A 144,179-nucleotide genomic window follows, 5' to 3' on the forward strand; every position below is an offset into this window, starting at 1 on the left:
AGAGGAGCACGAGGATGGACCACTGGGCAAGCAGTGATCACAAGAAAAAGCTTATTTCTCTAATATTCAGCAATTCCTAGTCATTTGTGTCCTAGGCTTACTCCACCATAAGAACTGAAACACTGCCAGGAAATGCACAATATTAGATTCCTTGAGAGAAACCTCCTTGGGCCTGGACACATGTACACTGTCTTGGGTCATTTTACATTTTTCCACAGAGCTCACAGCAGAAGACTGAATAGTTAAAAGATACAACTAATCTTATTTTCACTTAAAGATTCTTAAATTCTACCAGTGCAGCATGGCTAATAAATTGGGAAAACAAATCTAACTTTAAAGCAGTGCAATCCTCTATAATAATTTGAAAACTTTAAACTCTTTCCTCTCTGGAATTTTAAATAGATGACAGACTCATAACCATTTAAAAATATGTTATGCTATGGAAATTGACAAATAATTGATTATCAGCTTAAGTTGAAATAATAGTCTACTCTAAATCCAGGACTAAGTACGGATGAAAAGCTTAACTTTGGGGCCTCATTTTTGGACATTGAATTAAGAGAGAACGGGAGCAGCAGGCATGTGGTGTAGGGAATGGTGGAAGGGAGGAATAAATACTGGGAGTGCAGAGGAGGAAAAGTTGACACCTGTTTCACACTTCCCCTCTATTTCTACTCCAATGTTCCTGGCTTGGGTATTACCATCTTTCACCCAAATGACTCATGGACCCCACAGCTGCCTCCTTAGCTGATGTTTTGTTGCATTGCTTTCATGTACAATGAAGTAATGGATACGCCCTGCTTTATGTAACCTTTTTGTACTTTCAGCAGTCCTCAATGCAAATCTGTTTTATTAAAACTTAGAATAAACATGGAATTCAGTAACTGCCCAAATTCTAGAAGGAAGTAAAAAAAGATGTAGGAAGGATGATTCACATTTCAAGTTATTTTTTAAACATAATTTCTATAAACTTTGTACATACTGGAAAAAATAGAATCAACACCTTAATCCTTTCTTAGTGTCTGGCTGTGTCCATTAAGGACTGTGCATACGCACAGACACATATGTTACCCAGCTGTCTGCTTTGTGGGAGTCACAGGTGTCCTATGTCTACGTGCCATCATCCAGGGAGAAACAGGATCACGCCATTTCAGAGAGGCCTTAAGGCTGTTGAGCACCCCTTCCTCTGACAGCTCAGGATTGGTCGTGAGTGGTCACAAAGAAGTGTTCACTGAATACGTTTATTAAGGACTGGATTAAATGTTTTACAACAACAACAATACACATTTGGGGGCATAAAAGAAATAGCTCAAAACATTAAACATGCTAATATTGGAAAATATTAGCATTTCCAATCACTGCTAAATTATCCTGATTCAGCTTCCCAATGACAGTCCTATTTCCTTCACTTTTTTGCTGGATCATGTGGTAGTTGTATTTTTAAATTTTTGAGGAACCTCCATACTGTTTCCCATTATGGCTGTACCAAATTACATTCCCACCAACACTGTACAAGGCTTTTCTTTTCTCCACACTCTTGCCTTTTTGGAACTTTAAGGTAATCCAAAAACATTATCCCTGCATTGTATGTATGCAGTTAAGGTAGAAGCACCAGGGAATGGAGAGAGCAACAATCTCCTTAAGTCAGTGTTTGCATCTGAAAAAACACGAGGGGATTTATGCCTGCCATTATTTTTTAAAAGGTTAGTAGAATGCTGATCACACACAGGTGGGATGCTTAAGTAAATCCTGCATGTGGACTAAAAAGGAAGAGGCTCGGCCTGGACCTTGCATGGAATATTCTACCTATTCTTTTCTTTTAAATTTTTATTGCAGTCTAGTTGAGTTACAATTTTGTGTTAGTTTCAGGTGTACAGCAAAGGAAATAAGTTATATATATACATATATCCACTCTTTCTTAGATTCTTTTCCCATATAGGCCATTACAGACTATTGAGTAGAGTTCTCTGCAATACAGTAGGTTCTTATTAGTTATCTATTTTATATATAGTAGTAAGTGTATGTCAATCCCAATCTCTCAATTTATCCCTCGCCCTCCGCTTTCCCCCCCCGGTAACCATAAGTTTGTTTTCTACATCTGTGACTCTATTTCTGTTTTGTAAATAAGTTCATTTGTACCATTTTTTTAAATTCCACATATGATACCATATGATATTTGTCTTTCTCTTACTTACTTCACTCAGTATAACAATCTCTAGGTCCATCCATGTTGCTGCAAATGGCATTATTCTTTTTTTATGGCTGAGTAATATTCCATTGTGTGTGTGTATATATATACACACATATATATGTATATATATATATATATGTGTGTGTGTGTGTCTCTCTCTCTCTCTCTCTTTATATATATATATATATATATATATATATATATATACACACACCAAATCTTCTTTATCCATTTCTTTGTTGATGGACATTTGCTTCTACTGATTCTTAAAGTAGTCCTCTTCCTAACAGGTTCAGTGGTGGTTACATGAAGCATATTAGCTATTACATACCTTGTCCCCTGTTTCTCATTAAGCAGAGCCCTTTTGGAGTGGGAAATGTCCCGAAGTGAAAGAACTTATTCTAAGATGACTCTCATTGTCTTATAGATAAAATGTCAATATGGCATCAATTCATTAAACAAAAAATATAGATTGTGAAGCAGTTTCCATGAGGTTTCAGGATTTGAGTCACTCCCTAAAACATGCTCAAGTGAAGACGAATCCTTCACCTCTCCAGGATGTGCATGGCCAGCCTTCCTAGCAGTCCCTTGTAGGGGGTCTTTAGGCAGCTCCCCCAGAGCCTGAGGGCCAGGACAGTCAGACTGAATTTTGATCTCCCACAATTAACCACTTCTACACTTCATTCAGCCACTTCTTTGTGGAGCACTTCTGAAAGCTGAATCATGTGATGTGGAGAAGGACAGTGACTTTAGCACCAGCCAACAAAAGTATAATTTCTTCAAGATTACAGTTTTCTCTTCCAATGTTTTAATAGTTTGAGTATAAATATTTTCACAAAGAACATTTATGAGCTATTTTATTCTTTGAATGTGCTCTGTACAAATCAAATCGTCTCTAGCCTCACTGGGATAATTATTTTGGCTATAATTTAATTGTCATGCAGAATCTAGAGCAAACCAAGCATTGAAAAAGAGAAGAGGAGAAGGAAGAAAAGACTTGTAGGTGTGGGAAAAATAAAACTAAAGTAGCATTGTTACTATATTAATGTTCTTGCATTTTTCTAGCAGCTTTTCTTTTTCTAATAATCTTGAAGTATTTCATGAACTGTTGCTGTAGGAAAGCCATGAGATGCAGATTATTAAGAAAAAAAGACATCAGGATTATCCTAACCCCACGATTCTGCATGACCTTTGCTACAGTTCCATTGACAGATAATTACGTGAGGAGAGAAGTAACAGCCATGTGCTGAGTGCCTCTGAAGTCCAAGTATTTTCTCCAGCATCTTCACTGCTAACCTCTACCCTGTGAGGCAGCTGTTACCAGCATTTTACAGAGGTTCCCAAGAATCAAGAAAATGGTCCCAAGTGGTGTGTGTGTGTGTGTGTGTGTGTGTGTGTGTGTGTGTGTGTGTGTATATAATGGAATATTACTCAGCCATAAAAAAGAATGAAATAACGCTATTTGTGGCAACATGGATGGACCTAGAGATTATCATACTAAGTGAAGTAAGCCAGACAAAGACAAATATTGTATGATATCACTTATATGTGAAATCTACAAAAAAGTGATACAAATGAACGTATTTACAAAACAGAAATAGACTCACAGACATAGAAAACAAACTTATGGTTACCAAAGGGGAGGGGAGGAGAGGGACAAATTAGGAGTTTAGGACTAACTTATACACAGTACTATATATAAAATAGGTAAAAAACAAGGGCCTACTGTATAGCATCGGGAACTATACTTAATATCTTGTAATAACCTATAATGGAAGAGAATGTAAAAAAGAATACATATATTTATACATATGTATAACTGAATAACTTTACACCTGAAACTAACACAAAATGTAAAACAACTATATTTCAATAAAAATAAAGAAAAGAAAACAATAAATTAACCAAATCACATGAAGAAAAAAAAAGAAAGAAAATGGCCCGAGGTACTCTGCCTTGTGGATCTTGGGCGAACAACTGAGCTCCAAATCAGTGTGTATTTCCTTCTTCATTTATGTTCATCCCTCAAATGAAATATGAGACATGTAACTGCTATTTGGCAAGGGTATAGGGGAGGCAGCCTCCAAAATGCAACAATCTTGGCATTACAAAAAGTTGAGGTGGATGCCAATTCCAGAAGACTCAGAGGGAACTGAACAAGTGCTCAGACTGACCAGTATCACTGCCCAAGGTGACCTGGACATCTTTATGCCAAGAAACAATGTATAGAAATGGCATTGATGACAGAGGCCAGCAAGGCATGGGTCAGGGGCTCCTTTCCACCCCTACCAACTCCCCATTCCATAATGCATGTAAGCCCCTCGCATAAAAACAGATACACAAAGAACTTGGATTCCCACAGCAAAACCTTGCGTTGACTGAGAAATTTCTGCAATGAGTTGAGAAATCTGAAATTGACTAGATTATTTTCTACTGTCAAGCAAAAATGAAATTTTATGATGAAAAATGAGATATTTTTTAAATTACAATTTTGCCTTCTTTACTGGCTTTTTGGACTGCAACTATGAAACTTAAGCATGGTTTTAGACTTATTTTCAAAACAAATGTTTTAAAACCTTTAATAAAGTAGAAGTAACATAAAATAAACTGCACTTACAGTGTACAGTTTCATAGGTTTGATATATGTGTGCCCATGAAACCATCAGCCTAATTAAGATAGTGAACACATCCATCACCCCCAAAAGTTTCCTCATGCCCTTCTGTAACCCCTTCCTACTCCCCTCATTCCTTCCATCCCCAGGCAAACATTTAACTACTTTTTGTAATGATTTATTTGCATTTTCTAGAACTTCATACACATAGACTCATACAGTATTTTTTTCTAGCTTCTTTCCGTCAGCATAATTGAGATTAATCATGCTGTTGTGTGTACCAATAGTTTACTTCCTTTTATTGTCATGCATTATTCTATTGCAGGGATATATCATACTCTCTTTATCCATTCACTTGTTGACGGATATATGGGTTATTTACTGATTTGGGCTGTTCCAAATAAACCTGCTATGAACATCCATACACAAGTCTTGTGGATATATGATTTATTTGTCGTGGGTAATATCTAGGCGCAGAATGGCTGCATTATAAGATGGCTTTGTATGATGGGTGTCTGCTTGGCTTTCTAAGAAACTGCCAAACTGCAAAACAGGTACCTTCTAAGAATATTAAATCAACTCACTGATTTTTGCCAAATGCCAAAGGAAAGTGTACGATCTTCTTTTTATCTCTTTGTTTTTCTACTGAATGTATTATGTTTTCACTTTGAAAACAGGATTCCCCTCCCCTCTTAATACTGAAACATTTTACTGACCAAAGCAGGCAATGTAAAAAATATCTCATCCCTTTTAATATTATAAGCCTTTGATTGTTACAACTTTTTTCCTCCTCAGAAAGCCATCCCCTGCTATTCCAGACCCACAGATGTGGGAAGGGAGTACTGTATCAAGCAGCCTCCCAAGCGACAGGACATTAATTACTGAGACAAGAAAAACCATGGCCTAATTATCATTAATCCAAGTGCATCTCTATTCTAGAAAAGCAGAGTGCTGTGAAGGGCAGCGAATATGCCTATTCATAACATTATGTCCCTACTAAGTAACTCGTGATCTATTTCAGCTTCTCTACTGATACCTCAAGTCCAGAGAATTACTCTCTGGTTTCTACCAAGTGCCTGAAAAAATAACTTTTTTTTCCCCACTGATTTTCTTGTTCTGGCCCTCAGAAAATTCTATCATCTTAAGCAGATATGATTGTATTTTGAATTCCTCTGCAGGCTCTTTCTGCTTCACTGTCCCCCTGTGAGGTTTAGCAGTTCATCCATGAGGGGTAATGTTCTTCTATGAGTGAATTACACTCAGTGGTTGACATACACTTACCTGTCCCCACCACTTCTATTATCTGGCATATTCCCTGAAATAGGTCTGCCTCCATTTTCCTGGTACTCTTACCTTACTAAAAGAAAAGAAAACATAATCAGTGCCAGTGTTTTCACTGGCTTCAGTTAAGGTTGAAGTCAGGAATAAATCATAAACTTTTTAGTGGGGATTTGTTCTTCCCTTTTTTTTTTAACACTTAAAATAATATTTATACTACTTTTTCCCCATGGAATGTGTTTTTTTATGCCCACTATTTGGATCATTTACAGATTTCAAGACAAATCAATAGAATCTTAGCTTTAAGATAAGTCTCAGGCTTAAATCCCAACTTTGTTGACCAACTAATGGTGGTGATTGTGCAAGTTACATAATCTCTCTGCATTGTGTTTATTTCTCCATGAAGTTGAAGTACCTCCAATCACAGAGCTCCCTGAGGGCACGTATCTTGGGCCATTTTGTTCATTATTATATAGTTGATGCCAAGAATTGTGCCTGACATATGGGAGGCACTAAATAAATAATGACTGAATGTACAAAACAAAAACAGCAATTATAATAACATTACTACCTTCACACAATTTGCTGCACGAAGCCAGTGGATAAACAATACTATTTAACTTCCATTACATACAAAAGTGTTCTACCAGGAAGAGAGCAAAGTAAGTGATGATTTCACCATCAGAGAACTTAGAGGGAATGATTTCCAGGGATCCTAGACCTGGGATCTGTGATTTATTCCTGACATCAATCTTAACTGAGGCAAATGGAAACATCAGCACTGATTGCCTTACATTTTCTTTTCTTTCTGTAAGGTAAGGGTACTAAAAAATGGATCATGATAGACCACATGAAATTCTATGCTAAGAAAGTAAGAATTTTACATGTCAATCTTTTCCAGTTGTCACCTAACAAAGTGCCACTTTGTAGAGAAATACATCCAGGTCCATTCTAGTAGAGTAGTTAGGACACAGGGCCTGAAGCAATGCCCAAGACACCCAATATGTGGCCATAAACATAACTGAATTACCTTCCCAATTTCAGAGCAGAACTACTTGTAAAAATGGAAAGAAGAGATCCCAGAGACATCCTCAGAAAAGAAAAAGAACTCACCTCTAGGCGGGGCTCACTGTGTCTGAGAGTTACTAGGTAAACATATTGTGCCCCTTCGACAAGATTTGTCCAGCATCTACTGCAAGAGCAACATACCTTGAAACCTTCTCCCAATGCTATAGCTCACATGGAGAGTAGTGGCTCAGAATATGCAATGGACCCAGTAATAAACAGAAACCATGGCCCTAACTCATCATCAGACAACAAGGCAGCAGGTAGCAGCACCTTGAAAAGTCTAAAATACCTTCCTAAACTACATAAGGGATAAATAATGAAGACAGCTTGGAATTAACTTCTGATGATGCGTATTTTACTATTTACGTATTGTTCAGGACGCATTATACTTATAAAACCAAGGAAGAAGGATCCAGAAAAAAAGTATGATGATACAGGCAGGGCCACCAAGTCAGTGAGCAGAGCAAGAACTCTGGTTCCTGGGAAAAGAGCCTGAGGAGCTGCAGTGGAAGTTACAGGACAGTGGTGGGTCTCAGGGTTCCCAGGAGAGGCTCTGATTACAGCTGCCACAGTTGTCAGTCACTTCTCCAAAACTTGGAGTCGCTCTGGCTTGACTGAGTTTTAGAAGGTCTTTTTACTCTGTGTACCCTTGAGAAAGACAGATTCTCTGTACAAGTCAGATGAAAAGGAAGGAGAATGGGATCCTTCTGTCTCTTGAGAGATGGCTATTCCTCCTGCCTGCTCTCATCCTCCAAGAATGGGAGAACCTAGTCACCAAAGGCACATTGCAGAGCTTATCAATTAAAAACACTCTGAAGAAATATAACCCTTCTAGGTTTCTTTCTTCTAAGGACCCCCTCCCAATGTCCACTCCCAGGAGCATCCATTCCTGAGGGCGAAGTGAGGACAGCCAAGCCCACCGTGCACACAGCTCTGCAGGTCTGGCCCAGACTGACCCCACCTGCACAAACACCACCACCCAGTCAGAGAAAGACCAATTCCCATGTTCACATTAATCCTGACTGAGCCAGCCCTTGATTTCTGGCAATGTTTCATCTTTCTCTTTGTGAACCGTTCCTTCAAATCCTTAGGTGTTTAGCATTTCTTGTTTTTAGGTACCATGTTTCTTTCCTGTGTGCATGGAACACTTTTGCAAGGAAAGGTAATTCTTACTTGATTAGTGTGTTGTGGGCTCTTTGTACTGTTTTTGCTAATGGAATTTAATTCATATCAACCCTCCATGGCAAATGTCATTCCTATTTTAAATATGCAGGAGCAAAGACTCAGGGAGATTAAGTAAGTTGTCAGTGGACACTCCACAAATAAAGAGATCTAGGTCTGTCCAATTCTGAAATCCCCATTTTTTCACTATGCTAAGTAGTGTCTGAGAACAGGAGGCACATACATTTAACAAATAAATCTACTAAATTATCTATAACACACCACGATTAAGCCAGGACAGGGAATAGTTTATAAATGGACTAAATAAATATCTCATATGTATCATATGTTCATGATGAATAGAGAGATGTTTTCAAAGTCATAGGAATAGAACTTCCAAAAAAAACAAACTCATATGGCCAAGTGAGAGTTTTAAGAAAGGTTTTCTCGCAAAAATATGTTATTTTGCCATTCAGATATTTTTCTTCTAAAGAAATCTTGTTTGATCTCTTTATTAGTGGCATACAAGACAAAAAGATAATGATAAGGACATACATATTATACAACCTGTCCCTTCAAACTATAAATCAAGAAATATTTTTTATCCTCCAACCTAATAAGAGGAGTCATGTTGATGTTTTTTCTTACTTTGAAGGAAATAAAGGCAAATTCATCGCTTAAGAATTTTATCTGCTTCAGAGTCATTATGAAATAACTAACAAAATAATGTAGAGTATTTTTAATTAGGGTATAGTTGCTTTACAATGTTGTGTTAGTTTCTTCTGTACAGAAAAGTGAATCAGCTATACGTATAAATATATCCCCTCTTTTTTGGATTTCCGTCCCATTTAGGTCATCACACAGCATCGAGTAGAGTTCCCTGTGCTATACAGCAGGTTCTCATTAGTTACCTATTTTATACATATTAGTGTATATATGTCAATCCCAATCTCCCAATTCATTCCCCACCCCTCACTTTCCCTCCTTGGTATCCATACATTTGTTCTCTACATCTATGTCTCTATTTCTGCCTTGTAAGTTAGATCATCTGTACCATTTTTCTAGATTCCACATGTATGTGTTACTATATGATATTTGTTTTTCTCTTTCTGACTTCACTCTGTATGACAGTCTCTAGGTCCATCCACATCTCTACAAATGACCCAATTTTGTTCCTTTTTATGGCTGACTAATATTCCATTGTACATATGTACCACATCTTCTATTTAGGGTCTTTTGTGTCTCCATACAAATTTTAAGGCTTTTTGTTCTAGTTCTGTGAAAAATGCCATTGGTAATTTGATAGGGATTGGACTGAATCTGTAGATGGCTTTGGGTAGTATAGTCATTTTCACAATATTGATTCTTCCAGTCCAAGAACATGTATATGTCTCCATCTGTTTGTGTCATCTTTGATTTCTTTCATCAGTGTCTTATAGTCTTCTGAGTACAGGTCTTTCACCTCCTTAGGTAGGTTTATTTCTAGGTATTGCATTCTTTTTGTTGCAAGGGTGAATGGGAGTGTTTCCTTAATTTCTCTTTCTGATCTTTTGTTGTTAGTGTATAGGAGTGCAAGAGATTTCTGTGCATTAATTTTGTCTCCTGAAACTTCACCAAATTCATTGATTAGTTCTAGTAGTTTTCTGGTGGCATCTTTAGGATTTTCTATGTATAGTATCATATCATCTGCAAACAGTGACAGTTTTACTTCTTCTTTTCCGATTTGGATTCCTTTTACTTCTTTTTCTTCTCTGATTGTCATGGATAGGACTTCCAATGCTAGTATGGAAGTTAGTAGAAGGAAAGAAATCATAAAGATCAGAGCAGAAATAAATGAAATAGGAACAAAGAAAACAACAGCAAAGATCAATTTTTTAAAAAGCTAGTTCTTTGAGAAGATAAACAAAATTGATAAACCTTTAGCCAGACTCATCAAGAAAAACAGGGAGAGGACGCAAATCAATAAAATTAGAAATGAAAAAGAAGAAGTTAAAACAGACATCACAGAAATACGAAGCATCATCATAGACTACTACAAGCAACTGTATGCCAATAAAATGGACAACCTGGAAGAAATGGACAAAGTCTTAGAAAGGTGTAACATTCCAAGACTGAACCAGGAGGAAATAATATAAACAGACCAATCACATGTAATGAAATTGAAACTGTGATAAAAAATCTTCCAACAAACAAAAGTCTAGGACCAGATGGCTTCACAGGTGAATTCTATCAAACATTTAGAGAAGAGCTAACATTTATCCTTCTCAAACTCTTCCAAAAAACTGCAGAGGAAGGAACATGCCTAAGCTCATTCTATGGGGCCACCATCACCCTGATACCAAAACCAGACAAAGATATCACATAAAAAGAAAATTACAGACCAATATCACTGATGAATATAGACACAAAAATCCTCACCAAAATACTAGCAGACAGAATCCAACAACACATTAAAAGAATCATACACCATGATTAAGTGGTATTTATCCCAGGGATACAAGGGTTCTTCAGTATACATAAATCAATCAATGTGATACACCATATTAACAAATTGAAGGAAAAAAAGACTCATATGATCATCTCAATAGATGCAGAAAAAGCTTTTGACAAAATTCAACACCCATTTATGATAAAAACTCTCCAGAAAGTGGGCATAGAGGGAACCTACCTCAACATAATAAAGGCCATGTATGACAAACCCACCGCAAACATCATCGTCAATGGTGAAAAACTGAAAGCATTTCCTCTAAGATCAGGAACAAGACAAGGATGTCCACTCTCATCACTATTAATCTAAAGTATTTTTAAAGTGCTAAAGTGCTAAGAAATAGCTGTCTAGTACTAGTGTAAAGATGTCCGCAGAGGGCTACTGCAGAAAGTCTGCACTCTGGATCTCCACATGGAGCAGAGTTAAAGATGCTGATTAGCTGCATATAAGGGCATTCCAGACAGGAGTCCAAGAAATTACAGACTCAGAAGTTCTAGGGACAAGTAGAAAAGAAAGAAAACACCATGCCTTAGCAAGTTTTAAGATGTTTATTGTATGTGGATCTTTCATTTTTATTAATATTCCATAAGTATCCAGTCCATACGCCTCCTGCATCTATTAAATCTACAGAAGGCACAATCCTGTTTGTGACAGAGGAATTAACAAAAATAAGACTATTTCTGACCTTGAGAAACCCTATTACCTGGTTGGTGAGGATGTGGAGAAAAGGGAATCTTAATGCATGATGGTGGGTAAATTGGTGAGCCACTGTAGAAAACAGAATGGAGGTTCCTCAAAAAACTAAAAATAGAGCTACTATATTATTCGGTTATTCCATTTCTGGGTATATATCCAAAGAAAACAAAAACACTAATTCAAAAAGATACATGCACCCCAATGTTCATAGCAGCATTATTTACATTAGCCAAGATATAGAAGCAACCTAAGTGTCCATCAACAGATGAAAGGATAAAGAACATGTGGTGTGTGTGTGTGTATATATATATAATAGAATATTACTCAACCACTAAAAAAAAGGACATTTTGCCATTTGCAACAACATGGATGAACCTGGAGGGTACTGTGCTTAGTGAAGTAAGTCAGGCAGAGAAAGACAAATACTGTATGCTCTCACTTATATATGGACTCTAAAAGATAAAGCAAACAGATGATCAACAAAAGCAACAAAACAGAAATAGACTCACAGTTATAGAGAACAAACTAGTGGTTACCAATAGGGAGACAGAAGGGGAGAGGGGTAAAATGGGGTAGGGGATTAAGAGGCACAAACTGCTATGTATAAAATAAGTAAGCTCCAAGCATCTATTGTACAGCACAGGGAATAGAGCCAATATTTTATAATAATAACTTTAAATGGAGTATAATCTATAAAAATATTGAATCACTATGTTGTGCACCTGAAACTACTGATAATATAATATTGAAAATCAAGAATACTTCAATAAAAAAAAGAAAAAAGAAACCCTATAACCTGGAGGTGCAGACACCTATGCATCAACATGCTTTCAACTGGAGAGAGAGGTGGTTGCTAAGTGTCATGAGTCCTCCTTTAAGGAAACAACTCCGTCAGAAACAATAATCCATGATAACGTCAGTGTCCAAGGCTCCAGATCCCTCAGACTGATTGCTTTGTGGCATAAACTGCTGTCAGTCAGTCCTTCCACAGCTGCCAGCACCAACAGGCATGTATAGAAATGTTCACTATGAGCCGTTAGAATTGTTATTGCAGTGTGATTTGGAATAGCCCAAAACTGGAAACTATGAAATGTCCATCAAAAACATAAAGGAGAATAAATTGCAAATGTAAAGTGGAAAACAACACAGCAACGAGCATAAATGCTCTACCACTATGTGTAATAATACAGATGAATACAAAAACACAATATTATGCAAAAGGAACCCATGACAAGAGACTACCTGCTGCACCATCTCACTCATATAAAGGACAAGAATGGGAAACATCAAGCTACATGAAGCTCAATGACAAAAAAGACAAACAATTCAGTTACAATATAAGCAAAGCACTTGAATAGATATTGTTCCAAAGAAGACATACAAGTGGCCAGCAAGCACATGAAAAGATGCTCCACATCATTATTCGTTAGGGAAATGCAAATCAAAACCATAATGAGATACCACTTTACACCCACTAGAATGGCTATAATCAAAACAGTGGAATATATCAACTGTTGGCAAGGATGTGGAAAAATCAAAACCCTTGTCCAATGCTAGTGGGAATAGAAAATGGTACAATCAGTATGGAAAACAGTTTGACATTTCCTAAAAAAATTAAACTTAGAATTACTGCAATTCTACTCGTAGGTATATATTCCAAACAGGTGTGGAAGTAGAAACTTCTATATAAATATTAATAGCAACACTATTCACAATAGCCAAAAGGTGAGAACAAACCAAAACAAAGTTTGGAAGTACTATTTTTAATATCAGCCAAAAGAAAACATCTGTGAGATTTGGAATTCTGGTCTATTCCCTGCATGCTGAGGTCATCAAATTGTACTTTCCAAAAATCTTTGCATGTGATATTTATCACCTCAATCCGTATTGAAATAGGAACATCCAGCAAACTTGTAATTTTCCTAATTCAGACATCTGGATGTCACAATCTAAGTGAGATCTAAATGTATTTCATTTAGGCCTAGGGTCATACTTTTCTGGTAAAAGGAATGCTTTTCCATCTTCAGAGCTGGCTTGTTCCCAGAATCCTCTTTCACTGGCCTGATGCTAATGATTCATGTGCATGAGTTCTGGCTCTTTAGGTAGTCACTAGAATGTGCAACCCCTCAAGAGAGTACCTGCTTCTAGATCCTTCCTAAATCTCTACCACCAACATTCTTTTCATTAATTCCAAAGATTTTTTGTGTGTTGTTCTTTTTTTTTTTTTTTTTTTGCGGTACGCGGGCCTCTCACTGTTGTGGCCTCTCCCGTTGTGGACCACAGGCTCTGGACGCACAGGCTCAGTGGCCATGGCTCACGGGCCCAGCCGCTCCGCGGCATGTGGGATCTTCCCGGACCGGGGCACAAACTCGTGTCCCCTGCATCAGCAGGCGGACCCTCAACGACTGTGCCACCAGAGAAGCCCAATTCCAAAGTTTTGACTGCATACATTATATGACCCTTAATGAGTATGTGGGCAGTCCATATGTCACACATCAGTCACTTTCCTCTCTTTCTCAAAACAGAGGGTTGTTTTGTTACTTTAAAGAATCTAACAGGGAATATCCAACAAAGCCAGAGGGGATTTTCTGAATACAGTGGGACAATGCCTACAACCCAAGAGCCCTGCCGGCTCTTCCCTACTACTTGGCTGTGCTTCTGCTCACTTTCAGAACGGAAGTGAGACAATTTGTTCCCACATCTCCCTCAGAATCCTTCCAGTCCATGTCACCATCATGTGGAGGTCCTCTTCTTAAAGTCACCTATTCTAGTAGGGGACAGAAGGGATACTGATGAGTATTAAGAAAAACATGAACTGTCAGGCACTGACAGGAAGAGCAGGAAGCTCTCACTTTTGTGAGATGGAGCCCACTAGCAATGCATATTTCACTTTTAAATATATGCACCAACCGGAGATTTTAAAAGGTAACTTACAATTATCTGTTCCTGAAGTGGTGCTCCCCTTCTCACTGCAGACGTCTTAGAGTACTTGCAGTTACTTTACCATTTAACATGCAGTGGTCTGAGCCAGGAATTCATTGAAGGTGATGGATTCACACTGTGCTTTTTTGGCTCTCACAAAAGTAAAATCATTTATTTCTGTATATAACTTTCCTCTACTTTTCCTTGACAGAGATTAGAGAAATAAGCAAAAGGCATCAATCAATCCCAAGAATGCATTGATTAACTGTCATGGGCCAGGCAGCTATCTGGATCCTGGAGTCAGAGAATGAGTTACCTGCCAGCAAAGACCATAGACTCTGGCAGAAGCACAACAAAGATGTACCCAATCAATCAATAATCGCCCACTGAACAGTACATGTGAAAGGCACTCTGCTGAGAACCGGAGACAGAAAGATCAACAAACCATAGACCCTGTAGTCTTTTTGTCTACAAAGAGAGGACGCCAGACTGGAAGGAGAGGTATGATTAAACATAGGGAGGTAATGGGAGTCATATAGTGGGATTGGCTAATATATACAATGCCTTAAGGACAGCTGACTGTAAGTTGATAATGCTGAGCTTTCCTAACCATGTAGTACCTTACAACAGTTGATCAAAAACAGAAAACTAGTTGAATGGAGCATTTAAGAGAAACAAAGATCAAGATAATGAATTCTTAGTCCTTTTACTAGACTTAACCCTGCATGCTGGCATTTAGAATAACTGTGTTAGATATCTATCACTGCATAACAAAGTACCCCAGAAGGGGCTAAAACAGGATTATATTTGCTCACAATTCTATTTGGGCCAGGCTCAACTGAAAAGTTCTTTTGCTTGTCTCATCTGAGATTATTCATGTGGCTGTTCAGCTGGGGACTGATGCATCCAGAGGGACCTCAGCTGGAAGATCCCATGGTCTCACCACGTGGTCTCACCCTTTATGAGGCTCTTCCAAGCTTCCTCACACAGACACACTACATTCTATGGGGTAAGAGGAAGTTACAAGTCCCCTTGAGTCCTAGATCAGATTGTCACAAATATTACTCACTCCACATTCTTTTGGTCAAAGCTGGTCACAAGGCCATTCTAGGTAAATAAATGGGATAAAAGACTCTACCTCTTAAAAAGATGGACAGTAAAGCCATGTATTTCAAAGAGGTGTGTATACAGGAAATGGAGACTTGTAGGCATCAATTTAACAATGTCTTAACATTTAGGACTCCAAATATCTAATTTTCACAACTGAAAGATCCTTTCTTTTCACTTCTCACTTTTCACAGTGTAAATATTCCTGATTTCATATAGAAATCTCTAAACTCTAAACATACTAGTTTTATCAATGAACATGTTTATACAGCACCTGTATTGATAACTTAACATTTTTACCACACAGGCTAAGTACAATACTCTTGCCATGTGAATTACTAAAGTAGATAATAAGGATAATAATAAGCATGTTCCTTGTTCCAAAATTATTCCATGCTACTAGGGCCAGCATCTGAGGACTTCTGATTAACATAACACTTTTTTGTATTTGACATTAATTTTAAAGGCATCAGTTAAAAGTACAAATCTTGGTCTTCCCTGGTGGCGCAGTGGTTCAGAGTCCGCCTGCCGATACAGGGGACATGGGTCCAGGAGGATCCCATGTGCCGCGGAGCGGCTAGTCCTGTGAGCCATGGCCGCTGGGCCTGCGCGTCTGGAGCCTGTGCTCCGCAGCGGGAGAGGCCACAGCAGTGAGAGGCCCGCGTACCACAAAAAAAAAAAAAAAGTACAAATCCTATATAATTAGGTTGAAACAACTTATTTAAACATGTAACTTTTCATGGAGACCCACCTGCCAATACTTCCCCTCCTCCTTCAGACACTTGAAGGTAAGTGACCAGGAACAAATGAATAACTCTGATTTTTATATTACAATGTGCAGTTTTTGTTTCCTTGACAAGAGGGATAGAAATAAGAAAATATTGGAATTTTTGAATCTCCTAATTAAAGACAATGTGTTCTGTGTTTGTTTATAACTCAAACTGACTATAATACTTCAAGCATAGTGAAATTCACTTACTATTGAACAAGAGATGACTAGTCTCAAAAATAAACTTCCAATGTTCTTCCCAGGTAATTTTATCACAATCGTTTCTGCTAGAAAAGATGGAAAGTCCAGGTAATACACTCAAAATTTCCATTAGGAGAGGCAGCCCAAATAGTATCCTATCACCTTATGATTTTCATGCTGCTTTCACCCACCACGAGGTCACCTGGCATTGTTCTGAGAGAGCCTTCTATGATTTCGCTTGGCAGACTGAGGCAGTTTTTCTACTCTGTGATTGATTGCAGCATTACCTGGATAGTCTTAGTCCAAGCTCCCCTGTGAAAGTCTTGAATAATTTGTAACTCCTGTCATGAGCTCAGCACCTGATTTATCACACCTCATTATTGCAGCTGCCTGTCTGTGTACAGAGGCAGCAGGTAGTGAGAGCACACAGAGTACAGGGAAAAAGACAGTCACCATCCCCCCAAAGCAGCCTAAATAAGATGGACAATGGAATTAGAGTCTACATTACAAAACTCCAAACTAAACACAGAAGCTTTCCTGTTAGAGACTTAGTCAGTGTGGACCTAGCCAATGCCTCCACTCTTTCTTTCTCATAACATTCATCTTACCTGTGTCCTAGCCAAATGTTAGACCCACAGTGAAATTATCCCCCATTTTGTTCAACTGCAAATAACCCCATTTTGAATTGAACTGAGTACAAGAAAACATCCAAAACAATATAAGCATACAAATGGCCAAGACCTATATTTAAACCAACAAAGAACAACAGCCAACATTCATTCAGAATTATCTATGAAGCATTTCTCACAAAATAACCTAGGTGTCTAGTTCACAGCATCAGTGTTCCTGTTTTTGAGCTGGTGGTGTCATTGTCACTAATCAATTCTCTTTATGTGTGAAAGATTCCCAAACATTCTTCTTTATCACATTTTGGTTTCATTTAAGAATAGCCTTCCCGCAACATTTACAAAGGGACTCCTCTGTTGAATTGTACACCTGAAGTGGATTAATTACATGGTATGTGATTATATCCCAAAAGAGGCCTGAGAGGAAAGAGAGAGAGAGAGTTTCCTGCCTGCCAAGTTTTCTCTCAGGACTACTGAACTCTGATTCTCAGAGAGGAGTGGTTAACCCTCTCCCAGTGTACAGGTGCACACATCCTACATAAGCTGGGGATGTGGGCTCTATGATTATCTTAAAATCCAATGATAAATGTGGGGACAATCACCTGTTATGTACTGAATGTTTATGTACACCCCAAATTCATATGTTGAAGCCCACAAGTAATGCTATTTGGTGGTAGGACTTCAGGAGGAAATTAAGTTTAGATGAGGTGATAAGGGTGGGGCCCCCATGATGGGATTAGTGTCCTTATAAGAAGAGATAGAGCTTGCTCACTCACTCTCCACTGTGTAAGGACACAGCAGGAAGGTGGCCACCTGCAAGCCAGGAAGAGGGTCCTCACCAGGAACTGAATCTGCCAGCACCTTGATGCTAGACTTTAAGCCTCCAGAATTATGAGAAATAAATTTCTATTCTTTAAGCTACCCAGTTGGTAGTGTTTTGTTAAAGCAGCCTGAGCAGATTAATATGTCATCTCTGGGCATCTTTACAGTGTGTTACCTTCTTTACGCTTAAGTGCCTTTACCTAAGGCATTGGGCATCAGATTGTTAGCAAAGCTTGTAGTGCTTAAAAACCTGCCACCCAAAGAGCAAACAGAAGACATCTCTGTCTTGACAGTCTGTACTATTTGGGGATCCTTTTAGGCATATTTTGTAGGGAGAAAATGGCATAGGCTTTTAAGATGTCCTGCGTAGAGTCAGAGAAAAAGTCATTTAAGGTCAAGTTAATAAAGAAAAGTGTTTCTGGCAAGAATTTATCTCAATTTCACTGAACACGGCAGTAACAAAGTATTTAATTAGCTCCTTCTTCTTGATACACCTGCCCTCTCCACCAACATCAGAAGCATACTTGAAAAATAGTCTATGAGGTGATCCTGAAGGAGGCAAGCTTATAGCCTGACTCAAATTTTGATCTGTAAGCTACTGGGTCACAATCCTATGCATAGTTATTTAATGAATACAGAGTTACCTGTTAATATCTGTGTCTCTAAAGTTTTTTCTCCTTTTGTCTACAGAATAAAACTGTTTTTAGATTTCATAAAAAGAAGCTGCCACATCTACACCCAAAACAGTCAGGTCTCACGGTGTCCTGCTTCTTGCTATTCTTTGAAGGGGACACTCACTGCTTGATACCCCATACCACCCCCACATTGTTTTTATTTTTGAAAAAATTAAATAATTGCCAGTAACAACCAAGGTCTTTTATGAAGAATAAAACATTCCATGTGTTTTAATTAATGAAAAACAAGGATTTTATGTTTGAAAAACCACAATGATTGCCCTAGGAAGAAAATTAATGTAGGTCCATTTCTCTACACTGTTATTCTAATGGTGTAAAAGGTATGCCAGCACTTCCATAGCGAGGTGCTAGGCACAGAGGAGGTTTTTAACAAATAAAAAGGAGGAAGGAAACAGGAGAGAATGACCAGACACCTCAAGTAACTACTAAATGACTACAGTCATCTAAAGTGATAATTTTGACTGAGCACAAATCTCCCTAGAAAATACTCATCACAAAGACCTACTAGAGTATAGGAGAGAAAGAAGAGGTTTTGGCTGGAAGCCCCAGGAAAACGTCTGTAGCAGTAACCCTCTAACAGAAGGGAGATAAGAATTTATGGTGACATAATGCAACCCATAAGAATTTATGGTGACATAATGCAAAACCACAACACAGAGGCAAGAATATTTGGGGCAGCGCAAGGGAGGGCAAGTGCCCATACAGGTAGAAAATGAAGGATTCATTAGTGAGAAAGGCTAAAGAAGTTGCTGGGGTAGTATGTGAAGGTCTTAAGTGCCAAGATAAGGCTGAGGAACTGCATCCTGCACTCAGGACCAGCACCTTGGAAGTGAGTAGCTTGAGCCATATGTCACCATAGCCAGTAGCCTTGCTTATATACAACAGAACGCTGGTAAAGATCATATCTTTGCTTTAGAACGACAACTCTGCTAACAGAGCATAGGATCACAGAGCAAAGAAGACAGAAAACTGTAACAGTAAGAATGGTTAAGGGTCTCCCTAGAGAATTGGTTGTACCAAAAGAGTAAAATGACAGAGCAGCCATTAAAATCATGGTCTTAAAAAAAAATGTTATTTTTCAAAAGGAACATGTTTAGGATATGAAAAGAGAAAATCAGAATAATAAATGCTGCTATTTCCAATTTTCTAAATTATTCAAGATAAACACAAGAAAAATCTTAGTAGTAGACACAACATATAAAGTCCATTTCCAGGTTGACAATGTGAGAAGTTTCATGAACCCATTCACGGACCCTCTGAGGTTTCACACTGCTTCACACTGTGGAAGAAATAGACTTCACAAAAATAATCTTAGCCAAGTCACAAAACAAATAAACAAGCAAATAACAACAAGCCAGGAGAGCAGGGAGGGGAATCAGTACCCAGAGTTGCTATAATACATTACCCAAAATGTTCAGCTTTCAACAACAGCAAAAACAACCATATGAGAAGTGCAAAGGAAGAGGAATGTTTGACACATACTCAGGCAAAAAAGCAAGCAACAGAAACTGACTTTGAGAAGGACCAGATTTAACAGACAAAGACTTCAAAACAACCATTGAAAAATATATTCAGCAACTAAAGTAAATCATGCTTAAAGAAGCCTGATATGAAGACACAGTTTCATCAGAGATACCAATAAAGAGGCAGAAATTATTTTTTAAAAAATGGAAATTCTGGTATTGAAAAGTAGTATAAATATTAATAAAAATTCATTGGAAGGACTCATCAGTAGATTTGAACTGAGAGAAGGAACAATCAACAATCTTGAAGACATATAAATAGACAGAGATTATACAATCTGAAAAACAGAAAAAAACTAGAATGAATAAAAATAATCGAGCCTCAGAGAAATCTGGACACCATCAAATATACCAAAATATATGTGATAGGAGTACCAGAAAAGAGGAAAGAGAGAAAGGAACAGAAAAACTATATTTTAAATGGCTGAAAACATCCCAAATTTGCTGAAAATTATTAATTTACACATCCAAGAAGATCACCAGCTCCAAATAAGATAAAACAGTTAAAATGAGATCCTCATCCACCAGAGGGCAGACAGCAGAACCAAGAAAAGCTACAATCCTGCAGCCTGTGGAATGAAAACCACAATCACAGAAAGACAGACAAAATGAAAAGACAAAGGGTATGTCCCTGATGAAGGAACAAGATAAAACCCCAGAAAAACAACTAAATGAAGGGGAGATAGGCAACCTTCCAGAAAAAGAATGCAGAATATTGATAGTGAAGATGATCCAGGACCTCAAAAATCGAATGCAGGCAAAGATTCAGAAGATGCAAGAAATGTTTAACAAAGACCTAGAAGAATTAAAGAACAAACAAACAGAGATGAACAACAAAATAACTGAAATGAAAAATACATTAGAAGGGATCAATAGCAGAATAACTGAGGCAGAAGAACAGAGGAGTGACCTGGAAGACAGAATGGTGGATACCACTGCCGCAGAAGAGAATAAAGAAAAAAGAATGAAAAGAAATGAAGACAGCCTAAGAGACCTCTGAGACAACATTAAACACACCAACATTCGCATGATAGGGGTCCCAGGAGGAGAAGAGAGAGAGAGAAAGAACCTGAGAAAATATTTGAAGAGATTATAGTCGAAAAATTCCCTAACATGGGAGAGGAAATAGCCACCCAAGTCCAGGAAGCGCAGAGAGTCCTAGGCAGGATAAAGCCAAGGAGAAATACACCGAGACACACAGTAATCAAACTGACAAAAAATAAAGACAAAGAAAATTATTAAAAGCAACAAGGCAAAAATGACAAATAACATACAAGGGAACCCCCATAAGGTTAACAGCTGATTTCTCAACAGAAATTCTCAAGTCAGAAGGGAGTGGCACAATATATTTAAAGTGATGAAAGGGAAGAACCTACAATCCAGAATACCCTACCCAGCAAGGATCTCATTCAGATTCGATGAAGAAATCAAAAGCTTTACAAACAAGCAAAAGCTAAGAGAATCCAGCACCACCAAATGAGGCTCTACAACAAATGCTAAAGGAACTTCTCTAAGTGGGAAACACATGAAAAGAAAAAAACCTGCAAAAACAAACCTAAAACAATTAAGAAAATGGTAATAGGAACACATATATGAATAATTACCTTAAATGTGAATGGATTAAACACTCCAACCCAAAGACACAGACTGGGTCTTCCCTGGTAGCGCAGTGGTTAAGAATCCAAGTGCCAATGCAGGGGACGTGGGTTCAAGCCCTGGCAAGGGAAGATCCCACATGCCGTGGAGCAACTAAGCCCATGCACCACAACTACTGAGTCTGTGCTCTAGAGCCCATAAGCCACAACTACTGAGCCCATATGCCACAACTGCTGAAGCCCACGTGCCTAGAGCCTGTGCTCTGCAACAAGAGAAGCCACCACAATGAGAAGCCCATGCACTGCAATGAAGAGTAGCCCCCACTCGCCACAACTAGAGAGGGCCCACATGCAGCCATGCAGCCATAAAGACCCAACGCAGCCAAAAATAAATTTTAAAAAATAAAATAAGAATAAATAATTTTTAAAAAGACGCAGACTGGCTGAATGAATACAAAAACAAGACCTGTATATATGCTATCTACAAGAGATCCACTTCAGACCTAGGGACACATACAGACTGAAAGTGAAGGGATGGAAAAAGATACTCCATGCAAATGGAAATCGAAAGAAAGCTGGAGTAGCAATACTCATATCAGATCAAATAGACTTTATTTATTTATTTTATTTTTGGCTGTGTTGGGTCTTCGTTGCTGCATGCAGGATTTCTCTAGTTGTGGTGAGTGGGGGTTATGCTTTGTTGCAGTGCACGGGCTTCTCATCGCAGTGGCTTCTCTTGTTGCAGGCCACAGGCTCTAGGCGTGCTGTCTGCAGTAGCTGCAGCACATGGGCTCAGTAGTTGCGGCACACAGGCTTAGCTGCTCCGTGGCATGTGGGATCTTCCCGGACCAGGGCTCAAACCCGTGTCCCCTGCATTGGCAGGCGGATTCTTAACCACTGCACCACCAGGGAAGGCTCAATAAAATAGACTTTAAAATAAAGAATGTGACAAGAGACAAGGACAATACATAATGATCAAGGGATCAATCCAAGAAGAAGATATAACAATTAGAAATATATATGCACCAAACAAAGGAGCACCTCAATACATAAGGCAAATACTAACAGCCATAAAAGGGGAAATTGACAGTAATACAGTAATAATGGGGAACTTTATTTAACACCTCACTTACACCAATGGACAGATAATCCAGACAGAAAATTAGTAAGGAAACACAAGCTTTCAATGACACAAGAGACCAGACAGATTAATTGATATTTATAGGACATTCTATCTGAAAACAGCAGAGTACACTTTCTTCTTAAGTACACATGGAACATACTCCAGGACAGATTACATCCTGGGTCACAAATCAAGCCTTGGTAAATTTAAGGAAATTGAAATCATATCAAGCATCTTTTCCAAACACAAAGTTATGAAATTAGAAATAAATTACAGGAAAAAAAAGTAAAAAACACAAACACATGGAGGTTAAACAATGTGCTACTAAATAACTGAAAGATCACTGAAGAAATCAAAAAGGAAATCAAAAAATACCTAGAGACAAATGACAACAAAAACATGACAATCCAGAAGTGATGGGATGCAGCAAAAGCAATTCCAAGAAGGAAGTTTATATTAATACAATCCTACCTCAAGAAACAAGAAAAATCTCAAATAAACCATCTAATCTTACACTTAAAGGAACTAGAGAAAGAAGTACAAACAAAACGCAAACTTAGTAGAAGGAAAGAAATCATAAACATCAGAGCAGAGATAAATGAAATAGAAACAAAGAAAACAATAGCAAAGTTCAATAAAACTAAAAGCTGGTTTTTTGAGAACATAAACAAAATTGATAAACTTTTAGCCAAACTCACCAAGAAAAAGAGGGAGAGGACCCAAATCAATACAATTAGAAATGAAAAAGGAGAAGTTACAACAGACACCACAGAAATACGAAGCATCATAAGAGACTACTATAAGCAACTGTATGCCAATAAAATGGACAACCTGGAAGAAATGGACAAAGTCTTAGAAAGGTGTAACATTCCAAGACTGAACCAGGAAGAAATAAATAATATAAGCAGACCAATCACATGTAATGAAATTGAAACTATGATTAAAAATCTTCCAACAAACAAAAGTCCAGGACCAGATGGCTTCACAGGCAAATTCTATCAAACATTTAGAGAAGAGCTAACATCTATCCTTCTCAAACTCTTCCAAAAAATTGCAGAGGAAGGAACACTCCCAAGTTCATTCTATGAGGCCACCATAACCCTGACACCAAAACCAGACAAAGATATTACAAAAAAGGAAAATTACAGACCAGTATCACGGATGAATATAGACGCAAAATCCTCAACAAAATACTAGCAGACAGAATCCAACAACACATTAAAAGGATCATACACCATGATCAAGTGGGATTTATCCCACAGATGCAAGGATTCTTCAATATACAGAAATCGATCAATGTGATACACCATATTAACAAATTGAAGTAGAAAAACCATATGGTCATCTCAATAGATGCCGAAAAAGCTTTTGACAAAATTTAACACCCATTTATGATAAAAACTCTCCAGAAAGTGGGCATAGAGGGAGCCTACCTCAACATAATAAAGGCCATATACAACAAACCCACAGCAAATGTCATTCTCAATGGTGAAAAACTGAAAGCATTTCCTCTAAGATTAGGAACAAGACAAGGATGTGCACTCACACCACTATTATTTAACATAGTTATGGCAGTCCTAGCCCCAGCAATCAGAGAAGAAAAAGAAATAAAAGGAATAGAAATTGGAAAAGAAGTAAAACTGTCACTGTTTGCAGATGACATGATACTATACATAGAAAATCCTAAAGATGACACCAGAAAATTACTAGAGCTTATCAATAAATTTGGTAAAGTTGCAGGATACAAAATTAATGCACAGAAATCTCTTGCATTCCTATACGCTAACAACAAAAGATCAGAAGGAGAAATTAAGGAAACACTCCCATTCACCATTGCAACAAAAATAATAAAATATCTAGGAATAAACCTACCTAAGTATGTAAAAGACCTGTACTCAGAAAACTATAAGATGCTGATCAAAGAAATCAGAGATGACACAAGCATGTGGAGAGATATACCACGTTCTTGGATTGGAAGAATCAATATTGTGAAAATGACTATACTACCCAAAGCAATCTACAGATTCAGTCCAATCACTATCAAATTACCAATGGTATTTTCACAGAAGTAGGACAAAAGATTTCACAGTTTGTCTGGAAACACAAAGGACCCCGAATAGCCAAAGCAATCCTTACTAAAAACAAAAAACAAAAAAACAGAGTGGGAAGAATCAGACTCCCTGACTTCAGACTATACTACAAAGCTACAGTAATCAAGATAGTATGGGACTGTTACAAAAACAGAGATATAGATCAATGCAACAGGATAGAAAGCCCAGAGATAAACCCAGGCACATATGGTCATCTAATCTATGACAAAGGAGGCAAGAATATAGAATGGAGAAAAGACAGTCTCTTCAATAAGTGGTGCTGGGAAAACTGGTCAGCTACATATAAAAGAATGAAATTAGAACACTTCCTAACACCATACACAAAAATAAACTCAAAATGGATTAAAGACCTAAATGTAAGACCAGACACTGTAAAACTCTTAGAGGAAAACGTAGGAAGAACACTCTTTGACATAAATCACAGCAATGTCTTTTTTGACCCACCTCTTAGAATAATGAAAATAAAAACAAAAATAAATAAATGGGACCTAATGAAACTTAAAAGCTTTTGCACAGCAAAGGAAACTATAAACAAGAGGAAACGACAACCCTCAGAATGGGAGAAAATATCTGCAAATGAATCAATGGACAAAGGACTAATCTCCAAAATATATAAAAAGCTTATGCAGGGCTTCCCTGGTGGCACAGTGGTTGAGAGTCCACCTGCCAATGCAGGGGATATGGGTTTGTGCCCCGGTCCGGGAAGATCCCACATGCCGCGGAGCAGCTGGGCCTGTGAGCTATGGCCGCTGAGCCTGCACGTCTGGAGCCTGTGCTCCGCAACGGGAGAGGCCACAACAGAGAGAGGCCCGTGTACCGCAAAAAAATAAAATAAAATATAAAATGCTTATGCAGCTCAATATCAAAAAAACAAACAACCCAATCCAAAAATGGGCAGAAGACCTAAATAGACATTTCTCCAAAGAAGACACACAGATGGCCAAGAGGCACATGGAAAGCTGCCCAACATCATTAATCATTAGAGAAATGCAGATCAAAACTACAATGAGGTATCATCTCACACTGGTCAGAATGGCCATCATCAAAAAATCTAGGAACAATAAATGCTGGAGAGCGTGTGGCAAAAAGGGAACCCTCTTGCACTGTTGGTGGGAATGTAAATTGATAGAGCCACTATGGAGAATAGTACGGAGTTTTCCTTAAAAAACTAATAATAGAATTACCATATGACCCAGCCATCCCACTATTGGGCATATACCCAGAGAAAACCAAAATTCAAAAAAACACAGGCACCCCAATGTTCATTGTAGCACTATTTACAATAGCCAGGTCATGGAAGCAACCTAAATGTCCATCAACAGATGAATGGATAAAGAAAATGTGGTACATATACACAATGGAATATTACTCAGGCATAAAAAGGAATGAAACTTGGTCATTTGTAGAGACATGGATGGACCTAAAGACTGTCATACAGAGTGAAGTAAGTCAGAAAGAGAAAAACAAATATCGTACATTAACGCATATATGTGGAATCTAGAAAAATGGTACAGATAAACCAATTTACAAGGCAGAAATAGAGACAAAGATATAGAGAACAAATGTATGGGTATCAAGGGGCAAAAGTGAGGGGGGAGAATGAACTGGGAGATTGGATTGACATATATACACTAATATGTATAAAATAGATAACTAATAAGAACTTGCTGTATAGCACGGGGAACTCCACTTTGCTGTACCATAGAAACTAACCCAACATTGTAAAACAACTATAGCCCAATTAAAATTTTTTAAAAATAAAAATAAACATTTAAAATGCTGAAAGTCAAAGATAAAGAGAAAATCTTGAAAGAGAAACACAATATAAGATACATGTTTAATGTGATTATCTGTAAGAGGAAGAGAGATGGATGTTGTTTAGGTTATTTTTAATGGTTTTATTTTCTAATTTTTTAAATTTAGCACATATTACTTTTGACTAAAAAAGTCGTTAAAATACATTATTAAAGTAAAACAAATGAACAGCCTCAATATTCTGAATGAGTGATGGAAAGATGGTGGGTGAATGGACTAGAGAATGGAGCTGCTAAGAAGACTGCTTTGCTGTCTTTTTCAGTCTGGTAAGTCATGCTAAGGCCATGTGGTAGTGTGCTATGTTCTCTTGACCTGACTTGATACCAGTCTAATTGCTGCTAACTTTCCTAGACTTTGGAATAAGAACTATATCATATACTTGAATCACACCATGCTAAAAATAAAAGTCACCTGGTCAAAACAAAATCAGTAAGGATGATGATGTTGGATGGAAGGAAATATAAACCAGACAATGTTTAGAAAGTTAAAAATGGTATAGTCCTTATGAAGCTCTTTTTCCTCCTTATGCCTGTGTCCACAAGTTCCTACTAACCCATCTCTGGTCTCTTTCCATAGTCGTCCTTGAGCTCATCCAACAATTATCACATCAGTGCCATAGCTTTACGCACCCTTCCCATTGAAGTTATCAGTTTAAGGTGCCCCAATTTCCACCTACACTAATTTTTGAATTTAGGCCTGTAATTCTCAATTTGTGTTGTTGTAATTTTCTTTAATTACTCAGATGGTTACCTCAGAAAATAAATCATTTCAGATCTTATTTCATCAGGCTATTCTGCATTCAGAAGTAACATAAATATACTCTGGTACGGTTGTATATGCTCCCATTTTTCCATTGGAAAAAACGAATATAATCTCAAGAGCATAAAAGAAAACTCAAGTAGTCACACAGACATCACTACTTCGTTTTGTTCTGGGTTCTGCCTCCCAAGACATGTGATCCCTCCTAGGGATTCCAACACAAGCTTGTGAATCAGGTTCAAGGGGTTGGAAAACCTAAGGAATTTGCATGCAGCTGTAGGTGAGTGTGTGTGTGGATGAGTAAGTTTCATTTGTATGTGATACATTCCATAATTTTCAGCTGATTCTCAAAAAGATTCATAACTTAATAAAAGGTCAAGAATTACAACTCTAAAATGACCTCAATTCTTGGTTATTTCTTCTCTTGGGCTCAAGTTAAATCACTTTGCAGTTCCTGAATATATACAAAATGGCAGTGTAAAAAGTGTCAAGAATCTCTCAGAGATTCAAGAGGAGCGAGTCAAGTAGATATAAATTAATCCACCAAAATGATTCAACAGATATTCTACTTTCAAAGGATTTCTTAATTCAAGAAATTGATTTTAATAGGGTCAATCAGTAGTGTATAAATGTAAATGTGGAGCTAATTTTTTTTCAGAAATTTCTTTTTGATTAAGGAAAACCTTAATCAAATGCCATTGGTCAGGGCCAGTCTCCACAATGGAGGAAAGAAGGTACCAAACATCATAGGGTGACTTCAAAGCAACCTCTTATGAAATAAGCACCTAAAGGCAGACTGATGCTGAGAGAGTAGATGGTAGAAAAGGGAAGGCACTCAGCACATGGGGCAATAAAAGGATTGGAAGACAGATCTCACTTTCTGAGTCCATTTGGGCTTCTATAACAGAATACCATGAATGTGATGGCTTCTAAACAACAGAAATTTGTTTTTCATAGTTGTGAAAGGTAGGAAGTGTAAGATGAAGGTGCAGACAGATTTGGAGCCTAGCGAGATCCCACTTCCGGGTTCATAGAAGGCCTTCTTCTGGTTGTCCTCACATAGCAGGAGTCAGGGAGCTCTCTTTAGTCCCTTATAAGAGCATTACAGGTATACCTTCTTTTGTTGTGCTTCACAAATGTTGCATTTTTTACAAATTGAAGGTTTGTGGCAACCCTGCATCCAACAAGTCTATCAATGCCCTTTTGCAAACAGCATGTGCTCACTTTGTGTCTGTGTGTGTCACAGTTTGGTTAACTCTCACAATATTTCAAACTTTATTATTTTTATATTTGTTATGGCAATCTGTGATCAGTGATCTTTGATGCTACTATTGTGACGGGAGGGGGCGCCACAAACCATGCCAATATAAGACAGCAAACATAACTGATGAATATTGTGTGTGTTCTGACTGCTCCACTTACTGGTCATTCCCCCATCTCTCTTCCTCTCCTCGGGCCTCCCTATTCCCTGAGACACAATAATATTAAATTTATGTCAATTAATAATCTTAAAATGGCTGTTAAGTGTTCAAGTGGAAGGAAGATTCACACATCTCTCACTTTAAATGAAAATCTAGAAATGATTAAGCCTAGTGAGGAAGATGTGTCAAAAGCTGAGATAGGCCAAAATCTAGGCCTCTTGAGCCAAATAGTCAAGTTGTGAATGCAAAGGAAAAGTTCTTGAAGGAAATTAAAAGTGCTACTCCAGTGAACACACGAATGATAAAAAAGCAAAACAGCTTTATTACTGATATGGAGAAAGTTTTAGTGGTCTGGATAGAAGATCAGGCCAACCACAACATTCCCTTAAGCCAAAGCCTAATCCAGAGGATGGCCCTTACTCTCTTCACTTCTATGAAGGGTGAAAAAGGTAAGGAAACTGCAGAAAAAAATCAAGCCTAGCAGAAGTTGGTAAATAAAGTTTAAGGAAAGAAGCCTTCTTTATAACATAAAAGTGCAAGAGGAAGCAGCAAGTGCTGATGTGGAAGCTATAGCAAGTTATCCAGAAGATCTAGCTAAGATGATTAATGAAGGTGGCTCCACTACACAACAGAGTTTTAATGTAGATGAAATGCTCTTCTATTGAAAGCAAGAAGATGCCATCTAGGACTTTCATAGATATAGAGGAGAAGTCAATACCTGGTTTCAAAGCATCAAAGGACAGACTGACTTGTTAGGGGTTAATGTAGTTGGTGACTTTAAGTTGAAGCCAATGCTCATTTACCATTCCAAAAATCCTAGGGCCCTTAAGAATTACACGAAATTGACTCTGCCTGAGCTCTTTAAATGGACCAACAAAGACCTGGATGACAACACACCTGTAGAAAAATATGGCTTACTGAATATAAGTCCACTGTGGAGACCTACTTCTCAGAAAAAAAAATTCCTTTCAAAAAATAAATGCTTATTGACAATGCACCTGATCACCCAAAAATTCTGATGGAGATGTACAGTGAAATTAATGATGTTTTCATGCTTGCTAACACAACATCCATTCTGCAGCCATGGGTCAAGGAGTAATTTTGACTTTCAAGTCTTATTATTTAAGAAAGGCATTTTGTAAGGCTATGGCTTCCATAGATAGTGATTCCTCTGATGGATCTGAGTAAAATCAATTGAAAACCTTCTGGAAAGGATTCACCATTCCAGATGCCATTAAAAACATCCATGATCCATAAGAAGAGGCCAAAATATCAACATACATAGGATTTTGGAATAAGCTGATTCCAACCCTCATGGATGATTTGAGGGGTTCAAGACTTCATTGAAAGAAGTAACTGCAGATGTGGTGGACATAGCAAGAGAACCAGAATTAGAACTGGAGCCTGAAAATGTGACTGAATTGCCACAATCCCTTGATAAAAATTTAATAGATGAGTTGTTTCTTAAATGAGCAAAGAAAGTGGTTTATTGAGATGGAATCTACTCCTGGTAAAGACATTGCAAAGATTGTTGAAATGGCAAGAAAGGATTTAGGACATTACATAAACTTAGTTGATAAAACAGTGGCAAGGTTTGAGAGGACTGACTCCAATTTTGAAAGAAGTCCTACTGTGGGTGAAATACAATCAAACAGCATTGCATGCTACAGAGAAAATGTTGATGAAAGGAAGAGTTCATCGACGTAGCAAACTTCACTGTTGTCTTAATTTCAGGAAATTGTCACGGCCACACCAACCTTCAGCAACCACCACCCTGATCAGTCAGCAGCCATCCATGCATGCAAACCCCTCCACCAGCAGAAAGATTGTGACTGGCTGAAAATTTCAGATGCTGGTTAGCATTTTTTAGCAATAAGTATTTTAAATTAAGGTATGTACATTTTTTAGACATAATGCACACTTAATGGACTACAGTATAGTGTAAACATAATTTTTACATGCACTGGGAAAGCAAAAAAATTGTGTGACTTGCTTTGTTGTGATATTCTCTTTATTGCAGTGGTCTGGAACCAAACCCACAATATCGCCAAGGTGTGCTGGTAATCCCATTCATGAGGGCTCCATCCTCAAGATTAAATCATCTTTGAAAGCACTTATGTCCAAATATCATCACATTGGGGATTAGGTTTCAACACATGAATTTGGGGAGGGAGGAGCACAAACATTCAGACTATAGCACTCACCAAAGAGAAGAGAGGGACACAGTCGGAAGAGACAGTTAAATGTTCCTTACTTTCTCAGCATGCCTAAGACTCATCCTGGTCTCCATGACTATCCTCTAGGTCCTTCACTTTTCTCCTCAGCTTGATTTACTCATATTCATAAACACATCATATTATTCAGAAATACACAATGGACGATTTCTTTTTAAGAAAAATCCAGACTGGTGGTTGCCAGGGGGGAGGAGGTTGGGGGAGGGATGGAGCGGGAGATTGGGGTTAGCAAATGCAGGCTTTTATATATGGAATGGATAAGCAGCAAAGTCCTACTGTAAGGCACAGAGAACTATGTTCAATATTCTATGATAAACCATAATGGAAAAGACTATTTTTAAAAAAGAATGTGTGTGTGTATATATATATATATCTGAATCACTTTGCTGTATAGCAGTAATTAACATAGCATTGTAAATCAACTAGACTTCAATTTAAAAAATGCAAAAAGAAAAAATCCTAAAATCAATTTGACTCTCCTGTTAGTTTTATGGGAAGATTAATTTTCTTTGTTGGAATGTTCAAACATCAAGTGTAAAGTTTTTTTCCACCAACACTTCAAGGACCCGAGGGTATGCAGGTAGTGAGAGGTTTCCTACCTGGAGAGCAATAGAGGCCCATAAGGGTAGTCTCAGTTCTCCAGGAACAACTAATACCAAACCATCAGAAGTACAGCTCCATGCTCTATAGCCACATGAATACTTTAATTTCTTCTCTAATGGTTCAGAAATGGTACTTTGAGGACAGTGAATGACTGTCTTTGTGTGTTATGACATTTCCTCCTCCCCTGATTGGCTCATTATGAACTTGGTTTTATTTTTGGCCTTTGCAGATGTCTTATTTCTCTCCATTTTTCCTGATCATTTGTCCTAAGTTTAAGCCATTCTATTTTTCTCTTGGTACATCTGTCACCTGTGATTCTTCTTTTTCTCATTTTCAAGTCTCATTTCCCTAATCAGTGTCTCTCCTGCCTTGGCCATGAGCTTTGGTACTCACAAGAAACTTCTGGCATTTTCTCTTTTGTTCTGTGTGAAAGTGGGCAAACTCTTATATTTTATCAAAACGCAGTCACAGAATGAGAGAGACTAGGAGTCTATGAAACTCTGTACCTGTTTTGTTCGTTTAAGGATTATCCTTTCTGGTGTTTTTGTGAGGTTTTATTTTTTCCAACTTGAAAATATCCAGACTTCCCTGGCAGGCCAGTGGTTAAGACTGCACACTTCCACTGCAGGGGCAAGGGCTCGATCTCTAGTCGGGAAACTAAGATACTTCCAGTCACGCGCCATGGACAAAAAATAAAGATTGAAAATATCCAAAGAAGTGTCCATACTCCCTACCATTCCTGCAAAGCTTGCAGGAGCTCAATAATTACCTGTTGACTAGCTCACTGAGACTTTAAAATCACCCACCATAAGAGAAATTTTGTCTTATCTAACTCAAAATTGTTTCTACTTCAACACTCAATTGTTTTCCCTTTAATTACCTTTAGTAGTTTGCTTCACAATAATCTAGTATTTGGAGCTTTATTCCCCGTTGTCTTATTATTCTCCTTAGTTTGTGTTCAGTTAAGTATTTGTGTCTCATAATCTTGTCATATAATTTATATGCTTTTACTTTTTATTTTTATGCTGTTCTGTGTTCTAAAGACCTATCTTTATATACTGTGATATTTCTGGCTTCCTGAAAATCAACCTATATGCTAACATTGCACAGGGTGGGGAGTGCAATCCTAGAGAAGCAGGAGATGGGAGAAAAACAAAGCAGGGAAGAGGGGAGAGCAAATAGGAAGGGAAGTGTTACTCAACAGACCAACATTTGGCAGCAAGTTCAGCCAATTGCTCAATCACACAGGATAATTTTAGAGATGCCAACAATACCAGAACTTCTCGGGACAGTATGGAAAAGAAGAGCTTATCTGCTGACTCCTTACTATTTTCTTTCTCCCATTGGTGTTGACTCACCCAAACTTCCAGGTTACATCATCCAGATGCTAAAGGCAGCCACAGGAGCCCACAGCCCCTATACCTATTGAATCAGTCCTGCCAGCACTCAGCAAAGTGATCTTTCTTGCCCAGCTGGCACGACATCCCTGGTGGTTGATGACGGTGGCAGCATCAGCAACCTGGACCATCACCCTGGGGAATAAACGAGCTATTTTAAGCCAATTTTCTCAGCAAACAGGGCTACTGCTCATTAATTGGGTCCTACATAATACCCTTTATAGAGAAAAATAGCTTAGTAGATCCTTGCACACTGCCTTTATCATTTTCCATGTGGAGCCAACTTGTTCATCCATATCATTTTTATGCATTTTTCTTTCCTCACCCATGCAGCTCTGTCCAGTGGAGGCTCCTCCTCCCACTCATGACCCTGATTCTGCCACTAACTCTCAAAGGCATCTCCTTTGAAGTCCATTGACTTAACTTACAATTTCCTTTCTCGATTTAATTTGTTCTGACTTCCTTTGACAAAACTCTGAAATGTTTTCCTGCATTTCTGTCTTTCACCAACTGATTCAGCTACTCTGTTCCCTGTTATGATCCTGAGGGATCAGAATATTGACCTTGATTACCTGTCCAACACTCCGTAAATCAGTCTGCAATTGATGGACATTGAGATCAATTACCAGATTTCACTATTATAAATAATACCTAATATTTGCACATATCTATGGTTGTTTCCTTAGAATATGTTGCTAAAAGTAAAAGTGCTATGCCACTGGAAAAGTTGCCTGATACTGAATTTTCTCCCAAAGGCAGTAAAGTGCATGTTTATTCATATTCTTGACAATATGAAGCATTTAAAATGATCTTGTCCAAAGTATTTAATAAAATAGAAAATGGAAAGAAAATACATAATATATATATTTACATAATATATATATTCATTGCTATGTGGTACAAAAGTATAAGAGATCTTATTTATTCGTACATTTATTAGCTAGCCTTTATTTTTTTAGTTTTTTCAATTATAAACATAATTAAGAGGACACCTATTTTGTAAATGACTTTTAGATAACACTCACAGCAACCAACCTACATGTCTAAAATTGTATGTCATATTTGCACTTCCCAGAAGCACTGGATGTTTGCTTCATAGACAAGTAAAACAGTAAATTTCACATTATTGAATGGGATTCAGAGCATTATCAACTGTCTATTATTACAGAAAAGTTTTATAACCTGATTTTCTTTTTTGGTGCTCAAAAAGTCCATAAAGATTTTCCTTCATAAAAATTTACTATTTTAGTGTCATGAAACTACCCTCTTTGTAATTTCAGAATTCTCTTGATATACTATGTTTACTGTATCTATCATCCAACAGATGTGCCAGTACCTAAAAGCTGGCAGTGAATATGTATCTTGTGGTTTTAAACTCTTTAATTTTTAATATAGGATTTTTAGTTTATGTTTACCTTTCAGCACAGAGGTGTATACCAGTTGTTTACCATAATTCCACTTCATTTTGCTTTCTTTTTCCTCTACCAATATTTTAGCATTAAATTGCATCTAACTAATTTGGAATTATTTTAATCACATTAGACCTATTTGTTTAAAAAGAAATCTAAGTCATAAAAACAAAACCATTCTCTAATATATAGTAATGAATACATAGGTTTAACTATGTCAAATATGAAGTCTTCTATACCAAATCGGTCATAATGCAATCAGATACATTCTTGGACAATTGTTGGAAGGCATTCTATCATAAACAATGCTTTTTAATTACTAACAATTTCCCATTTTACCCAAAACTTTAATGTTTGATTGTAAACTGTTCATCCTTTCTTCTTTTTTGAGCTCACATTATCTCAGACTTGCCTTTGTTCCGTATTTCCTCAGTAACGTAAAAGGCAAAGGCTTTTACCAAAGGTAAAGTTTATTTTTCTTTTCATACTTTATTTAATAACAAAAAACAAAGAATATATAGTAAATTATTCTGGCAGTAAATTGTTGAGCCTAATCGCCAGCAGACTTTCTCCTTCCTAATAATAGGAATTATATTAATGTTTCTACACAATGGACTAAGTAAGTATTAACCAAAAGAATGCTAAGACTTCTGGTTTTAAAGTGATAGGATACAATGACTCTGCCTCTTCTCCCCCAAATATATCTCATATAAAAGGGAATAGAAAGAAGAAATATAAATCTATGTTCAATAAAAATAGGAGCCATCTACCAAACTGAAGCACAGAATATGAGGACTAGCCATTAAAGGTAGTGAAAATCAAGCAAGAAAAAAGAAAGAGCACCCCCGTGGCTACAACTCTCAAAGCTGGCACAATTCAGGTCTCCAAAAAAGGTGATTCAGCATAAGTGGAAAAAACATCAAGCTCTGATTTTGAACAAAAGGAATAGGGTTAAAAGGCTGGCAGCATACATTTCCTTAGGATTGGTCTGATCATGCAAAGTAGCACAACAGAAAAGGTTGAATGAATACCTACAGATATGCCATATTTGCAGGAAGCAGTCTGTCCTTGAGGCAGTGCAAAAAAGACACCTTGACATGTGAGCAGCATGTGAAATAGTGCTTAGTGGAAACTACCTAGTCCAGGAAGTACAGATGTCCTTCACAAATAAATAAAATTCAAAAGATCAAGCTTTTGTATAACTATATAAGAATTTTTAAGATGAAAATAGAAGAAACAAGGGACAATTGTATCACACTGACAGGAAAAATAAAGTAGATACAAATAATGAATAAAATATGACCGTGAAATCAGAGGAATGGGTGAAACCAAGAGTTTAAAGCAGAGATACAAGAAAGAAATACCCACCAAATAACTAATAAGATGGAAACATGAAGTGACCAGTTCAAGATACTAGTAAAGTGGGCTTCCCTGGTGGCACAGTGGTTGAGAGTCCGCCTGCTGATGCAGGGGACACGGGTTCGTGTCCTGGACTGGGAAGATCCCACATGCTGCGGAGCGGCTGGGCCCGTGAGCCATGGCCGCTGAGCCTGCGCGTCCGGAGCCTGTGCTCTGCAACGGGAGAGGCCACAGCGGTGAGAGGCCCACGTACCGCAAAATAACAAAAAAAAAAGATACTAGTAAAGTGAAACATTAAACTATCACAGTACCACTGAAGGCAGCACAAAGAAAAGTAGACACTGGTGAAAACACAGTAACAGATCTGGATTTATCAGTAAGAAATGACAAGTGAGAACAAAATGAAATAAGAAATAATAGAGTTGAACGTACTAGAGCATTCCAGTTCCAGATATGGAAGAAACAGCATAGTCTAAAAACCCACATGCTATAAAAGATCTGGATACTGAATACATTGTCCTATCTCAGAAGAGACATGAAAACTACATACACACACAACAGTACATCTGGAACTGAAATTATAAAATCTAAAATTGAATTATCTTGTACAGCTTTAACAAGCCTCCTGATGTTCCTTGTTTCCTGGTATTCAGACCCTGGTGTAGTCCTCTTTCATATTATACCAGTGTCAGTCTATGTAAAAAATAGCTATGGTATAAGTGATGGTATGTCACTTCTGAGATTAGGATATAAATGATACCCATTTCCATTTCCATTATTCTCTCTCTCCCTTTCTCTCCCTCTCTCTCCCTCCCTGTCCCATCACTCACTGTGAGGAAAGCAAACTGACATATTATAATCAGTCCTATGGAGAGGCACACATGTTAAGGAACCTAAATCTCTGGCGACAGCCAATGGGTAACTGAGGGCTGATAACAATCATGTGAGTGAAACTGAAGTGGATTCACCAGCCTCAGTCAAGCCTGGAGATGACTGCATTCCCAGATGAAAGGTTGACTGCAATCTCAGGAGAGATTGTGAGCCTGAACCATGCAAGTAAGCCACATGATACATGTTTCTATTTTAAGCTCTTAGATTTTGGAATAATTTGTCATATAGTTGTATGTAACTAATACAACTTCAAATGGAACACAGAAAAAGAAAAGGTCAACAAACATATCCAAAAGTGTTATCCAAAATAAATCATGGGGCGAGGGGGAGCAAAAAATCCCTCCAAATCTGCAAAGTATTAGTGACATATGGAAAAACATCAAGTAATCTAACTTATGTGCAGTTTGGAGCCCCAGAAAAAACTGGGGCTGGGAAGTGACAAAAAATTTCAATAAATGGCTGAATATATTCAAACTTTTAGGAAAAAAACATATCCTCAATTTCAAGAAGGTCAGCAAGTACTGCATACATTTTTAAATCTGTAATTAATTCATGGCCAAATTGATAAAAATGCAAATTCTAAGCAAAAATTCTAAAAGCAAATATAGAGGGAAAAATCTTAAAATACAGGGAAACAATTATGAACAATGGTAGCTGAACACCTCATTAGAAACAATGCAAGGCAACAGAATGACATTTCTAAAATATTAAAAGAAAAAAGTCAACTTAGGATTGAATATTCAGTGCAAATATTCTTCAAAGTTGAATTAAAATCAACATTTTCAAATAAATGAATGTTGAGAGAATTATGTTGGAAAATCTGCATTTTAAGAAATTATACAGAAGTTCTTCAGGCTGAAGTGAAAATATATCAGTTGGAAACAGATCTAGAAAAGGCAAATAAGTAGATAATTTTATGAACTGTTTTTGTTTTCATTTTCTTTTCAAAAAACTTTTGAATGATATTTTATTGTTTAAAGTGAAAACAATAAAATTTTGTTTGGGGGTTTCTATCAAAGGTAGAAATAAAATATATGGCCCAATGACACAAAGGACCAGACTGTGGGCAAATGGAATTATTTTATTGTAAGTTTACTACATTAAACATAAAGTTATATAATATTATTTAAAGACAGGCTGAAGTGAGTTAAAGATGGCTGGATAAAGAACATGTCACACAGAACTACAATGAAATTTTACTCTTTTGAGCTCTACTATAAAAGAAGTAAGGAAGGAAGTACAGGTAAAAATCTCATAGTTTAGGTAAAGTGCAACACTAAAATAATGTTCAAATAATTTACTAGAAAAAAGGATAGAAGTAACAATAAAACGGAGGAAAAAGAAAGCAATTAATGAGATAAAAGACAACACAACCATATGAATAATTACACTAAACGTAAATGGAGTCAACATTCAAAATACTCTAATTTTTTAAAAAAGATGAGAGATATAGATAGATTGATAGATAGATTTGATTAGATTACATTTTTTAAACATGTTTATTGGAGTATAATTGCTTTACGATGTTGTGTTACTTTCTGCTGTATAACAAAGTGAATCAGCAATATGTATACATATATCTCCATATCCATTCCCTCTTGTGTCTCCCTCCCACCCTCCCTATCCCACCCTTCTCGGTGGTCACAAAGCACCGAGCTGATCTCCCTGTGCTATGCAGCTGCTTCCCACTACCTATTTTATATTTGGTAGTGTATATATGTCCATGCCACTCTCTCACTTCATCACAGCTTACCCTTCTCCCTCCCCGTGTCCTCAAGTCCATTCTCTACATCTGCATCTTTATTCCTGTCCTGCCCCTAGGTTCATCAGATGATTTCTTTTAGATTCCATATATATGTGTTACCACACGGTATTTGTTTTTCTCTTTCTGACTTACTTCACTCTGTATGACACACTCTAGGTCCATCCACCTCTGTCTAAATAACTCAATTTAGTTTCTTTTTATGGCTGAGTAATATTTCATTGTGCATATGTGCCACATCTTCTTTATCCATTCATCTGTCAGTGGACACTTAGGTTGCTTCCATGTCCTGGCTATTGTAAATAGAGCTGCAATGAACATTGTGGTACATGACTCTTTTTGAATTATGGTTTTCTCAGGGTATATGCCCAGTAGTGGGATTACTGGGTCATATGATAGTTCTATTTGCAGTTTTTTAAGGAACCTACATACTGTTCTCCATAGTGGCTGCATCAATTTACATTCCCACCAACAGTGCAAGAGGGTTCCCTTTTCTCCACACCCTCTCCAGCATTTATTGTTTACAGATTTTTTGATGATGACCATTCTGACTGGTTTGAGGTAATACCTCATTGTGTTTTTGATATGCATTCCTCTAATGATTAGCGATGCTGAGCGTCCTTTCATGTGTTTGCTGGCAATCTGTATATCTTCTTTGGAGAAATGGCTACTTAGGTCTTCTGCTCATTTTGGGATTGAGTTGTTTGTTTTTGTGATATTGAGCTTCATGAGCTGCTTGTATATTTTGGAGATTAATCCTTTGTCTTTTGTTTCACTTGTAAATATTTTCTCCCATTATGAGGGTTGTCTTTTTGTCTTGTTTATGGTTTCCTTTGCTGTGCAGAAGCTTTTAAGTTTCATTAGGTCCCAATTGTTTATTTCTGTTTTTATTTCCATTTCTCTAGGAGGTGGGTCAAAAAGGATCTTGCTGTGATTTATGTCATAGAGTGTTCTGCCTATGTTTTCCTCTAAGAGTTTGATAGTTTCTGGCCTTTAGGTCTTTAATCCATTTTGAGTTTATTTTTGTGTATGGTGTTAGGAAGTGTTCTAATTTCATTCTTTTACATGTAGCTGTCCATTATTCCCAGCACTTATTGAAGAGGCTGTCTTTTCTCCATTGTATATTCTTTTTTTGTTTCTTTTTTTTTTTTTGCGGCACATGGGCCTCTCACTGTTGTGGCCTCTCCCGTTGCGGAGCACAGGCTCCGGACGCGCAGGCTCAGCGGCCATGGCTCACGGGCCTAGCCGCACCACGGCACGTGCGATCTTCCCGGACCGAGGCACGAACCCATGTCCCCTGCATCAGCAGGCAGACTCTCAACCACTGCGCCACCAAGGAAGCCCTCCATTGTATATTCTTGTCTCCTTTGTCATAGATTAGTTGACCATAGGTGCATGGGTTTATCTCTAGGCTTTCTATCCTGTTCCATTGATCTATATTTCTGTCTTTGTTCCAGTACCATACTATCTTGATTACTGTAGCTTTGTAGTATAGTCTGAAGTTAGGGAGCCTGATTCCTCCAGCTCTGTTTTTCTTTCTCAAGATTGCTTTGGCTATTTGGGATCTTTTGTGTTTCCATACAAATTGTGAAATTATTTGTTCTAGATCTGTGAAAAATGCCATTGGTAGTTTGATAGGGATTGCACTGAATCTGCAGATTGCTTTGGGTAATACAGTCATTTTCACAATGTTGACTCTTCCAATCCAAGAACATGGCATATCTCTCCATTTGTTTGTATCATCTTTAATTTCTGTCATCAGTGTCTTATAGTTTTCTGCATACACGTGTTTTGCCGCCTTACTTAGGTTTATTCCTAGGTATTTTATTGTTTTTGTTGCCATATGATAATGTCAATAGATGCAGAAAAAGCTTTCGACAAAATTCAACACCAATTTATGAAAAAAACCCTCCAGAAAGTAGGCATAGAGGGAACCTACCTCAACATGATAAAGGCCATATATGACAAACCCACAGCCAACATTGTTCTCAGTGGTGAAAAACTGAAACCATTTCCTCTAAGATCAGGAATAAGACAAGGTTGCCTACTCGCACCACTATTACTCAACCTAGTTTTGGAAGTTTTAGCCACGGCAATCAGAGAAGAAAAAGAAATAAAAGGAATCCAAATTGGAAAAGAAGAAGTAAAACTGCCACTGTTTGCAGATGACATGATACTACACATAGAGAATCCTAAAGATGCTACCCAAAAACTACTAGAGCTAATCAATGAATCTGGTAAAGTAGCAGGATACAAAATAAATGCACAGAAATCTCTTGCATTCCTATACAGTAATGACAAAAAATCTGTAAGAGAAATTATGGAAACATTCTCGTTTACTATTGCAACAAAAAGATTAGTTTTTTTAAAATCCCAACTACATGTTGTTTACCAGAAATGTACTTTGAATACAAAAACAGTTTCAAATTAAAAGAATGGAAAAAATATGTACCATGCACACACTAGCTATGACAAAGATACGTTTAATACTTAAAAACCAGACAAATAATTAAAAATGGAATATTGCCAGGGATAAAGAGAAATATTTCATATTGATAAAAGGATTCATTTTGTAAAAGGCTGTGTATGTATCTTATGATAGAATTTTATAGTAACTGAAGCAAACATTGATAGGACTAAAGAGAGAAATAGAAATGTGGAGATGTGTAAATTTGAGAAGAAATTGATGAGAGGGTCAAAAATGGTTGCCTCTGAAGAGAAGGCTGAGAAAGATGAAGGGAGCATTCTAACTATCTCTCTTCTATATAAAAATATCTATATACGATGATAAGACAATAAGAGTTATTTTAGTATTTATATGTAATATATAATGGTTCTTGTATTAAGGTAATTTTTTTAAAAAACTAATTTGAGAAAAATATTCAAGTACCAGTCATGGTGACAACAAACATTATTTCTGTTCCAACTAGTATACTGTTTCTGCTCAGTGGAAAAACACAAAAAGAAGAAATATGTGGTTTGGACAAACTACTTCCTTCACAGATTTTAATATTATACAGTTAACTCCACAGAAACTAAAAAATTATTAAATTTAATAAGAGACACTATCAAAATTGAGGTTAATAAATAATACAATTGCATTCTAACAAGGAAAAATGAGAATATTATCTGATACAAATAATAAGATGCTCAGGAATAAATATAATTTTAAAAGTACAATAAGTTTATGAAGTAAAATATAAAACTTTCTTTGGAAAACACTAAATAAAACCTAAACTATTGAAAACATATATTAAGGCTATGGATAAGAAGACTCAGTATTGAGTATATATATATACACATATATATATATGTGTATATATATATATATATATACACACATATGTGTATATATATATATATTTAGAAGGTAGATAGATATTTATCCCTCCAATTTCTTGGTATGTTCAATGCAATTTCAATACAAGTCTCAATAACATTTTCCAAATACTTCATCAAATATATTTTAAATTTTAGTTGGAAGGATAAAGAAAAGTCATTTCTGAAAAACATAAAAATTTGGGGCTCCCTGCCTTACAATACAACAAGATCATTTCAAATTTATGCACATGGAGATTAAGTTAATGAAAGAGGTAGAGAACTCAGATACATACCCACAGGTCAAAGAAGCTCAGAAAAAACCAAGCAGCATAAATATAAGAACAAACAAACAGACCTATGCATATCATATTTAAACTACTGGAAAACAAAGGCAAAGAGAAAAGGGTAGACAGAGGGGGCAAAAACACATTGCCTACAAAGGAACAAAGAAATAATTACAGCAGACCTCTTGTCAGATATCAGTGAGGGAAGAAAATAAAGTGGCATCTTTAGGATACTGAAAGAAAAAAAAAGTCAACCTATAAATCTACATATAAATCTCTCCATAATTTGAAGAGAATATCCTCCATAAATGAAGAAGAAAAAAACAATCAAACATTCTCAGACAAACAAAAACTGAAGGATTTAATTCCCAGTGTATCTAACGTACAAGCAATGTTAGTGGAAGTTCTTTAGATAGCATATTATTTGTTTAAAAAAAAAAGAATTTGGATCTAGAGAAAAAAAATAATATAGACCATTGGAAATGGAATAAATGGAGGGAATATATAATTTTTTAATTTTAATTGTTCTACTTGATAACTGCTTGTATAAAATAATAATTATAAGAATATATTAGATTTTTATAGTATATGTAAAAGTGAAATATATGACACAATGGATAGGAGGCATGAATTTAGAATATACTGTTATAGGGTCTTTACACAACATGAAAAGTCATATGACATTAGTTGAAGGTGGATGTAGAATACTTTAGAATGTGTATTTAAAATCCTAAGGCAACAATATAAAATATTTTTCAAAGAAGTTATAAATTATGAGATAAATGGAAGTATTTTAAAATGCTCAATTAAATTCAGAGCAAGCATAAAAGGTGAAAGTAATGGGGAAATAGCAAGAGGGTAAATTTTAACTCCACTATGTTAATAATAACTTTAAATGTGATCCACACTCACACGTTAAAATAATCAGATAAAATAAAAAAGCAACTTAGGAAGGTTAAAAAGTAAAAGGAGTGAGAAATATATACCATGAAAACACTGATAAAAAGAAAGCTGGTGTAGACATATTAGTTTGAAACAAAGTAGAGTCCAGAACAAAGATAATCAGGGATAAAGAGATCAGTTTTCCAAGAAAACACAAAATAATCCTAAATCTGTATGCACATAATAGCAGAGGAACAAAATACATGAGGATATCTGTGAAAATGGTGGAGTTAGCTTTAAGGGCCCATCCCTCCACAGAAACATAAAACAACCAAGAAAAACTGTCAGAATCAACTTTGTCAGAACCCTAGAGAGCAGCCAAAGGTCTACAGTAACCAACCACATAATGAATCAAAAATTATAATGAACTGAAATGAAATGAAAATTTAATGTAATTTAAAAGGGCAACTTAAAAAGGATGGTAGCAAGAGTAGTAGTAGAAAGGAAGAGCTAAGTGATAGAACGAATGTGTATGTCTCCCAGGATGATACTCCCTGGTCTATGATGGGACTTGGCAGCATTCTGAAAAGTCCTGGGCAGATACTAGGGAAACTACTCAACAACTCATCTATAAAACCTCCCTTGGGTTCTTTCTTTTTGGAGATGGTCTATTGCTGATTTCAGATCATTCCAATTCTGACTTTATCCCCCAGTGTTGGCATTGGCCTCTGAGAGCTTTGTCAACCAAAAACGCTATATCTGACAAAACTGTCCTTCAAAAATGAAGAAGAAATTAAAGCATTCCTACACAAACAAATGCTGGGGGAGTTGCTGTTTGCTCACCTCCCTACAAGAAATGCTAAAGGGAGTTCTTCAGGCTGAAATGAAAAGACACTGGACAGTAACTTAAGACCATACAAATAAAGAACTCTGGTGAAGTAATTACACAGGTAAATATAAATGTCAATATTATTATATTTTTGGTTTATAACTCCTCATTTTATTTCCTATATGATTTTTAAATGCATAAAACAATAATTATATATCTGTCTTAATCAGTACACAATGTATAAAAAAGTAATTTTACACAATAACTTCATAAAGGAGGAGACAGAACTATTTATATAGGATCAGAGATTTTGTATCATACTGAAGCTAAACTGACATCAATTCAAATTAGATTGTTGTAAGTATAGTATGTTAATTGTAACATAAATATGTATGTTAATGGTAACCACTAAGAAACTATCTGAAACTATACAGTAATGAAATGAGAAGAACAGAACAATGTTACAAAGTATGCATTCTACCTCCTCTAGGAGGTGATGCTTGATTCCTTCCACCACCACCTCCCCCTACCTTGAGTACAAGCTGATTTAGCAACTTGCTCCAAAGAACAGAATGGGACAAAACAGAAGGAGGAAAAAAAAAAAAACTTTCCCATGGATAAACCTGGAAAACACTACCCTGGCCAGGTGATCAAGGAAAACATCACCAGTGACATCTTATTATCATGTACCCCCTAATATGATGCAATATAAAGGGTCCTTTACATGTGTAATAGTCTTCCCCGAAATGTATAACCTTGGTCCAATCAGGAGAAAACATAAAACAAACCCAAATTAAGGGAATCTCTATAGCATACCTGACCAGTACTTCTCAGGGTCGTCAGCAGCGAAAAACTGCCACAGATCAGAGGAAACAAAGGAGTTGTACGACAACTAAATGCGACGTTCTATGCTGGATTGCAAATGGGAAGAGAAAAGTGCACTAGTGGAAAAACTGATGGAATTCGAATAAAGTCCACATTTTAGTTAATAGTGTTGTATTATTATTGTCTTAGTTTTGGCAAAAATGTACTGTGATCACTAACATTAGGAGAAACTGAATGAAGGGTATATGGCTATACTTGGTACTATCTTTGTAATTTTTCTGTAAATATAAATGTATTCTAAACTTTAAAAGTCTTTAAAAAATGGTTTGCCATCAGAGAAAAGGACTGACTTCCTGGTGAAAAGGAACAACATATGTAAAGACCTGGAGGAAAATGAAAATATACCTTGTTCATGTAATAGTGAGGAAAATGGCCTTGTTGGAATAGAGGATGCATGAAAAGTAGGCATGGTAGTTGAGATGAAAGAGTTTTGAAGGCTAGGCTGAGGAGAATGTGGCTGAGAGAATCAAACACCACACCCTGGGGAAGGCAGAAAGCAAGTCTGAGCCTGGCCAAGGAGTGAGATTTCTCTGGGTACCATAAATCTCTCAAGACAACAACCTTCCTCTCCATCACTCAGCCCACTCATTCCAAATCAACTGTTCTCTATTGTGTGCTGGGCCCTGGACTGGGCAGGAGGACAGAAGGACAAAGCTTTGTCCCCTGGAGCCACATCACGTGGGGAGAGCCACAGAGTCAGGCCTGAGTCAAAGTGACTGGGATAATGGGGTGTGTGCCAGAGTAGGAGACAGAGGGGTGAGAAGGAGTCAAGCACTGGGTGGAGGCAGGGAGGGCTTCCCAGGGGAGGTGATGCCTGTGCTGAGACATGAAAGGGGAGCAGGAGCTGGCCAGGTGTATGAGAATGAGAAGATTCCTGAGAAGGAAATGCTGTGATTTCCAAAGCATGGGGTCTGAGGCTAACTTGTGGAACGACAAGCAATTTCCAGAACAGAAGACTCTCATTATGGTTCCATGACAGAAACTGACCCAGTCTCACTTTATAAAGTAAAATGCTTCAAAATGTATTGAACATTTTGCACACCTGAAACAATATGTTTTAAATATTAAGCATTAGGGAAATAATTTGAATTTCACTGACTAAAAGAAAAAAAACTCACACAATTTAAAAACATAAAAGAATTTAAAGCAAAACACTTTGGACATGGAACCTGACTCCCACAGGGTAAGAAGAAAAGAGGAAGAAAGTAAACAGTATTCTAGGAAAGTTCTCAACTTTTCTTGAATATAAGCACTGCACTGTGCAGTGATTTTTTGCTAAGTGACTTCTACCTAAATACAAATTGATAAAAATTGGAGAAGCTACCTAAGGTAAGAGTCCTTGAGCAACTTGGATTTAAAAATAATAATAATAAATGCAAAATGCAAGACCTGTTTTTATGCAAAGACACTGGGGAAAAAAAAAAGTTACTAACTGTGATTCTCTATAATTACTGACCAGAAAGCCATGCCCATGCCACTTTGGAGCCCTTCCCCTGACAGCCCTCTAGCCTCCCTGGCTCTGCTCTGAATCAGGCTCAAGCATACAGTAGCCACAGTGAGGACCACTCAGATTCATCAGGCAGCACACATGCCTACACACACCCCAGAGCACAGACAAATCCAAAACAACCCAGTAATTAAATCTGGAGAGTCAGGTGACCATCATCTGAGACTCATAAGTATCTGGCAAGCAGATCGGCCAGTGACAGTGCATCAGACAACAGCTGTCACCTGCTATAATTATTTTGGAACTATCTTTAAATCTCTAAGAACTAACATTGAGTGACCAATGCAATCTTCTGTGACAGAATGCAAGAGACAAGCCCATTTTGATGAGAAGGAATACCACTCTTTACGTTGAAGACCAGTGGCCATTGGCACCCAACGAATCTCATTCATCCTTCAGCTTGAGGAAGAGACACTGGAGAAAGAAAAGGCTGTCCCCAAACTGTCAATTCTACACATTTTGCCCATCACAAGCCCAGCCCTATTGGAGGAGTTAATTTGTTCATTCTATTCTCCACAGTGACAGGACAGATGATTTTCCAGGATCCCTATAACATGGGTGATGACCACTCACTACCACTGTTTTACCAGAACTTTCTGTCCCGTGTCTGAAGCTATGTTAGATGGTGCAATGGTGCACACAATATACACAGCAAACCACTTTTAGCACGTGGGGATATCTACTTTAGTGAGATATGCTAACTAGCTCAGTCCCAGTGTTAGAGCATGACTCCCCTAGGGATGTTGACGATGGCTATTCCAAACTCTCAGATCCTCTGGAATCACACCATGCTTCCTATCCTAGTGTCTTCCTGGTCCTAGTCCAAAACATGCTGCCCAGTCCTCCCAGGTACCAATCCCTAAATGCCTGTTGATCTTCATACCCTATCAAATCCCCCAATACTTCCTTTGTAGCACTTCTGCCAGCCCTTACAGGTGCCAACTGTTCTTCAGAACACAAATGCATAGCAAAAAGGAAGGTTAGCATGGAGTAAACATCACACATTAGAGAACACTTTCAACATCAGAAACAGCCATGGGGGGCTCAGGAGCAGAGAACAATCACAATGAGCTACATTTATACTCAGGCCAAGTTTGCAGTGGCTTGCACACTGGTTTTTATTGGCTGAGACTGTAAGACAGCAGTCAGAAAGAGGGGAAATTATATATATTATTTTTCTTTACATAAAGAGCCCAGATTCATGAGTGACCCCTTGGAAAAGAAGTACGAGGAATGTCAAGTAACTTGGTCACTTACATGGTTACAGTCTGAAATATGAGCAAGAAATACACTTGTGTTACCTCCATAGATTTGGTTACCTATTAGAAAATAGCAATACCAGTGACCATGTGTGTGAGGTTCAGAGCCTGGCACGTGTGAGGGCACACGGCAATAGTCTCGTGTCTTTACTTATTAAATCTAGAGGGAAAACTGCTGACACAAGGTATGGTATCAATTTATCCAATTTAAAGTTTCTGTGCCAAGAACTGTGGTTTCCTGTGAAATGAGAGTGGGCGTTAGACATACTGCTCCTCTGGAATATCGAAACAATTGAAAGGCAAATCAATAGAAAATGTTTAAATTATAATTTGTTTTAAATTATCTGAAGATTTATAACCACAGCTTTCTCAAATAATTTAAACATGCACATGGTGGTTACAGGCATGGGCTTTGGGGTTCATCAGTAGACATTACTTACATTCAGTTTACATGTGTATGAGGTGGGTAAATGGGGAAAATGAGGTTAATGGGTTAATAAGGCTGCCTTAGACTTGTTCTGAAGATTAGAGACCACAGATTGTGTCTGGAACATAGAAAGCACTAAATAAATATTGGTAATTCTTATTCTAGAAAACATTTTCTTAATTAAAATGCATTGAACCTGTCTCTGGTCTAAAATGGATAGATTAAAATAAAATGTAAAAGCCTGAGGAATCTGTAAAAATAAGTTCCTCAAAGTTTGATTTTACAAGGTAAAGAGAAACCCAAGAACTGTTTTGCAGAGTAATCATTTGAAGCTGTGGCTATACAAACATAGACAGAAAATCAATAAATTTATTTATAAGGAATAAATGTGTTATAATTTGGAAATTCTCAGAGAAGACACCAAAATTAAAGTTAGTTAAATCATAAAATTCTTATTTCCCCTAAAAATATATTCTTTTTTGACAATCTAGTCATCATGGGTTATCTTTTAAATTGTTATGATGTCAGTGCATCTTTATGTGGGCACAGATACAAGCTCCTTGCTTGAGAGTCCTAGGAGCAGAAAACGTACATAATTAAAATGTTAGAAGCTGCTGTCAATCCAAATTCTAACCAAAATTAATGTAAAAATTTCTCTAAAGCTCTAATCTGTCAGTGAACATAATCCTACCTCCAAAATTCCACTTAAGTGTAAGCTGTACAAAATTACATTTACTGTTGTTCTTAGTGTGAGGTTCATGGGCAATTGCACTTGTTCAGCTGCCAGCAGGTCTCTTTCCAAAACAACTCTGCACTCTTTTTGGAGGCCAGCACACCATTCAGCCTCCTCAGTGGAATTGTACTCTCTTTCACCACAAGGAAGCTGCACAGGGCAGATGAAAGAGCTCTGGGCTTCACAAAGGACCCTTCTATTCTTTTAAATATTGTTTCAATGAATCTTTTTGCATCTTTTGAGTTTTTGGCCCCCTCTTCTGGACAATCTGTTTCACAACTGCAAATTGCTTCCATAAAAGCTGAGCTGAGTACATGGATGACTGAAATGTTCTAGGCAAAATGAAATCAAAAACATAATTTCGGGGCTTCCCTGGTGGTGCAGTGGTTGAGAGTCCGCCTGCCGATGCAGGGGACACGGGTTCGTGCCCCGGTCTGGGAAGATCCCACATGCCGCGGAGCGGCTGGGTCTGTGAGCCATGGCCGCTGAGCCTGCGCGTCCAGAGCCTGTGCTCCGCAGCGGGAGAGGCCACAGCAGTGAGAGGCCCGCGTAACGCAAAAAACAAACAAACAAAAACAAAACCCCATAATTTCGAACAGTTAAGGGTAATTCTATTTCTAGTGCCTTAGGAAAACTTGCTTGTCTTTCCAAGTAAGTAACTATGCAAAACAGGAGTCAGTTATTTCCTAAGCTTGAGCCTATTTTTCACAGAGGTCCAGAAAGTTTTACTTCAATCTGCAATTAGAGAAGGTCTTGTGCATTTTAAAACTAATGGCATCTGACATTATAGCATGTTGCTAACTTTCAGCCCAGAACTCTGACTACCAATTATTAGCTTGGGGCTCTGTAGATAAGCATTCTGCTGTAGAGAACACAGAGAGGAAGCAAAAGGGCTGTAAAATCAGGGTGTCCACACAACCCAAAATACTGCTCATTAGGGACATGAGGTCTGATGATGTAAATCAGGCCATGATGAGAGACAATTTCATCAGAACCCTTGGGCCTATGCAGGGCCCACATACATGTACTCCATCAATCATACACAGGAGCTTCCCAGCATGCCCAAGAAAAGAGAGGCATCATGTATGGAATGCTAGGGTTATGTGGCTTTGAGGAAATGGCTGAGGGTAGGGATGCATGTGGTACCCAGATCAGGGGGCTAGACTCTCCTTAAGGCTCTCCCACCACCTGGGTGCTAGACCTTGGGTATATCTAAGCTTCCTCCTGTGTAACATAAGAGAATTGGGTCATAACTGGTACCTGAGGTTGCTGCTGGCTCCTACTGTCTACAGGCTGCTCAAGCAGATGATTGAGATGAAATGAGCTTTCTGCGAAGCTGCACAATAACAAATGTTTGTCCAGTCTTCACATGGCTCCTAGCAACTGGACACATCTGTAAGAACAAACCAAAGGCAACGCAGGCCAACACAGGACATCCCACTGCATGATGAAATGGACTCATCACCAAACTCTTAGAATGATTCTAAAAGTCTGGCCTAGTGTTGTGGGGGAAACAGCAAGCCTTGCTAACAGGGTGAGAAACAGCCCAGTGCTGCACTTCGGCTCTTCTGACAGGGCAGATTCTCAGACATCAGAAGCACAGTGGTGGGGAGGGGGTGTTAACAGCAACATCTTCATTGAAAGCCTCATTATAAGCAGGCTCACTGTTCTTGTCAATGCTGTTTGCTAAAAAGTTATTTTTTTTTTACATTTTTATTGGAGTATAACTGCTTTACAATGTTGTTAGTTTCTGCTTTATAACAAAGTGAATCAGTTATACATATACATATGTCCCCATATCTCCTCCCTCTTGCATCTCCCTCCCTCCCACCCTCCCTATCCCACCCCTCTAGGTGGTCACAAAGCAACGAGCTGATTTCCCTGTGCTATGTGGCTGATTCCCACCAGCTATCTATTTTACGTTTGGTAGTGTATATATGTCCATGCCACTCTCTCACTTCATCCCAGCTTACCCTTCCCCATCCCCGTGTCCTCAATTCCATTCTCTACGGCTACATTTTTATTCCTGTCCTGGCCCCAGGTTCATCAGAACCATTTTTTTTTTTTTTAGATTCCGTATATGTGTGTTAGCATATGGTATTTGTTCTTCTCTTTCTGACTTGCTTCACTCTGCGTGACAGACTATAGGTCCAACCACCTCACTACAAATAATTCAATTTCATTTCTTTTTATGACTGAGTAATATTCCATTGTGTATGTGTGCCATATCTTCTTTATCCATTCATCTGTTGATGGACACTTAGGTTGCTTCCATGTCCTGGTTATTGTAAATAGACCTGCAATGAACATTGTGGTACATGTCTGATTTTGAATTATGGTTTTCTCAGGGTATATGCCCAGTAGTGGGATTGCTGGGTCATATGGTAGTTCTATTTTTAGTTTTTTAAGGAACCTGCATACTGTTCTCTATAGTGGCTGTATAAATTTACATTCCCATCAACAGTGCAAGAGGGTTCCCTTTTCTCCACACCCCCTCCAGCATTTATTGTTTACAGATTTTTTGATGATGGCCATTCTGACCGGTATGAGGTGATAACTCATTGTAGTGTTGATTTGCATTTCTCTAATGATTAGTGATGTTGAGCATTCTTTCATGTGTTTGTTGGCAGTCTGTATATCTTCTTTGGAGAAATGTCTATTTAGGTCTTCTGCCCATTTTTGGATTGGGGTGTTGGTTTTTTGATACTGAGCTGCATGATCTACTTGTATATTTTGGTGATTAATCCTTTGTCAGCTGCTTCATTTGCAAATATTTTCCTCCATTCTGACTGTTGTCTTTTTGCCTTGTTTATGGTTTCCTTTGCTGTGCAAAAGCTTTTAGTTTAATAAGGTCCCCTTTGTTTATTTTTGTTTTTATTTCCATTTCTCTAGGAGGTGGGTCAAAAAGGATCTTGCTGTGATTCATGTCAAAGAGTGTTCTGCCTATGTTTTCCTCTAAGAGTTTGATAGTTTCTGGCCTTACATTTAGGTCTTTAATCCATTTTGAGTTTATTTTTGTATATGGTGTTAGGGAGTGTTCTAATTTCATTCTTTTACCTGTAGCTGTCCAGTTTTCCCAGCACCACTTATTGAAGAGGCTGTCTTTTCTCTATTGTATATTCTTGCCTCCTTTATCAAAAATAAGGTGACCCGGGGCTTCCCTGGTGGCGCAGAGGTTGAGAGTCCGCCTGCCGATGCAGGGGACACGGGTTTGTGCCCCGGTCTGGGAGGACCCCACATGCCACGGAGCGGCTGGGCCCGTGAGCCATGGTCGCTGAGCCTGCATGTCCGGGGCCTGTGCTCCGCAACGGGAGAGGCCACAGCAGTGAGAGGCCCGCGTACCGCAAAAAAAAAATAAATAAAAAAATAAGGTGACCCTATTGCGTGGAGAAAGATATCTTTTTCCATCCCCTCACTTTCAGTCTGTATGTGTTCCTAGGTCTGAAGTGGGTCTCTTGTAGACATCATATGCACAGGTCTTGTTTTTGTATCCATTCAGCCAGTCTGTGTCTTTTGGTGGGAGCATTTAATCCATTTACATTTAAGGTAATTATCAATATGTATGTCCCTATTACCATTTTCTTAATTGTTCTGGGTTGGTTTTTGTAGGTCTTTTCCCTCTCTTGTGTTTCCTGCCTAGAGAAGTTCCTTTACCATTTGTTGTAAAGCTGGTTTGGTGGTGTTGAACTCTCTCAGCTTTTGCTTGTCTGTAAAGGTTTTAATTTCTCCATCAAATCTGAATGAGATCCTTGCTGGGTAGGGTAATCTTGGCTGTAGGTTTTTCCCTTTCATCACTTTAAATATGTCCTGCCACTCCCTTCTGGCTTGCACAGTTTCTGCTGAAAGATCAGCTGTTAACCTTAGGGGATTCCTTTGTATGTTATTTGTTGATTTTCCCTTTCTGCTTTTAATTTTTTTTCTTTGTATTTAATTTTTGATAGTTCGATTAATATGTGTCTTGCTTTTTTTTCCTTGGATTTATCCTGTATGGGACTCTCTGTGCTTCCTGGACTTGATTGACTATTTCCTTTCCCATATTAGGGACGTTTTCAACTATAATCTCTTCAAATATTTTCTCAGTCCCTTTCTTTTTCTCTTCTTCTTCTGGGACCCCCATAATTCAAATGTTGGTGTGTTTAATGTTGTCCCAGAGGTCTCTAAGACTGTCCTCAATTCTTTTCATTCTTTTTTCTTTATTCTGCTCTGCAGTAGTCATTTCCACTATTTTATGCTCCAGGTCACTTATCTGTTCTTCTGCCTCAGTTATTCTGCTATTGATCCCTTCTAGAGTATTTTTAATTTCATTTATTTTGTTGTTCATCATTGTTTGTTTGCTCTTCAGTTCTTCTAGGTCCTTGTTAAACATTTCTTGTAATTTCACCTTTCTATTTCCAAGATTTTGGATCATCTTAACTATCATTATTTTGAATTCTTTTTCAGGTAGACTGCCTATTTCCTCCTCATTTGTTTGGTCTGGTGGGTTTTTACCTTGCTCCTTCATCCGCTGTGTGTTTCTCTGTGTTCTCATTTTGCTTAACTTTCTGTGTTTGGGGTCTCCTTTTCCCAGGCTGCAGGTTCATAGTTCCCATTGTTTTTGGTGTCTGCCCCCAATGGCTAAGGTTGTTTCTGTGGGTTGTGTAGCATTCCATGTGGAGGGGACTACTGCATGTGTTCTGGTGGATGAGTCTGGATCTTGTCTTTCTGGTGGACAGGATCACGTCTGGTGGTGTGTTTTGGGGTGTCTGTGACCTTATTATGATTTTAGGCAGCCTCTCTGCTAATGGGTGGGGTTGTGTTCCTGTCTTGCTAGTTGTTTGGCATAGGGTGTCCAGCACTGTAGCTTGCTGGTCTTTGAGTGGAGCTGGGTCTTAGCGTCGAGATGGAGGTCTCTTGGAGAACTTTCACTGTTTGATATTATGTGGAGCTGGGAGGTCTCTGGTGGACCAATGTCCTGAACTTGTCTCTCCCACCTCAGAGGCACATGCCTGACACCCGGCTGGAGCACCAAGACGCTGTGAGTCACATGGCTCAGAAGAAAAGGGAGAAAAAAAAGAAATAAAGAAAAATAAAATAAAATAAAGTTATTAAAATTAAAAATAAATAATTATTAAAAATAAAAAAAATTAAAATGTAATAAAAAAAGAAAGAAAGAAATGAGAGAGCAACCAATCCAAAAATAAAATCCACCAATCATAACAAGCGCTGAAAACTATACTAAAAAAACCCAAAAAAAACAAAAACAAAAGCGGACAGACAGAACCCTAGGACATATGGTAAAAGCAAAGCTATACAGACAAAATCACGCAAAGAAGCATCCACATACACTCACTAAAAGAGAAAAAGGAAAAAAATATATATATATACATTAAAAAAAAGGAGGAAGAGAGCAACCAAATCAGTAAACAAATCTGCCAATGATAATAAACTCTAAATACTAAACTAAGATAAACATAAAGCCAGGAACAAATTAGATGCAGAAAGCAAACCCCAAGTCTACAGTTGCTCCCGAAGTCCACCATCTCAATTTTGGGATGATCTGTTGTCTATTCAGGGATTCCACAGATGCAGTTTACATCAACTTGATTGTGGAGATACAATCTGCTGCTCCTGAGGCTGCTGGGAGAAATTTCCCTTTCTCTTCTTTGTTCGCACAGCTCCTGAGGTTCAGCTTTGGATTTGGCCCTGACTCTGCATGTAGGTCACCTGAGGGCATCTGTTCCCCGCACAGACAGGACGGGGTTAAAGTAGCAGCTGATTAGGGGACTCTGGCTCACTCAGGCCATGGGGCGGAGGGGTATGGAACGTGGGGCGAGACTGTGGCACAAGAGACCAGTATGACATTGCAACAGCCTGAGGCGCGCCGTGTGTTCTCCCGGGGAAGTTGTCCCTAGATCACGGGCCCCTGGTAGTGGCGGGCTGCTCAGGTTCCTGGGAGGGGAGGTGTGGATAGTGACCTGTAGTTGCACACAGGCTTCTTGGTGGCTGAAGCAGCAGCCTCAGTGTTTCATGCCTGCCTTGGTGTCCACACTGATAGCTGCAGCTCGCGCCCATCTCTGGAGCTCATTTGGCGGTGTTCTGTTCTGAATCTCCTCTCCTCATGCACCCCGAAACAATGGTCTCTTGCCTCTTAGGTAGTTCCAGACTTTTTCCTGGACTCCCTCCCGGCTAGCTGTGGCGCACTAGCCCCCTTCAGGCTGTGTTCACGCAGCCAACCCCAGTCCTGTCCCTGGGATTTGACCTCTGAACCCCGAGCCTCAGCTCCCAGCCCCCAACCCCCATGCTGGCGGGTGAGCAGACCAGCCAATCAGGCTGGTGAATGCAGGTTGGCACCAATCCTCTGTGCAGGAATCTCTCTGCTTTGCCCTCTGCACCCCTGTTGCTGCGCTCTGCTCCATGGCTCCATGGCTCCGAAGCTTCCCCCCTGCCACCCCCTATCTCCACCAGTGAAGGGGCTTCCTAGTGTGTGGAAACTTTTCCTCCTTCACAGCTCCCTCCCAGAGGTGCAGGTCCCGTTCCTATTCTTTTGTCTCGTTTTTTCTTTTTTCTTTTGCCCTACCCAGGTATGTAGGGAGTTTCTTGTCTTTTGGGAGGTCTGAAGTCTTCTGCCAGCATTCAGTAGGTGCTCTGTAGGAGTTGTTCTACATGTAGATTATTTCTGATGTATTTGTGGGGAGGATGTTGATCTTCACGTCTCACTTCTCCACCATCTTGCAAGTCTCCCAGTCTCTCTTCTTTTAATAGATCCATTCAGATATTCTATTTCTTCTACAGTCCTTTTTGGTAGTTTGTGTTTTTCTGGAAGTCTATTTCATTTGGATTGTCCAATTTGTTGGCATAGTGTTGGTTATAGTTTTCCCCTAACATTCCCTTTCTTCAAGTGGTCATAATGTCCCCTCTTTCATGTCTGATTTTTTAATTTGAGTTTTCCTTTTTCATGTTCAATTTAAGTAATATCTTGTCAATTTTCTTTATCTTTTCAAGGAACCAACTGTTGGTGTTGTTTTTAATGTGTTATATTTTTATACGTTATTTCATTAATTTTACTCTAATCTTTATTTCCTTAATTTCAGTTGCCTTGAATTTAGTTACATTTGTTTCTAGTTTCCTAAGATGGAATAGGATATTGATTTGAGATCTTCTTTTTAAATGTAGGTGTTTAGAGTTATAAATTTCCCACTGAGCACTGTTTTTGCTGCATCCCATAAGTTTTGTTTTTTAAATTGTTGTTGTTCTCTTTTACCTCAAAGTATTGTTTAATTTCTCTTGTGATTTCCTTTTTGTTTCATTCCCACATATTTGTGAATTTCCCAATTATTATCCTGTTATTGATTTTTAATTTTTTACAGTTGTGATTGCAAACATGCTTGGTATTATGACTACTCTTCTTTTTGAACTATAGTTATTTAAATACATACATTATTATTACAATATTATTTAAGTTACAAGTGTGCAACATAGTGATTCAAAATTTTTAAAGATTATATTCCACTTATAGTTAATATAAAATATTGGTTATATTCCCCGTGTTGTACAATATATCTTTGTAGCTTATTTTATACCTAATAGTTTGTACATCTTAATCCCCTACCCCTATGTTGCCCCTCCCACTTCTCCCCACAGGTAACTACTAGTTTGTTCTCTATATCTGTGAGTCTGTTTATTTTTATATTCACAAGTTTGTTTTATTTTTTAAAATTCCACATATAAATGATATCATATAGTATTTGTTTTTCTCTGACTTACTACACTTAGCATAATGCCAAGTCCATCCATGTTGCTTTAAGGGAACATACCTCAACATAATAAAGACCATATATGACATACCCACAGCTAACATCATACTCCATGGTGAAAAGCTGAAAGCATTTCCTCTAAGATCAGGAACAAAACAAGGATGCCCACTCTTGCCACTTTTAGTCAACATAGCTTTGGAAGTCCTAGCCACAGAAATTAGAGAAAAAAAAGAAATAAAAGGAATACAAATTGGAAAGGAATTAGTACAACCATCACTGTTTGCAGATGACATGATACTATACATAGAGAATCCTAAAGACGCCACCAGAAAACTGCTAGAGCTCACCAATGAACTTAGTAAAGTTGCAGGATACAAAATCAATATAAAGATATCTGTTGCATTTCTATACAATAACAACAAACTATCAGAAATATAAATTAAGGAAACACTTACCTTTGCAATAAAAACAGTGAAATACCTAGGAATAAACCTACTAAGGAGGTAAAAGACCTGTACTCAGAAAACTATAAGACACTAATGAAAGTAACTGAAGATGACACAAACAGATGGAAAGATATACCATGTTCTTGGATTGGAAAAATCAGTATTGTTAAAATGACCATACTACCCAAGGCAATCTGCAGATTCAATGCAATGCCTATCAAAATACCAATGGCATTTTTCACAGGTTAGAAAAAATAAATTTTAAAATTTGTATGAAGATAGAAAAGACTCCAAATAAACCAAACAATCTTGAGAACGAAGAACAGAGCTGGAAGAATCACCTTCCCTGACTTCAGACTGCTCTACAAAGCTACAGTAAAAGCTACAGTAATCAAAACAGTTTGGCACTGGCACAAAAGAAACACATAGATCAATGAAACAGAATATAGAGCCCAGAAATAAACCCATGCACTTATGGTCAATTAATCTATAGCAAAGGAGGAAAGAATATACAGTGGAGAAAAGTCTCTTCAATAAGTGGTACTAGGAAAACTGGACAGCTAGTTGTAAAAGAATGAAATTAGAACATTCTCTAACACCATATACAAAAATAATTCAAAATGGATTAAAGACCTAAATGTAAGACTGGATACTCTAAAACTCTTAGAGGAAAACACAGGCACAACACTCTTTGACATAAATCATAGCAGTATCTTTTTGGATCTGCCTCCTAAAGCCAAGTAAATAAAACCAAAAGTAAACAAATGGGATCTAATTAAATGTAAAAGCTTTAGCACAGCAAAAGAAACCACCCACCAAATGAAAAGACAACCTACTGAATGGAGAAAATATTTGTAAATGATATGACCAATAAGGGATTAATATCCAACATATATAAACAGCTCATACAACTCAATATCAAAACAAACAAACAACTCAATTATGGCTATTCTTTTAAATTGATTGAGACTTGTTCTGTGATCTGTCCTCAAGAATATCTAATATGTACTTGAGAAAGATGTGTATTCTGTAGTTTTCAGCAAGTGTGCTATAGAAATCTGTTAAGTTTAATTGGTTTATAGTATTCACATCTTCTGTTTCCTTGTTAATCTCCTGTCTAGTTTTGCCATACAGTACTGAAAGTGAGTTATTATTATTGAATTACCTAATTTTTCCTTAAATTCTATTGGTTTCACTTAATGTATTTCAGGGCTCTGTTTTTAGGTGCAAATATATTTATAATTGTTACATCTTCTTGATGAATTGATTCTGTTATTCTTTAAAATGTTCTTTTTTGCAGTGACAATTTTTGTCTTAAGGCCTATTTGATAGGATTAATATAAACACTCTAGCTCTCTTTTGCCTACCATTCGCATAATATAGTTTCTTCCATCCTTTTACATTCAGTCTTTTTGTGTTTTTCAAAGTGAGCATGTGGTTAGATCATGTTTTATTTTAAATTTATTCTGTCAATCTTTGGTTTTTAACTGAAGAGCTTTAACCATTTGCATTTAATGTAACTACTAATAAGGTAGGATTTACTTATGCTATGTTGGTAGTTTTGTATATGTATTTTGCCTTTTTTATTCCTCAATTTTCTTACATCTGCCTTTTCCCATGTTAAACAGATATGTTGTGTACATGTTCTAATATACCATTCCAATTTCCTTATTGCTTCTTTTGGAAAATGATTATTAATGCCCTTCCTCATTTCCCATGCTTCCTCAGGTGCTGAGACGTTGGGTTTTCATGGTCATCATTGTTACAAAATTAGTGTTGATGTGGTTCAGCATACTCTACCCCAAAATATATCACCTTGGCATATTGAAAATTTTAAGCTCAAGGAGTCTGAGGAAACAGCACAAGCAGGAACATTACTTCTATCTTCCACTGCCCTTCTCATCTTGAAACAGTTCAGAAAAAACCCTCATGTGATAGGTACCCTCCCTATACCTAGAAGAAAGGAACATCTTTACCTTCAAAGCAAAGGAACTTTGAGAAGAATCCAAACACACAGGACTTGCTAAGTTTCCCTGAGTTTACTATCCTTACCTCATACTCTTTAAACTGTCACATTTCTCCCAGACTGTCTAGTCTTTATCAAAACTGGAATAACAATACCAAGATCATGTTTTGTTTTTTTTTTTTGGTTTTCATTTCTTATGAAGGTTCTTGTAAAACTCATAATAAATAAATATGTATGCTTTTCCTCCATTAAGCTGTAATTGTCAGTTTGATTTTCAGACCCAGCCAGGACCCTTACTAGGTTGAAAATTTTTTTTCCTCCCCTACAGTGTTTCCTATTTAGCAGTAATAATTTTATATTTAAAAAAAATTATCCTCTTTTCATCCAGACATTTGGTCTGGAAATGTTATATGCTTGATGGAATTAGCATTTTTATTTTTTTAAAATTATATATCTTTACCAGAAAAGCAAGTCATGTTTAAGAATTAGGACAAAATTTTGAATTTCAAAAAACTTTACAAATGTGTTTCCACAACTTTCCACTCCTTTTATCCTGATCATTTATCTTGTGAGGAGACTGTATAAGATCTGTCAAAAATTGAGAAATAACAGAAGTAAAACTTTTATAATAAATCACTGAAATATTTATTAGTAAAATTTTATTCTGCACACACTAGAAAGACAGTTCACAAACCAGGAGCACTCAAATGAAACATGGAGTGAGGCTCAAGCGTGTATTGTTATCAAGCAGCTTATATAGCGGGGAGGAAATGGCTGTTTATTCTTCACAGTGATTGTTTATATTAGAGTTTTCTTAAATGATAGGGAATTAGTGAATACTGCTTATCAATTTTGGGAAACAGATCAAGGGTTTCTTGGGTTTTTTTATGATTTCCAGAAGTATATGATTTTTTCTATATGATACCCAGAGCAAGAAATAACCCAGGTCAAATCAGCCTTGCTAAATTATGCTTTACTTGTATGACTAAACTGGTTGTGTCTGCTTACGGAATTTTTAAGACTGGCCTCCATTTGAGGTTTTTCTTTTTTTTAATTTTAATTTTATTGGAGTCTATTGATTTACAATGTTGTGTTAGTTTCAGGTTTACAGCAAGGTGATATAAATATATATGTTCACTCCTTTTTAGATTTTCTCTTATAGGTTATCACAAAATATTGAGTAATTTTTCTGTGCCATACAGTAGATCCTTGTTGGTTACCTATCTTATATATAGTAATATGTGTATGTTCATCCCAAACTCCTGATTTATACCCCCCCCCAACGTTTCCCCTTTGGTAACCATAAGTTTTCTCTATCTATAAGTCTGTTTCTTTTTTGTAAATAAGTTCATTGGTATCATTTTTTAATTAGACTTCACCTATCAGTTATATCATACGATATTTGTCTTTCTCTGTCTGATTTACTTCACTTAGTATGATAATCTTTAGGTCCATCCATGTTGCTGCAAATGACATTATTTCATTCTTTTTTTATGGCTGAGTAATATTCCATTTTATATGTGTACCACACCTTCTCTCTCCTTTCATTTGTCAACGGACACTTAAGTTGCTTCCATGTCTTGGCTGCTGTAAATAGTGCTGCAATGAACACCGGGGTACATGTATCTTTTTGAATTATGGTTTTCTCCAGATATATGCCCGGAAGTGGGATTGCTGGACCATATGGTAGTTCTATTTTTAGTTTTTTAAGGAACCTCCATACTGTTCTCCATAGTGGTTGTACCAATTTACATTCCCACCAACAGTGTAGGAGGGTCCCTTTTCTCCACACCCTCTCCAGCATTTATTGTTTGTAGACTTTTTGATGATGGCCATTCTGACCAGTGGGAGGTGATACCTCATTGTAGTTTTGATTTGCACTTCTGATTATTAGTGATGTTCAGCATCTTTTCAGGTGCTTTTCATTTATTTTTTATTTTAATATATTGATTCCTTTCTGGGGACAGCTCATTTCATAATCAAATTGCCTGGTTATATGTACTAGGGAAAAGGTGAGAGAAGTAGAGTTTGGCTATATAATTTATTGTTGGAAACTGCAACTAATCTCAAAAGTTGAATATAACAACAGCAGTGAGACATCCCCAGGAGGGGTCTGTGAACCAGATTACTGTTAGGAATGTGTAGAGGGGTCACAATTCTTGTGGTGTGTCTATTCCCAACTTGCAGCTATTGGAAAGAATCCATAGATTAGGAATGCATTCATTCTTTGCCTCAGAAATATAAAGCCAATCAGCAGCTCAATTTTAAATGTTCCCAACAGAGATCAAGCCATTTTCTGTGAACATTGTATGTGACTCAGAAGGTCCAGCCAGTATACATGCAGTTTTCAAAGATTATGTTTCCACACAGAGATACCCAAGTCTTAAGGGGTGGCTGCTTTCAGTTAATTACATCTTGTGCTTAGGCTGAGACAACCTAAGGTAGAGAGTATCAGATTTTAATTTGAAGTGACAAGCAACGTCTTTCTAAGCCCTTTTTTTGGGGGGGGGGGGGGTGGTAAGCTTTGGAGTCCAACTGAACCATTCAAAAATATGCACATCAGGTCAGGAAATCATTAAGCTCTGATTCTACTAGAGCTTATTAGCAACTAAAATCTCTTTTTACAGACTTCAAAATTGTTTTATCATGTATTGATTCCCCCTCTTTTTATGTTGTCTCACTTTTTCTAGAGGCTCCAAGAGGCAAAAACCTTAGCAAAAATTATTACTTACCATATTCGTTTGCTTGGGCTGAAAGCAAAATAGCACAGACTAGGTGGCTTAAACAGCAGAATTATATTTTCTCATGATTCTGGTGGCTAAGAGGACCAGATTATGCCACCCAAAGGTATACTACTTTGGCATAAAGATTACTTTGAGCTTATTATTTTGAAAAACCGCAGAATTGGGAAAAACTTTAAAACAGGGCCTAAGTTTCCCTTTTGCAAAGAAAACTTACATTTGTAAAGGTATCTCTCCTTTTCTCCCCTCCCTACCCTCAGCCCTGTCTCTGACCTTGCTCCTGCCATGGATTTGTTGAACCAACTGTCTTATACTTGGGTCTTGCATTTTAAAATTTTATAAATTATTTTTACCTCTGACAAAAGAAAGCAGCAAAACCTATGCACCAAAGGTTTGTCATATGCCACCACTTCATTTTGTTTCTTTTCCAATTAGTGATTTTGCCACATTTTAGTGAATCAGGGTCATTTTAGTGGCTGTGACTTTTCACACCAACTGTGTTGAGGGTCCCTGAGGCCACCATCAAATTGGATTATTTGCTAGGAGGCCTTACAAGACTCATTCAACACCCATACTCATGGCTATGACTTATTACAGCAAAAGGATACAAAGCAAAATTAGCAAAGAAAAAGGGTTACATTGGGCAAAGTTTAGAGTAAATCAGATGCAAGCTTCCAAGAGTCTTTTCCCATTTAATTCCCCCAGCAAGGAGCTGTGATATAAAATGCTGTCTATCAGAGAAGCTCACTAGAGCTTCAACACCCAGGGTTTTTACTGGGGTTTAGTCATGTAGGCATCCTCTGCCTAGTAGATACCAAAATTCCAGATCCCCAGGAGAAAAAGCAAGTGTTTGATATAAACCACATTTTTTGCACAGTTTGGCACAATTGAACCATTCTTATCAGTTCTGAGAATGGCAAGAAACTTTCTGAAATCCAAGTTCCTAGATATCTGCCTTGTAAGCAGGTCTTGTAAAGGACAGCAGTCAGGCCTGTTATATTACCATTAAAAGATAAACTGAGGCATATTATAAGTTTTAAGAGTTTATTTGAGCAAAAATCAATTTGTATCAGGCAGCATCAATGTAGCATATAGAAAGGAGCTCTGAGGATCTGTACACAATGAAAGACTTTTATAGCCAGCAGAGGGTGGGAACAAGGAAGCTATACTAGGCAAAAAAGCATGCTGGTTGTTGCAAGGTTAGTTTCCTTTAGGAGATGGCAGGGGTCTATCAGGCAGGTTACTTAACTAGTGCTGATAAGGCAATTCCTGATTGACTAGTTTAAGATTTCATTTCTGGGAGACCCAAAACTGTAATTAAGTATTGGTTTGGTGACATGGAGCTTAGTATAAGCAACTCCATTTTCATCCTATTGTCTTGTTTTTAACACTTCCTCCTTTTGACCAGACCCTCAACCTGAGAGATGTAATAAAAAACATAGGCATAAGCACTACTCCCAGCTACTGCTCTGTAGTTCTCACAGTTTTTGCTCAATCTCTGTGTGGCATTCAGCAGGTTACAACATCAGGTTCACATTCTTTAAACTGATCATTCTCTTTGTTTCTTTTCCAACATTCTATTTTTAGAGACGTTATTTGCTTAGCAGTTAGTGGCTACAAACATGCTTTCAAAGCTTTTGAGAGAATACAGTGCACCAGGGAGACTGCTATTACTATAAGCAAGATAATTCCCAATGTCTGCAGTGCACTTTGGAGCCATGGTCTCTAAGACTCAAACCAATCAGAATCAAATAAGTCAAAGAAAGACCCCATTGAAGGAGTCACTTTCTTAAGATAACTGGCTTGTTTGTAGCTAATTCTCAGCTTCCTCAGAAGCATCAATCCAAGTGCAGCAAGTTGTGTTGGCCATAGCACAAACAGGTACTTACTCAGCTAAAAGATAATCAAGGGCTATCCTATTATTAAGAACAACTTTGGCCAGGGAGTCTAGGGGGTTTTGTTGTGCAGCTATTGCTTTAGTAGCAGATTCTGCAATATCTTTAAGAGTTAGGGAAAGGTTCCTGATCATAGCATAACCAAAAATTTGGTCCTTGTCCCTGATGCCAAATGAGAACAACAAGGACAAGGTTTTGAGTATAAAGGAAAGAGAAATTTATTAATTTGTCAGCAAATGAGGAGGGTAGCAGAATGACATTTTGAAAACTACCGTCTTTCTCTCTGAAAGAGGGCAGGTCTGGGCTTCCCTGGTGGCGCAGTGGTTGAGAGTCCGCCTGCCGATGCAGGGGACATGGGTTCGTGCCCCGGTCCGGGAAGATCCCACATGCTGCGGAGCGGCTGGGCCCGTGAGCCATGGCCACTGAGCCTGCGCGTCCGGAGCCTGTGCTCTGCAATGGGAGAAGCCACAACAGTGAGAGGTCCACGTAACGCAAAAAAAAAAAAAAAAAAAAGAGGGCAGGTCTATTTAAGGAGAATTTTCAGGGTGGGGATCTACATGACCAAGGCCTTGATGAGCTGGCACTGCTATTCTTGACATTTCCATTATTCATGGCCATTGTGGTGGTCTGTCTCTGGTCAAGATGTTCTGACTCTTTTTCTGCTGACTGCTTGATCCTACACCTGTGACTCAAGATAAGAAGGACCAGCAAAACAGGAAAGAACTTATCAGCAGAGAAAGCAGAGAGAAACAGCATGTATACATTATTTGATTTAATGCATGAGTTAAAAGAGAAGGTTAGTTGTTAAATTTTTAACTCTATATTTGACTACAATAGATTTTGGCATCTATGTTCATCAGTGATATTGGCCTGTAATTTTCTTTCTTGTGTGATATCTTTTCTGGTTTTGGTATCAGGGTGATGCTGGCCTCATAGAATTAGTTCAGAAAGTTCCTTCATCTACAAATTTTGGAATAGTTTGAAGAGTATAAGTTTTAACTCTTCTGTAAATACTTGGCGGAATTCACCTGTAAAGCCATGTGGTCCTGGACTTTAGTTTGTTGGGAGTATTTTTATTATTATTGCTTCAATTTCATTACAGATAATTGGTCTGTTCATATTTTCTATATCCTCTTGATTTATGTGCACTTGAAAAGTATGTGTATCCTCTTGCTTTTGCATACACTGTTCTGTATTTATCTACTAAGGCCATCTGGTCTAATGTGTCATTTAAGGCCAGTGTTTCCTTATTGATTTTCTGTCTGGATGATATGTCTATTGATAGAAGTGGGATGTCAAAATGTCCTACTGTTATTGTGTTACTGTAAATTTTTTTATGTCTCCTAATATTTGCTTTATGTAATTGGGTTGCCTGTGTTTGGTTCATATGTATTCATAATTGTCATATGTTCTTTGGATTGACTCCTTGATCGTTATGTAATGTTGTCTCTTGTTTGTCTTTGTTTTAAAGACTTTGTTGTCCAAGATAAGTATTGCTACCCTGCCTTTCTTTTCATTTCCATTTGCATGGAATACCTTCTTTCATCCCTCACTTTCAGTCTGTATGTGTCTCACTCTGAAGTGAGTCTCTTGTAGGTAGCATATATGTGGGTTTTGTTTTTGAATCCATTCAGCCACTCTGTGTCTTTTGATTGGAGCATTTAGACCATTTATATTTAAAGTAATTATTGATGTGTATGTACTTACTGACATTTTCTTATTAATTGATTTGGGTTTGTTTTTGTAGTTCTTTTTTTGTTCCCTTCCTCTTTTGTTCTCTTCTCTTGTGGTTTGAGGACTATCTTTATTGTTATGTTTGGATTTCTCTCTCTTTTGTGTGTGTGTATCTATTGTAGGTTTTGGTTTACAGCTTCCATGAAATATATATAGCAATATACATATGATTAAGTTGGTGATCTCTTAATTTCAAATGCACTTTAACAACCATACATTTTTACCTTCCTCCCCTCATGATTTTTATATATATATATATATATATATAGGCGATACGTGGGCCTCTCACTGTTGTGGCCTCTCTCGTTGCGAAGCACAGGCTCCGGACGCGCAGGTTCAGCAGCCATGGCTCACAGGCCCAGTCGCTCCATGGCATGTGGGATCTTCCTGGACCGGGGCACGAACCTGTGTCCCCTGCATCGGCAGGCGGACTCTCAACCACTGCACCACCAGGGAAGCCCATGATGATTACTATTTTTGACATGTTTTATATCTATTTGTTTTGTGTACTCCTTAACTGCTTATCATAAATGGTTTTACTACTTTTGTCTTTTAACATTCCTACTAGTGTTTTATTGGTTGATTTACTACCATTACTGTATATTTGCCTTAACAGATGAGCTTTTTCCTTTCATAAATTTCATGTTTCTAGTTGTGACCTTTTCTTTTTCACTTATAAGAAGTCCCTTTAACATTTCTTGTACAGCTCGTTTGGTGGTGCTTAACTCTTTTAGTTTTTGCTTTTCTATAAACCTTCTGATCTCTCCATCAAATCTGAATGAGAGCCTTGCTGGGTAGAGTATTCTTGGTTGTACAAATTTTCCTTCCATCACTTTAAATACATCATGCCACTCCCTTCTAGCCTGTAGAATTTCTGCTGAAAAGTCAGCTGATAGCCTTACGGTAGTTATGGTATGTTATGTGTTGCTTGTCCCTTGCTGATTGTAATATTCTCTCTTTAAGTTTTTCCATGTCCTCTTTCGGTTAATCCTGCATGGGACTTTCTGAGCTTCCTGGACTTGGATGTCTGTTTCCTTTCCCAAGTTAGGGTTGTTTTCTGTTATGCTGTCTTCAAATATGTTCTCAGCCCCTTTCTCTCTTTCTTCTCCTTCTGACAACCCTATAACACAAATATTAATGTCTGATGTTGTCACGGTAGTCTCTTAAACTGTCCTCATTTCTTTTCATTCTTTTTTTTTTTTCTGTTCAGCCTCAGTGATTTCCACTACTCTCTCTTCCAGCTCACTGATCGGTTCCTCTGTATCATTTACTCTACTGTTGATTCCTTCTAGTGTATTTTTCATTTCAGGTATTGTACTCACCATCTCTGGTTGTTCTTTAGATTTTTTAATTCCTTATTCTTACAGTTTATCCATTCTTCTCCCAAGTTTTTTGATCATATTTATGATCATTACCTTGAAGTCTAGGCAGATTGCTATCTTCACTTCACTTGGTTCTTGTGGGGTTTCATCTTGTTCCTTAATTTGGAACATGTTCCTCTGTTGCCTCATTTTGCCAAATTTGCTGTTTATATTTCTTTGTATGTGGTAGGTTGTATATATTTCCCAACCTTGGAGAAATGGCCTTTTGTAGGAGACATACTGTGCATCCCAGCTACACATTGCCCTCTGGTCACGAGAAATATATACTCTATGGGTGCTCCCCATGTGAGCTGCATGGGTCCTTCTGTTGTAGCAGGCTGATTACTATGGGTAATCAGCCTGCTACAACTATGGGTGGTCTGGTTGGTTGCCAGGCCCAGACTTGTGCAGAGACTACCATCCACTAGTCGGTGGGGCCGGATCCCAAGGTGGCTGGCTGAGAAACCCTGGAGAGCCACACAGCTAGTTCCAGTTCACTGGTGGGCAGAGTTGGGTTCCAGGAGAGATCCCAAGGCTGCTGCCCACCCACTGGTGGGTATAACCAGGTCTTAGAGCTAGTGCCAGCCCACTGTCAGGCAAAGCTATGTCCTAGGGTCTGCCTGCAGGGCCCAGGTGTCCCAGAGCTTATGTTGGCCTGCTGGTGGATGAGGCCAGGACCCAGCCACTTCTAGGACTGGTACTGGCCTGGTGGTGAGTGGGCTAGGTCCTGCCATGGCAGGATGCAAAGCTGCAATTGTCCTGCAGCTGGTGTCTGCCTGCTAGTGGGTGAGGCTTGTCCTGAAGCTAGAACAGACTCACTGGTGGGTAGAGTTGGTGCTGGCCCACTGGTGGGCAGAGTTGGGTCCCAGGGACTCTAGCTTCAGGGCCCTGGGTTGAGGGTGGGTGGTCCCAGCTCTAGTGTCTGCACACTGGTGTCTGAGGCCAGATCCTGGGCCCACTAGTGAGCAGGGATGTGTCCACAGGCACTGTGAGATCAGGGGGCCTTAGGAGAGACTGTTTGTTTGTGGGTGGGGCTGTGTCCCCACCCAGTTAGTTGCCTGGCCTGAGGTGTCCCAGTACTGGTGCCTACTGGCTGGTGAGCAAAGGCGAGGCTGGGTCCTGAGGCTAATAAGCTAGAGGAAGGATTCCAAAATGGCACTTGTCAGCACCACTGTCCATGTGATACAAGTTCCCAAAAATGGGTGCCAGCAGTGCCTATGTTCCCAGAGTGAACTACAGTTGCCTCCTGCCTCTCCAGGAGACTCTTAAATCAGCAAGTAGGTCTGACCCAGCCTCCTTTCAAATTACTGTTTCTATTCTGGGTCCTGGAATATGAGATTTTGTGTGCGCCCTTTAGAAATGAAGTCTGTTTCTCACTGCCCTCTGTGACTCCCCAAAGCAAGCCCTGCTGGCCATCAAAGCCACACATTCTGGGGTCTCATCTTCCTGGCATGTGACCCCTGGGCTGGGAGCCCAATACGGGGCTCAGACCACTCAATCCTTAGAAAGAACCTCTGCAATTGTCATTTCTCTACTGTTTGTGTGTCACCCACCTTCTGGTAGGGGTCTTGAATACATCATGACTCCCCCTACCTGTCTCATTGTGGTTCTTACTATATATCTTTAGGTTAGATCTTTTCTGGTAAGTTCCAGTAGTTTTCATTAATAGTTTTTGTGTAAGTAGTTTTAATTTTGTTGTGCCCATGAGAGGAAGTGAGCTCAGGATTGATCCACTCAGCCATCTTGGGAACTCCCCTAATGATACTGAGCCCAAGCTCACTCTGCTCACTGCACATTATTCTTTGCCCCAACCACTGGGAGACAAGTGGTTGGGGCAAAGAATAATGACTTTCATCAGAAAGCTAACAGACTGAGATAGCAGACTAGTATCTCAAAGAACCAACTTCCCTCATTCTAAATTCCAGCTCCTTTTATACAGAGGAAGAGGAGGGGGAGAGGCCCACTGGGATGCCAACCAATGGCTGAGCATGACTGCTTACAGCCGCTCGCTAACAGCCACGTGCCTGCCTTACCTCTATTACAATCCCTGACTGGCAATGTCCATTCCACAATCTTGTGAGAAAATGGGCAATGATCTTGTTACCCAACACAAGTCCATATGCCCGACAAACAGCGAGGCCAAACAATACCAAAACATTGGAGTTTGGAACAGAGAAAGGTTTATTGCAGGGCCATGCAAGGAGACAGTGGCTCATGCCTTAAAAAGCCCAAACTCCCCGAAAGCTTTCAGCAAATCCCATTCACAGGAAAGATGAGGGAGGGGCACGGTTAGTTGTGGCAAAATTTTTGGTGTCAGATCCTTTGTTCTTGAGGTCAGGTAATGATGTTCCTGTAAATCTCCACCAAAACAAATGTTATTCTCTGTTCTGACAGGAAAGCGCAAGGTCCCAAGGCACAACTTTCACCCTCTGAGGTCCAGGTCCTTCCCCATAAGAAGGGGGTCCCCGCTCAGGCCAGTTACCCTGTCCATGAGCATTCATCCAGCACTCAGTCTGGGTCCTCCAGCCACTGCCCAGGCCCAGATGAAGAGGCAGATCTTAGCTGGCAGTGCCTTCAGCGTCAGGTTCCCAGACCCTACCAAGAAGTCATCACTGAGGGAGTAAGGCACCCAGGATCCAGCTGGCCCTCAGGCTCCTCAGGCCACCCAAACACGGGGGTGGGGGGGGTATGCCGGGTCCTGCAGACTGCAACACGTGCAGACTGCTACTGCCACTAGGTCACAGAGGCAGGGACAGGGGAGAGGTTAGCATTGCCCCAAGCCCTGGGCCCGGTCAGTGGTGGCCATGGCAAGGGCTCTGGAACTCTGCAGGACACAGCCCCCAGCCTTCTTCCCAGGCCCCCCAGCTCACCCACCAGCCAGAGGCTGGAGGGCCTACAGCAGCGGTCCACAATCTTTTTGGCACCAGGGACTAGTTTCGTATCAGACACTTTTACCACGGACAGGGTTGGGGGAGAGTTCAGACAGTAATGCAAGCAATGGGGAGCAGCAGATGAAGCTTCAATCGCTCACCTTCTGCTAACCTCCTGCTGAGAGGCCCAGGGCGTGGTAACCCCTGACCTGGAAGACCCTGGGGAGAAGACTGCGATCCACCTCTTACCAAGCTCTCTGCCGCAACAACCACCACCCGGCCGACCGTTGGCCCAGCAGGGCCTCTAACCACCACGCTAGTGGTCTTGCGCTAACAGTTGCCTGGTAACAGCCGTTCAGGTGCGTCTGCTAACAGCTGCATGTCACCTTGCTTCTATTACAATTCCTCCCTTTTCTTTGATATTCCTCAATGTTGAGGAGAAAACGTGGGATTGTTTTGGGCAGAGTGGTTAATCATAAACTCAGTAGAGGAACTGGGTTTTAGGGGGACTCCGTTTCAACCTCCAATCATGTTTCATCCTTCACAAATTCTTTCAGGGAATGGGGAGACAATCACTCTAGCTACTTCCTGCTGAAATATGGGTAGTCCTCCCTTGATTTGGGGAATGGTACCGAGTTGGAAATATTCCCAAGTTCCAAGTACTGGATCCAACTCTTGTGTAAGAAAGATCTCATTACCAGAGGAATTCAGGAGAATAAGCCTGAAAACCAGTCTAGACCTGGCACTTTGGGGGAGACTTGTTGCCACGTAGCCAGTTGTCCACTTTTATCAAAGTAGGTTTTAACTTCTGACATGGTATTAACATATACATAACAGGAGCTAGTGGCCACTACACGTCTCCTTTTTCAGCTAACATCTGATCTAAAACAATTTCATTCTCTAATAATTTAATAGTTATAAGAGAAGACCTAAAGGTCAGAAAGTTGCAGCCACCATCTGCCAGCAGACACTGCTTTGAGAAGGGCTAGTGGCATCCCAAGGATGACACAGCTCAGAAAATGCAAGTTCTCAGAAATACAGGAATGTGTCTGAAATCACAACCAATATGGTCACCTAGTTTTACCTTGGATGTCTGAACCAGTTATTAAATTCTTGAATGTCAAATGTATTCCCCTCCTCAGTGGCCAAGGCTGATGTACAATGCATGTCCAAAAGGCCACAAAACAGGTCACTCTGGTCAGTAAAGTTTAACACATTATTCACCAGAGACATATTAATACATCTTTTGTTACCCAAACGTGATTGACTGGAGATGTATCAATACGTTTTTAGAGAGTGAAACAATTGACATCACTGTGCGAAGTTGTCAGAGCTTAAAATTGATCAAGGGTGGGTTTCTATTGGAGTAAATGCAGTTTATTCAATGTGTATAAAGTTTCTCGTACCCTTAATGCACAGAATAAAATGACTTAAAAGCAATTTTTGTTAGCAGTAGCTAGAGAATAGGTAACTGACCATTCTCATGAATGTAGTGGTAGTCCAGGACCTGGTCCTTCTTGTGGCATTTCTAAAAAAGCCCCCGCAAAGACACACCTAGACGAATATAAGGTTAAATAAAAGAACATATTCTAGAGGAAATAATACCCATGGGACTAAAAAAAAAAAAAAAATGCCTCCAGAAAGTGTAGAGTCTGCTCTTCCAGGGGAAAGCTCAGCGAAACACAGTATATTTGTAATAGATATTCTGTTCCCATACACAGAGGTGCCTGCTATACTGCCTATCACACTCTAACGAAATAAAAGAATGCTTTAGTAAGACATGTACAAAGTTTCCAATAACTACATTAAGTGCAAAACAAGCTGTTGATATTTACTCAAATGCCAATGTTTCAATATTCACTTACGTAACAAATTGCCAGCCACAGGCGTTAGTTTCTGCAACCCCCCCCAGTATATAATGTGTTAAGTTAAATCATACATCAGCTGAGGCAAAGTGAAGATGGCAGAGTGAGAGGACGTGGAGTTCACATCTCCCCACAACTAGGGCACCTACAACTAGACGCTTTTGGGGGACCTTGACACTCAGGGGTACTGGAGGAACCCCTGAGCAACTGGGTGGGATGTGCTGAGGGGAGTGAGGGGGGAGGGAAGTGGAGGCCGGATGGGATTGGCGTCCCTGAGGGGTGGTATGGGGAAGGTAGGGGGTCCCACGCCTGGAAGGACCCCCCGCCCCGGGACTGGAGGATCAGAGAATGTGCCTAGCATTTCCACTACCCACTCGGGCCCCAGTGAGCCTGCTGGGCTTCCAGGCCGGGTTCTCCGCCCTCCAGGGGCCCCTCTGGCTGCATTGGTCCTAGGGGCATAGGAGGAAGGGAGGAGGGGGGAAGAAGAGGAGAGGCGGACAGCGAGGGGAACCACCGAGACCAGAGGATCAGGGGAGAATGTGCCTAGCATTTCTCCTGCCCACTTAGGACCCAGGAAGCCTGCTGGGCTCCCAGGTCTGGTCCTCCACCCTCCAGAGCCCTCTCTGGCCACGTTGTTCCAAGGGAGATAGGAGGATGGGAGGAGGGGGGAAGAGAAGGAGAGGTGGATGGTGGGGTGAAACCTCTGGGATTGGAGGATGAGGGGAGAATGTGCCTAGCATTCCGCCGCCCACTTGGGCCCCAGGAAGCCTCCAGGGCTCCTGGGTAAGGTCCTCTGCACTCCAGGGCCCCCTCTGCCACGTGGGTCCTAGGGGTGTAGGAGGAAGGGAGGAGGGGGGAAGAAGAGGAGAGGCGGACGGGGAGGGGAACCACCGAGACCAGAGGATCAGGGGAGAATGCGCCTAGCATTCCATCACCTACTTGGGCCCCAGGAAGCCTCCAGGGCTCCTGGGTAAGGTCCTCTGCACTCCAGGGCCCCCTCTGCCTCGTGGGTCCTAGGGGTGTAGGAGGAAGGGAGGAGGAAGGAAGAGGAAGAGAGGCTGATGGGGCGGGTTCACTCTGGAACTGGAGGATCAGGGGAAGCAGAGCTGGTGTTTCCCTCACCCTCTCCCTATGCCCTCTGGGGCCCCCTCCGGCCACGTGGGTCCTAGAGGCATGAGAGGGAGGGAGGCAGGGAAGCAGAGGAGAGGCAAATGAGGAGGGACCCTCTGGGATCAGAAGACTGGGGGAACACGTCTAGCATTTCCCCCACCCACTCAGGCCCAGGGAGCCTCCTGGGGTCCCGGGCCTGGTCCTCTGCCCTCCTAGGCCAGAGGAACTCTGGGGGCCTCCGGCCTCCCTGAGTCTAAGCCCCACCCCCCACCCCCAGGGCCTTTTCCGGCCACATGGGACCTAGCCTAAACCTCGCCTGCCACCTAAACACCGCCCCTGCCTAAGGTCTACCCCCCATAGCCAAGGCCTTTTATGGTTTTTTTTTTTTCCTATTTTTTGCTACTGTGGTTCTGTTTTACCTCCTGGTTGTTGTTTCATCTTTATTTTTTCTAACATATCTGTTTTCTAATCTTATTTTTTACTCTTTCTTATTGTTGTTCTCCTTTTTTGTTTTTATTTTTCATGGCCACCCTGCATGGTTTGCAGGATCTTCTTTCTTGGACCTCGGGTCAGGTGAGCTCCTGTGGTCAGAGGTCCAAGTCTGAACCACAGGACGAACAGAGAACCTCAGACCACAGAGAATATTCATCAGAGTGAGGTCTCCCAGAGGTCCTCATCTCGGTACCAAGACCTGGCTCTACCCAACAGTCTACAAACTCCAGTGCTGGAGGCCTCAGGCCAAACAACCCCATAAGACAGGAAAACAATCCCACACATCAAAAAACAAACAAAAAATGAAACAACAAAAAAAATATGTTACAGTTGAAGAAACAAGGTAAAAACCAACAAGAACAAATAAATGAAGAGTAAATAGGCAACCTACCTGAAAAATAATTCAGAGTAATGATAGTAAAGATGATTCAGAACATTGGAAATATAATGGAGGCACGGATTGAGAAAATACAAGAAATGTTTAGCAAAGACCTAAAAGAACTAAAGAACAAACAAACAGAGATAAACAACACAATAACTGAAATGAAAAATATACTAGAAGAAATCAGTAACAGAATAACTGAAGCAAAATAACGAATAAGTCAGCTGAAAGACAGGATGGTGGAAATAACTGCCAAGGAGCAGAATAAAGAGAAAAGAACAAAAAGAACACAAGACAGTCTCAGAGACCTCTGGGACAACATTGAACACACCAACATTCGAATTTTAGGGGTCCCAGAAGAAGAAGAGAAAAAGAAAGGGTCGAAAAAATATTCGAAGAGATTATAGTTGAAAACTTCCCTAACGTGGGAAAGGAACTAGCCACCCAAGTCCAGGAAGTGTAGACAGTCCCATATAGGATAAACCCTAGGAGAAACACACCAAGACACATATTAATCAAACTAACAATAAATTAAATGCAAAGAAAAAAAATTAAAAGCAGAAAGGTAAAGCAAAAAAACAATTATAAGGGAATCCCCATAAGGTTATCAGCTGATTTCTCAGCAGAAATTCCGCAGGCCAGAAAGGAGTGGCAGGACATACTTAAAGTGATGAAAGAGAAAAACCTACAACCAAGATTACTCTACCCAGCAAGGATCTCATTCAGATTCGCTGGAGAAATCAAAAGCTTTAGCAAAAACAACAACAAGCAAACAACGACAAGCAAAAGCTAAGAGAATTCAGCACCACCAAACCAGCTTTAAAACAAATGCTGAAGAAACTTCGCTAGGCGGGAAACATAAGAGAAGAAAAAGACCCACAAAAACAAACCTAAAATGATTAAGAAAATGGTAATAGGAACATATATATCGACAATTACCTTAAATGTAAATGGATTAAATGCCCTACCAAAACACAAAGATGGGCTGAATGGATACACAATCGAGACCCATATATATGCTGTCTACGAGAAACCTACTTCAGACTTAGGGACACATACAGACTGAATGCGAGGGATGGAAAAAGATATTGCATGCAAGTGGAAAACACAGGCTGGAGTAGCAATACTCATATCAGATAAAATAGGCTTTAAAATACAGATTGTTACAAGAGATAAGGAAGGACACTACATAATAATCAAGGGATCAATCCAAGAAGAAGATTTAACAATTATAAATATTTATGCACCCAACACAGGAGCACCTCAATACATAAGGCAACTGCTAACAACCATAAAAGGGGAAATCGACAGTAACACAATAATAGTAGAGGACTTTAACACCCCACATAAACCAATGGACAGATCATCCAAACAGAAAATAAATAAGGAAACACAAGCTTTAAATGACACAATAGTCCAGATGGACTTTATCAATATTTATATGACATTCCATCCATAAACAACAGAATACACTTTCTTCTCAAGTGCACATGGAACATTCTCCAGCTTACATCACATCTTGGGTCACAAATCAAGACTTGGAAAATTTAAGAAAACTGAAATCATATAAAGCATCTTTTCCAACCACAACACTATGAGATTAGAAATCAATTACAGGAAAAAAAAAAACTGTAAAAAACCCCCACAAATATATGGAGGCTAAAAAGTGCACTGCTAAATAACCATGAGATGACTGAAGAAATCAAAGAGGAAATTTTAAAAATATATGGAAACAAATGACAATAAAAACATGAAGACTGAAAATATACGGGACACAGTAAAAGCAGTTCTAAGAGGGAAGCTTATAAGCATTTCAATCTCACCTCAAGAAACAAGAAACATCTCAAAGAAACAATTTAACCTTACACCTAAAGCAACTAGAGAAAGAACAACAAAAAACAAAAAAAAAAACCCCAAACTTAGCAAAAAGAAAGAAATAAAGATCAGATCAGAAGTAAATGAAAAAGAAATGAAAGAAACATTACCAAACATCAATAAATCTAACATTGGTTCATTAAGAAGATAAACAAAATTGATGAACCATTAGACATACTCATCAAGAAAAAAAAAAGAAGACTCAAATAAATAGAATTAGAAATGAATAGGACAAGTAACAGCTGACACCACAGAAACACAAAGGATCATGAGAGATCACTACAAGCAACTATATGCCAATAAAATGGACAACCTGGAAGAAATGGACAAATTCTTAGAAAAGTACAATCTTCCAAGACTGAACCAGGAAGGAATAGAAAATATGAACAGACCAAGCACTGAAGCACAGACAAGCACAGACAAGCACTGAAATTGAAACTGTGATTAAAAATCTTCCAACAAACAAAAGCCCAGGACCAGATGGTTTCACAGGCGAATTCTATCAAACATTTAGAGAACAGCTAACACCTATCCTTCTCACACTCTTGTAAAATAAGGGAGGAACACTCCCAAACCCATTCTCCGAGGCCACCATCACCTTGATACCAAAACCAGACAAAGATGTCACAAAAAAAGAAAACTACAGGCCAATATCACTGATAAACATAGATGCAAAAACCCTCAGCAAAATACTACCAAACAGAATTCAACCACACATTAAAAGGACCATACACCATGATCAAGTGGGGTTTATCCCAGGAATGCAAGGATTCTTCAATATACACAAATCAATCAATGTGATACACCATAATAACACATTGAAAGATAAAAACCATATGATCATCTCAAGAGATGCAGAAAATGCTTTTGACAAAATTCATCACCCATTTATAATAAAAACTCTCCAGAAAGTAGGCACAGAGGGAACCTACCTCAACATAATAAAGGTCATATATGACAAACCAACAGCCAACATCGTTCTCAATGGTGAAAAACTGAGAGCATTTTCTCTAAGATCAGGAACAAGACAAGTCTGACCACTCTCACCACTATGATTCAACAAGTTTTGGAAGTCCTACCCATGGCAATCAGAGAAGAAAAAGAAATAAAAGGAATTCAAATCGGAAAAGTAAAACTGCCACTGTTTGCAGATGACATGACACTCTACACAGAGAATCCTAAAGATGCTACCAGAAAACTACTAGAGCTAATCAATGAATTTGGTAAAGTTGTAGGACACAAAATTAATCCACAGAAGCCTCTCACATTCCTATACACTAACAATGAAAGATCAGAAAGAGAATTTAAAGAAACAATCCCATGTACCTTTGCACCAAAGAGTAAAATACCTAGAAATAAACCTATCTAAGGAGGCAAAAGACCTGTACTCCAAAAACTATAAAACACTGATGAAAGATATCAAAGATGACACAAACAGATGGAGAGATATACCACCTTCTTGGATTGGAAGAACCAATATTGTGAAAATGACTCTACTACCCAAAGCAATCTACAGATTCGATGCAATCCCTATCAAATTACCAATGGCATTTTTCACAGAATTAGAACAAAACATTTGACAATTTGTATGGAAACACAAAAGACCCCAAATAGCCTAAGCAATCTTGAGAAAGAAAAACGGAGCTGGAGGAATCAAGCTCCCAAATTCAGAATAGATTGCAAAGCTACAGTAATCAAGACAGTATGGTACTGGCACAAAAACAGAAATATAGATTAGTGGAACATGATAGAAAGCCCAGAGATAAACCCACACACCTATGGTCACCCAATCTACAACAAAGAAATCAAGAATATACAATGGAAAAACTACAGCCTCTTCAATAAGTGGTGCTGGGAAAACTGGACAGTTACATGTGGAAGAATGAAATTAGAACACTTCCTAACACGATACACAAAAATAAACTCAAAATGGATTAAAGACCTGAATGGAAGGCCAGATACTATAAAACTGTGAGAGGTAAACATAGGCAGAACACTCTTTCACGTAAATCACAGCAATATCTTTTTTGACCTGCCTCTGAGAGTAATGAAAATAAAAACAAAAATAAGCTAATGGGACCTAATGAAACTTAAAAGTTTTTGCACAGCAAAGGAAACAATAAACATGAAGAAAAGACAACCCTCGGTATGGAAGAAAATACTTGCAAACGAAGCAACAAAGGATTCATCTCCAAAATATACAAACAGCTCATGCAGCTCGATATCAAAGAAACAAACAACCCAGGGCTTCCCTGGTGGTGCAGTGGTTCAGAATCTGCCTGCCAATGCAGGGGACACGGGTTCCAGCCCTGGTCTGGGAAGATCCCACATGCCGCGGAGCAACTGGGCCCGTGAGCCAAAACTACTGAGCCTACGCGTCTGGAGCCTGTGCTCCGCAACAAGAGAGGCCGCGATAGCGAGAGGCTCCTGCACCGCGATGAAGAGCGGCCCCCGCTCGCCGCAACTGGAGAAAGCCCTCGCACAGAAACGAAGACCCAACGCAGCCAAAAATAAATACATAAATAAATAAAAATATATTTTTGAAACAAACAAACAACCCAATCAAAATATGACCGGCAGACCTAAATAGACACTTCTCCAAAGAAGACATACAGAGGGCCAAGAGGCACATGAAAAGGTGCTCAAAATCGCTCATTATTAGAGAAATGCAAATTAAAACTACAATGGGGTATCACCTCACTTCGGTCACAATCGCCATCATCATAAAATCTACAAACAATAAATGCTGGAGAGAGTGTGGAGGAAACAGAACCCTCTGGCACTGTTCCTGGGAATGTAAATTCATACAGCCATTGTGGAGAACAGTATGGAGGTTCCTTAAAGAACTCAAAATAGAACTACCATATGACCCAGCAATCCCACTACTGGGCATATACCCTGAGAAATCCATAATTCAAAAAGTATCCCAATGTATCCCAATGTTCACTGCAGCACTATTTACAATAGCCAGGTCATGGAAACAACCTAAACTTCCATCGAAAGAGGAATGGATAAAGAAGATGTGTTACATATACACCATGGAATATTACTCAGGCATAAAATGTAACAAAATTGGGTCATCTGTAGAGATGTGGATGGACATAGAGTCTGTCATACAGAGTGAAGAGAGTCAGAACGAGAAAAACAAATATCATATATTAATGCATATATGTGGAATCTAGAAATGGCCCAGAAGAACCTATCTGCAGGGTAGGAAAAGAGACGCAGACATAGAGAACGGACATGTGGACACAGTGGGGGAAGGGGAGGGTAGGATGAACTCGGAGATAAGGTTTGGAATACACTACCACGTGTGAATTAAATACCTAGAGGGAACCTGCTGTACTGCACAGGGAGTTCAGCTCAGTACTCTGTGATGACTCAGATGGGTGGGATTGGGGAGAGTATATATGTATACATAGAGCTGATTCACTTCATTGTACAGCAGAAACTAACACAACGTTGTAAAGCAATTATTCTCCAATTAAAAAAGAGAGACAGAGAAAGAGCAAACAGACCCAAAGTGGCTCACTTCCTGCAAGTGAAGCAGCCCCAATGGAGTGGAGATCATTCCCAGCCTGCACAAGCTGGAGTGACTTACCCCCAAGTGATACCAAATGTGGACTGTAGCTCTGGACGTTTCTCTGCTCCAAACAGCCTCCTGCTGTGGGGCGGGCAGCACCTGTCAGGGAGAGTCCCTCCTAGTTCCCTGAAGCAAAATGAACTCTGGCTGCTGCTGGGAACTTGGGAAGATGCTGCCCCTGGCAGGGGTAGACCTGCCACGAGCACAGATGTCCCACCTGGGTCACCATAATTATTACTAAACGCAAGTCGGTGTAACTGACACACAGTGCGGCCAAATAATACCAAACCGTTGCAGTTTGGAACAGAGAAAGGTTTATTGCAGGGCCATGCAAGGAGACGGGGGGCTCATGCCTTTAAAACCCCAAACTCCCTGAAAGCTGTCAGCAAATCCCATTTATAGGAAAGATGAGGGAGGGGCACGGTTAGTTTTTGCAAGCTTCTTGGTGTCAGATCCTGTTTCTTGAGGTAAGGTCATGGTCAGGTAACAATGTTCCTGTAAGTCTCCACCAAAACAAATGTTATTCTCTGTTCTGACAAGAAACGGCAAGGTCCCAAGACACAACTTTCACCCTGCGAGGTCCAGGTCCTGGCTAAGAGAAGGGGGTCTCTGCTCAGGTCAGTTACCCTGTCCGGGAGTATTCATCCAGCACTCAGTCTGGGTTCTTCCACCAGTGCCCAAGCCTGGCTGAAGAGGCAGATCTTTGCTGGCAGTGCCCTCACGGCCAGGTCCCCAGACCCTGCCCATACGTCGTCACTGAGGGAGGAAGGCATCCAGGACCCAGCTGGCCCTTAGGCTCCTCAGGTGGCCCAGGTGTGGGGGTGAGCGGGGCTTGTGCCGAGTCCTGCAGACTGCGACCCATGCAGACTGACGGTGCCACTAGGTGGCAGAGGCAATGATGGGGGAGAAGTTTGCCATCACCTCAAGGCCTGGACCCATGCAGTGGATGGTCATGCCAAGAGCTCTGGAGCTCTGCAGGACACAGCCCCCAGCTCACCCGCCAGCCAGAGGCCAGAGGGCCTGGAGGGCCCTGGTGAGAAGGCTGCAGTCTTCCTCTTGCCGCACTCTCCACCGCAAGGACCACCCCACCCCACCCCCACCCCCGGCCACCTGCTGGCTCAGTGGCGCCTCTAACCCTTGCACTAATGGTCCCACACTAGCCCTCTCACAGTAACGGTTGCCTGGTAACAGGCACAAGGGCGCATGCTAATGGCTACACACCATCCCACTTCTATTACAGTCTTTGTGGTTACTTCCTGCTGAACGGGGGTGGTGAGGGGGTGATCCTGAAATGGAACTGATCAGCCTTGGGCCAAGAAGATTCCTTAAAAGTTTTAATAAGTAATCCACTTTTCTTTCTTTATCTACACTATTTGAACCCGATGAAATTCCTTCTACAATGAAATTTTCATCTCAATACTTTTCATTTTCGAAAAGCACCTTAAGTCTTCTAAGGGTTCACAAACTCATTGCTCTCTTGGCCTCCCAGGAGTTGTGTCATTTTCTGATGACAGTGGGGCTACTTTAACTGCAGTGTGAGGAATCCATGGCTTTACTCTAGCTAACTTGATAGATGAGTGCATGGTAATTACCACAACGGGTGGTCCTGTCCACCTTTCAGTCAGCTGGTGCTCAGGCACTCGTTCTCTACAAGTCTTAAGGAGGACTCAGTCTCCAGACCGGAACGCCTGTAAGGCTACCTCAGTTGGACAGGCAGACCTGCCGGAAGCAAACGCGTCGACAGAGGTTAGTATGGTGCCCAGAGTTTTAACATAATTGGCAACTGCTAGATCTTTCGGAGCATTTATAGATTCTCCCACCTGGACGGACACTTGGAATGGCCTACCACACAATATTTCAAAGGGGCTTCATTTAAGCCTGCTTCTGGGAGCCACTCTGATCCACAGCAGGGCAACTGGCAAGCCTTACTTAACCCAAGTTACACTAGTCTCTTGACATACTTCAGCAATACTCCCTTTTAATGTATGATTCATTTTCTCAATTCTTCCTGTTGATTGTGGTCTCCAGGAAAAATGTAGCTTCCAATTAATTTGCAGCGCTTTAGACACTTGTTTGGTTATGCCAGAGACAAAAGCAGGCCCATTATCATTTTGAAGCAAGTTAGGCGGTCCAAATCGGGGGATAATTTCCTTCAGGAGGACTTTAACAACTTCGGAGGCTTCTTCTGTCCTAGTAGGATATGGCTCCACCCATCCTGAAAAAGTGTCCACAAATACTAGCAGGTATCTAAACCTTCCTGTGGCTCAAGGCATTTGAGTAAAGTCTATTTGCGAGTCCTAGTGGGGCAGGTTCCTCTGTGTTGGGTTCCCATCTGGGGAGGTCTGACAGCAGTCTTTGGGTTATTTTTAGTACAAGTCATGCAATTCTGCATGACTCACTGGATGGTCCTTCGCACGTTAGGCCCTGTTATGTATTTCTGAATCCACTGTAAGGTGCCATTTCTCCCATAATGGGTACTATTATGAGTATGTTGCAGCAGTGTCCAAGAGGACCTCAAGAATCAGAACGATTCCTTGTGCGCTACATTTCCAACAAGGCAAGGTGTGATCAAGAGTGAATCCCCACACTCTGGCCCTCTCCTTGACCTTTTCTGAATACGCTGACTGGTATTTTGACAAGTCAGCCTGTGGGAGAAGTGAACCTACCATGGCCTGACAATCCCCTTCCTTTGCTACCTTCTTTGCAACTTGGTCAGCTAACCAGTTGCCTTTTATTATACGAGTTTCACCTTTTTGGGGGCCTGGGCACTGCATTATGGCCACTTGTGAGGGCTTATGGACTCCTTCTAATAGTGACAGGATTTCACAAGCATGATTTATGTCTTTATTGTTGGAAGTGAGAAGCCCCGTTTCTTTCCAGACTGCCCATGAGCATACACCATGGAGAAGGCATAGCAAGAGCCTGTGTATATACTTACTCACTTCCTTTCAGTGAGCAGTAGGGCCCTTGTCAGAGCAATGACTCCTGCCTTCCAAGTTGAGCTCCCTGGGGGCAGGGCTTTTGCTACAACAACCTTTTCAAGAGCTACCAACGCATACCCAGTGTGCCACCTACACCTTGGTCCATGAAGCTGCTTCCATCAGTGAACAGCTCGATATATGGCTCTGCCAAGGGTTGGTCCATTACGTCTGGTCTGCCAGAGTCCACTAACTTGATGACATGTAGGCAGTCATGCTCTGGGGATTGTGCAGCATCAATGGGGAGCAATGTGGCTAGATTTAGGGCTGAAGTGACCTGAAGTCTTACACTGGGATTGTCTCATAGAATGGCCTGCTACTTTCCCATTCTCCCAGAAGTAAGCCAATGACCCCCTTCTCGTTCCAGTAAAGAAACAACATGGCGAGGGACATACACAGTGGTGGGTTGCCCCACGGTGAACTTCTCAGCTTCCTGAAGTATGTCACAAGTAGCTTCTACAGCCTGAAGGCAAGGGGGCCATCCCTTAACAGTCTCTTCTAGTTGTTCTGAGAAGTAGGCAACGGGTCAAGGGATATTTCCCAGAGTCTGAATTAACACCTGAGACTTATGCCTTGTCTCTCATGGACATACAACATGAAAGAATTCTTTAAGTCTGGTAGTCCCAAAGCCGGGGCTGAGATTAACTTTGTTTTTATTGTTTCAAAGACTGTTTGGCACTCTGTAGTCCAAGTGAGGGGCTCAAAATCGTGACCCTTTAAAGCCTCACAGAGGGGCTTTACTATGAGCGCATAGCTCAGGATCCAAATCTGACAGAACGCTGTCATTCCCAGAAACTCCCTCACTTGTCTGCGCGTCTTGGGTGTTCCCACACTTGCAACTGCCTCTTTTCCATCAGGAAAAGGTTCCACTGTCCTGGGGAAATGAGAAAACGCAGATACATGACTTGTTGCTTACACACTTGGGCCTTTCTCTGGGAGACCTTATATCCAGAATTGGCCAAATAGTTCAGGGTCCTCATGGTATTCTGGAGACACTTATCATACGTAGGGCCTGCTATGAGCGCATTGTCCACGTATTGGCGTGAGAGCCCTTCATCCAATATTAAGTTTCTAAGGTCCCTGCCAACATTCCCCCAAACAAGGTAGGGGAATTCTTAAATCCTTTAGGCAGGACTGTCCAACAATACTACCAGACTACCTGTGTTTTTGGGTCCTACCATTCAAAACAGACAGCTGTGCTCTGATTCCTCTGCAATAGGAATGCAGAAAAAAGCATCTTTCAAGTCCAAAACTGAGAACCGACTGTATTCTCCCAGAATAGCTGTAAGCAGAGTGTATGGATTAGGCACAACAGGTTGCAGATCTTGGACTATTTCATTAATAGCTCTCAAGTCTTAGACAAAGTGATACTCTGTTAACAGAGTTTGGCTCTCTGACCAGGAGGATAGCAGTATTATATGGGGACCTGCAAGGCATAATCAGTCCTGTTTTCAAAAACTTTTTGAGAATTGGCTGCATTCCCTTTTGGGCCTCTTGACTCAGAGGGCACTGTTTTAGATCAGGTGTCGCAGCACCCCTTTTTAACAGGATTTGTATTAGCCATGCATTTTTGTCCTTCCCTGGGGTGCCGCCAGCCCATACTTCTGGTCTTACCTTTTCGTAGACCTCGGGGGGAGAGAGCTCTGTCCCCTTTTCTGGGCCATCTGTAGGCTTACAGCATGCTCCATTGGGACCCTGATGTCAAGCTGTTCTGGCAAAAAAGTTGTTTGAGCATTTAACTTACAAAGGAGCTCTCGGCCCAAAACAGGGATTGGACATGCTGGCATATATAAGAAATTGTGTTTCAGGCTGAGGTCCCCTAAATGGCATCCTAGAGGCTGTAAGAAAGAACGGTTTTGTACTTCTCCAGAAACTCCCATGACTGAGATGGGTAGACATGTTTTCTGTGCCACCTTGATGTTTACCACAGAGTATGTTGCACCCTAACCTATCAGAAAGTCAATCAACTTGTCCCCGACTGTCAAAGTGACCCTGTCAAAGGGCTCCTGTGGGGAAATCGGAATTGGGAGCCTCAAGTCCAAGGAAGCCCCCGGGCCTCTTCATTCATCATCAGTGTCCCTCTCTGTCAACCATATGAGAGGCTCCCATCTTTCTTTTGTTGTTTTCTTTCTTATTTTTTAGCTTAGGGCAATGTTTTTTCCAATGCCCTTCCTCTTTATAGTAAACACATTGTTCCTTCCCCAATGGCGGCTTACCGCTCTTCAGGTTAACTGCCTTCCAGGAATCCAATGCTGCTGCCAGAAAAGCTGTGTTCCATCTTGCATCCTCTTACTTCTGTCGTTGTTCCCCGTTGTTGAACCCTTTAAAAGCAACATCCACTAAATGAGAAGGGTTCATTCCAAATACACCACCTAACTTTGGTAATTTTCTTCTCATATCTGGGGCGCTTTGCCCAATGAAGGTCACATTTACCATATTTTCGGGGGCCTCAGGGTCTGTATCCGCGTGGAGCCTGTAAGCTTGATAAAGTCTTTCTAGAAACTCTGATGAATCCTCATGGGGATTTTGGTGTATCTCCTGGATTTTGTTTAAGCTCTTTGGCCTAGGGTATCCCCTTTCAAAGATGAGACACACTTCGTATAATGCTCTAGGTGTGGCACATCTCCATTATTAGGAGCCCAGTCAGGCTCAGCAGTAGGAACTGTCAGATTTACTTCTGGAGTTCCATCTGGATCTGCTAGATGAAGCTGGTGTGCTTCCTCTCTAGTCCTGTCAATGACCGTCCTTCTTTCCTCTCCAGGAAGCATCATGCTCATAAGAGTGTGAACGTCTTCCCAACAGAGATGGTGAGTAGCAAAGATGGACGTGAAAGGTTCAGTCATATGTAGGGGTTCCTCTCAGGAAGGAGGGCTATGGTTTTTCTAATTAAACTAATCTGAAGTTGAGAACTGAAATGTAAATATGCGAGATGAAAAAACGATGGAATTGTGAACAAAGGAGATTCTGAGAGTATAAGTCACTGGGAAACGGCCAAAATCCTGGGAGAATTTCAGAGTTTCAAAGGCTATGAAAATGGTGGGTTCAAGCCGAGATCCCCAAGAGATCTGAGGAACCAGGAAAAATGTGATTTCCAGGTGGAATGAATAGAAAATTGACTAAGGTCTAGAAGACCCACGAGGGTGGAGGGATAGAGCTGTGGGGCGGATGTTTAGGGAGGGGCCGTGGTACAGCCTCCTCCTCTATTACTCCCTCCCACACCCTCAGGAGCCCTTTGTGACCAAACCACAGCTCTATGATGTAGGCCTAGGGCTTTAGTCTCCAAGTACATGCCCTGTGCTCAGTTGCCTGCTGGCAGCCATGTGATTCAGATAATGGAGAATGCTCTCTTTCCTCTGAAAAGCACTTTTGATACTTGGCAGTACTCCAGTTGCACTCTCTGTGTGAGTGACATCATCCTAGCCTTCCTGTGTGGACTGGGGCTCTTCTTCCTGTTACTCCGCTACCTCGAGAATAATGTATCTTCACCACCTCCTAGGAAACATGAAAACATCAGGAAGGTAAGGAACCCTTGGGCCAGACCCACAAGCACATGATCCTCTCTTCTTTTCTATTGTTATTTCCACTTTTCTCAGTCAACTACACAGACTCCTGAAATGGGAAAGAATAGGACATCTACTCTCAAGTATAGAACATCATCCCTGTAAGGACACAAGCCAGTCTGGGCAGGGGATAGAGTGAACACTAGGATTTCTATCCAAAGGTGTCAGACCAGTTGCCCAGGTATGGTAGAGGGCTCCAGGGCAAGTCTCACACACAGCGACCGGAGGTCGAGCACTGGATACCGAGTTCAATCTCAGCCAGAGGACAGGCCCATGAGCACTGGATCACCAGCTGTGAACAGGTGTCTCGGATGAGGGCTGATCTGCTGGCAGTGCTGAGGCCCTGAGAGCCTCAGAGCTGGCGCTGAAGTGGCCCTGGCCTTGGGAAGCACCTGTTGGAGCTCAGAATGAATCCGTAGTTCAGAGCATGTGTGTGTGTTTCGAGCAGAGGAACAGTGACGAAAGAAATCCAGGGTGAATCTCACATTGAAAATCCTTCTTTATGTTCTTCAGAGAAGGAAAACAGAAAATATTTTTATCCTCTTTAAAAATGAGTGAAAGGAAAGAAAACCCACAGAGCTCTGTTAGTTAAACGTAGAAAGTCATATTATGTTATGGACACTGAGTGTCTGATGCTTGTCTAGAGAGGGGAGAGTGAGAATTGGGTCCCAGGTCCTCATTTGTTCTGTCTCTCAGCATCAAATGGAGCCGAAGGGGAGATGCAAGATTAACGAGAAAAAGAGAGCTGTGAAAGGTAAGTTGTGCCATTCATCCCTGTGTGCCCCGAGGGTTAGCCCCCATCTCTCCCAGCCCTGAGGGCCCAGCTCCACAGGCTCCGAGGAGGCCAGTGGCAGGGCCTGTCCCTCAAGAAACAGAACCCTCAGGGAGGCTCCTGGGAAGGAGAGCAGGACCACCCAGATGCCTCCCAGATTCCATGTGCACAATGAAGTGGTAAGGGGCCTGGAAAAGGGTGTGGCCCAGCAGGGGTGTGTGGGCTACAGTGGACCAATAGCGCCTGGGTTGGGAGGTGGGACCTCCAGGTCCAACCGTGGACAAGTTGTTTAACTTTGCTCAGATTCCTCTGTAAGGTGACCCCTGCCCATTCTCCCCCACATGGAGGACGTGAGGGCCGCAAGGGGTAATGGATACGGAAGTACTTTGTAAATGATAAACCCTTTCATGAGCTTCGCCATCACTGTCAGGGATCACGTGACTTTGGAAGCTGGTGCCTGGGCTGCAATCTCCCAATCGTGTCCCCTTAAAGGGACACTGCACTCAGCCTCCTGTAAGACCCCCTAGGCCCTTGCCTTCACCATCGTGACCCACTCTGCTGATTTCCAGCTTGCAGAAATTCCCTGAAAGAGCTGGAAAAGGCTCGGGACCTGATTTCACTTCTGCGAAGGTAAAGAATCTTTCCCTTCTCTCCTGGGTTCTTCTTCCACCCAAAGCCTATGGCGTGACACCTGGGCTGCAGGGAGCCTGGGGCTGAAATGCGAGGGGGAGCCCTGAGGACAGCGTACGTCTAAAGCCCTGGGGTGAGGGACAGCAGGAGCACTGTGAAGTCAGCATGGGGGCCATGGAGGGCCGTGGGGCCACAGGTGCTCACCCCTGCCTGCCCTGCCCAGCCCTCCTGGCCCTGGGGGCTCCTGGCTGCAGCTTGTGCCTCATGTCTCCCGCAGCCACCTGCACAAGCTCCCTGACAAGGGCGGCTTCCATCAGCTCTCCTGTCAAGACCCGCTTGGTGAGGCGGGCAAAGCAGCGCCTGCTGCAGCCCAGCAGCCCTGCAGGGAACCTGCAGAAGACGATGCTCCTGCCGTGTGCCCATCAGCTGCCCTGGTTCCTCTGACCCAGGGCTCTTTACCTGTGGCCTCCGCCCTGTCAACAGAACCTCAAGACCAATCCAACTTGAAGAGAGTCACCCTTGGCACTGTGGCAAAGAGCTCACCTCCAGGTAATTCTTTTTTGGCATCTACCACTGCAGCCATCTTGAGTCTTGGCCTCGCATGCTATCACATTTTGTTCCTGTCCTGCTGGTGGAAGATTACCAAGGCCTTGTTCTTCCCCACCGCATCACAGAGTAAGTCCTGGCAAGAACACCTGTCCCACCAGCCACCAGGGGCCCCGTCCTCGGGAGGGCCCACACACAAGCAGGTAGAGACTGGTAGCCCCTTATTTGTCAACCCTGAAGTCCAGAAGCTGCTGGAGCTTCTAATCACCAAGAAAGTAAAACTAAACACTTGTAAGGAGAAAGAAAAGGATGGGTCATTCTCAGAACAAATGAGCTCAGACTACCACCTGAACACTTTAGGGAATATGTGGAAATCACTGGGTGCTGAGCAGGACAACACAACCCCTCAATCTTTCTGGAACATGAAAGACAACACAGAGCAGCTAGAGCAGCTACCTGGTCCTCAGCAGCTCTTACACTCCGAGGTCTTGAGGGACCACCTGGAACAGAAATACAGCCAGCTCTACTGGGGTCTCCCCTCTCTGCACAGCGATTCCGTGATGGTGTTAGGAGCCCTGCTCAACAGCAGGCGCCCTTTGTTTTATGCAGTGGAGTTTCTCATGGCTTTTCAGTTTCAGTTCAACCTAGAATACCTTTAGGTGCTTCCCAGGCCCCAGTCTTGCCCTGCCCGGGGGTCCCACCCCAGCCTTTCACTCAAAACTTGCCTCCCTGCCAGCCCCCACCTCTGGCTCAGATCCAGGCCCAGCCCTACCTCCCATCTTCTCTCCTATCCAGACCACCTTATTCTCCAGCCCAGATGAGTACCTGGGGACTAGACTGTCCTACATTTCAGAACAAGACACTATATTTTATCCCAACTGAAACTCAATGTCTGCCCCTTGTTGCAGAAGCAACTGAAAAGTGGGGAGCCTTCACCCTCTGTGGTCAAAAGATCTCAGAAAGGCTTTAACCAACTCATTCTCACCCTTCCTCAAGACAGGGGACGCTCCCAGCCCCAAAGGTCAGCAGTTTCCTTTCATCATGAGGACTTAATTGGCCCTGATCTCCAGAAGCAACATCTTCAAAAGAGGCTCATCAAAGAGCAAATCAAGAGGGGCCTGGCCCGCAGTATCCACCTGTCTCCGTCTCTGGAATTGAGCTCCTCTCAGTGCCAATTTTTACGGACTTATCAGGCACAGGGCAAGCAGGGACCCTGGCAGCCCTCTGCTTTTACAGGCAAAAGGAGACTGGACCGACAGAAGATAAGGGCCAGGTGCCCTAGGAGATCCCATAGGAAGGGTCAAATGCAATTCCAACCAGGGCAGGATTTCGGCAAGGGTCTAAGGCCATGTCTGAGGAGGATCTCAAAAGCTTCCTCCAGGACCAGCCTCCCAGTGAAGTTTCTGCAAAGAAACTCTGAAAAGGAGTCAGAAAGATACTTGATGAGGCCCTTGAAGAGTAACTCTGGAAACTGTTTACCCAGTAGCCCAGAGCAGAAACATCTAGAAAAATTCTTGAAAGCCCATTTGAGCACAAAGTTGAGGGAGATTAATCAAGGTATGACGCCTGTGATGGTGCGTCAATCCTGGCTTGCCGCCAACTATGCTTCTTATAAGCCCCACCCTCACGAGGAAATCAGAAATCTAGCATCCTCAAAGTATTGGAAACCCTGTGTAAACTCCTCCCGTGAGCTTTCCTTCCTCAGTCCAAGCATTCAGCAGATGCTGGAAGCACATGTTATAAGGTGGCGGGTAAGGCACAGGTGGGGCTTACCCAACCAGGCCTTTGAGCCCATAAATCTCAAGCCGGGTGGGGCTCAACCCTTGTCCTCTCCAAGGTCCACCTTTTCCCCCTCTGCCACCTGTCAATCTAGAGCACACTCAAAAGCCAACTTGGCTAATAAGCTCTCTGGAAAACCTCAGCCCCATCAGGGAATGAAAGTGATAACAAAAGCAACAGTTCCCACCCTGGTGAGTCCCCTCCCTGTTCCCTCACCTGAGCATACAGAAATCCAGAGGGCCCTGGGACAGACTTCACCTGGTGACAGGTATGGGCCCTCAGAGGCCCCTCTGAATGGACAGGAGGGAAGACTGCCTTAGCAGATGCCCACAGTCAACCTCATGGGCAGAAGCTGGGAGAATGGGACTGTCTTGGGGTTTCCAGCCACTAGGAAAACCCTGTCACCACCAACAAAGTCACTTGCCCAACCTCCAAAGGAGCCATGCCTTAAAACACAGGTGGCTCAAGGCCGTGCCACTGGTGAGCTCCTTCCAGACTCTCACAGTGACATCCTCCTTCAAGACTATGCCATTGGCATGCCCCTCCAGGACTTTGCCACCAATGTGTTCCTTCAGGACCATCGCACTGATGTGCTCCTTTCTTCAGACATCTTGGCTTCTCACAGGTCTCTTTCTAGTTCCCAGAGGGAACATGCTAGTGAGGACGCACTAGCTTTCCAGGTGGTGCCATATGACCTCAACGTCAGGGAACAGAGCAGCCGGGGGCAGCAGACATTCAAAACACCACAACTTCAGGACCCATTTAAAGGCCAGAGGGAGATGTCTGCCCCAACTGAGGAGTGGAGGGACTTTCAGAGGCCCCAACCAAAAGAGCATGAAGAAATGAAGAGCCAGAGGGAGATGCTCGCATCAGCTGAGGAGTGGAGGGGTTTCACGAAGCCCCAACCAGGACAGCATGAAGAAACAAAAAGCCAGAGCAACGTGCCTGCCCCAGCTGAGGAGTGGAGGTGCGTTAGGAGCCTCCAAGCAGGAGAACATGAAGAAACGAGAAGCAACCAGGAACAACAGGAACCCAGGAAACCAAAAGTTAGGGACCCGTGGAAGGGCCAGTTTGCCTCGACTGAGGGGAGGGAGGACAACTGGAAGCCCAAACCAGGAGAGTATAAAGAAAGGTCTTCAGGACTAAAGGCTTCGCAAGCAAGTGGGATGAGCCACGCTTCTCAGGTCAGGGAAAGAGGAGAGTCCCTTGGGAGCAAACATCCCCAGCTCTCACCAGGGAAGAGACAGCTTTCACCAGAAAGCCAAAAAAGGATGAGGCAGTATGTCAGCCACGATAAAAAAGGCAAAGGAATAGAAGAATCCCTTCAAAAAGGCAAGCCTGCATCAGCCACTGCTCACCAGCAGAAACCAATCAAAGGCAAACCTGTTGGAGAGAGCAGGGCTATTGACCCTTGTGCGACTGCAAGAGCTTTTGGACAGGTCCTAAGAGAGAAACTGGGGCTTCACCAAGGACTCTGTGCCTCAAAGTTAAATCAGCACCCAGAACAGCTCCAGGCCCCAGCACAGGGGCATTGCCACCACCACAGGGTTCTCTCCTCTTCAGAACAGAGAAGGGTGTTGAAAGATACAGCCTACAGTCACCAAGCCAGCCCCAAGGACCACAGCTACCTTAACAAGAGCAGGCATACCACAGGCAGGGGCGACAAGTTAGCCTTCCCACCCAGGGAACTGGAGTCCCCAGTCAGACGCCGCCAGCATGGACCAAGGCTGGCCGGTGACTCAGGCCACCTGCGCCATCACCCAACATGTCCTCAAAAATGTGTTCCCTCTGGTCAGCCAGAGTGTGCTTCTCATGCCTTTCCTGGGGGGAAAGTGGTGCCAAAAAAAGTTCAGTTCATGGAAAGAAAACCTGCTTCTTCTCACGTTAACAAATCATCTATGTGCTAATGGCTTCTCTTCCTACCACAATTTTTATTGTTTCCCAAAATACATGTTTTTTCTCATGAGAGGTGGTGGTCTCTGTCTGTGCCCTGCTGGGGGGAAGGGAAGGGATCAGGGTCCACTCTTCCCAGGTGCCTGCTCTGGCTTCCAGATGGGATGGGGCCATGGAGGGAGGTTGATCCCAGCGTGGAATACTCATCCTCACCTCAATTCCCTCACTGCACTTAAGTTTCCATAATAGCAGCATTACAGAAACAAGCAACAGCATTCAGGACGTGTCAAGGTGAACTAAACCTAAAGACCTCCCCCTTCTCAGGAACCGGCTCAGTCCTCTCCTGCTCTCTCTCTACCTTGAACTTGTGGGACTGTAGGGGAGGGGTTTGCAGAGGCTGAAATTCCCCTCAGGCTCCAGAAAGTGTCACAGACAAGTTCACATGTCAGAATAAGGAGGGGAGTTTGGCAGCAGTGCTATTCAGAGATTTTTATGGAGGCTTCATTATGTAGGAATAGTTGCTATTAGTAATTAAGTGAACCTCCAGCTCCCCCACACCTCCCTAGAGGTCAAGGGGTGTGCCTTAAAGTCACAACCCTCTAGTGACTTGATTGGTATCCCTGGCACAGGGGGGGTTCCAAAAGTCACCTCATTAACATGAATTCAAGCATGGTTGAAGTGGCTTGTTATGAATAACAAAAAAACCCTTAATCTCTCTTATTACTTGGAATTTGCAAGGGTTTTAGGAACTCTGTGCCAGGAACAGGGATGAAGACCAAATATTGCTTTCTTATAAATCACAATATCATACTATGCTACTAAGGTGTAAGAACAGACATCATAAGAATAAAAAAACCTTAAAAGTACAATGGAATACAATTGAGAGGCCAGAAATAAACCCTCACATTTAGAGACAACTGAATTTCAACAAGGGTGCCACAATTCAATCAGAAAAATAACACTCTTTTCAATACATGGTTTTAGAACACCTGAATATTCACATGCAAAAGAATGAAGTTGTACCTCTGCCTCACACCATCTATACAAATTAACTCGAAATGAATAACAGACCTAAATGGAAAGACTAAAGTGGTAAAAAAAAATGTAGGAAAAAAAGAGGAATAAATATTTTTGATTTCTGGTTAGGCAAAGTTTTCTTAGATTTGACAAAAACAAACAAAAGAAAAATAGATCAACTGGATATTATCCAAATAAAAAAACTTTTGTGCTTCGAAGAACTCCATGAAGAAAGTGAAAGCAACCCACAAAATGGGAGAAAATATTTACAAACATCTAACGGATCAAGAGGCTTGTACCCAAATCATATAAGAAATCTTACAAGTCAACAACGAAATGACAAATAACCCAATTTATAAACGGAGAATGAATGTGAACAGACATTTCTCCAAGGAATATATACAAACAGCCAATAAAAAATTAGAACACGAAAAGATGCTCAACATTCGGGAGATGCAAATCATGACCATAATAAAATCCCACTTCACACTCACCAGGAGGGCTTTTAAAAAAAAGACAGACAGTAACAATTATTAACCGTAGTTGTGGGAAAACTGCAACCCTCATTCATTGCTGATGGGCTGGTAAAATAGTTCTGCTGCCTTGTAAAATTGTTCTGGCAGTTTCTAAATTTGTTGAACAGTTACCTTATCACCCAGTAATTCCATTCTAAGTATATATAAAGTAGATTGGAAAACTGGGTACACACAAAAATGTTTACACAACTGCTCGTAACAGCATTATTCATAACAGTCAAAACAGAAACAACAAATGTCTCTCAACTGATAAACTGATCAACAAAATGTGATATATCCATACAACTAAACATTAGCTTGGCCAGAAACTGAATTGGATTACTGATGCATATTACAACACTGATGGGCCTTAAAAAGGTCATGCTAAATGAAAGAAGCCATTCACCAAAGGGTACATATTTGGGGATTCCATTTATATGAAACCTCCAAAATAAGCAAATCTCTAAAGACACAGAGTAGATTAGTAGCTCCTAGGAGCTTGGGAGCAGGAATGGAGAGTGACTACTAAAGAGTACAGTGTTTCTTTTGACGATGATGAAATTATATTAAAATTAAATAGTGGTGATAATTCCACATCTCTGTGAACATATGAAAAAAAAGCAATGAACTGTACAGATTAAAAGGGTGAATTTTTGGTTCAAGAATTGTACCTCAATAAAATTGTTATTTAAAAAAAAATTCTGACAAAGAAAACTTCAGGTCCACATTGTTTCTGTAGTGAATTCTAGTGTGAATTTTTAAGGAAGAAATGATACTAATTTTATAGCACCAGGAACAGGAAGAAAAGAAAAGATCTGATAATGAGAAGCTATTAAGGCATATGACTAACATCATACTTAGCAGTGAATACATAAATTCTTCCACATTAAATCCCAGCCTGACTGAAAAAGAAGTTAAAGTGCATAGAGATAAAAAGAAATAAAAAATATGCTTATTTACAAATCACACTATTTAGGATATAAAATCAAAAACAAAAAACTAAAACCCATCATTAGCAAGTAGCACCCATACAGGAATTCAAGAGTAAGTTAACATTCTAAACTCCATCTCAGCTACCTCTGAAATTTGCAGATTAAAGGAAATAAGCTACACCTTTACTACAGTACACACAAAAAGGTACTCAGTGTAACTCAATATAACTAAGTGGACATTCCTGACTCGAGTAAAATCTTAGCAAACTGATCATAAAAGGAAAATAACTAACATTGATAAAGACTGTATAAAACAGGCTGAGAGCAATCTGAAATCAAGAGTTAAATCCATCACACCACAAAGTGGGAAATGAATAAAGAGCTGACCTCAGATATGTCCATTTTCTGTAGCGTTTAGGAAGGTGCAGAGGACTGAAGATTCATCTGTGGGGACAGAAAAAGGACACTGTCAGGACACCTGGCCTGCCTTACAGTTCCTACACTCACCTCCCAATCACATCAGCAGCCCAGCTGAGAAGCAGCCTCCCTACAGCATCCCTTTAGCCCTTGAAAAGGCAAGGGACAGACCCTGTGGAAACACCATCTGTCCACCTACCAGTTTGAAATGATCACGGGGCTTAAACCTACCACTCTCATTTGGTAAAAATAATTTTGTCTATTGATGTAAATGGATTTAATTAAATACAAACAAAAAATGAACAACAGATGATTGAAGTACAGCAAAGGATGACACTACTTCATTAAAATTAACACTAAGAAAAAGAGACACAGGCTGCATCCTTTATCTATTTTCCTACCAAAACTGTTTACCCCTTGAGTTAGAGAATCCACAGAATGCCCAATAAAAAGGATGCGGTGCTTTATGGCAAAGTTTTAAAAATTACTACTTTCTAGTGGGCTGCAGTTTCTCAAAAGAGACTCGATAAGTTTCTTCTGATGACTGAACGGTATGAACGACTGTTCGGCTCCTGGCTCTGTCACATTCCGGGTGAGCCTGGAGAAGTCACAGGCGCTCTCAAACTCAGGACCACCTCACCACCCTGAGACTCAGATCTGCTTTCTGCTTAACGTGTGTTTAATGCAGATGCTCATACCGCTATCACGAGATAATTGGGAGGCTTATGTAAACCACCCAAGGAAAAGAACAAAGTGTCTTCTGAACAACATCTACTGTCACTTTTTCGGCGGTTAGTACCTGGCACTTGCCTCTTTTTCCAAAGGACACCACATCGAATTCTCAGAACAACGCCATGAAGCAGGCATTATTCATAGCCTCCTTTGCAGACCTGACTCGTCCCCAGGTTACTTCTCCCGCCCACAGTACCGGTGACACTGCTGTAAGTGACCGGGTCTCTCCCGCTCCAGAGCAGGGATGCCCAGCACACCCTCCTCCGCCCACGCTTTCTGGCCCGCTCACGGCCAGCGTGACCACCGCGCTTTCCCTCCCACTGTCCGCCCCGGCGTCCTGTCCCCCCCCGCCCCGCTCCCCCCACCGCCAGATGCAGGCGAGACCGGGCATTCCGTCCCCACACGCACCGTTGCCGCTCCTAACGGGTCTCAGATCCACCTGCCCCCGAGACCACAAGGCCCGAACCGGGATCGCCCCACTCACCTTCCCAGGGCCGAGGTCCGGGCCAGACCCAGGCACTGCAGTCCCGCCTGGACCAGAAGGCGGCCCGAGACGTACCACTTCCGACCCCGCCACAAGTACGCGGCTCTCAGCAAAGCTCCAGGCCACGCGAAGACCTCCAACTGCCATGACCAAAGCTCCAGGTTTTATTCACCTCGAGGCCTGTGAGGGCGGAAGGGGTGAGGCGGGGCCTACGTTGCACATGCGCAGAGGAAGCCGCTAAAGACCCGGAAAACCGTAAGAGGGAGAAAGACTACATTCCCCTTGGCCCCCTGCACCCTGGGTTGACTGGGAACCAAGCAATCGATTCAGTACTTCAGAGTAGGAATACGGGGGAAATGCTTGTCCCAGGGTCCTGGGTGCCCTGAGACCCCTGATTGGGTGTGTGTCTGAGGCAGGAGATAGATGGGCCCCAAGCCAGGCATTCACAACTGACCTCCCGTTTGCATTTCATGGGGCAGGAAAACGTGGCCTTCCGACACTTACAACTTAGTCTCCTGTTTACATTTGCTGAGACAGGAGATAGATAGGTTTCAGTGTAGACGTTTAAAATCTGCCTCCTGGGCTTCCCTGGTGGCTCAGTGCTTGAGAGTCCGCCTGCCGATGCAGGGGACACGGGTTCGTGTCCCGGTCCGGGAAGATCCCACATGCCGTGGAGCGGCTGGGCCCGTGAGTCATGGCCGCTGAGCCTGCGCGTCCGGAGCCTGTGCTCCGCAACGGGAGAGGCCACAACAGTGAGAGGCCCGCGTACCGCAAAAAACAAAAAAAAACCAGCCTCCTGTTTGCTCTCTGAAATGGAAGCAACAGCAGAAACAGGGTAAATAGCCAGGCTTTGTCTCCTGTGGACACCTTAAGATAACAGTTATGGCAGGAACAGAGAGGGGCTAACCCTTGTTTGAGTAACAGATCAAGAGGTCATATATTTCCCATCCTTGGGGCAAGGGAGACATTGCAAATGTGCAGAAAGGTTCCTTGGGGGTCAAAAAGGAGGGGGCACCAGCCCAGAATATGCGATGCTAAGGCCATCTCATAGGCCTCTGTGCTGAAATCCATCTTGGAAAAAAGTTGCACAGGCACATTGGGGAGGGTCCTAGGGCAGGTCAGGTGTAGAAGAAGAATCCAGATAACTGGCCAAAGGTACACAAAGACCCAGAAGAACTGCCCTGTATAAATGATTTAACCACCTCTTTACTGTGCTCCTCATTAGGGGGGCACGCCCACACCCTTTGTAGCCAGATGTGCATCTCTGCATTGCTTCTGTCTTAACTAAACAAAATGTTTCTCTGTGTGCTATGTCTCTAATAATAAACTTTGTACCTGTTTTTATAGTTTTTGCCTCCGTGAGCAATGCATTTTTCACAGGGGGCAAGAGCCAAGAGGTGTGGTGGCTGGGATTCCTGGTTTTCATCCAGGCTTCCCAGGTTCAATTCCTGGGCAGGGAATGAAGATCTCACTTCATGCCACCACTCATTGCTGTCTCTCCAAGATCATGTCCACACTGTGGTTCTTAGGCCATCTGTATACCTGGGTCCCAGGGCAAAACTAGGAAAGCTCGTAGCTGAAACCATATTTTCCAAATTGCTAGATCCTGATAGTCCCGAGAAAATATCCTCCTAATGGAATAGAATTTTCCGTCTCTGCATTAATTAACCTTCTTGGCATCAAGGGGGCGTCCTTTGTGAAAGACAAATAGTGTATTTTCTCAAAAGTGAGTTCACTGGTTTAGTCATAATGAGACAGACTTCTTTTTTCATTTATTGCAATTTTCAAACCAAGCAGGATGCTGCAGGGCCTTTCTGGACACAAAAGCCTTTTCCTGTTCTCTGCTTCTTTAGAGGAAAACGGTTTCAGCTCCTAGACTGTCGTCACTGAGTTCCAAAGGACAGAGTCAGTTACTAATAAGGAAGAAGAGAAAATACAGAAACAAAGGAGGGGCAGTCAAAAACAATAGGGCAGGGCTTCCCTGGTGGCACAGTGGTTGAGATTCTGCCTGCCAATGCAGGGGACATGGGTTCCTGCCCCAGTCGGGGAAGATCCCACATGCCGCGGAGCAGCTAGGCCCATGAACCATGGCCGCTGAGACTGCACGTCCAGAGCCTGTGCTCTACAATGGGAGAGGCCGCAACAGTGAGAGGCCCGCGTACCGCAAAAAAAAAAAAAAAAAAAATAGGGCAGCTATAAAACGGGGACCTGTTTCCTCCTCGAGGGATATACATAGCAATATCTATGTATGTGTCTTGTTATGCATAACAATATGTGCAGGATCTAAAGCCCCTACTCTGCTGGAGGATGGTAACTTCAGATTGAGCACAATACTCCTAAACACCACCCAGTCACCTCATTACCAACCAAAGTCACACATCCTACAGGCTTCGCCCCAAATTTTGCCTATAAAAACTCTTCCACAAAAATCATCCAGGACTTCAGGTCTTTTGAGCATGAGCCACCAGTTCTCATTGCTTGGTCTTTGGAATAAATCTTTACCTGCTCCAAACTTTGACGATTTTGTTTGTTTGGCCTCACTGTGCATCAGGTACATAAACTTGCATTTGGCAATCATTTCCTATGTAAAAATCCATGAACTCCTAATGTTAAAGGTAAATATGAAAGTATAATGAACTGACAGCCATACCATGTTTGTTTTATGCAAACCAGTTGGCCCTCCTCATGACATAGGCCTAGCAAAACGCTCAATATTGTTTGCAAATTTTTTTTCCTACACCTCCAATTCTGACCTGAGCAAGGCTGTTGAAAAATCGTTATTCCTTCAACACTTTATGGAGTATTTTCTGTGTTCTTTATTGTATATTTCAACATTTTGTTTTAAATTATACAAAAACACAGGGTCAGTTTAATCAAAAACACAGTGCTTTATGGGATTACTGGAGGAAATTTCCACTCTGCATCTCCTTCCCAAACGTAACCAATGTCCATTAGCCTCAACTTTATTCAGTGCAGTCCACTACACAAATACATTTTTCAGATAGGAGCTTTTCTTTTTTCCACTTATTTACAACTCATTTTGACTCAAAGTGTAGTCATATTATCAAGTCAAACCATTTAAAACTACATAGTTGGGCTGCAACACACAGGCTTGAAAGAATGCAAAAAGAGCCCCAAATCAGCGACAGAGACATCAATGATTTAATGGGTGGAGGATCTTACATGTCTGAAGTGTGGTCCTTGAGTGACATCCCACCCTGTGCAGCAGACCACAGGAAGGACGTGGCAGTAGTCTTCCCTAGCAGGGGTTGGGGGGAAGATACCAGTTATAGGGGGAATTGACCTCAGATTGGCTCATCAGTTACCAGGGAAACCAACAGAGCTACATGGTTCTCACCACCCCTTTGATAAGCTATCAGCATGGAGATGTTCTGCTCTAAAGCTAGAACGATCATTGGCTGGGGCATGGGGCAAGTGTGCAGGAAGGTTACTCTTCTGAGAAGGGTGTAGGTGAAGCAAGCACTGGTCAAGCAGGACATGTACAAAGAGCAAGAGAACATGCATTTTGAGTGGCCTGACCATACATACGTCATAGTTTTTCTTGGCTGCATGACATTGTATTGGAGGGGTATATGATTTACTTCATAAAAGCCTTTTACATGGATGTTTAGTTTGTTTCCAAATTTCATTATCGTAAATGTGCAGTAAATATTTCTGTCTATGCTTCTTTGCATGTTTGCATTAGTTCTGCAATAGAAATTCCAAAATATAGAATTGCTAAATTAAAATAGATACATAAAAGTTGGTAGATGCCGTGCTTCCCTGGTGGCGCAGTGGTTGAGAGTCCGCCTGCCGATGCAGGGGACACGGGTTCGTGCCCCGGTCTGGGAAGATCCCACATGCCGTCAAGCAGCTGGGCCCGTGAGCCATGGCTACTGAGCCTGTGGCGTCCGGAGCCTGTGCTCTGCAACAGGAGAGGTCACGGCAGTGAGAGGCCCATGTACCACAAAAAAAAAAAAAAAAAAAAAAAGTTGGTAGATGTTAACAATAGGCCATCAAAGAAGCTATGCTAATTTATACTTCCACTAGGATTTGTGAAAGAAAAAGCTGTTCTGACACTTAGTAAAACAGTAAGACTTTTTTCAAGAAAATTACAATAGGGGAGAGAGGTCAGACTTAACTCCAAATACAGCAAAGAAAGCTGGGGACTTATAGCTGATGAGCAAATTGAGGGAATATGTGGATGGAAAATGACTAGAAGGAGACTTCAAAAGTAGAGGGATTCTTACTAACCTGACCTAACGAGATTCTTGCTAAAGAGAGGCCAAGTGCTTAGATGTCAAAGGTGAGGGATGAGGCTCAAGGATGAAGATTCTATCTAAACTGACTTAGCAGCATTCTTGCTAAAACTCGACTGTGTACACCTGTCAAGGATGGGATGGATACGGAATGCTAAGGTCAAAGCTTAGTCTAAAAGAGGGTTTAGGGGAACCTGACTGAAGTTTGGTCAAGAAGGGCATTTGGGTCACATTACATGAGAGTTCCACTCCCCTCATCCTTATTCCAATACAGGATTTCACTGTTCTTTGATAAATACTTATTACAGAGGCTAATCGAATAGATGATTTACATCTACATATTTCCATTTGGCATTTTCTTACTGTATGTGTGAAAGTTACAAATTTTTTATACAAATAGGTTCTGAGACCAGAGTCCTTTTTATTATTCTGAAAATCAACTTATATTACATATAAAATTCCATTATATATTTGGATCTATTGATAGATTTTTGTTGTTGTTCCCTTGGTCTATCTATCAATGTACCATTTACACAATGTGTTCATTTCTTTAGCTTTCTTATAGATTTAACTATGATAACCATATCTTTTGACTCAATTTTCAGAATTTCCCTGGCTATTCTCACAAGCTATTCATTAAGAGAAACAGTGTAACTTTCTAGGGCTAAATCTCTAAAAATAATCATGCTGAGGTTCTGATTAGCATCATACTTATGAATTGAAGTGAGACAATATTTTTACAATGGTAAAATAATGACATTATCCAGTCTGCCAATAATATACTTCTGGCCACTGTATATCTCACTCTCCTTTAGATCCCTTATGTAGTTTAATAGTTTTCTATATATAGATATACATATAGGCAAACATTGATTAAGTTTTTTCAACTTGATTTTTATGGTAAATGAAACATTTTCACATATGGTTTAATATGTATTTATTTGCACATAGGAAAGTTGTTGGTTTTGATATAGTAGCAATGTTTTTTTCTTTATTCTCTGATTTATTTTTTCAACTAGTTTTAATGTTAATGATCTTGGATATTCATGCACATAATGACAAGTCACTGATTATCATTATTTGTACTTTTATGGGCTGAATTGTGCCCGACCCCTCAAATCAATATGTTGAAGCCCTAACCCTGTGTACCTTAGAATGTAACTATATTCAGAGTTAGAGTCTTCAAAGAAGTAATTACATTAAAATGAGGCTGTTAAGGTAAGCTCTAATCCATTCTACCTGGTGTTCTTGTAAGAAGCTTTGGCTACACAAGGAGACACAAGGAATGCATACATACAGAAGAAAGACCATATGAAGACACAATAAGAGGGCAACACTAAAAAAGTCCCAGAGATCTAAAGCACAATATAGTGAATATAAACAACAGTATTGTATTATAGTAATCAAACTTGCTAAAAGACTAGATCTTAATTATCACAATCACCAAAAAGAAATGATAATTATGTGACATGATCAAGGTGCTAATTGTCACTACAATGGCAATCATATTACAATACCTAAATCTACCAAATCAACATGATTTACACCTTAAATTTACACAATGTTATATGTCATATATTTCAATTAAAATTGAAATATATTTCAATTAAAATATGTCAAATATATTTCAATATTATATGTCAAATATATTTCATCTCTCCTTGGCTTGAGACCATCTGCAAGCCAAGCAGAGATGCCACAGAAGAAACTAGTTTACCGACACCTTGATTTTGAACTTCTAGCTTCTCAAACTGTAAGAAAATAAATTTCTCTTGCTTAAACACCCAGTCTACACTTTGTTGTTATGGCAGACCTAGCAAACCTATACACTTTATAATGAATTAAACATAAGGAGCACAAAAAGTCTGGTGGAACTATATTAAATAAGTCATAATAGACTTTAACATAAAGATAAATAATAGACATAAAGAATATATAATCATATACTATATATATATTATATATAAAATATCTTTTATGTGTATTTATTATTTATTCTTTGTAATTCTTATAACCTGTTGTGTGACACCTGTTCTTCCAGATGCTGGACTGACAGCAGGGAAAAAGAAATAAAAATCCCTCTACTCTGCTCTTGGGTTTGTGTTCAGGATTGGTGTGGGGAGCCTATTAGATGGAGTTACAGCAAGAGAGCAAGGGAGTATGTCCCTACCTGGCAGAAAGTCCTGACCAAATTGGTGCTGCTCCCTTAGGTGGAGGTGCTTGGTCATGGCTGGCCCTTGGTTCAGTATAAGGTAGACCAAAGATGAGCCTTCCTCTCATCTCACTTAACAAATCTTAATGGCAAAACAGGAAAAGATCAAACAGTTTACAGATGACATAAATACATCTCAGAACCAAGCTCAAGAATATTTATATGTCTACAAAATATCCACCACCCAGCAAGTCTGTAATCCAATTAAAAATCACCAGATTTGACAAGAAAATGGGACCCATGAGGAACAAAATAAATCAGTTAAAATTGTTGCTAATCTGGGAATTCCCTGGTAGACCAGTTGTTGGGACTCCATGCTCTCCCTGAGGAGGACCTGAGTTCGATCCCTGGTCAGGAACTAAAATCCCACAAGCCAAATTGGCATGTCTGGAAAAAAATTTTTTTTAATTGTTGCTAATCTGACACAGGTGTTAAAAGGGTATTAATACAGTCATTTTCACTGTATTCCATACAGTCATTATCACTGTATTCCATAGATTCGAAAAGTTAAGTAGAAGCATGAGAGATAAAACAAAAGATTCAAACTGAACTTCTAGATGTAGATGAAAACTACAATGCTTGCTATAAAAAATAAAATGGATGGGATTAAACAGCACATTATACATTTCTACAGAAAAGACACAGGAAAAAATTAGCAATGAACAGCAAATGGTACAACAATTTCAAGTGGTCAGATAAATATGTAATTGGAGTTCTTATAGGAGTGTGAGGGAGTAGGGGAGAAAATTTAAAGAAATAATGAATGAAAGTTTTTCAAACTGTAAATCTATACATCCATGAACCTTAGTGATCTCAAGCATAAGAAACATAAAGCTACACTAAGGTACATCATAATCAAATTGATCAAAACCAGTGATAAATATAAAATATTAAAAGCAGCTGGAGAAAAAAAATTGTTTGTACAAAGAAGCCAAGATGGGGGAGACCTTCAAGATAGCGGAGGAGTAAGAGGTGGAGATTACCATTCTACCCACAAATACATCAAAAATACATCTACATGTGGAACAACTCCTACAGAACACCTACTGAACACTGGCAGAAGACCTCAGATTTCCCAAAAGGCAAGAAAATCCCCACGTACCTGGGTAGAGCAAAAGAATAAACAGAGACAAAAGAATGGGGATGGGACCTGCACCTCTGGGAGGGAGCTGTGAAGGAAGAAAAGTTCCCACACACGAGGAAGACCCTTCACTTGCGGAGACAGGGGGTGGGGGTGGGGGGAAGCTTCAAAGCCACAGAGGAGAGTGCAGCAACAGGGGTGCTGAGGGCAAAGTAGAGAGATTCCCGCACAGAGGATCGGGGCTGACCAGCACTCACCAGCCCGAGAGGCTTGTCTGCTCACCTGCCGGGGCGGGCGGGGGCTGGGAGCTGAGGCTCGGGCTTCGGTCGGATTGCAGGGAGAGGACTGGGGTTGGCTGCATGAACACAGCCTGAAGGAGGCTAGTGCACCACGGCTAGCCGAGAGGGAGTCCAGGGAAAAGTCTGGACCTGCCAAAGAGGCAAGAGACCATTGTTTTGGGGTGCACGAGGAGAGGGGTTCCTTCCCTGTGTGCCCACAGAAGGCAGAGCACTGCCTAAGCAAGCTCCAGAGATGGGAGTGAGCCGCAGCTATCAGCTTGAACCCCAGAGACAGGCATGAAATTCTAACACTCTTGCTGCTGCCACCAAGAATCCTGTGTGCAAGCACAGGTCACTATCAACACACCACCCAACCCCTAGAGTCTGTGGAACCCACCAGTGCCAGGGTCCCATGATCCAGGGACAACTTCCCTGGGAGAACACATAGCATGCCTCAGGCTATTACAATGGCATCTGCCACTACAGGCTTGCCCCACATTCCAGTTATGACTACCGTACCCCTCCTTCCCACCAGCCTGAGTGAGCAAGAGTGGCTTAATCAGCCGCTGCTTTAACCCCTCCTGTCTGGGTGGGGAACAGATGCCTGAGGGTGATCTACATGCACAGATGGGACCAAAACCGTTCAGACAAAGAAGAGAAAGGGAAATTTCTCCATGCAGCCTCAGGAGGACCAGATTAAATGCCCACAATCAACTTGACATACCCTGCATCTGTGGAATACCTGAATAGACAACAAATTGTCCCAAATTGATGAGGTGGACTTTGGAAGCAACTGTACACTTGGGTTTTGCTGTTTGAGACTGATTTGTGTCTGATTTTTATGTTTATCTTAGTTGAGTTTTTAGTGCTTCTTATCATTGGTAGATTTGTTTGTTGGTTTAGGTGCTCTCTTATTCTTTTTATATATTTTTATTTTAATTACTTAATGTTATTTATTTTTTCTTTCTTTTTTTCTCCCTTTCCTTCTGAGCCATGTGGCTGACACGGTCTGGATGCTCCTGCCTGGTGTCAGGCCAGAGCCTCCAAGGTGGGAGAACTGAGTTCAGGATATTGCTCCACCAGAGGCCTCCCAGACCCACATAATATAAATCAGCAAGAGCTCTCCCAGAGCTATCTGTCTCAATTCTAAGACCCAGCTCCACCCAATGGCCAGCAAGCTCATGTGCTGGACGCCCCATGCCAAACAACTAGCAAGACAGGAACACAACCCCACCCATTAGGAGAGAGGCTGCCTAAAATCATACTGAGTTCACAGACACCCCAAAACACACCATCAGACGTGGCCCTACCCACCAGAAAGACAAGATCCAGCCTCATCTACCAGAACACAGGCACCAGTCCCCTCCACCAGAAAACCTACACAACCCACTGAACCAACCTTAGCCACTGGGGGCAGATATCAAAAACAATGGGAACTACTAATCTACAGCCAGTGAAAAGGAGACCCCAAACAAGTAAGTTAAACAAAATGAGAAGACAAAGAAATATGCAGGAGATGAAAGAGAAAAGTACAAAATGAAGAGGATATAGACAGTCTACCTGAAAAAGAATTCAGCGTAATGATAGTAAAGATATCCAAAATCTTGGAAATAGAATGGAGAAAATACAAGAAACGTTTAACAAGAACCTAGAAGAACTCAGGAGCACACAAACAATGATGAATAACACAATAAATGAAATTAAAAATTCTCCAGAAGGAATCAATAGCAGAATAACTGAGGCAGAAGAACAGATAAGTGACCTGGAAGATAAAATAATAGAAATATCTGTCACAGAGCAGAATAAAATAAAAGAATAAAAAGAATTGCGGACAGTCTCAGAGAGCTCTGGGACAACATTAAACAGACCAATGTTCGAATTATAAGGGTCCCAGAAAAAGAAGAGAAAAAGAAAAAGAAATTTGCAGAAGAAAGTATTTGAAGAGATTATAGTTGAAAACTTCTCTAACATGGGAAAGGAAATAGTCAATCAAGTCGAGGAAGTGCAGAGAGTCCCATACAGGATAAACCCAAGGAGAAACATGCTGAGACACGTATTAATCAAACTAACAAAAATTAAATTCAAAGAAAAAATATTAAAAGCAGCAGGGGAAAAACAACAAATAACATACAAGGGAATCCCCATAAGGTTAACAGCTGATCTTTTGGCAGAAACTCTGCAAGCCAGAAGGGAGTGGCAGGACATATTTAAAGTAATGAAAGGGAAAAAATTACAACCAAGATTACTCTATCCAGCAAGGATCTCATTCAGATTTGCTGGAGAAAACAAAAGCTTTACAGACAAGCAAAAGCTAAGAGAATTCAGCACCACCAAACCAGCTTTACAACAAATGCTAAAGGAACTTCTCTAGGCAGGAAACAAAAGAGAAAGAAAAGACCTACAAAAACAAACCCAAAACAATTAAGAAGATGGTAGTAGGAACACACATATCGATAATTACCTTAAATGTAAATAGATTAAATACTCCAACCAAAACACTTAGACGGGCTGAATGGATATAAAAACAAGACCTGTATATATGCTGTCTATAAGAGACACACTTCAGACCTAGGGACACATACAGACTGAAAATCAGAGTATGGAAAAAGATATTTCATGCAACTGGAAATCAAGAGAAAGCTGGAGTGGCAATACACATACAAGACAAAATATACTTTAAAATAAAGACTGTAACAAGAGACAAGGAAGGACAGTGCATAATGATCAAGGGATCAATCCAAGAAAATATCACAATTGTGAATATATATGCATCTAACATAAGAACACCTCAATATATAAGGCAAATACTAACAGCCTTAAAAGGGTAAATTGACTGTAACATGATAATAGTAGGGGACTTTAACACTTCACTTTCACCAATGGACAGATCATCCAAAATAAAAATAAATAAGGAAACACAAGCTTTAAATAACACATAGACAAGATGGACTTAACTGATATTTATAGGACATTCCATCCAAAAACAACAGAATACACTTTCTTCTCAACTGCTCATGGAACATTCTCCAGGATAGGTAATATCTTGGGTCACAAATCAAGCCTTGGTAAATTTAAGAAAATTGAAATCATATCAAGTATCTTTTCCGACCACAAAGCTATGAGACTAGATATCAATTAGAGGGAAAAAAAACTGTAAAAAACACAAACACACGGAAGCTAAACAATACACTAGTAAATAACCAAGAGATCACTGATGAAATCAAAGAAGTCAAAAAATACTTAGAAACAAATGACAATGAAAACACAACCCAAAACCTATGGGATGCAGCAAAAGCAGTTCTAAGAGGGAAGTTTATAGCGATAAAATCCTACCTCAAGAAACAAGAAACATCTCAAATAAACAAACTAACCTTACACCTTAAGGAACTAGAGAAAGAACAAACAACCCTAAAGTCAGTAGAAGGAAAGAAATCATAAACATCAGAGAGAAGATAAACAAAATTGATAAGCCTTTAGCCAGACTCATCAAGAAAAAAAGGGAGAAGACTCGAATCAACAGAATTAGAAATGAAAAGAAGTAACAACTGACACTGCAGAAATACAAAGGATCATGAGAGATTACTAAAAGCAACTCTATGCCAATAAAATGGACAACCTGGAAGAAATGGACAAATTCTTAGAAAGGCACAACCTTCCGAGACTGAACCAGGAAGAAATAGAAAATATAAACAGACCAATCACAAGCACTGAAATTGAGACTGTGGTTAAGAATCTTCCAACAAACAAAAGCCCAGGACCAGATGGCTTTCACAGGCGAATTCTATCAAACATTTAGAGAAGAGCTAACACCTATCCTTCTCAAACTCTTCCAAAATATAGCAGAGGGAGGAACACTCCCAAACTCATTCTACGAGGCCACCATCATCCTGATACCAAAACCAAAAACGATGTCACAAAAAAAGAAAACTACAGGCCAATATCACTGACGAATATAGATGCAAAAATCCTCAACAAAATACTAGCACAGAATCCAACAACACATTAAAAGGATCATACACCATGATCAAGTGGGGTTTATCCCAGGAATGCAAGGATTCTTCAATATACACAAATCCATCAATGTGGTACACCATATTAACAAACTGAAGGATAAAAACCATATGATAGGGCTTCCCTGGTGGCGCAGTGGTTGAGAGTCCGCCTGCTGATGCAGGGGACACGGGTTCGTGCTCTGGTCCGGGAAGATCCCACATGCCGTGAAGTGGCTGGGTCCGTGAGCCATGGCTGCTGAGCCTGTGCGTCTGGAGCCTCTGCTCTGCAACAGGAGAGGCCACAACAGTGAGAGGCCCACGTACCGCAAAAAACAAAAACAAACAAAAAACCATATGATAATCTCAATAGATGCACAAAATGCTTTTGACAAAATTCAATACCCATTTATGATATAAACTCTCCAGAAAGTAGACATAGAGGAAAGCTACCTCAATGTAATAAAGGCCATATATGAGAAACCCACAGCCAACATCATTCTCAATGGTGAAAAACTGAAATCATTTCCTCTGAGATTAGGAAAAAGACAAGGTTTCTCACTTCCACCACTACTATTCAATATAGTTTTGGAAGTCCTACCCACAGCAATCAGAGAAGAAAAAGAAATAAAAAGAATCCAAATCAGAAAAGAAGAAGTAAAACTGTCACTGTTTACAGATTAAATGATACTATACATAGAGAATCCTAAAGATGCTACTAGGAAACTACTAGAGGTAATCAGTGAATTTGGTAAAGTAGCGGGATACAGAAATAATGGAGAGAAATCTCTTGCATTCCTATACATTAATGATGAAATATCTGAAAAATAAATTAAGGAAATAGTCCCATTGACCATTGCAACAAAAATAATGAAATACCTATGAATAAGCCTACCTAAGGAGACAAAAGACCTGTATGCAGAAAACTATAAGACATGGATGAAAGAAATTAAATATGATACAGATAGAGATATATACCATGTTCTTGGATTGGAAGAATCAACTTTGTGAAAATGACTATACTACCCAAAGCCATCTACAGTTTCAATGCAATCCCTATCAAACTCTAATGGCAGTTTTCAGAGAACTAGAACAAAAAAATTCACAATTTGTATGGAAACACAAAAGACCCCAAATAGCAAAAGCAATCATGAGAAAGAAAAACAGAGCTGAAGGAATCAGTCTCCCTGATTTCAGACTATACTACAAAGCTACAGTAATCAAGACTGTACGGTACTTGCACAAGAACAGTAATATAGATCAATGGAACAGGATAGAAAGCCCGGAAATGAATCACACAACTATAGTCAATTTATCTATGACAAAGGGGGCAAGACTATACAATGGAGAAAAGACAGCCTGTTAAATAAGTGGTTCTGGGAAAACAGGACAGCTGCACGTGAACGAATGAAATTAGAACACTCCCTAACAGCATACACAAAAATAAACCCATAATGGATTAAAGACCTAAATGTAACGCCAGACACTATAAAACTCTTAGAGGAAAACATATGCAGAACATTCTATGACATAAATCACAGCAAGATCCTTTTTGATCCACTTTCTATAGAAATAGAAATGAAAACAAAAATAAACAAATGGGACCTAATGAAACTTAAAAGCTTTTGCACAGCAATGGAAACCATAAACAAGATGAAAAGACAACCCTCAAAATGAGAGAAATTATTTGCAAGCAAAGCAACTGACAAAGGATTAATCCCCAAATATACAAGCAGCTCATGCAGCTCAGTATCAAAAAAACAAAAAATGCAATCAAAAAATGGGCAGAAGATGTAAATAGACATTTCTCCAAAGAAGATATACAGATGGCCAATGAACACATGAAATGATGTTCAACATCACTAACCATTAGAGAAATGCAAATCAAAACCACAATGAAGTATCACCAAACACCAGTCAGAAAGGCCATCATCAAAATATCTACAAACAGCAAATGCTGCAGAGGGTGTGGAGAAAATGGAACCCTCTTGCACTGTTGGTGAAAATGTAAATTGATACAGCCACTATAGAGAACAGTATGGAGGTTCCTTAAAAAACTGAAAATAGAACTACCATATGACCCAGCAATCCCACTACTGGGCATCTAGCCTGAGAAAACCATAATTCAAAAAAAAGACGTGGGCTTCCCTTGTTGCGCAGTGGATAAGGATCTGCCTGCCAATGCAGGGGACAAAGGTTTGATCCCTGCTCTGGGAATATCCCACATGCCACAGAGCAACTAAGCCTTTGAGCCACAACTACTGAGCATGCGTTCTAGAGCCCACAAACCACAACTACTGAAGCCCACGTGCCTAGAGCCCAGGCTCCGCAACAAGAGAAGCCACCACAATGAGAAGCCCATGCACCGTAATGAAGAGTAGCCCCTGCTCACCACAACTAGAAAAAGCCTGTGTGCAGCAACAAAGAACCAACACAGCCAAAAATAAATAAATTAATTTAAAAATTTTTTTTAAATTAAAAACAAAAAACAAGTCATGTACCACAATGTTCATTGCAGTTCTATTTAGAAGAGCCAGGACATGGAAGCAACCTAAGGGTCCATCGACAAATGAATGGATGAAGATGTGGCACATATATACAATGCAATATTACTCAGCCATAAAAAGAAACGAAATTGAGTTATTTGTAGTGAGGTGGATGGACCTAGAGTCTGTCATACAGAGTGAAGTAAGTCAGAAAGAGAAAAACAAATACCGTATGCTAACACATATATATGGAAGCTAAAAAATAAAAAAAGGGTTCTGATGAACCGGACATGGGGCAGGAATAAAGACGCAGACATAGAGGAGGGACTTGAGGACACGGGGAGGGGGAAGGGGAAGCTGGGGTGAAGTGAGATAGTAGCATTGACATATATACACTACCAAATGTAAAATAGATAGCTAGTGGGAAGCAGCCACATAGAACAGGGAGATCAGCTTGGTGTTTTTGACCACCTAGAGGGGTGGGATAGGGATGGTGGGAGGGAGACACAAGAGGGAGAGGATATGGGGATATATGTATACATATAGCTGACTCACTTTGTTATAAAACAGAAACTAACACAACATTGTAAAGTAATTATACTCAAATAAAGATGTTAAAAAAAAAAGAACAGATGGTCTCATACCACCTTGGACTAGGGTGACTAGTCCAGTATCAGGCACATAGTAGGTGTTTGCCCAGGTAGATTCTCTCCAACGAGCAAATCCTGTGAATTTCAGTATATTGCCCAGGTGGGAGGAAGAGCCGATAATACTTTCCTCCTCCCCCAGCCCCTTAACTAAGTATCTTCAGAATTGGGAGAGGTACTGACCCAGCACAGAAATGACAAGGAAGGCAGTCAGAAAATGAGATTCCGCATGGAAGTGGAAATTTTATGCAATAAAATAAGGAAGTCAACTCGGCATTGCCTCAGCTCAATCACTCGATGTACTGGATCCCAATTCTGCTTGCAAGGGGTGCATGCTGCCTGTGGCTGACTAGCCTGAAACGTGACCTGCTCTTATGGGGTCATGCCAACATTACATGCAGGACTATTTTAAGATCATCTTGGACCTAATCTTACTTTCAGAGGTTCTGCTCCTTAACACATCAAATATATTAAAACTCAGCCCATTCCACATCAAATCTAATCTATTTTGTTCCAAATTTTGAAAGAGCTTTTATAATTTTGCTTTGAAATTATTTAGCTGTAATAAATATTTAGTGTATAATGTCTATGATTTCTTAGCAGTCATATATGTTTGGGAACTTTTTAGGAAGTGAAAGAAAACTAGTCTCTGTTATCTTTAAACATCAAGACATTTGACCACTCAATTAAGGAACTCAACAGTTAAGGAAGTTGACACAATGTTACATTATGGGTAGACATATAATTAAATGTTTATTAACTCCAAAAAAAATTTGTTAAATATTTCTCAAAGTTAAGATTACTCAGACTTTCCATGGTATACTTGATTCCCCTATGAATGGGTGTTTCTTTATCATTTTCATATTTGGAGCAGAACTGCTCCATGATAGGATCATACAATGACTGTCAACTTAAAAAAAAAGTCAAGATAAAGATTGTCAGAAACAGTGCAAGAAAAGAAAAAGGCTAAAAAGAAAAAATAAATGCCAACTTTGGGGAAAAGACAACAAAAACTTTCAAAAATGAAGATAAAATAAACTTTAAAAAAATCTCTTTTGGTTTTTTACAGAATTTATGTTTTATTTTTATTTCTCTTTGGAATTTGATCAGAGCTACTCTCAAGGGCCCTTTTTCCTAAGACTTATTAGCTAGAAAGTAGGGTAAAGCCAAATCACAGATTTGATATCCCTCTCTAAAAGAAAACAATTAAAATAATACTTTTGTCTGAATATTGTGACAAACTTCAGGGAAGAAAATTCATATAGAATTTAGTCACCTAAGCATCAATATCTCTGTACAGCCACTCAAGACTATAATTTTTGGGCTCCCCAGGGAGGTGTCAAAAAAAGAAGGGAGTAACCTAACCTAGAATTATCAAAAGAGTACCTAAATTTCAAAATAGGTTCATATAACCCCATATCCTTTTTATCCTGATCATTACCCAGGAGGTACCTGGAGGAAATTAATCCTCTCTGAAGAGAGTGAATTCAGGTGCCAAACTGCTTTACTAAGGTTAATTTTCAAGACCTGCATATCTAAGATTTGCAGTCTCTGGGGAAATAGATTATAGGTGGACCCATAAAATAAATCATCTAAATATCCAAGGAAAAGCTGGGGTGAGACTATTTTAAAAATTAAGTTATTTAAAACAAGCATGTTAAAAAAAAAGGGGGGGTTGGGGGAATTCCCTTGCAGTTCAGTGGTTAGGACTCTGCATTTCCACTGCAGGGGGCCTGGGTTCAACCCTTGGTCCCTGGTGGAGGAGTTAAGATCCTGCATGCCACGCAGTGTGGCCAAAAACAAAGGGGAGAGGGAATAAAAATAAAATATGTGTGTGGGACTTCCCTGGTGGTCCAGTGGGTAAGACTCCATGCTCCCAATGCAGGAGGTCTGGGTTCAATCCCTGGTCAGAGAACTAGAACCCACATGCATGTCACAACTAAGAGTTCGTGTGCTGCAAATAGGAAGTCCACATGCCACAATTAAGACCCAGCACAGCCAAAATAAATAAATAAATAATATTTTTTAAAAATGTGTGTCTACAGGGAAGTGTAGAAAACACACATAAGCCTATATAATATGCATATCCCTCCAAAAAATACCTGAGGAGAATTAGGCTTTCTTCTCAGGCTAATCAAAAGGATCAAAACACACACAGCTGATTAGGGAAGTACTTTCCAGGCACAGGGTCAGTCTTCAAAAATGAAAGAGGTGACTGCTTTTTCAAACACCTAATTTTCTACAAAAAATTACAAGGAATACAAAGAAATAGGAAACATGGACCATTCAAAGGGAAAACATAAGGTGGGAGAAACCATTGCTGAAGAAACACAGGCATTAAAATTACTACACAAAATGTTAAACAACTGTTTTTAATATGCTCTAAGAGCTAAAGGAAAACCCAGAAAGAGAACTGAAGAAAATCAAGAAAATGATAAACAAAATGAAAATATTAGCAAAGAGATGAAAATTACAAAACAAAAAACAAACAGAAATTCTAGAAGTGAATTGAAAATCCACAAGAAAATCTGAGGGAATTCCCTGGAAGTCCAATGGTTAGGACTCCACATTTTCACTGCCGAGGGCCCAGGTTCAATCCCTGGTCAGGGAACTAAGATCCCACATGCCATGCAGCATGGCTGAAAAGTAATTTTTAAAAAAAAAATAAAATAAAAATAAAGAGTTTGAGAGTAGACTTGAGCAGCCAGAAGAATCATGGAACTTGAAAGCAGGTTATTTGATATTATCCCACCTGAGAAGTTGAAAGACAAAAGTAGAGAGGCTCAGGGACCAATTAGGTACCATCAGGTGTACCTATATATGCATTATGTGAGGCACAGAAGAAGAAAGGAAAGAACAGTGAGATTATTTGAAGAATAAGAGCCAAAACTTTTCTAAATTTGAGAAAAAATAAGTAACTACAAATTCAAAAAACTCATAGGGTAAAGTGAAAGAAGCCCACTCTGTGATACATTAAAATTAAACTGTTGAAAGACAAAAACAAAGAGAGAATCTTGAAAGTAGCAGGACAAAGGTGATGTGTCATGTACATGGTATCCTCATTAAGATTATCAACCAATTTGGGACTTTCCTCGTGGTCCAGTGGTTGAGACTTTGCCTTCCAATGCAGGGGGTGCGGGTTAGATCCCTGGTTGGGGAGCTGGGATTCCACATGTCTTGGGGCCAAAAAAACACAAAAAACAAAAAACATAAACATAAAAAAGAAGCAATATTGTAACAAACTCAATAAAGACTTTTAAAATGGTCCATATTAAAAAAAAAAAAAGAAAAGAAAAGATTATCAACTAATTTCTCAGCAGAAATCTTGGAGGCCAGAGGCAATGGATGCTATATAGAAAGTGTTGAAAGAAAGGGAAAGAAAAAAAAAAAACACCTTATCAACTGAGAATTTTATATCCAGAAAAAATGTCTTTGTAAATATGGAAAATATTAATATATTCCCTGTTAAACAAAATTGCAGGAATTCATGATCGCTAGACCTTCCTAAAAAAATGCTGAAGGGACACCTATAGTTTAAAATGAAAGCACAGTAGGGAGTAATTTGAAGCCACATGAAGATGTAAAGATCTCCAGTAAAGGTATAAACATGGAAAAATATAAAAAAATATATTATATATTTTTTGTAATTTCACTTTTTATTTTGTACAAGATTTAAAAGAAATTTACATGAACATCATTATAAAACTGTGCTAATGAGTACAGAATATATAAAGATCTAACTCGTGACATCAGTAACGTAAAGTTCAGGGAGATGCAACTGTAAAGGATTATTTCTGTATGCAATTAAATTTATGCTGTATCAAAAAAAATTTATGCTGTATCAATTCAAAACAGAGTATTATAAATTTAGGATGTTATATGTAACCCTTATGGTAAAACAAAGAAAATATCTGTACAACACATACAAAAGGAGTTCGAAGGCAGTCAACACATGTGACTACAAAAAATTAACTAAGCACAAGGAAGGTAGAAATAGATAAAACAAGTTGCCAGAAATACTCATAAGAGATAAAGAAAACAAATAATTACTTTATTTGTGGCAAAATGGCAAAGAAGTTCTTCCTTAAACAGTAATTACATTAAATATAAGTGGATGAAAGCCTTCAATCAAATGGCATAGTTTTGCAGAATTGATTTTTTTTAGACCTATATACTGTATACAAAAGACTCACTTTAGATCAAAGGACACAAACATTGATAGTGAAAGGATGGAAAAAATATCCTACACAAATAGTAAGCAAAAGAGAGCTGCATGGCTACGTTAATATTAAGTAATTAATATCAGACAAAATACACATTAAATCTAAAACTGGTAAAAAGAGAAAAATAAGGACATTATCTAGGTAAAAGGAATATTTCACATAGGTGATATAATAATTATAAATATGTACATGCCAAATCTCAGCTCCAAACTATGCAAGGCAAGCACTGACAAAATTGAGGGAAGAAATAGACATTTTCGCAATTAGAGCAAAAGATTTCAATACCCCATATTCAACAATATGGAGAACAACCAGAGAGAGGATCAATAAGAAATGGAAAACTTGAACAGCACTTTCAAACAATTAGACCTAAAAGACATATACAGAGCAAACTATCCTGAAAACACAGAATACACACTTTTATTCAAGTACACATTGAACATTTTGTATGATATATTATATGTTAGTTTACAGAAAGAACAAAAAATGTGAAGAAAGCCTATGTGAACTACAGGAAGCCATTATGAGAAATAATCTATGCATAATTGTGGTCCCAGATGGATGAGAGTAAGAAATGGGAAGAAAGTATATTTAACTTTCCATTTCTGCAGAGAGATCTGGATATTGAAGTTCATGAAGCTCATAAGTCCCCATGTTGATCTTCTCCAACATGCATTGTGATAAAACTGACTAAAATTGAAGGTAAAGAAAGAATTTTAAAAGAAACAACAAGAAAAAAGCATCACATGCAGTGGAACTTCTCCCCCTGCCCCCATAAGACTATCAACATATATCTCAGAAGAAACTTGGCAGGCTATGGGACAGTGGGATGATATATTCAATGTACTAAAAGAAAAAAAATGTTAACCAAAAATAGTTTACCTGAAAATTGTCCTTCAGAAATGGAGAGATAAAGACTCTCAGACAAAGAAGATCTAAGGGAATACATCACTGCTAGACCTACTTTACCTAAAATGCTGAAGGGAGCTCTTCAAACTAAAATGAAAATACACTAGAAACATTAAAACATAAAAATACAAAGCACATTGGTAAGGCAGGTATATAGTGAAATCGGAATACTCCAATGCAATACTGTAATATGATGATCTGTTAAACATTTGTTTCATACAAAGGTTAAAGGACAGAAGCATTGAAAACAACTATACTTACAATAATTTGTTAATGGATAAACAATATAAAAATATTTAAATTTTGACATCAAATCTTAAACTGTTTTGGGGAAGGAGTATGTGAATGGTTAGATGGTTCTCAGCTTAAAATAGACTGTTATATCTATAAGGCATTCATGTTTTATCAACTTCATGGTAGATAGACAAGAGAAAAAGGGAAGGAAAACAAATGCAACAGTAAAGGAAATCACGAATCCACAAAGGAAGACATCAAGAGACAAAGAAAGGAACAGGAAGTCTGCAAAACAGCTGGAAAATAAAATGACAGGTTGGCATTAGTAAGTTCTTCCATATCAATAAATCATCTAAATATAAATAGATTAAATTTTCCAATTAAAGGACATAGATGATTGAATGAATTTTTTTAACAAACAACTATATTCTACCTAAAAAGGTTTCTTCAGCTTTCATGAAAGTTAAAAATGAGGGAATGGAAAAATATATTCTGTAAAAATGAAAACCAAAAGTGAGCAGGGATAGTTAAACTTACAGCAGACAAAATAGACTTTAAGCACAAAAATGTAACATGATACAAAGAAAGTCATTACATAATGTTGAAGGGTCAATTCAGCAAGAGGATTCAACAAATGTAAATTTTATGCAGCTGACATCAGAGCACCCAAATATATTAAACCAGTACTAACCCTGGTGGTCCAGTGGTTAAGAATCTGCCTTCCCAAGCAGAGGACATGGGTTCAATCCCTGGATGGGAAACTAAGATCACACAAGCCATGGGGCAAATAAGCCCATGTGCCACAGCTACTGAGCCTACACACTCCAGAGCTAGCATGCTGCAATGAAGAGTCCACATGCTGCAACTAAGACCTGATACAGCCAACTAATAAAATTTAAAAAAAAAGGAGGACTTCCCTGGTGGAGCAGTGTTTAGGAATCTGCCTGCCAATGTAGGGCACATGGGTTCAGGCCCTGGTCCGGGAAGATCCCACAAACCGCAGAGCAACTAAGCCTGTGCACCACAACTACTGAGCCTGTGCTCTAGGGCCCACAAGCCACCACTACTGAGCCCATGTACCACAACTACTGAAGCCCGTGCACCTAGAGCCCATGCTCCGCAACAAGAGAAGCCCACGCACTGCAATGAAGAGTAGTCCCTGCTCTCCACAACTAGAGAAAGCCCACATGCAGCAATGAAGACCCAATGCAGCCAAAAATAAAAATAAATAAATTTATTTTTTTAAAAAAGAAAACATAAGCAAAATGGACAAAACTTTAGCTAAACGAGAGAGAGAGAGAGAGAGAGAGACTCAAATAAATAAAATCAGAAATAAAAATCAGACTTTATAAATGATACCACAGAAATACAAAGGATTGTAAGAGATACTATAGGAAATTACATGCCAATAAATAACCTAGAAGAAATGCATAAATTCCTAGAAATCTACAACCTACCAAGACTGAATCAGGATGAAAGAGAAAATATGACCAGATCATTACTGAGTAAGGAGAATGAATCACTATTCAAAAACTCCCAACAAGAAAAGCCCAGAACCAGATGGCTTTCCAGATGAATTCTACCAAGAATTTAAAGAAGAATTAGTGCCAATATTTCCAAATTTTTTCAAAATATTGAAGAGAGAAAACATTACCAATCTCATTTTTTTGAGATCAGAATTATCCTGCTTCCAAAGCCTGATAAAGACATGACTAGAAGGAAAAAAACACAGACCATTATTCCTGATGAATATAGATGGCAATCCTCAAGAAAATAAAAGCAATCCAAAATCAGTCACAGAATGAAACGTCACAAATCCTGATAAAGTGGGATTTATCCCTGGGATGCAAGGATGGTACAAAATATGCACATCAATAAATGTGATACACCACTTTAATTAATTGAAAGTTAAAAACCATATGATCATCTCAATAGATGCAGAAAAAGCTTTTGACAAAATTCAACACACATTTATGATAAAACTCTCCAGAAAGTGGGCATAGAGGGAAACTACCTCAACATAATAAAGGCCATATGCGACAAACGCACAGTTAACATCATACTCAACAGTGAAAAGCTGAAAGCATTTCCTCTAAGATCAGGAACAAGACAAGGATGTCCACTCTTACCACTTTTATTAAACATAGGTTTGGAAGTCCTAGCCATGGTAATCAGAGAAGAAAAAGAAATAAACGGAATCCATATTGGAAATGAAGAAGTAGGACTGTCACTGTTTGCAGGTGACATGGTACTATACATAGAAAATCCTAAAGATGGTACCAGAAAACTAATAGGGCTCACCAATGAATTAGGTAAAGTTGCAGGATACGCAATTAATATACAGCTTGCATTTCTATAAACTAACAATGAAAGATCAGAAAAATAACTTAAGGAAACAACCCCATTTATCATTGCAACGAAAAGAATAGACCTACCTAGGAATAAACCTACCTAAGGAGGCAAAAGACCTGGGCTCTGAAAACTATAAGATGCTGATGAAAGAAATTGAAGATGATACAAACATATGGAAAGATACACCATGTTCTTGGATAGGAAGAATCAATATTGTCAAAATGACTATACTACTCAAAGCAATCTACAGATTCAATGCAATCCCTATCAAATTATCAATGGCATTTTCACAGAACAAGAAAAAAATATTTTTAAATTTGCATGGAAACACAAAAGACCCTGAAGAGCCAAAGCAATCTTGAGAAAGAAAAATGGAGCTGGAGGAATCAGGCTCCCTGACATCAGACTATATTGCAAAGCTACAGTCATGAAAACAGTACCATTACTGGCAACAAAACAAAAATATAGATCAATGGAACAGGATAGAAAGCCCAGAAATAAACCCACACAACTATGGTCAATTAATCTACAACAAAGAAGCCAAGACTATACAATAGAGAAAAGGCAGTCTCTTCAATAAATGGGGTTGGGAAAACTGGACAGCTACCTGTAAAAGAATGAAACTAGAACATTCTCTAGCACCATAGACAAAAATAAACTCAAAATGGATTAAAGACCTAAATGTAAGGCTGGATACTATAAAACTCTTAGAGAAAAACATTGGCAGAACTTTCTTTGGTGTAAATTGCATTAATAGCTTTTTGGATCCACCTCCTAGAGTAATGAAAAGAAAAACAAAAATAAATAAGTGGGGGTAAACTTGGATCTGTTCACTGGTGGGGTGCCTTGGAACATTAGGCTGGCCTGAGGTTCCACGTTCAGCGGAACCACTTATGGAGCCTGCACTGGGCCCTGTGACCTTTGAGGATGAGGCTGTATACTTTTTCCAAGAGGAATGGAGGCTTCTTGATGAGACCCTGAGACGCCTGTACCACTATGTGATGCTGGAGACCTTTGCACTTGTTGTATCATTGGGACTTCCATCTTTTAGGTCCCATGTTGTTGTCCAACTGGAGCTGGGAGGAGAACCCTGGGTACATGACAGAGTGGCCATGAATCCAGGCACAGCAAGAGGGGCTCAAAGTGGGCCTGGCCCTGGTGACGGGCATCAGGGCAAGGATGTGATATCATGGTTGGATTCAAATCAGATCAGGAACATGTCCCGTGCCTAACACTGTTTTGGTGGCAAGGCCAGTGACTGTGTACCTCATTTCTATTTTTCCTCATTTCTATTTTTTCTCCATTCTTGATACTTTGCTCCTTCTGTCATTTCTACTCTGACTTCCAACCCAGGATTATCCTTCACCTCTCTGTCTTCCACTCTTCCTTGGTCCTCTCCATCCTTACTCTGCTGTGGTCTTCAATATTGGCCTATACTTAATGTGTCATGAGGTCTGCACCTATCCTTAAAATATTCCTAGAACACCAGCTACTCAGTGACAATCAGATTTTCCTGGGCCTGAAGACACCTTTCCACACAACACACGTGTCACCATCAGCCAAGGCCCTGGTGGAAACCATTCCCAGAGGAGAGAGCTGTGGACCCCTTGCTCCTCTGTGCGCTCCACCACACCCTGTGTCTTTTTCCTGGGTGTTGGCATGAAGCAGAGGACAAGGAGATACCTTCTGAGCAGAATGTTTCTGTAGAAGTGCCACAAATAAATATTTCAAAGGAAGACCTGTCCACCCAGAAGGCCTATCCCTATGAGAGATGTAGCCTGTACTTAAAAAGTGGTTTGCATGTAGGTGAGGACCTGGGAACAAACCCTGGCCAGAAACTGTGTGGGGTAGGTGTGAAATTGTACCAGCACATTGCAGAGAAACTCTTCAGAAAATATGTGGATAAGGCCTTTATGAAAAGTTGCACAGTAGGTGCATCTAAGAAGTCTTTCATGTGCCAGGAGGCTGGGAAGGATTTCCCTGGTAGCTTGGCCTTCTCCTGCACCAGGTCACACCACAAAAGGATACTGAGTGTGTGGAGGCCTTTCACAATGGACAAAAGCACAAGTGTAGTGAATGTGGGAAAGCCTACTGTCACAAATAGAGGCTTGCTCAGCACCAGAGAGTCCCCACTGGAGAAAAGCCTTATCAATGCAGTGAATGTGGGAAAACCTTCAGCTATAAACACATCCAGCACTGGAGAGTCCCCACTGGAGAAAGGCGATATAAGTGCAGTGAATGTGGGAAAGCTTTTAACAACAAACCCATACTTGTTGGGCACTAGCAAATTCACACTGGAGAAAGGCCTTATGGGTGTTATGAATGTGGGAATTCTTTAGCCAAAGCTCCAGCCTTAGTGAACATCAGAGAATTCACACTGTATCATGGCCTTATAAATGAATTCAATGTGGAAAATTCTTTACCTCCAACTCCAACCTAATTAAATGCTGGCAAATTCAAATGGGCACAGGGCCTTATGAGTGCAGGGAATGCGGGAAATTCTTTAACCAAAGTCCCAGTCTCATTAAACATCAGAGAATCCACACTGGTGAAAGGCCATGTGAATGTACTGAATGTGGGAAACTTTTTAGCCAAAGCTCTATTCTCATTAAGCACCAGAGATTTCACACTGGAGCAAGGCCTTATAAGTGCATTGATGTGGGAAACTTTTTAGCCAGAGCTTTGGCCTCACTCAACACCAGAGAATTCACACTGGAGAAAGACCATATGAGTGCACCAAATGGGGAGAATTCTTTAGCCGAAGCACCCAACTTACTCAGCACCAAAAAGTTCACACCAGAGAAAGGCCTCTTGAATGCAGCAAATGTGGAAAAGTCTTCAGTCAAAGGTTGGCCCCAACTGAGCACCAGAAAGTTCACAGCCCTGATAGATTTTATGAGTGTATCAAATGTAGGAAAGCTTTCCACTGCAAGTCTAACCACATTCATCACCAGAAAGTTCATACTTGAGAAAAGCATTCCAATGAGATGAGGAGAGCAGCAAACGAGCTATCTCCTTAGTTAAAATACATCATACCGGGCTTCCCTGGTGGCGCAGTGGTTGAGAGTCCACCTGCCGATGCGGGGGACACGGGTTCATGCCCCGGTCCAGGAGGATCCCACGTGCCGCAGAGCGGCTGGGCCCATGAGCCATGGCCGCTGAGCCTGCGCGTCCAGAGCCTGTGCTCCGCAGAGGGAGAGGCCACAGCAGTGAGGGGCCCGCGTACTGCAAAAAAAATAAATAAATAAAAATAAAATACATCATACCAAATAGGCTCTGTGAGGGAGTCAACAACTTGAAGTTGAATGTCATACACCTGAACAGCTCTAGTGTGGAGATTGCCTATGAGTACTAAGTTCATACGAAGCTTTTAAGGAGCTATGCTGTACTTTCTAACCTGCTCAGGGCCCTTGCCAGACTAACGTCACTGTGAGTTTTTATGGTAGAAATCACCTTACCTCTACCAAGGGGTAGTCACCTCAGTGTGATCAGGGCAGGTAGATCTTTGTACTCTCCCATCCCATGGAGGGAAGCATGAGTAGCCTGAGCACTTGGGTGTAATTCTCTCATGTCTAACTGACTAGGACATAGACTTAACCAGTTTTGACCAAGGGGACCCAATCTGGGTTCTGCTGGTGGCTTATGGAGGTTTACCTTCTTCAGTGGCATTGTCTCATGCCATGCTCAATATGGATTTTTCTAGCTCTGAGTCACCTCTTTGGGAACTTTGTATGCTTCAGTGAGGATAGTATTGTTGTAGACAATGCTTCACTCCAGTTTTGGTCTAATTTGCATTGTTGTCCAAGGCTTTCTGGGGTAGACTACAGGGTTTTGTGTGACTAATCTTGTGACCTGGATGTCAGAGCTTTTGGAGGGTTCAGAGATCACTCTGAGATGAGGAGAATTATGAGACCTACCAGCGTTTTTTGGAGTAGCATAAGTTGATTCTCTATTTCACATGCAATGTCACATAATGCTCCTAGTATTGGTAAAGAGATGTTCTCTATGTCCAGCTTGAAAAGAGCCATGTGACATAATATTCAGAACTTGGTAGGCTGGTGTTGCTGAGTGTTAGATTACAGACGTCAGGTGGGAAAATACTTGGTACAGAAACACTCAGGGAATTAATAGGGAGTTTAGCAAACAAGAGGGGATGGGCCTATTCTAAAGTTGCATTCACAAAATGTTCAGTGATTACGGCTTTTTAGGATAAGGTTTTTGCAGAAATGCTCAGGAGATACAGAACGTAAAGGTTTTAGGATCCCATAGCATCTCCAAATTGTCTATCTCAAGGCCACTGCTGCACAGTAAAAAAAAAAAAAAAAAAAAAAATGAGGAAAGATAGTGGAAATTGAATAGTCCTGGCATGTGATTTTTATGACCTAGGCAAAGGTCTTGGATAACTCTAGAAACACCTTTCATTGCTCACCAGTCTTCATTGCTACTGTGACAGAGTTCCTCCCATGAGACAGGGAGAGTGATGGAGTTAATGTGTGCTTGCCAGAGTTCTACTTTTCCAAAAAGGAGATTCATATTTTTATGTGAAGTCGATTTCTATTAAAACTTAATTGAGCTATATGGTTGGTATGCAATGAACTGAACATATTTAAAATGTACAGTTTTGTAAGTTTTAATACATGTAAACCCACAGAACCATCATCATCATAACAAACATCCATCACTCCTGTATCTACCTTCTGACATCTCTCCCTGGGCTCCCAGGCAACTACTATTGATTTACTTTCTTTCACATTTGATTAGTTATTTTTTTCTAGAATTTTAATATCAATGAAAAGACAACCTGAAGAATGGGAGAAAATATTTGCAAATGAAGCAACCAGCAAGGGATTAACCTCCAAAATATACAAACAGCTCATGCAGCTCGATATCAAAATAACAAACCCAATCAAAAAATGCGCAGAAGATCTAAATAAACATTTCTCCAAAGAAGACACAGATGGCCAAAAAGCACATGAAAAGATGCTCAACATTGCTAAATATTAGAGAAATGCAACTCAAAACTACAATGAGGTATCACTGTGCACAGGTCAGAAGGGTCAGCATCAAAAAGTCTACAAACAGTAAATGCTGGGGGACTTCCCTGATGGCACAGTAGAATCCACCTGCCAATGCAGGGGACATGGGTTCGATCCCTGGTTGGGGAAATTCCCACATGCTGTGGAGCATCTGAGCCCATGCACCACAACTACTGAGCCTGTGCTCTAGAGCCCACGAGCCACAACTACTGAGCTTGCATGCCACAACTACTGGAGCCCGCATGCCTAGAGCCCATGCTCCACAACAAGAGAAGCCACTGCAATGAGAAGCTTGTGCACCACAACAAAGTGTAGCCCTGCTCACTCCAACTAGAGGAAGCCCTCAACGAAGGCTTTCAATGAAGCAGTGAAGACCCAATACAGCTAAAAATAAATAAATTAAAATATATAAATTTAAAAATGCTGGAAAGGGTATGGAGAAATGGGGACCCTCCTACACTGTTGGAGGGAATATAAATTGATACAACCATTATGGAGAACAGTCTGTAGATTCCTTAAAAAATTAAAAATACAACTACTATATGATCCAGCAATCCCACTCCTGGGCATATATCTGGAAAAAAACCATAATATGAAAAGATACATGCACCCCAATGTTCACCGCTGTACAACTTACAATAGCCAAGACATGGAAGCAAACTAAATGTCCATCAACAGAGGAATGGGTAAAGAAGATGTGCTTCATATATACAATGGAATATTACTCAGCCATAAAAAAGAATGAAATAATGCCATTTGCAGGAACATGAATGGACCCAGAGATTATCATAAGTAATAAGTGAAGTAAGTCAGACAGAGAAGTAAGTGAAGTGAAGTAAGTGACACAAAGGCAAATATCATCTGATATCACTTATATGTGAAATCTAAAAAGATGACACAAATGAACATGTTTACAAAACAGAAATAGACTCACAGACATAGAAAACAAACTTATGGTTACCAAAGGGGAAAGATTCGGGGAGGGATTAATTAGGAGCTTGGGATTAACATAAACACACTACTATATATCAAATAGATAATAAACAAGGACCTACTGTATCACACAGGGAAGTCTATTCAATATTCTGTAATAACCTATAAGTGAAAAGAATCTGAAAAAGAATGGATATATGTATATGTATAAATGAATCACTTTGCTGAAAGCCTGAAACTAAGACAACATTGTAAATCAACTATAACCCAAAATAAAATAAAATAAAAATTAAATTTAAAAAATTAAAAATAAAAAAATTCTTTCATGATAAAAACTCCCAACAAATGCACATAGAAGGACTATTCCACAAATAATAAAGGCCATATATGACAAACCCACTTTTAACATCATACTCAACAGAGAAAGTTTGAAGTCTTCTCCTTTGGAATCAGGAATGAGACAAGGATCCCACTCTCACCCCTCCTTTCAACAATCTATTGGTAGTTCTGGCTAGAGAAATTAGGAAAGAACAAGAAACAATAAGCATCCAAATTAAATGACAAGAACTAAAATTGTCTTTTGCAGATGACATAGTATGTGTAAAAAATCCTAAAGACTCCCCTGCCAAAAATATTTAGAACTAATAAATTTAATAAACAAGGTACAGAATAAACATACAAAAAACTCAGCTGTATTTCTCTACACTAGGAAAAAAATTATCTAAAAAAGAAAAAAAACTATCCCATTTACAATAGCATCAAAAATATCAAAATGTTTAGGAATAAATTTAACCAAGGAGGTGAAAAATCCACTCGAAACTTTGACAAAAGAAATTGAAAAAGTCATGAACAAACAGAAAGATACACTGGCAAAATTTTTATTGTTATAACATCCCTACTACACAAAGCCATCTATAGATTCAATACAACCCCTATCAAAATGTCAATGGGGGGCTTCCCTGGTGGCGCAGTCGTTGAGAGTCCGCCTGCCGATGCAGGGGACACGGGTTCGTGCCCCAGTCCGGGAAGATCCCACATGCCGCATAGCGGCTGGGCCCGTGAGCCATGGCCGCTGAGCCTGCGCGTCCGGAGCCCGTGCTCCGCGATGGGAGAGGCCACAGCAGTGAGAGGCCCGCGTACCACAAAAAAAAAAAAAAAAAAAAGTCAATGGCATTTTTCACAAAAATATAAAATTGCTAAAATTAATCTGGAACCATAGCAGACCCCAAATAGACAAAGACATCCAGAAAAATTATTTTAAAAACCTGGAGGCATCATATTTTCTGATTTTAAACTATATTGAAATGCTATACTAACCAAAATAGAAAGGTACTGGCATAAAAACAAACAGGTAGATAATGAAAAAGACTTGACAGCCAAGGAAAAAACTCATGTATATAAGGCCAACTAATATCTGACAAGGGAATTATTAATATGCAATGAGGAAAAGATAGTTCTTTCAATACATAGTATTTGAAAAAGTGGATATTCACATGCAAAATAATGACACTGGATCCTTTTCTTAAACCACTCACAAAAATTAACTTGAAATGGATTAAAGATTGAAATGTAAAACCCGAAACCGTAACACTCCTAAAGGAAAATGTAAGGAAAAGCTTTTTGACGTTGGTCTTGGCAATGATTTTATGTATACAACACCAAAGCACAAACAACAAGAGCCAAGATAAACAAGTGGAACTACATCAAACTTCTGTACAGTTTCTGCATACAGCAAAGGAAAATAACAAGAATATGAAAGGCAACAGACAGAATGGGTGCAAATATTTGCAAGCCACATCTGATAAGCGGTTAATTCCAATATATATAAGAAACTCATACAGCTCAATATCAAATAATAATAATAGTGATCATGACAATAAATAAATAAATAAATAAATAAATAAATATATAATCTGGTTTAAAAATGGACAAAGGACCTGAATGACTTTTTTTTTCACAAAGAAGACATACAAATGGCCAACAGAAACATGAAATGTTGCTCAGTGTCAGTAATCATCATTGAAATGAAAATCAAAACCTCAAAGAGTTATTCACCTCACACCTGTTAGAATGGTTATTATAAAAGTGACAGGAGATAAGTGTTGGCAAGGATGTGGAGAAAAGGGAACTTTTGTACACTGCTGGTTGGAAAGTAAATTGGTGCACCCACTGGAAAACAGTATGAAGTTTCCCCTAAAAATTAGAAATAGAATTACCATATGATCTAGTAATTCCACTTCTGGATATCCATTCTTTTATTTATTTATTTACTTTATTTTATTTATTTTATTTTTGGCCGCATTGGGTCTTTTTTGCCGCATGCAGGTTTTTCTCTAGTTGCAGCAAGCGGGGGCTACTCTTCGTTGCAGTGTGCGGGCTTCTCATTACAATGGCTTCTCTTGTTGTGGAGCACAGGCTCTAGGCATGTGGGCTTCAGTAGTTGTGGCATGCAGGCTCAGTAGTTGTGGCTCTTGGGCTCTACAGTGCAGGCTCAGTAGTTGTGGTGCACGGGCTTAGTTGCTCCGCGGCATATGGGATCTTCCTGGACCGGGACTCGAACCGCTGTCCCCTGCATTGGCAGATGGATTCTTAGCCACTGCGCCATCAGGAAAGCCCCTGGGTATCCATTCTTAACAGATGAAGTCACTCTCTCAAAGAGATGTCTGCTCCTCCATGTTCTTTAAGCATTATTTACAATAGTCAAATCATGGAAATAGCCTGTGTCCATTGGTCAATAAATGAAAAAAGAAAATTATATATATATATACACACACACATATATAATGGAATATTTTCCAACCATATAAATGTCTGCCATTTGCAACCACATGGATAGACCTTGAAGACATTATGCTAAGTGAAATAAGTCAGACAGAGAAAGACTTATATTGTAGGACTTAACTTATGTGTGAAATCTAAGAAAGCCTAACTCACAGAAACAGAGAGTAGATGGTATCTGATAGGGGCCAGTAGGGAAGGTGGGTTGGGTAGGTGAAGGTACAACCTTCCAGTTATTAGATGAATAAGGTCTAGGGTGTAATATACAGCAATGTGGCTATGGCTAACAATACTTTATTATATACTTGAAATTTGCTAAGAGAGTATATCTTACAAGTTATTACCATGGATAACAGTGGTAACTATGTGAGGTGATGGATGTATTAACTAAATTATTGTAGCAATCATTTCACAATATATACAAATGTCGAATCATCACATTCTACACTTTAAAGGCACACAATTTTATTTAGCTATTAAATCTCAATAATCTGGAAAAAATAGTGAACAATGTTTTCTTAGTGAAGGAATTTTTCACCACATTGCTCTACATGGAAAGATGTTTTGTAGACATATTTATACAAATATTTCTAACCGAGCTCATATAAGCTCACTTGAGGACTGTATTATTTTAAAGAATAAATGTGTTCATCACATCACTCTGCATGTAAATAGCTGTTTAAATACACACACACACACACACACACACACACACACACATATATAAATGTTTCATTGTACTACTTTGATGTGAAGCTGAAAACAAGATTTCAGTGAATGATTCTGTACATTCACTGGTTTGCATTTAAATCACTGTTAATGACACGTTTGAAAAACATTTCAAATAACATTACTAGTGTGCAAATTTTAGAGCACTGTCATTTCAGTGAAGATTCACCACATTGGTCTGCATGGTAAACATCAGAGAAAAATGTTATAAATATGTTTGTAAAAGTGCTGCTTGCTTGAGAAGTTGAGAAAATGGTTATCTCAGTGAATGAATGTATTCACCATTTGTATGCACACTGGACTGCATATATGTGCGTTAAGTGCACATTTATAAAAGATGCTTCTTACAGTACTTCCTCTGTGAGAAGACTTTTATTTAAGTAAACGAATCTACTCACTGTTGGTAATGATTATAAAATAGTGTGTTTAAAGAGCCACGTATAAAAGATGTATCTAGGAGTGCTATTTAACCTCTAGAGGATACTTATTTCAAGCAGTAGGTGACTTTACTACATGAAATGGATGTTGCTAAATGGTTTTATAGACACAGATGTAAAAGATGTTTCTGAGTACTTCTTACTTGTGAAGTTGAGAATAGTGTTTTATCAAGGAATAGATATGTTCACCACACTGTATTGCTTGCAAAGCAGTGTTTAAAGTTACATGTATAAAAGATGTTTCTAAAAGTACTATTTACATGTAAAGTTGGCAACAGTGTTATCCAGGTATAAATGCATTCACGACAATGGTCTCCATGTAAATCATGTTTTAAAACAAGTGTGAGAATTGCATATAACAGTGCTGCTTGCATGCAGCATCGACATTAGTGTGATTTTAGGAATAGATGTGTTCATTACACTGTACTACATGAAAACAAAATTTTAAAAAAAGCAAATATAAAAGAGGTTTTGAGAATGCTACTTAGTGTCCATATTTGAGAATTGTTATTTCAAGGACAGATGAGTTCACCACACTGTAATGCTTGTAAACTGTGTTGAAAGAGAAAATATAAAAGATGTTTCTAAGAGTGCTACTTGCACGCAGATTTGAGATCAGTGTTCCTTCAAGGAGTAGGTGTGTTAAGAACGTTGTTCTCCATTTAAATAACTGTTTTATAACGTGTAAAAGAAATTGCTTGTACGAAGTTTACCTTCATGAGAAATTGAGATGTGAGGTGATATATCGTTGTGGTTTTTATTTGCCTTTCACTGATTAATGGTGTAAAAAAGATATTACTAGAGTCCTTTTTGCATGCAATGTTAAGAAAAGTGTTCTTTCAAACAAAGGATATGCATGTAAAATAGTGATTCCAGGCACATGTATAGATTTTTTTAACAGTGTTAATTGCATTGACATTTTATTAATTATTTCATGAAACAGATACATGGAAAATCGTGGAAAACAGTGTTTAAAGACACATGCAAACAATATGTTTCTAAGAGTGCTACTTGCATACAAATTTGATGTTATTTCAAAGAATGGTTATGTTTCACACACAGTAAATTATGTAAAACTTACATATATATAAAAGAGGTTTCTAAGAGTTATATATGCATGTGAACTTTGGAACAGTGTTTCTTCAAGAAATGTATGTGTTGACCAAGCTAATATGCTTGTAAAATAGTATTAAAGATAATTGTATAGGGCTTTCCTGGTGGTGCAGTGGTTGGGAATCTGCCTGCCAATGCAGGGGACACAGGTTCGAGACCTGGTCTGGGAAGATCCCACATGCCGCGGAGCAACAAGGCCCGTGAGCCACAACTACTGAGCCTGCACGTCTGGAGCCTGTGCTCCGCAACGGGAGAGGGCACGACAGTGAGAGGCCCACGTACCGCGATGAAGAGTGGCCCCCACTCACTGCAACTGGAGAAAGCCCTCGCACAGAAATGAAGACCCAACACAGCCAAAAATAAATAAATAAATACATAGATAAATAAATAAAATGTATAATAGCTGTTCCTAAGAGAACTACTTGAATGTGAATTTGAGACGTGTAATTGAAAATAATGGGTGTTACCCACACTTTATTAAATGTAAATCAGTGTTTAAAGACACATGTAAAAAATGTTTGTGAGTACTCTTTGCATGCAATTTTCAAAAAGTGTTATTTCAAGGAATGTATGTGTTAACCACACAGCTGTCTGTTTAAAGCACCGTTAAAGACACATCTAAAAAAGATGTGGACAGCTACATGCAAAAGGATCAAACTGGACTACTTTCTCACATCACATATAAAACTAAACTCAAAATGGATTAAAAACTTAAATATAAGACCTGCAACCATAAAACTTCTCAAAGAAAACATAGACAGTATGCTCTTTGACATTGGTCTTAGCAATATTGTTTTGAATATGTCTCCTCAGGCAAGGGGAACAAAAGCAAAAATAAACAAATGGGACTATATACAAATAAAAAGCTTTGGCCCAGAGAAGAAAACAATTAAAATAAAAGGCTGTCTACTGAATGGAAGAAGATATTTGCCTTTGGTACATCTGGTAAGTTAACATGCAAAATATACAAAGAGCTCATATGATACACCTTCAAAAAAACCAAAAAACAAACTTATGAAAAAAATGGGCTTCCCTGGTGGCGCAGTGGTTGAGAATCTGCCTGCCAATGCAGGGGACACGGGTTCAAGCCCTGGTCTGGGAAGATCCCACATGCCGCGGAGCAACTAGGCCCGTGAGCCACAACTACTGAGCCTGCGCGTCTGGAGCTTGTGCTCCACGACAAGAGAGGCCGCGACAGTGAAGAGGCCCATGCACCGCGCTGAAGAGTGGCCCCTGCTCGCCACAACTGGAGAAAGCCCTCGCACAGAAATGAAGACCCAACACAGCCAAAAATAATAAATAAATTAATTAACTAAAAAAAATAAGCAGAGGATCTGAATAGACATTTTTCCAAAGAAAACACACAGATGGTCAATAGGCCCATGAAAAGATGCTCAACACCACTAAACATCAGGGAAATGAAAATCAAAACCACAATGAGATATCACCTTATAACTGTCAGAATGGCTATCATCCAAAAAACAACAAATAACATGTGTTGACAAGGATGTTGAGAAAAGTGAAACCTCATGCACTGTTGGTGAGAATATGAATTGGTGCAGCCACTATGGAATACATTATGTAGATTCCTCAAAAATTTTAAAATAGAACTACCATAGTATCTAGCAATTCCATTTCTGCATATTTATCTGAAGAAAATGAAAACACTAATTTGAAAAGATATATGAACTCCTATGTTCATTGCAGCATTACTTACAATAGCTGGCCAAGCTGAACTTGGCATTGGGCACTGGGCTCTCAGGGTAACAAGCTATCTACCCTGGGTGTCCCATACTTGGCTTTCAGCACCAGGTTGCAGAGTCAACCAGCTGCTCAACTGTGACCTCCCATACTTTGCCTCAAAGACAGGCTGCCAGGTCAACCAGCCATCCCTCCTGTGCATCCTGAGTGTCCTAGAATTGGCCTTGGTGTCAGGCTTCCTAGTCGACTAGCTGACCATCCAAGGTGTCCTAGGCACCTTGGACTTTGCCTTAGGTGCTGGGCTTCCAGGTCAACCAGATGTCCTTCAGGGGTACCCAGGATTTGGCCTCTGGCACCAGGCTGCCAGGCTGACCAGTTGTCTATTGTAGACATCCCAGACTTGGCCTTTGGTGCTGGGCTGCCCAGCTGACTAGCTATCTATCTTGAGCATCCTGGATTTGGCCTCATGTGCTGTGCTGCCAAGTAAACCAGCTGTTTTGTCTGGGGAGTCCAGACTTTGCCTTCTGAGTTTGGCTGCTGGATCTACCAGTTGTCCATACCAGAGTGTTCTGAATTTGTACTGGGCTGCTGGATTGACTAGCTGTTCATCTTGGGCATCTCTGACTTAGCCTCCAGCATCAGGCTACTGGATAGACCAGCTGTCTATTATTGATATATATACATATATACCTATAAAAAAGAAGGAAATCCTGCCATTGAAAAAACATGGATAAACTATAGGGCATTATGCCAAAGCAAGTTAGAGAAAGATAAACATTGTATCATCTCAGTTATACGTGGAATCTAAAATTAAAAAAACCCAAACTTATAGTTACAGAGAACAGATAGGTGATTGCAAGAGGCAAAGGAGTGATGAAGTACATGAAAAAAAAAAAGGTTGAATATTAAATTTTTAGTCAAATCTGACATTCACAATAGAAGAAAAGAGCAATATAAGTTACACCTATAGTAACTACAGTACTACTACATTATAGCAATCCTATAATGCAGGGCATCCGGGAGGAATTTGTTCTCTGTGGTTGTCACACTGGATGTGAAAGGAGGGACTTGCTAATGACATCTAGTGGATAGAGGCCAGGATGCTGCTAAATATACTACAAAGGGACAAGACAGCCTCCACAACAAAAATTATCCAGACTAAAATGTCAACAGCACCAAGGGTGAGAAATCACTGTTGTAGATTTTAAAAAAACAAAAAAACAAAATACAAAAACTTGTAATTTATAAATCGAACTTCTCAAAACAATTACAATTAATTTCAATTTTAAGAGTTATTCCTATACGTTTCTTTTGAAGAAAACACTAATTCAGATTTTACAAGCATCTAAACTATCTACTTTTTAAAAAGAATTAAAAAAAAATAAAGCCAAGATCTTTTTCCATTCTCAATTTTAATTATGTTTTTAATTATTTTTTTAAATTATGTTTTTACCTCCCTCAGCCCACTCTTGACCCAAAATTAAGTATAATTTTATATGAAGATTTCTAAAGGTACACAGGAACTTCTCCCTTTCCCTTTTGTGATTATATCTTCTGAAAGGAGGGAAATGAAAAGGTTTCTGAAATGGAATGAAAGATATTTGAATCTAAAGTAATAATACACAATGGTATTCCCATATACAATAAGCATTTTTTGAAAAATATTTATACATGTGATCTTACAGTGTATTCTGTGTACCACCATGTGGTAAACACATTCTTTAAAACATATAACACTACCTGGATGCATCAAATTTAACACATGGAAACAATTTTTATATGTGTGCTTTAACAGAGAATATATACACCAGTGTTTGGTAAACACATTCTTTCACTGTAATAAGATAAAGATAGATAGCATTTCTAGAAACATCTTTTTTTTTTAAGTAGTTATGTATTCAGTATTTTTTATTTATTTAGTTTTGGCTGTGTTGGGTCTTCTTTTCTGTGCGAGAGCTTTCTCTAGTTGCGGCAAGCGGGGGCCACTCTTCATCGTGGTGCGCGGGCCTCTCACTATCGCGGCCTCTCTTGTTGCAAAGCACAGGCTGCAGACGTGCAGGCTCAGTAGTTGTGGCTCACGGGGCTAGTTGCTCCGCGGCATGTGGGATCTTCCCAGACCAGGGCTTGAACCCGTGTCCCCTGCATTGGCAGGCAGATTCTCAACCACTGCGCCACCAGGGGAGCCCTAGAAACATCTTTTATACACGTGTCTTTATATAGTACTACATACACAACAACTTGGGGAATACATCGTTTCAATAAAACAGCACCATTCTTATTCACATAAACAACTGCCATTCTTTGAAACATCTTTTATGCATGACTTTAAATAATATTATACTTGAACCACAGTGTGGTCAACAAAGCTTTTCCTTATAACACTTATTATTCACATATAAAACTAGTATTCTTTGAAACGTCTTTTGTACATGTGTCTTTACATAGTATATTTCACGCAGAACAGTGTGGTGTGGTGACAACATAATTTCCAGGAAGTAACAATACCTGGATGAAAAAAATAAGTGTATGAATCTTAGAAACATCTCATTTACATGGTTCTTTAAGTGTATTTCATTCACCACATTGTGGTGAAATTATCTTTCATTGAAATAACACAATGCTTATTCACATGTATAATTTTCTTCATTATAAACATTTTTTATACACGTGTCTTTACATAGTGTACTCCTTTAATGTAATGTGTTAATTACATTTTCACTAAATAACAGGGTACTTGTTCACATATACAACTAGCATTCTCACACATCTTTTATATGTGTCGATAGTGTATATAATATGCAGCACTGTGCTGAACACATTGTTTCATTAAAATAACACTACTTAGATGCTACTAAACACTAGCACACTTAGAAACATCTTTTATAATATGTTTGAGCATTATATTCATATCATGCACCATACTTTGCTGTACATGTTTTTCATTAAAACATTGCTTTAATTAGTCACACATATACTTAGTATTCTTAGAAACATCTCTTATACATGTGACTTTATATAGTATATTATGTGCACCACAGTGATTCAATCTCCTTACTGTACTTGATCTAGTAGTTCATATTTTTATTTTTCATGATTCATAATTGTTAAGCTATATGTTTCTAAATATTTATCTATTTTTTCTATATTGCCTAATTTGTTGGCATATTATTTCTTCTTAGTGTTTTTATATGACTCTTAGTGTTTCTAATATATCATTACTTTGAACTAATTTTCATGGTAATACACTGTTCTTTTTCCATTAAACAACTAGCTTTATGAGGAACATCTTTTATTTAAACGTTTCTTTAAATAATGGATTCCATGCACTACAGTTTGGTGAATACATTATGTCAGTGGAATGTCACTCTGCTCTTTCATATATATAAATAACTTTCTTTGAAACATCTCCTATACATGTGTGTTTACATAGTGTATAGCAAATATCACAGTGTGTTGAAAACATCTTTAGTGAGATGTTTTCAACACACTAATACTCTCATTCATATATACAACTAGAATTTTTTGAAACTTATTTTATACAGGTATTTTTACATAGCATATTCCAACAACAGTATGCTGAACATATTTTTTCACTGAGAAAAAAAATGCTATCATTTTATATATTCACATATAAAACTAGCATTTTAGGGTAATCATTTATACATGTGATTTTCACAATATATTCCATGACCATTCTTCCAGTGATCACATTCTTCCACTTAACACGGACATATTCAGAAGTACAACCACAGTAACTGGAAGCATCCTTTATATATGTATCTTAATTAGAGTAACCTTAAGACCACATTGTAGTCATTCTTTCCTTCACTGAAACAACTTTATCATATTCATTTAGAAAATTAGCATTCTTTGAAACAATTTTATACATGAGTTTTACCATAATGTACTACATTATTAATAGTGGTGAACACATTCTATCACTGAATTTACACCCCCTTCATATGCATAAACATTAGCATTCAAAGAAACATGGTTTCCAAACCTGCTTTCACATAATGTTTTCCATGTACCACTTTGTGGTGAATTATTCATTCAGTAAAATAACACTATCCTTATTCACACATACAATTACCATTCTGTAAAACGTGTCTGTATATCTTTCATTATAGTGAATTTAATGTACCACAGTTTACTGAACACATTCTTTCATTGAAAGAACACTACAGAAATGCAACAAAATTCTTAGGACCATCTTTTATACATGTTCGTTTAGAATATATAATACATATTGTATTTGGTGAACACATTTTTTCATTGAAATAACGCTGTCCTTTATTTACATATACAACTAGCTTTCTTGAAAGATTTTCTATACATGTGACTTTTCATAGTGTATTCAATGCACCACAGTACTGTAATCATATTCTCTCACTAAAATACACAGATCTTATTCACATATACAACAAGCATTCTAAGATACGTTTTTTAAAATAAATTATTTATTTATTTATTTTTGGCTGTGTTGGGTCTTCGTTGCTGCACATGGGCTTTCTCTAGCTGTGGTGAGAGGGGGCTACTCTTCATTGCGGTGCATGCTTCTCTTGGTGTGGAGCATGGGCTCTAGGTGTGCGGGCTTCAGTAGGTGTGGCTCGTGGGCTCTGGAGTGCAGGCTCAGTAGTTGTGGCACACGGACTTAGTTGCTCTGCAGCATGTGGGATCTTCCCAGACCAGGGATCAGATCTGTGCCCCCTGCTTTGGCAGGGGCATTCTTAACCACTGTGCCACCAAGGAAGTCCCTCTAAGATATGTTTTATGCACAGGTTTTTACATACATTATACTACACTCCCCAGTATGGTGACCACATTTTTTCACTCTAATAACACTGTCATTATTTCAAATATACAGCTAGCTTTATTAGGAAAAACTCTATACATGTAAATTCATAATGTGTTTTCATGCTCCACAGAATGTTGAACTCAGTCTTGCACTAGAATAACTGTCATTTTTACAAGTACAACTGCCTTGTTTGTAATCTTCTTTTATACATGTGTCTTAGCAAGTTTTTTTTCTATGTGCCACAGTGTGATGAACTAATTATTTCACTGAAAGAAGATGGTTCTTTATTTACATATACCACAGGCACTCTAACTTCTTTTATACATGTGCCTTTATACAGTATATTCCATTGATCTGGGATTTTCTGTTGGGAGAATTTTGATTACTGATTTAATCGCATTACTTTTTCTTTGTCTGTTCAGACTTGCTGTTTCTCCCCGGTTCAGTTTGGTAGGTTGTATGATTCTAGGAAGTTAACCATTTCTTTTAGGTTATTAAATTTGTTGCTGTATAATTATTCATAATAATCTTCTACCATCCTATGTAATTCTGTAGTGTCAGTTATTATTTCTCTTCTTTGAGTTTTCTCACATTTTTTCTTAGTCTAGCTAAAGGTTTTTCAATTTTGTTATCTCAGAAAAATCAGCTCTTAGTTTCATTATCTTTTCTATTGTTATTCTGAACTCTATTTTATTTATTTCTGCTCTGATCTTATGTCCTTCCATCTGCTACTTTGGTTGAACTTGATTTTCTTTTCTAAACATGCAACTTTGGTTGTTTATTTGCAATCTTTCTAACTTCTTAGTATATGCATTTATTGCTATAAGCTTCCCTCTCAGAACTGCTATAGCAACTCTCAGGGGTTTGGTAAGTTGTGTTCTATTTTTTATTTCAAATATCCTTTGGTTTTTCATTTGATATTTTATTTGACACACTGGTTATTCAGGAGTGTGGTGTTTAATTTTTACAATTTTCCAGCTTTCCTCAAGTTGTTGATTTCTAATTTTATACCACTGTATTAAAAAAAAAAGTCACTTGGTATTGTTACCAAAACAAACTTGGGTCCACTTGCACAATGCACTGTAAAACCAATCTACTAACACTGAGAGTGTAGTGAAGGAAAGTACACTGTTTATCACACCCAATGTGGAGCCAAGCAAGGAGAATGGGCCGCTCAAGCTCAAAAGAGATTCAACTCTACCAGGCCTGGAATGAGCCTGAGTTGCTTTGCTAATATATTTGCATGAGAGTGAACTCTGAACAAGAAGGGAAACATACTAATTAAGAGTTTTGCTTTGGGTCTATAGAATTTAAGAGTGTATTGTACCAACCATAAACACTGTGTATTGAAAACAGGAGCATAGATAATTGCACATGGTATTGGAGAGACTCCTGAAAGCCTCTGCCATTGAGGCTCAATATGTAGCAGTAATATGCCTCAATGATTAGCAAAATTTTAAAATAATACATCTCAACCAACATTCCATTTGAGGCTCCCTGATTTCAAGGGGTCCTTGCATATGTTGGTGGCTTCTGATCTAATACAAAGTATATTCTGTCACAGCACTTACAGAAGTAAGATAATTAGAGCCCAGATTTGGCCTCTATAGACCCCTTGCTATGACACAGTTTTCAATGTGGTTCATATCATTACTTAGATGTGTAACTATGTTGTATACTTTTCGTTCACTAAACTGTAGATTTCTAAGTATATTCATTGTGGGTGTAGATTTCTAAGTATATTCATTGTGAATCTTCTTTAGCAATTGAACCCCTGTTATCTGACATATTTCATGCCATTATGTTTCAAAGAAGAAAAAAAAAACAACAACAGACTGAGAGAAGGAAAAGAGGGAGCAGTATTTTATACATAATGGTAAACTTACCTTTTCTGGTGCTCTTCAATTTCTTCCCATGGATACAAGTTTGCATCTGATATGAATTTACTACAGCCTGAACAATTTATCATTTCTTCCAGGGCATATCCGCTGTAACAAAACATCTCAGTTGTCATTTTTCTGAAAATGTCTTTATGTCAACCTCAGTTTTGAAATACAATTCCCTTGATATAGAATACTGGGTTACCTTTTTCTGATGAGAAGGATGTCATTCACAAGGTTGTTTCAAATGTGTAATATGTCTTTACATTCCCTCCAGAAGCTTTCTTACATTAAAAAATAATCTCTGTTGTAATAGGTTGTATTGACTCAGCCTATTGATACCTTTGTTCTCTGCCAGGAATGCCTGGGCAAGTACATTTACTATATTGACTCAAAGTGAACCCCACAGACATTTCCCACCATCACCACTAGGGAAAACGTTGACTAGGCCAGCCCTTGTGATTCTCATGATTACAGGATGCAGCTCAGCAAGAAACCATCAGGGAAATTTGAAGAATAAGATTTATTACTCACAGGTCCTTGAGAGTACATAGCATACATGGGGCCACTCAGTGAAGTTGTGGGGAGAGAGGGAGGGAGGGACAGAGGGAGAGAGTACACACCTGGGGCTCTCCGTTTATTAGGATTAGATGGGTGGGGTGTCTATGGTTTCATGGGTTCACAATTTTTGGGTGAATTTAAAGCATAGGCTGTGAGAATTAGGGTATGGGAAAGAAGAAGTGACCCAAGGGGTCGGTTATAAGGTTACCCAGAACTTTCTAGAAGGGAAATTTTATGAGTGAGGCAGTCTGGTTCCTTCTTTAGTTCTTTTGCTAACAGCTGTGTCACACAGTTGGCAATACCTTTATTTGAGATATATGCCTTTGAAATTGATGCCAGGGCAATCAAAAGCTTAATGTCAGGCACTTACACTACAATCCACCCTAGTATACCTAGGCATCAGATTTAATGGTGAGGACACTAACAGCCAGGGTAGCAGATACGTTAAAAGTCAGGGGTAGGTACCAAGAAAATATGCATCTGATTTCAGTTATGATAACAAATCCTATAAAAATTATACAAACAATGGTTAGATATTCAGTCAGTAGCCTTTGTCCCAAACTTGAAAGGTCCAGCCATGAAAATACATCAGTGATCTTGGAGGCCCAGGGAATATGTTCAAAGATTTGGACAGTATTACTGAATATTTTAACATCTTGGGCCATCTTGTATCAGTAGGTTTTAATTTGTCCTGAGTGAGTGATGAACATGCAGCAAGTGGTCCCAGGGAGCGCATAAACTGCTCTTTCCTTGGCAAGACGATAAACTAAGGCCAGGTGGTTTTCTGAAACCACTGGAGCAAGTGACTCATGACCGTTACACAAGGGACAGGGTGTCATGGAGGCTTTGTATATGTTGGGTTAAGATTGCCAATAATTATTTCTTGGCACTAAATACCCAATTTTGTGTGTCAAGGGCCAGTGCACTGGTGCCCAGGCTAGTAAGTCCTAGTAGAACTGAAATGCCCAGGACTAAAGCAATGAAAATGGCTTTTTGTCAGTAGAAGCCAAGCAGAGTAAGAAACTCAGTGATTTTTGTGTCCCGTGGTTTATACCTCCACAGGCAGGACGAGAGAAACAATGATGCACTTAGTGTGTAGCCCAGGGAAAGTCAATCAGAGGAGGGCTGGGAAAGAGAGTAACGTACTGGGTGAGTATCTTACACTGTCGCATAGAGTAGAATCCAAAGTTGGCCATTTTTACTGTAAAATATTCATTGGGCTTGTCAGTGAGAAAAGCAGGAATTTGAGCCCATTGATGGTTATCTGTGCTATAGGAGTGGTGTGATTCACAGGGTACATGGACCAAGATTTGTTTGCTTCTGGGCACAAAATCACCAAGGTGGCTTGAAGGCTACCTCAAAATGACCCTTGGAGGAGCTGTTGGAGTAGAAAACGGATGAGGCATCTAATTGAAGGGAAGCCCAGGGCAAAGACATTATTGTTAAGTGGAGTCGACTGAAATTGAATATGTCAGCAGGGTAAGCATTTAAGGTAGAGTACAAGTGATTGGAGGTCACACGATAGGCCTAGCAATTTCTGACTTCAAAGTATGGGCAGCCCTCTCAGCACACTGGCCAAAAAAAATTGCTGGTGTTTGTGAAGCATCTTGCCAATATAGGAGGAAGTGTAGTGGACGTGGTTATGAAAGTGTCAGGGGTAGTCCTGGTAGGGGATGGTGGCGGCCCGCAGAAGTCATGGCTGGGAATTCCTATGTAAGCACAGAAAATTGGAAGATCAAGGAGAGCAGGTAGGGCAAAGAGTCTATATGAGTAATGTTTCTAGGCAGGGAAGCTATGTGATGCTGAATGCATAGTTTTGACTGCCACGATAGGGAAGATAGGAGGCAAGGCTGCCCTGCATTTGACAGAGGATGTACTCACAGTCTGACAAGCCTGTTGGTATTAGGAAGGGTCAGCAGGCAAACACCAGGCAAATTCAGGAAAATAATATTCCAGTGTGTCCCCTGATTCTATTAAGGCAATATATTTAAACCACTCTTCTCACAAACACTTAGACCCTGTTGCAGTATTTCAGAGACGTCACAGTAAACTGGGGAGCAGAGCAATCTGGGCAAGTGTCAAGGTCTCTGACACAGTGATATGCCCCTGGTGTGTCCTCTCTACTGTATGGGGCATAGTCATCTCCAGCAGTGACCTCTTGGGCTGGGGCAAATCATCTGAGATGATGTCCTCTCCAATTCTGAGTTCACCTCACTCAGGGGTAAGGTCCTCTAGAATGGTGCCACCCAGGGGGCAAGTGACCCTCCAATGGGGCTATCCGGTTGGGATATCGATCATGGGCTGGGACAGACTAGCCTGATACAGCTTGGAAGCTTTCCTGAAGACTGACTTTCATATTTGGTGCCTCCAGCTACTGGAACAAATTATTAACACCTCCCTGGCATCATCAGGGACACATTCCCCAAAGGAACAGGTGGCTGCCCTTTCATTCCATGTGCAGTGCATCCAAGGCACATAAAGATTCTGAGCACATTTACAACCCAGGCTAAAGAAGATCTTCTGGATACTATTTAGGCGTTCTTGGGACTGACCCATGAGGGTGATGGACAAATCATGGGAGCACAGTCCCTGTAACCAGATGGGTTTTGTGTATGGTCACTCACAGGGCCAATTAGTTTGTAACAATATTTGATATAAAGAATTGGTGGGTAAGTATCATTTAGACATCACCTCCAGAGAACCCATTTCCTGTGAAGGGATTCAATCCCTCTGCTGCTCAGATTTGGTGTCATGCTAGCCTAAACCCTTCCAACACAGCTCTCCAACATTCCCCATTTATCCACCCTGTGGTGCAGTTGTGGACAGGAGAAGTATTACTCTAATACTGTCCCTGAGTGATGGTTAGGCCCCACGGGATCTACCAGTAACTCAATTATCCAGACTGCATAATGCAGTAAGAATGGCTATAGCCATACAGAGCACCAATATCTGATGGGCTTCGATGGGATTCCTTCTGGATGAGCTGCTTGAATATCGATTAACAGCTGACTGCAGTTGCTTTTGACAAGAAAGCCATGGGATACCTCTTGCAGTGTGGGAAAGGTACATTCTCCTGCAATATGGAAAGGCTTTTGATGTCAAGTTTAGCCCTTCCTGTATGCCCCAAACCCAAAAGAAACTCAATAGACTCAGGTTTGGTGCAGAGACTCCAGGAAGCAGAGTCAGGCGTGGCCACAGACTATACTCAGAATGTGGAGTAGGTGGCACTGAAGGTAAGGCTTGTTGGACTTTCTGTTGGGCAGTTTCCAAAGCACACTGTTGGGCCTCACCCTAATGGAAGGTGGCAAATTTGCATGTGGTTGCATAGATAGGGCAAATAACCAGTGAGAGATAAGGAATGTGTTGCTTCCAGAACCTGAAAAGGCCTGAAGCCTGAATGTGTTGTGCCTGTCTGAGCGTAGTGGGTAATTCAACGGTGAGCAATGGATATTTGGCAGTTGGGGGAATTTCTCAGCCCTTAAAGTCCCAGGTGATGCTCAGGAACGTAAAGATGACACTGGGCATTAGATGTCCTGAGGGGCATTTTCCCAGTCACACTGGTGTAGGTGGTGTGTAAGGGTGTGCAACTCTGCCTATATCATTTCCTCAGACGGACAACTCAGCATAATGCCATCAAAATAATGCCTCAAAAATGAAATTTTCCGGGCTTCCCTGGTGGCGCAGTGGTTGGGGGTACGCCTGCCGATGCAGGGGACATGGGTTCTGTCCGGGAGGATCCCACATGCCGCGGAGCGGCTGGGCTCGTGAGCCATGGCCGCTGAGCCTGTGCGTCCGGAGCCTGTGCTCCTCAACGGGAGAGGCCACAACAGTGAGAGGCCCGCGTACCGCAAAAAAAAAAAAAAAAAAAAAATGCAATTTTCCAATTGTAATTTATCTAAATCCCAGGAGCAGAGGTCCGTGCAATTGCAGTATTGTTTAAATATGCCATTGGGAGGCATAGCAATGTGTTTAACCCATTCAAAAGTGAAAGCAAATTGGATCTGGGATTCCTTTGAGATGGGAACAGATATATTAGCTAGGTCAGTGACGGCAAAGGACACTCCTTGGGCCGCTTGTATCTCCCCAATCTTTCTATACTAGAAATTGGGAAAACTGAGAACTGAGGCTTAGCTAGTCCATGGTGAGGCACCACTCATCAGTGGCTAGCTTAAGTACCAGATAAACACTGCTATTGAAAGGGGAGGTTGGGGGCTTAATGACTCCCATTTCTGTAATAACAGGGCACAGGACTTCAGTATTCAGGGCACAGGAAGTCAGTATTGGGGGTGCTCACCATCTTGACCTGAGGAAGAAGAGTCATTTGCAGCCAGCTGGCCACTCCCAGCAGGAAGGCCAGCAAACTGGGCTTCCTCCATGTGGCACAGATTCATGTAAGTGCATCCATGCCAATAAATAAAGAACCAAGAGGGCCACCATAAGAGGAAGCCATTTGATGTGAGTGGTCCCAACAGTTACATCCTAATGGATCTGACGGTTTTACCAGCAATTCCCTGCAAGTAGTAGGGCTCCCACACTGGGAATTTAGAGGGACTACCTGGAATAATAGTGACATTGTTTCCAATAGGGCCAAAAAAACCCTGCATATTTTTATTGTCCCAACTGTCCACCAGAATGGTAACAGGAGCGACTGTCCCCAGCGGATGGGAAAAGCCCTCAGGAGCCACCAATTTTCCAGGATAGGGGCTTAGGTGGCTGGAAGTTCTGGAGGTTAGGGAAGAACACAGAGGGAGCATTAAGGACTGAGGGGGTTTTGTGGCAAGAGGATGGATGGTAGAAAGGGGCTGCAGTGTGAGAATGCTAGTTCTATAGACTGAAATTTTGAGACTGGCTGTTCAGAGATCAAGTGGCCATGACTCCCAGCAGAGGTCTGCTATGTATTCCCTTGAGGAGCAAAATTAGGATGGGAATTCATTGGGGAGGAAATGGGGAGCCTTTTCAATTGAGGGAAATTTGCTTTAGGGCCATCTCTCTAGGGCAGTGGGGCAGAGGAGCATAAGCCTCAAGTATTTGGGTGTCTGGGTGCAAATCTCTCCTCCATGTCTAACGACCGGGTTCATGTCCTTCGGTGCCTTTTGAATGGTTTCAAAAGTTTCAATAAAATGGAATAGTGCCACTGTGTATTTAGGGGGAGTGCGTTGTAAAAATCCTCTGGACTAAAGAGTTAAATGGGCCCTCTTTAGGGTTAGAAACAGAGAGGCGTTCATTTGAGTCACTATAGTCATAGAAATGGTACACCCATTGGATCATGCCAATTTTGTGCAGCACAAGATGGGCCTCATCTAACGTTTTCTATTCACTGAGCTTAGCAGTAATCACCATGATGAAAGGTGGGCATGGTGCCAGGCAATAAACACCCAGGTGAGGAGAGGGAGGGCTGGTGCGAGTACCAGTGGTTCTTGCCTTCTCTTGTCCTCCCCTCCCCGTCACCAGAGGCCTTAATAACCTTATCAGCTTTTTCCTTGGTGGCAGGGGTATCTCATGAGGTGTGTTTTTTGGTTCTGCCCTCATTCGGGGAAAGCCAAGAGGGTTTAGGTTGTGGTATCTCAGAGGAAATGAGCACACAGCCCAGATGGATCTTTAAGGTCTTAAAGAGGTACTGGCTAGTTGGTACATTTCAGCAGCTGAGAGTAGCAATCCAGAGCCCATTCCAAAAACCCGCAACAGTCAATCAGCTCCCTTCTCTCCCCTCTGCTGCACCAAATTTTTAAGTTTTCAATTGAAGATATAATTTCAGATCTCAGTTTGACTTTGAGTTTTTCTCCTGTTACCTGAAACTTATGTGTTGGTATTGGAAATTTTGTGGAGGACTTCTTGTAAGCACTCTTAGTAAGTGGCTGACTCCCCTTCCTGGGTGTCCCAGTGAAGCACCCAAGAATTAGGGTCTGCCTCCACTAGTGTCTTACACACAGGGTCTTCGGAAAAAGCCCCGAGGCCTCTGGAGAGTAATAACAAAGCCCTGGCCTGCTGGCCTGCTGTGCTCCCAAGCCACGCCCAGGAAGTTCCTATAGGGATTTTACATCTATGGAGGAGTTACTGAATCTCCTCCGGAGTTTCAGAAGGCACTGGCACAAGATGTTCAGAACACTTGCAGTTGTCCATTAAGTTTTTTTTCAACACTGTGTTAGGGACTGGACCCACTGTTTTGTCACAGGGCCCAGCAGTAAGGCGAGGTAAGAATCATGTGATTGGAGATACATGAAACAAGTCACTTGGTTTATTGCACACAGCACACATCACAGATTAGTCAAAATAGTTAACGTTCAAAGGGGATAACGAACCACACCAAGGAGAAGTCTAAGAAAGAAATGTCTCAGCACCAGCAGCAATCTCTCTGGTCCAGCAACGGGTCTTGAGACAAGCAAGAGTGGGAAGTTGCCTTCTGCTCCCACAGAGGCTCCAGCAGCATCAGTCGGGAACAGCTCTCAGCAGGGTGGAGTCGGTCCTCCAGC

This window comes from Leucopleurus acutus (assembly GCF_964270905.1).
Source record: "Leucopleurus acutus genome assembly, chromosome: 7".
Lineage (NCBI taxonomy): Eukaryota > Metazoa > Chordata > Mammalia > Artiodactyla > Delphinidae > Leucopleurus > Leucopleurus acutus.